Source organism: Eumetopias jubatus, unplaced genomic scaffold (genome assembly GCF_037043125.1).
Source record: "Eumetopias jubatus isolate StellerSeaLion01/CBP00866 unplaced genomic scaffold, mEumJub1_p1.0 scaffold_2, whole genome shotgun sequence".
In the NCBI taxonomy this organism is placed as follows: Eukaryota; Metazoa; Chordata; class Mammalia; order Carnivora; family Otariidae; genus Eumetopias; species Eumetopias jubatus.
The window spans coordinates 182,566,991-182,711,169 of record NW_028274808.1 but is presented as its reverse complement, the minus strand read 5'-3'; the positions used below and the strand labels follow the sequence as shown (position 1 = coordinate 182,711,169).

The 144,179-nt window shown below is 46.3% G+C and overlaps 2 protein-coding genes across 2 annotated transcripts; one reads left to right on the top strand and one right to left on the bottom strand.

Annotated features, from left to right (window-relative positions):
* Positions 1-30,258: 30,258 nt before the first annotated feature.
* On the top strand, positions 30,259-34,675 carry SOD3 (superoxide dismutase 3). Its single transcript, XM_028126477.2, has 2 exons — positions 30,259-30,371; positions 33,916-34,675. Exon 2 carries the CDS (start codon positions 33,932-33,934, stop codon positions 34,673-34,675), a length of 744 nt encoding a protein of 247 aa, XP_027982278.2. The 5' UTR covers positions 30,259-30,371; positions 33,916-33,931.
* Positions 34,676-42,701: 8,026 nt separating this feature from the next.
* On the bottom strand, positions 42,702-142,263 carry CCDC149 (coiled-coil domain containing 149). Its single transcript, XM_088020869.1, has 12 exons — positions 142,170-142,263; positions 108,708-108,869; positions 106,715-106,753; positions 90,781-90,888; positions 75,464-75,580; positions 74,496-74,668; positions 73,704-73,776; positions 72,189-72,273; positions 70,014-70,158; positions 60,911-60,987; positions 54,613-54,729; positions 42,702-43,873 (listed from the first exon to the last, which is right to left on the bottom strand). The coding sequence occupies exons 1-12, from the start codon at positions 142,215-142,217 to the stop codon at positions 43,464-43,466; spliced, it is 1,554 nt and encodes a 517-aa protein (XP_087876995.1). The 5' UTR covers positions 142,218-142,263; the 3' UTR covers positions 42,702-43,463.
* Between the last annotated feature and the right edge of the window lie 1,916 nt (positions 142,264-144,179).

Sequence of the window (144,179 nt, the reverse complement as noted above, 5' to 3'; positions counted from 1 at the left end):
TTTAGGGATATGTTGGAGCATTCCTAAGCCCACTATGGCTGCCGTGTTCCCTGGATGTCCCTGTCAAATTTCTGGCTAAGCTTCCAGTCTATTGCTTGTCCCCATCAATATCACAACCGCAGAATAACTGTGACACTGGCCTTCCCCACTCACTTGATAATGTAGTCATTACTGTTTCCCATGATTTCTGAGGGCATGGGATTTTTTTCCATGCTCCATTCCAAATCAAGTCAGCCTCCTCTGGCAGAAAAGCTGTTGTTTTTCACAGCTTTCCCTGCCCCGGTAGACCTACTAGGCTGATGCAACTGAAGGGATAATGGGAACAGCCACAGGCTGAAACACCCTAGAGTCCGGCCACCCTTAGCCGAGTTTTCATGGGTTTACTTGAATAAACACTCCTCAATTTTTTGCAGGTCTTTGGTCAATTTCCAGTGTCTCAAAGTTGTTTTTGACAATTTTGTCCAGTTTTATAGTTGTTTGGCAGGAGAAAGAATTTGTTGAGCTCCTCTCTCTTCCATTCTGGAAATCCTACCTCTTCAGTACAATTTGATGTGATTATCTCTCTATGGTGTGCTGTTTTGCTGAGACTGCTGACCAGAGTTCCTGCCCTTTTCTAGTCAGGAGATACACCTAAGACACAGCTGAGCCATCAAACTCTCTTGATCCAAATATTAAGTTCTGGTGGAAGAGATACGAAAACAGAAACAAAGGTTGTGCTCCGTTCATCTTATCTATACCCTGACAAGATTCCCAATTATCTCCTGCTACCTACATTTCCAGAGCTCCCTGGTTCGCATCATGTAGTTCCCCAGGCCTGGTTCTCTGGCCTTTCATCAACTGTGAAGAACACCCATGTCTGTCCAAAAAAATAATGCCTTTGCTCCTCAAGTTAGCCAGAGCCCGTTTCTGTTGCTTGCAAACAAAGAAACTGACCGATACAGCTTTTCAAAGGATATGCAAAAGGGAATCTTCTAAAGACTCCAGATAAGAGGCCAATTATTCACTTGACAGTTTTCAGGACTGCTACAACACACACATGCCTGTGGGAAGCTCCTGAGCCGGCAGTGTGCTGTGTGTCTGATGAGATCCCACTGGAGGGGCCAAGTCTGCACCTGTCACCAGCCACAAAGAGGATCCAATTTTTATCCATTTCATCTGGAGAACCATCTGGGCTGGGAATAGCAGTAATAATAACAAATCATTGTCACCAGATTTCCTCATAGATAACACTTCTTTTTTGTTGCTCTTGTTAAAAATCAAGTTTTCAATTCTGCTGGTAAATAAGCAGCCAGCAATAGTTTTAAAGGCTGACCTGTGCTGCCGGGAGACTGGATTAGGACTGGGCCTGGGAACATGGCATAGACAGACTTGGCTGCTGGTAGTCTTTTCTGGAGGGGCATGAGGTTGGGAGGAAAACCCCAGAAGGCTATGGTAGAAAGAAGTCCTACTGAAAACCATGCATGGGAGTGTTGGGTAGCCATGGCTTACTTACCAACATCATGTATGACAATTTGGGGTTTGTTTGATGTGGGCCAGCAGCAGGATGTAGGTGCTAAGTAAGTAATCTGTGATATTAAGCAGCATTAATAGAGATATATTACCTTAAACAAAGGAAATGATAGTCCTTCTCTATTTCATGCTTCTCAGAGCACTCAAAGTTATATCTTCATTTTGGCATCATACATTTTGTGTGCTACAGACTCATAAGAACACATCCAGAAGAGAACAATCAAGATGGAAAATTGATTTAAATTACCATGTGATGAACAATGGAAGGAACAGAAGGCATTTAGTTTATAGAGGAGAAAATAAGGGGGTAGGAATATAGTATAGAACAGGAGGTATGATAGCTATTTTAAAAAATCTGCAGGTCTGACAGGTGGAAGAAGGCTAAAATTTGTTCTTTCTGCCTCCAGTGACAGATCCAGGATCAATGGGCAGAAGCTACAAACAGACACATTTTAATTCCATATCCCTCTATATGAAATACTTAAATATATTTTCCCAAAGGTGATCTGAAAATGGGTTTTCACTTTATAATTCCAGTCAAAGAATGTATCATTGTGAAAGTCAAAGCTCTTAATTTATAAAAACTGACACTGATACATGGCAGGTAGGTGATAGCTATATGAAGTGTGTGTGTGTGTGTGTGTGTGTGTGTGTGTGTGTATTTGTAAGGTTTTGTTCAATTACTCTTTTGAAAATGAAGCTTAGCAACTGCACTACAGGCTGTAACCTGTAATAGCAAATGTGTGCTTCCTATTTTGAAATGAATACGGTGTACAAACACTATTTATAAAAGAACTATATATATTTTGAGCATTTATTTGCTTAAGGGTATTTAAGAGTTTTAAAAGAATTGCAGAACTGTGTATAAGAACTCTAAGAAATGGAAGAAGATACACCAATAAAGCCTTAAAGAAGAGATCAAATAGCTGACAAGTGAGAGGCTAACAGTGAACCTGAAGGAAAGTGTGGGAATTAGATGAGCAAACAGTCCAACAACTGTCAGTTAGGAGAAGCAGAGAATAATCCATCAGCTGTAATCAAGGCAGATGGGCGCAGCATGGAAAACATTAGAACCGTGTGCACTGCATTGATCTTGGACAGGGGTACTCTACTGTAATAACCATTTAAATGACCATCCATAGCCACAGGAGTAAGACTCAGGACCACAGCTAGCTCATGCAACGCCTTGGGGTGAATTAGAAAAAGGCCCCCTGCTGGGCAGATATAGCTCTGTAAGTGAACAACTCAGAGAGTGGAACATGGGCTAGACTTCACTCTTCTCATACCCCTTTTGCTGAGCATCTCTATGCAGGAAACAGCTGATTCCCCAGACCTGGAGAGTCTTGACATGATCTATTCCTATGTTCTGGAACCCATATATAGAGCTCTATATCTGGACTCTTTAAGGGCTATATCAGAAGAATGAGGTTATTCACTATGTTTGGAATGGAATGGAATATGTCATATTACATACAACTGGTAAGGAAGAACTTTCACAGCTATCCAAATTTGAAAGGGAAAGCTTTAAAAGAAATTGGATTCCCCATAATTAGAGGGGCCAAGCAAAGGTTTGGTCATAGGAAATAAGAGAACAGTCTAGTTACCACAACCAAGATCTAAAGTCTGAGTGGAATTGGGAGCAAAATTGGTGGGGTTGTGCCCAGGATTTTCAAATGTGAGGGTAACCTCGGAACCTCCTAGAGCACATATTGCTGGACTCCACTCCCAGAGTTTCAGATTCTGTAGTTGTTGTAACAAGTTCCCAAGCTGATGGTCCTGGTCCAGGAACCACACTCTGAGATTGGCCTAGACAGTCATTTGCAAATTTTAATGTGGGGGAAAAGAATCACTTGGAGATCTAGTGAAAAGACAAATTCTAATTTGGTGGGTCTGGACTGGGGCCTCAGACTCTGTATACCCTGGACTAGCTTCCTGATGCTGGGCCAGGGACCAAGCTTTGAGTTTATTAAGGGACTCAGACTGGTTCCTAAGCAGATGCTGTTCCTGAAATCATGTGATAAATTATCTCAAGGGTAGAGACTAGAGGACTGTTGGGCAGGGAGCCAGGCCATTCATTCATTCATTCCACCCATATGAGCACCAGGTTCTGTTAAAGGTGCTAGGGACGTTGTAGTTAACAACCGAAACCCTTGCTTTCATGGAGTTCACATTCCAGAGAAGCAAAGTCATATTTACAGCTCATTCCCCAAATCTCAGAGGATTCTTCTTTTGGCTTCAATATTTCATATCACAGATTATCCTGAGGAAGGAGAAGAAATATAAAGGACTGCAGAAAAGTAGAATAACTTAAAATACTTTTTTTCTTCCCATTTTATTTAAGAAGTATAAAATTTCTCACTCATGAATAAATCTTTTCAGAAAAGATGTTCGTATATTTATGTATGCATACTCACTTTTACTTTCTCCAAATAATTTCTAACAAAATGTACATCGAGATGCATCTTAATGCTACTGTCATGTGGAGATACAGATGTAGTTAAAACCAGGACATTGACTTTACAATTGGGATGGTTCAAAAATATGGACCAGGACAACGTTTGGAGGGAGCAAATGAGAATTTTCCACCACCTTCTCCCTTCCTTCCCAGAGGTCTGGGTGTGTAGGAAGGAAACACCCAATAGATTGGCAGTCCAGGTGAAGCAGTGTAGTGGCCAGAACATGTGTTCAAATCCTGTCCCCCTCACTTACACATTATGTGCCCTGGGTGAATCGCTAAATGTCTTGATCCTCAGTCCTTATCTGAAAAGGAGGAATAAAGTCTACCTTATAAGGTGGCTGAAAGAATGAAATAACACATGTATGCTTCACAGTAAAGTCTCAGTCAGTGGTAACAATAGCAGGCTAGAGGCAGACCAGAAAGTCAGTATAGTTCAGGGCTATTTTTTTTTTTATTAGCATTTTATTTATGTTTTTGGAGAAGAGCTACAGTTTCACGAGAAACACTGATTTTTCTCAAACAACAGAATAAGGTTAAAAAAAACTCCAATGTATTGTATAGTTCAGGGCTATTTTTAACAGACATGCAAGCAATGCTGAGGACTAGACATAGCCTATGCCGCTAAGGTTCTCCTTGGCTAACTTTCCAGAAGGAAACTAGGGATACGATAGAATAATTTTGTTGTGGATAAAAAGAAAAGTACCAACCAGATAATAAAGAACTGAGTTAGACTGAGCAGGAGAGAGCTCTATAACTAGTGTGGATTCCTTTCTAGGAGTAGGGAAATGGAACTCTGCAGTACACACAGCTTTTAAATTTGTGATGCTTTTAAATATACCTAAAATTACAACACACAAACCTGGAGAAGTTGCAATAAAGCTGCTATACCCATAAGTTTGCGGCGACAAATTCGTATTATCTTTTCGGAAAGTGATTTGGCAGTGTGTGAATTAGAAGTTATAAAAATGTTCCTATTCTTTCACTTGGTTATTTTCCTTTCGGAAATGTATTCTAAAAAATTATCCAAAAGAAGGAAAATGAGGAAAGGGATGATTACCTATATTTGAGAAAATCAATTGGAAGCAGCTATAGTAATTTTTATTTTTATTGAGATATAATTGACATATAATATTGTGTAAGTTGAAGGTATACGATGTATTGATCTGATACAGTCATATATCGCAGTATGATTACCACAGTAGCATTAGCTAATACCATCATTGTCACATTAATTGTTTCCTCTTTTGTGATGAGAACATTTAATATCTACTTTTTTAATAACTTGCAATTATATAATACAGTATTGTTAACTATAATCATACTGCTGTGCATGAGGTCTCCAGAGCGTACTCGTCTTCCAGCTGCAAATTTTTACCCTTTGACCAACATCTCCCCAGTTCCCCAAGCCCTCTAGGCCCTGGTAACGGCCATTTTACTCTCTGTTTCAGCAAGTTCTGCGTTTTTACATTTTTAGATCATATAAATGATATCATGTAGTATTTGTCTTTCTCTCTGACTCTCTCACTTACTGTAATGCCCTCAGGGTTCATCCATGGAGTCAGGGATGGCTGGATAACATTCCATTGTAGATATATGCTACTTTATATATCCATTCTTTGTCCATTCATCCACTGATGAACACTTAGCTTGTATCCACATCCTGGCAATTGTGAGTGAGTCCGCAATGAACATGGGAATGCTGGTATCTTTTCAAGATCCTATTTTCACATCCTTTGGATATATACCTAAAAGTGGATTGATGAATCACATGGTAATCCTATTTTTAATTTTTTGAGGAACCTCAATGTCTTTCCACAGTGGCTGAACCGATTTATATTCCCACCAACAGTGCACAAGGGTTCCCTTTTCTTTTTAGTTAGATGCAGTCCCACTTGCTGATTTTTGCTTTTGTTGCTTATGCTTTTGATATCATACTCCCCAAAATTGTTGCCAAGACCAATATCAAGGGGCTTCATCTCTGTATTTTCTTCCATGAGTTTTATGCTTTCAGGTCTTATATTCAAGTCTTTAATCCATTTTGAGTTAATTTTTGTGAGTAGTATAAGTGTCCAATTTCCTTCTTTTGCATGCGGTTATCCATTTGCCCCGCCACAGTTTATTGAAGAGACTATCCTTTCCCCATTGAGTGTTCTTGGCTCCCTTGTCAAATATTGGCTGACCCAATATATGGGGGTTATTTCTGGGCTTGTGATTCTATTCCATTGGCCTATGTGTCTATTTTTATGCCAGTACCATATTGTTCTATTATATAACTTTGTAGCATAATTTAAAATCAGGATATGTGATTCCCCCAGCTTTGTTCCTTTTTCTCAGGAGAGCAGTGGCTATTAGGACCCCTTTGTGGTTCCATGCAAATTATAAGATGGCTTTTTGTATTACGTGACAAATGCCATTGGGATTTTGATAAGGACTGCAATGAATCTGTAGATGGCTTTGAGTAGCCCATTCTTTTCCATAATAAACAGCCTGTTTTTGCAGCTGGGTAGCTTTTTCATTCTGCTTCCTTCCTACAGAAGGTCATAGATCCAAAGGCCACTTTTTCATCTTGTGCTGCTTCTGACTCTTTTGGTCAAGATGGCATTGCTTTGGCCAATATAATTCTTTTGAAAAATTTCTGGGTTTTTATGACCCTTATTAGAAGTCTCTTCATTAGACCAAAACCACAAAAGTTCTTTGAGGCGGACCGCTCTCTATCTCAGACTGCCTATAAGACTGCTATGGGCGATATCCTGAAGAGCCCAGAAGCTCTATTATTTAAGAGGTATGAGCTACAAAGCATGATTTTAAGATCCTTAAGACACTCTTTTTTTCTGGTTGACAAGGTCTATGAGAAGCCACCTTGAATCTTTCTGAAGTCTTTAAAAACATGCTTTAAATTCATCCCTCTTACTTTAATTTTACCCTATGACCACATTTTCCCAAAAATCTTTCTCCAAGGCTCTTTCTTACTCTAAGAACCCTTTGCTGGCGAAAAATATTCTCTTGGGACCTTTGTATTTCTTCCAAATCCTCCCTGAAAGCTGAATGGTTGGTTTTTCAGCTTATCTGTTTATATCTCTCTGCTTTCATTTTATTATAGGCAGCTCAACAAAGGCAGGTGGCATCTTAAGCATTCTGCCTGGAAGTTTTCTTAGCTCAGTCACAGAGTTTCCTGGATGCGTTTTCTACTTTCCACATTACTGCAGGTCACGGTTTTGCTAAACCTTCCACCATTACACAACACTGGTCTTCAGCTCCTTGTAATATTTTCCTTACTCTCCTTTAAGCATTCACTGATGTACTTCTCAAGGCCTTCCAGCCCTTACCTCTTGCCCAGTGTCAGTCAATGCTACCTGTTTTAGGTTTATGTTAGAAGCTTTTAGGTTTATGTAATAAAACCCCTTATTTCCAAGTACCAAAATTCATTTTGGTTAGTCTGGCTGTGTGGGAAACTGCCTCACAATTTACTAGTTTAAACCAAACATTTTATTTTGCTCATAATTTTGTGCATCAGAAATTTGAAAAGGGCTCAGCTGACCAGTTCTCACTTGGGGTTACTCATGCAGTTGCAGTAAGATGTCAGCTGGGGCTGCAAACATCTGATGACTCGACTGGGCTGGATGTCCAACATGGTTCATTCATATGGTTAGGAGTTGACGCTGGTGTCAGCTGCGAGCACATCTGGGCTGTCAATCGGTTTGTACATATGGGCTCTCCAGCATGGCTGTCTCAGGATACTTGGCCTTCTTACATGGTGCTAGTTTCCCCTAGAGCTAACATCTCAAAAGAGCCAGGCAAAAACTGCTTGGCCTTTTCTGACCCAGTTCCGAATGTTGTACAGCATCACTGCTGCAGCACTCTATTGGCTACAAGGAGGTCACTAAGCCATCCCAGATATGAGGGGAGGAAATACAGACACCCCCTCTCAATAGAGGAATGACAAAGAATTTGCAGGTTTGTTTTAAAACTGCCAACACAACACTTTAAATTCTCTAAGATTAAGTGCAAAAAGCAGAATCTAGGATTGCATGTATACTGTGACTGAAATGATATACAAGGAATAAGCACATGGAAAACATTGGGAAGATATGCAAATATTATTATAATTATTCTGTTGTTATGGATGATTTTCTCCATTTATTTCATAATAGGAAGGAAAGACAAGAAAACAACATGCACAACATATTTCTAAGTGACTCTACACTTTTGCTTTCTGACCTCTCCCATTTTTCTTATAGTTTACACTTAGGGTAACCATGAAGGGGTGAGATGGGGCACTGAGGTGACCAGTTGGACATGGAGCAGTCCTGACTGTGCTGGGAACTGACTGAGCTGTGGTCTACTGGCTCTTATATGACACTTCCAGGACTGTTGAATTTAGGGCCAGGAAGGAGCCCAAAGATGTTATCTTCTTAGATACAGGCTCAAGAGCTCCCGACGTAGGTTTATACCTTCCATTACAATCAAATTCTGTCTCCCCCATGAACCAATCAACCGGAGAAATAAATCAAATGATGAAATTAAGAAATGGTCCAACGTGGGCTTGCTTTCAGTCACCCAACACATGTGGGATCTAAAGTCATCCTCCCACATTCCGATATCCAGAGAGCTTTCTTGATTCGTTTTTGCTCACACAGCAGGGCCCATATCATAGTAGAGGTGGAAGAACTGTTACGAACTGAATTGTGTACGCTAAAAATTCGTATGTTGAAGCCACAGCCCCCAGGGTGACAGCATTCAGAGATAGGCCTATAGGCCTTATAAGTAATTAAGGTTAAATGAGGTCATCAGGGTGGGTCCCTAATCCCACAGGACTGATAAGAAGAGAAGACAGGAGAGAGCTCTCCCTCTCAGTGCACACACAGAGGAAAGGCCATGTGAAGACACAGAGGGAAGGTGGCCATCTGCAAGCTAGGCAGAGAGACCTCGGGAGTAATCCAGCCTGCACTTTGATCTTGGACTTCCAGCCTCCAGAACTGTGGGAAAATAAGACATCTGTTGTTTAAAACATATATTTTTTTTTAAGATTTATTTATTAGAGAGAGAGAGAGAGAAGAGAGAATGTGCCCATGGGGCAGAGGAAGAGGGAAAGAGAGAATCTCAAGAATCTCAAGAGAATCTCAAGCAGACTCCCCACTGAGTGTGGAGCAGGGTTCTAGCCCACAATCCTGAGATCATGACCCTGAGATCATGACCTGAGCCAAAACCAAGAGTTAGATGCTTAACCAACTGAGCAACCCACATGCCCCCAAATACCTGTTGTTTCGATCACCCAGTTTTAAGAACCTTGTTATGGCAGCTAGAGCGAACTAACACAAGGCCCTTCAAGTTGGCTCCTGGAGGCGTTGTGACACGTCCCCATCATTTATTGAGTACTTCTTTACTTTCTGGAACAATACAGTGTTTTAGGTCATCTAATGTTCTTTCTGCCTGTGGCAAGCAGAATAATGCCCCAGACCCCAACGATGTCTGTATCTTAATTCTCCAAACTCGTGACTATCTTACCTTGAAGGTGATCAGCCCAGTAGGTATACCACCATATAAAATTGTTTTCCATGAAAAAATTTTGAAACACACACATTTGTAATTTTTCCTAATGAGAGAAATATTGAAAATGAACTTAACTGAAAGTCAAAAAAACGAGGAATTTCCAGGATGAGGGTGGTATACTTCTTACCACCTCCGCACAGCAGAGGTAAGTGGAAATGGTACAGAGCTGCCATGGGATGTACTTGGGTGGGTGGTAAGGAGACATGGAGGGCTTTTACGGTGGGAAAGGGCCAGGCATGAACTGGAAACTATTCTTTGAGGGAAGACATAGAACACATAAACCACTTCCCAATGATTCTGATGTGTCTTACAGTAAGGCACAGATCTAGGAGCTGAGGGGAAGACAAAGGTACTTAAGACATAGTCCTTGTCCTTAAGGAATTTATAATCTAGGGACAGATTCTCATATACATGGGCAACCATCAAGATCACCTGGGATATATAAGGACATTCTCCTGGTACTGGCAAGTAAACCAGAGGACTCATTTAGCAACCCAACTGATGGCTAAATTTAAAAGACAAGAAACAGAAAGACACAGCAATGAGAAACCTGATCTAAAAAGATCAGCAGAGAAAATTCATACTCACCCCAAATGAAGATTTATTTATCACAATTGAAAGAAGCCTGATACAAAAGAAACTACAGAATATGGCAGAGCAAGGTCTTGGGAAAACACTTGGCTTTTGTGATCATCACACCTGTTGTTTGCTGACTTTAAACAGCTGCATGTGAATAATGTGAGCAGGGATGAGTCAACCAAAGAAGTCAAGAACGTAAGTGCCATGGCTGAAGCTGCCTCTCTTGACAGTACCTCTATGATGGGGAAGAAATCACCTGGGAAATGTCAAAAGCATTCTGCTAGTGTGTCCTTTTCTAAGCTTCTTGTTGGCTCCTGTTCCATCTGAAACCCATCAGAGGTCTTCAAGCTTCACTTCATGCTTAACTCGCGAGTGCCATGTGCATTTTGCATCTTTGTAACATATTGATAATTGAAGATTTTTAGGAACTCTCAGATCCACATAAGAAATGTGCTTTGGGTAGTGGCTAAAGCTCAGGTTTTGGAGTGATTGTCCAGGTACAAGGCCTTACAAGCTTTACAGGCTGTGTGAGCTTCACTGAGTTACTAAACTCTTCTGGACCTCAGTTTCTCTTCTATAAAATGGGAATGACAATATAACAAACAGACTCATGATAAGTGGGGTCTGCAGGATGCTTGGACCCTTAGAGAGAGACTGAACCTGGTGCTGTTTCACCTTGACTAAGCTAAGCTATCAGTCTCACAGTGGGCCCTAGAGCCGGGTGAGAAAATCCTTTCCTCCTTGTTGTGGAGCTTGGCCGAGTCAGCCTGGCCTAAACTCTAAGATGTAGTAAGATCTGGGGCCTTTCGAATTCATCCAAGCCCCAAAGCAGGCAAAAGGGTTCCTGTCAGGGAAACTGACCTGTTAAGAATCCAGGATAGGCCGGAGCCCATCAGAGCTATACATTTTCATTTGTGCTTTCCTTTCCTGTCATTATTGCCTCATCTACATTAGGCCTCCTTAAAAGTGACATCCTGGTCTCTGATCCCCCAAGTGGAAGAGGCTGCCCACTTTGGGGATTCAGTGGCCATAGGAAGGGGAGCCTTTGCTTCCTTGAGGTCAACTGGCAGTAGCCGTGCAGTCACCAGCAAAAGAGCACTAGAGGCAAAGGCACTGAGTGGAGGCGTGATGAAGAGGCCTGAGTGCAGAACCCAAGAGTCTGTGCCCAAGCACATGGGAGAAGGCAGCCCAAGGCCTGACATAGCTGGACAATGCTGTGAGGAAATGGAGTATTTTCTGCAACTAAGTAAGCAGGGTCATGGATATAGTCCCTCAGGTTACCAGCCCAACACCCGCTTTTGATGGAACACACACACATCTACACCCACTGGTAATGGTCACTCTATTTAACCACTACTATGTTGATAATTCCAAAAGATGTAGCTGGCCCTGGTGCTGAAGCTTCCAATTATTTATAGAAGAAAGTTGCTGGTGGCTTGGAAAGGCTATAAAACACTTTTATAAAGGAGAAAAGGGGTAACTGGATTGTCCATGATCTTCCCAATATCCTTCCTGAGACCAGTAGAGTTCTCAACACCAATATTTTTTCAATTCTGGATTTTGATACTGACATTCTAGAGAACAGAGGGAATCAGATTTTCTGGATGCCCACCCTGCTGTGCCAGGAATGAACTCTCTAGGTGCTGGGTACCAGGGGAGTCCAGGAAGTCCCAGAGGAGGGGATGGGTAGCCAGTACTAAGGAGGCAAATAGGGTACTTATTAGGTGAATGTCTATTTACCAAGTAGTATGAAAATAGGATGAAATTCCAAAATGTTGACAACCAGAGCAGCTGGGTGCTGATGCACACCAGTCCTATACACACCAAATCTATCCACAACACAGGTGTCCCCACCCTGATGTCATTTCGTGACAGGGTTTGGATAGAAAGCTGAGTCTCTGGGTCTTCTGAACTTCAGCTGGGAATGGAATAAGAGAGCAACCATGCTTCAGTTTAGGGCCACCTCCCATGCTCGGACAGCTCTTTCCACATACCCTCCTCCATAGGCAGGGAAGCTACATAGGAAAGACCCTGTGCTACTGCCCCTTCCCCTTGAGTTTCCAAAGAGAAGCGGGTCCACATGCCCCAATTCCCATTTTAGGGCTGTGCTCTGCCTTGCCTAAAAATAAAAGGTTGACTTATTTTTAACTGTAGCTCTTCTGCTTCTGGGCCTGCATGAATGGTAGTTGATTCGTCGCTGGCAAAATGAAACTATTTCCATGACCACAGAAACCCACTCAAGGCCCCGACACATTCAACCCACACCCTCCTACTCCAAATCAATGAGGCTGACTCAGTTTCCTGTTGACTCACAGCAGTCCCTGGCTTTATCAGTCAGCTGGTTCCACAGGTTAAAAGTGGCTCAGGACAGAACCCAAGATCCTTGGGAATCAGAGCATCATTTAGGGCCACTAGGAGAGACCCAGAAGGAGTCCTCAGACTCCCTGCATTGTCCTCATGGCCTGGACCTCTTCATGAGACTGAGTATTTCCAGTGTGCCCTCTGAAATGGGAGCTTGAACAAGAGTGGGAGGTACAAGGCCAGCTGGAAGCACAGGGTTGAGATTGCTGCTGAGCCAAAGGCTTCCAATTGCTCATCTGTTACTTGAAAGCAAACACCTTGGGATTTTCATACAACCTGATAGTTAGCTACTTAGAAAAACTGGATTCTAGATTAAACCCCCAGTCACTATGAAGAACATAAACTCTATTGCTGGTGACATGGAAAGAGTGTGTTTATAAAGAGTATAAACACACTCTTTATAAAGGAGAGAAGGAATAATTAGGTTGTCCATGATTTTCCCAGTAAACCACAGATTCCTCCCTGTGCACTTTAAAATGACTGTGGAGACTGATAGAACTCTCGAGATTAATCTCTTTTATTTCTGGGTTTTGATGCTGGGGTTCTTCTGAGAGAGCAGAAGGAATCAGATCTTCTTAAAGGAATATATTTCTGGCTTAAGATCAACCTTTTTATATCTACTCTAGTGAATCTCCTTACACAATTAACAACACTCATTCCTGCTGACAAAAAGGGCTGATAATCTTATAAAAACATCCAATTCCAAGATGGTGGCAGAAAACACTTCATCATCTCATAATTCTTAATTTTAATAATTTTTATGAAGTCTGTGGGCTCTGGGAATAGGGCTTACAAATGACAAGGAAACAGTTCCTCTTGGGAGTGGGGGTAGCCAAGGAATTTCAGTGAGAATCTGTAATCAAACCAGAGAAACACACCTTCAAGCAACCACTGAACTGTCTCTGCATCCTCAAGAGGACGTGTTGGAGTCACCCCAAACATCTGTTAAATTGTGATGGCTAATCATATGTGTCAGCCTGGCTGGGCCACAGTGGCCAGATATGGGGTCAAACATTTTTCTGGATGTTTCTGTGAGAGTGTTTCTAGACGAGATTAACATTTAAACCAGTGGACCTTGAGTAAAGCAGGTTGCCTTCCCTGATGTAGCTGGGCCTTATCCAGTCAGCTGAAGGCCTGACTAGAACAAAAGACTCACCTCCAAGCAAGAGGGAACTCAACAGGTAGCCTTTGGACTTGAACTGCAGCATCCGCTCTTCCCTGGTCTCCAGCCTGCAGGCCCATTGCACAGATTCTGGACTCGTCACTTCTATAATCACATGAGCCAATTCCTTAAAACAAATCTCCTTCTATGTGTATATGCATCCCCTTGGTTCTTCTCTGGAGAATCCTAATACCAATGTGTTTCCATATCTCCCTAATTTGATTCCCTCCTTATATTCTTTCCATAGTCTTGCCAGTGGAATCACCAAGGGAGCTTTAAGAAACACAGATGCCTGTGTCCCCAACTGCACAATCTGATTTGATTCATTTGGGCTGTAGCATGGGCATCAGGATTTTAAAAGTTTCCCAGATGATTCAAAAGAGCAATCATGGGGCGCCTGGGTGGCTCAGTGGGTTGAACGTCTGCCTTTGGCTCAGGTCATGATCCCAGGGTCGTGGGATCGAGTCCTTCAGCAGGGAGCCTGCTTTTCCCTCTCCCTCTGCCCACCATGCCCCCTGCTCATGCTCTGTCTCTCGCTCTCAAATAAATAAATAAATAAAATCTTAAAAAAAAAAGTACAATCGTGCTTGAGAAACATTGTCTTCTAGTTCCTTGGTCAACAAATCTAAGTAAGCACTGGCCTAAGACCCTTCATCTGTCCTATTCTTAACCAGCTGATTGGATCCTTCTGCTGCGAGACTCCAAAGCAGGGTCACAAAGTCCCAGGATGGGTTTTTTTTTTTTTTTTTTATCACTAACCTACTTGTGAGAGCTCCTGAGGTCACCAAGTGTGAACCATGTTACATTGTGTTTACACAAATTCCTGTCTTTAGGAAGAAAAGCATGCTTTTCAATTTCACTTCAATGTTTTACATTAATTCTTCGATGCTGGCAAGTGGATAGTTAATTTGCATCCATTTTACTCACAAGGAAACTGGGGCAAAAACAGACAGTTTCTTTGCATAGAATTCTTCCTAACACCATAACTGTCCAATGAAGGGATAAATTGCCTTTTGAGAATTTCTTCCCATAGTGACTCTCATGAAGTCATGGAACCATGTCTGTTGCTATATTTGCACATGAGCAAAATGACACGCACACAAGGTTATCCATTAAAACCTGGTTTGTGGAAGTAAAAGACTGGAAACAACCTAAGTGTCTACCACAAGGGACTGGTTAAAAAATTATAGTGCCTTTGAAAATGACATGCTATGCAGTCATAAAAGGGAATGAGCCAGTTAGTTGTTCATGCTCTGATATGGAATGATCCAGTTGTGTGCTGGAGGTAGCTTGGACCAGTCCGTGAGGGCAGATTATTAGCATGTGTCCCTAACTCAGCAGTCAGTGACCTCACAGAGCTTGAAATTGGCCATGGTAGCCCTTATGTCATGGAAATCTGTACATGCTACCCCCCAAGGCACTCCTGACCCATGAGAGCTGGGGTTAAAACATTTATTACCATATCACTGAAAAGATCTCCAAAACCTACTGTCAAGTGCATAAAGCAAGGTGTAGCACAATGTGCCTCGTAGGCTAGCTACAGTGAAAAAAACAGGGGAAATGACATATTAAAAACCTCTGATTCTTCAATATTTAAGTACAGAATTACCATATGACCCAGCAATTCTACTCCTAGATATATACCCAAGAGAAATGAAAACATATGTCCACACAGAAACTTGAACACAAATGTTTATAGCAGCATTAACCGTAAAAGCCAGTGGGTGAGAACAATGCAAATGTCCATCAATGGATGAATGAATAAATTGTGGCACACATGTAGAATAGAATGTTACCCAGACACAAAAAGGAACAAAGAACTGATACATGCCAACACTTGGAGGAACCTCGACAACATTATTCTATGTGGAAAAAGCCCAACAGTAAAGGCCCTATATTGTGTGGTTCCTTTTATATAGTGAATCCAGAATAGGCAAATCCATAGAGATGGAAAGCAGATTAGCAGTTACCGTGGGATGGGGGAGGGGGAAATGGGGAGTAATTGTTACTTACTTAGTTACTGATTGTTTTGGTCTTTTTTTCTGGGTTGATGAAAAAGTTTGGAAACTAGAGTGTACAATAAAGGCCATCAAACTGTGCACTTTAAAATGACTGTATGGGCGCCTGGGTGGCTCAGTTGGTTAAGCGACTGCCTTCGGCTCAGGTCATGATCCTGGAGTCCTGGGATCGAGTCCCGCATCGGGCTCCCTGCTCAGCGGGGAGTCTGCTTCTCCCTCTGACCCTCTTCCCTCTCGTGCTCTCTATCTCTCAGTCTCTCTCAAATAAATAAATAAAATCTTTAAAAAAAAAATAAAATGACTATGTGAATTTCACTTCAGTTTTTGAAAAAAAAAAAAAAAAAGAAGACCTCTGGGAGACTACACTTAGAAACTGGTAAACTAATTGTCCCTGGAGAAGAGAATGGGTACCTGGGAGACAGGGCACAAGGGTGACTTTACCATGGATGCCTTTCTTACTTTAAAATTTTGAACCATGTTGCCAACAGGGGCTATGAAGGTGTAACAGATACGTGCATACCCTCTACAAAGCGCAAGATAAATAGGTAAAGAATGAGTTAGTGGCAGATCACAATTAACTCAGAATCTATAAACTAAGGCTCTAGCTCAGTTCTCGAACCACTAGCTTTCCAGGCACCCACTGGTTGGGTTAAATCCACATACTCTATCAGGTGGGAGTATCTTTTCCAGAGGGCAATTGGGCTTCTTGATTTACTCTCCCCTGTGAACGAAGGACAGAACAGAATGCTCAGGAGACCTGGTAATAGGGTGGGTGAGGTGGATCTGGGAAATGGGCATATGTCCTTGGGTTAGGCACATGACCTCTTTGAGCCTCACCTTTCTCCTCTGTAAAATGGGGATGATCAGACCTACCTTTCAGAATTGGTATGGCAATTTTATAGAGAATTCAGATAAAATAGGTATGTGCCCAATACACAACAGGCACTCGGCATGGCTGATGTTTCCCAGGAAGAGGGCAGTGCTGCAGCATTCTTTCTGCTCAGGAGACTACCTGGTGCCATAGCATGAAGATGTGCTCAGCCTTCTTTGTTCAACTAGTCGAGCTACTAGCATGATCCTTCTCTGCTATCTTTATGAGCCCTCCATTTCTTCTGCTTTTACAAATCAAGACTGTATCATTGAAGTAGAGAAGGGATAAAAAAAAGTAAAAGAAGTAGACTCCTAAGAGTACCTAGAGCTGAGATTTATTGAGTGCTTACCTGGGGCCTCGTATTTTAAATGTATTATTTGTAACACTTACAACAGCCCTAGAAGCAATATATTTCCATTTTCCTGTTGCAGGGCGTACAGACTTAAATTAAGTGCTCACAGTCACATAGTGCCAACAAGACTCAGAGCAGAGATGGGAGCCCGGGCCTGCCTGACTTTCCACTTGATCACACCCCAACATGGACCCCAACTTGCAAATTCCCAAAGTCAAGACTCCTGCTCTGCATGGGCTTAGAACAATCAGAGAATGTGGACGCACGTTAGAAGGGGCCCAAAAGAGGATCGAGTCTAACCGCCCTCCTTGGCAAGGGACTCTCACTTCGACATCCCTGCTTCTTTGATGGGGAGCTCATCACCTCATGTGACAGCCCCTTCCATTTTTAGACATCTCTAATTACTAGGAAGACCCATAATGTGCTATTTGCCAGATTCACCTGCTATTTTCATTACAACTTCATACACCCTGATGAGGCCATCATTAAGACACCCTCTGCCGAAATCCTGAACTCCATTACCTCCTGGACTTGTAATAAGGCCCCTAACACCACTGCCAAATAAAGTTTCTCCAGCACATCAGCATTGCAGACAAGAGGCATGAACGGGATGTTGATTGCCACTTCAAATGAGTCTGGGATAGGTGATTATCTCTTCCTGAGAAAGGGTTATTCCGGGTGGGATGTCTCGTCACTCGGGACAGAGGTATAGCAAATATTGTGGGAGTTTAAAATAAGCAGAGTCGTGTGTATGCAACACAATTCCTTGGTTAATTAAAACGCCGTGAAAAGCAATGAAAGCTGATTTCTGTGTTTCTCCTTTTCCGGGTTTTCAGCTTCTCTGGCAGTTTTCTGCCAGAGTTGAAGGACAGTCCGTTTTAGATGATCAAAATGAGCTAATGTCGCTAGCTTCCTGTAAGATCCAACAAATCATGACAGAGATGAGAAGTGGATAGGAATTGAAACGGGGGTATCCGAGGTCTTGCGAGCGTGTGAGCTGTGCTCATCTGATTCTCCACAGGGGAAGCAAAATATGTTTACGTGATTGTGTGAGCTGTGGGAAACGAAAAGATGCTAGGGTCAGAAGACTAATGGAGCTCCTCTGGGACTTCAGGTGGCAAATAGGATCGAGAATCTTAACTTTAATGAAGACAACAAAAATCACATAATTAACACACACTGTTAACACCTCATTAGTCTCCCGGGGCTTAATTTATGCTAAAAATAATCAACACATTTTGCTTAAATAAGGCGCTCTTACAGGTGGTCATGAAGTCTGCCTGGGCCAGAGCAGAACGAGACTGTGGCTCTACCTTTTCTTCTAATGCGCAAAAGCAGGCCTCATCTTCCTTCTGAGGAATGGATTGTTAAACACATATGTGGAACTGTGGAGGGGAAAGAAGGGTATTATTGACTCTCTCTGACTCTGAGCCAGACTCCCAAATTGCACACAGCCCTATCTCACCACCCGGGGCCTCCTACGTGAGGATTATCTCCTAAATAAATCTGGTGCGGGGAGGGCCTGGGTGCTGACTACAAGTCAAGTTGGGAGATAGGCAAGTTGTATGTTTGGTGCCTTCTCCTCTCTTCCATGTGGCATTCTAAGCATTAGAACCCCTCTCATGTGTTCATATACACCCTTCCACCTAATCTGAGTTTGGCCCTGGACTGCTTTGACCAACGGAATTTGGGGGAAGTGAGGTTTCAGGCATTCTGACCCCAGGGAAACTTTTGCCAGGCGCTGAGCACCCAAGAGGCTCAGCTATCCAGCCTAGTGGCAGCCCCTGCTGCCAAGGGACAGCAAGTGTGAGAAGGAACCCGACTTTCTAGCTGGGGGCCTCTTTATTCATGCTGAAGTTTAACGGTAAGCAGGTAATCCATGGAACGAGCTTAGTCCTTCTCATCTAACCTTCTTGCTGCCTTTATAAAACCCCAAATTAAAAGAACTTCCTATTTCCTCAAAGAGCTGAAGATAAATACCTGAACTCATGTGGCAGACCCTGCTAGCTGCCTACCTTCCTTCTTAATAAGGAAAACTCCATTTTGTTACGGTAGCAATAGGTTCAGCTAAGAACACTTGCTCTGCCAAATTCTTAGGCATCGAGGGAGGCCCTGTGGCCATGAGACATAGACTGAAATCTGGGACATAGGGTGCTGCTACTCCCCGACTTTCTCCTTTCTGCCTGAAATAGGATGCCACATCTAGATGGGTAAAAGGCAGCATGCAGCCAACGAGGCAAGAGCACGAGGTCAGAAGTCTACATGCTGATGATGCTGAAAAGGAGAGGCAGGGAGGCTCTGGGCCCTGGTGGTGTAATCGAATCACTCAGCCAGCTGTGGACCTTTTATCCTATGTGGCCAACATCTAAGTGCCGAAACAACTTGGTGTCATATTTTCTGTTATTTGCAACCAAACGCACTCCCGGCAGTTCCTCTCGGGTTGATCTGGTTGAAAACCGCCGTCTGAGTCCTGGTGCCCAGAGCAGGTCAGGGAAAAAGCATTCTTTACTGAACACTGCCTGAATAAAGACCAGGTGCTCACAGGGGACACTGTACTAGCTTGGGCTACAAATAAAAGAAACCTCTGGCTTGCACGGACTTAGGTAACAAATCACAGAGCGGCAAGTCCAGAGATAAAAAAAAGACACAGGTGCAGAACCATCACAGCCTCAGGGACCCAGATAATTCCATCTCTCTACTCGGCTATCCTTGGGGAAAGCTATGTGTTTGTTAAACTAGATGGATCAGGAAATTTCCTTGGTGAGCCCCAGGGTCCCGTTGGGTAGAGCTGGATACATGAACAAAAGGAAAGGAAAAGCAGGGGTTGATAATCACAGGGAACCCAAAGCGGGCTCCACACACATATAAACACATATAAAACACATATAAACACTTCGCAAAATGCGGAAAGCCCCAAAGTACAAAATGATGCTGATGGCTCTACCAGCCTGCTGCCAACATTGGTTTGAGCACTTTCCGGCCGCCACTTGAAAAAGGAGGGCTTGTTTTCTTGTCCATTCAGCTAACATTTATGGCTTCCAACTGAATGGTTTAATTCATTCATCCTATTTGACTGGTCTCATAACAGGAAGAAATTAACATTTCCCAAGGGACCAAACAGTCCACTTAATAAAAAATGGAATATTTGAAAACCAACCAACCAACCAACCAATTCCTCCCTTCTCTTCCTCCCAACCGAGCCACCTTCATTATACAAAAAAGTGATCCTGAAGGAAACCCAAACTCTGTTTAAATGGAAAGAAGAAGATTCCAAAGTCTGTTTCATAACAAAACAAAATCATGGCTGCACCTTGGAAATAGTCTATTTGTCAGTGTGGGGCTGATGTTCTTAGGAATTTCAAGATCCAGGGCCGCACTGGGAATGGATGTGAAAACTGAGTGACAGGATCCCCTGATGCATAGGCAGCTTCGCAAGAGTTCATTTCTCCCCAGAACACTAAACTGCTTATGCATAAACCACCATGGTATTGGATGTGGCATGCCCAGGCAAGAGCAGTTGGTAGGACCGGGAACCGCCTGCCAGAAGTACCGAGCTACGATGGAATAGAGAGCCGTCCGTGCTTTCCTTTGGGGAACTATGTCTCTCCCTCCCTCGCCAGGAGGCTCTGGTGTGCTGGCCCAGCTCCCGGCTAAAGGGGTGCGGCTAGGACACAGGCTCTATTCCATCCTCAGTCGTTGGTTCAGATGTCCAAACATGGCCCAGATAGGTTCTGTGAGACTCAACCTGGGACTTTGTTGGAACTTTTTGGAGTTGTAGAGTTACCGGAATATAAGAGCCTGGATTTTTTAGTTATAGGAACAAGTAAAACCCCAGCTGCTGAAGTTGACTGCAATGTAAGGAGATCTAGCTAATATACAGAAACAAAAGTTGCCAGACTCTCTCGAGTCTTAAAGAGGAAACAAGCAGTCACCCGTGACTATATAAAAAAATTAATTTTATACTCACAACTGTCTCCCTAACTCCACCCTAATACCTTCGTGTATTTCCTAGCTCAGTGCATAAAATGAAGTATCCTCAAAAACAAGTAATGAAATTACATAAAGTGGTGATGACCATATGCCACGCACTTTGCTGATTACTTTCACATACATATCTCATTTAATTCTCACACAATTCCTGTCCTTGATCTTACATGTGAGGACCCCAAGGTTCAGAATGGTAAATGCTGGGAGGAGGTGCCAGCTTAGTTAGCCTGAGGTCAAGAGCAGTGTTCTCATCTCTCCCGACGTCTCATGGACAGCGGGTCCTGCAATTGTCTCAGCTGTTTTAATACCTCAACAAGCCAACCATCCCTGCAATGAAGCCTTCTCTTTTTACTCTAGAATGCTGGCTCATTAGAGGTCTGATCTCAAACTCTGCAAGACTGAATTTTAAGGGCCAGCAACATATAATGCAAAGTTCCATTTAGGTGACTGCCTGGAAAGACTCTGAACTTGAGGTTCTCCTCACACCAGTGAGGTCAGCCCAACAGCTGCCAACCTTGTTATTCTGCTAATGTTTACAAGTGTCTCTGCCTTTCAAATTTATCAAAGTATAGTTTATAAGCAATAAAATGCATCTTTGGCAAATGTAAACCCTCACGTGAGAATCTTATTTTCTATATGTAGAACACTTCATCGCCCAAGAGAGACTTCTCATGTCCCTTTGCAGCTAATTCTAACATACACCCACATCCAATGCGCCCTCACCTCATCGTAGGAGGCCACGGTTCTGACTTTTATGATAATAAAGTAGTTGACCTGTTCTAGGACTTCATGTGAACAGAATCATACAGTATGCACTATTTCGTATCCTCCAGGGTTAAATATTGTTGAGATCCATTCATGTTGTTGTGTGTACCAGTAGTTTCTTTCTTATTTCTGAATAGTATTCAATTGTGGAAATATAACACAAATGATCTATTCACATTTGTGATGTTTCCAGTGGAACTATTAAGATGAAACCTCTTACATATACTCTTGTGTAAGTCTTTGTATGGACATACATTTTCATTTCTCTTGAATAAATATCTAGGAATAAAATTATCAGATCACATGTTAAATGCGTATTTGACCCTATATGAAACTTCTAATCAGTTTTCCAAAGCGGTTGTACCATTTTATGGCCCCACCAAAATGTATGAGAGTTCTAGTTAATCCACGATCTCACCAACATTTACATTGTCAGTCTTTGTATTTTTAGCAAGTAAACTGATATAGAGTGATGTTTGTGATTTTGTGTTGCATTCTCCTGATGACCAATAAAGACACTTACTGACCATTTGTATAACTTCTTTTGTGAAGCACTAGTTAAATTTTTTTATCTATTTTTAAAATTGGGCTATCTTTCTTCTTCTGTGGTTTTAAGAGTTCTTTATTTATTCTGGATACAAGTCTTTTGACAGATATGTGTATTAGGGATATTTTCTCCCAGTCTGTGATTTGTCTTTTCAGTTTCATAAAGGTGTCATTTGAAGAGCAAACATTTAAAAGATTTTATTTATTTGAGAGAGAGAGAGCACGAGATAGAGAGCATGAGAGGTTGGGGGGGGAGGAGACTCCCCGCTGAGTAGGGAGCCCCATGTGGGGCTTGATCCCAGGATCCTGGGATCATGACCTGAGCCTAAGGCAGACGCTAAACTGACTGAGCCACCCAGGCGCCCCTCCATATATATTTTCTTTTGCTACTATTTTGTTGAGGAACTTTTCTCTGTGTTTGTGAGGGATGTTCTTCTGTTAAGATTTTGGTTTCAGGGTTATGCTAGCCTCATAAAATGAATTGAGAAGAATTTTCTCCTTTATTTTCTGCAAGAGTTTGTGTGAGTTTGGTATAACTTCTCTCTTAAATAGTTGCTAACTGGTAGAATTCACCGGTGAACCCATCTGGGCTACAATTTTCTTCGTGGAAAGAATTTTTTAAATTACAAAATAGACATTAAATACATAGGGCCATTTAAACTACTTCTCTTGTGTCAGTTTTGCTGTTAATGTTTTTCCAGAATTTTCCCATTTTATGTTATTGCATTTATAACCATAAATTTGTTCAAAATATTTACTTCTACTTTTGATAGCTATAAGATATGAAGTGATATGCCCCTTTTCATTTCTCATATTAGTAATTCAGATCTCTCTTTCTTTTAATTAGTCTTGCTAGAGCTTTACCAATTTTATAATCTTTCTAAAGAACCTACTTTTGGCTTTTTAAACTTTCTGTAATATTTATCTGTTCTCAATTTCATTGACTTATGTTCTTTATTATTTCTTTCCTTCTACATATATTGAGTTTAATTTGCTGTTATTTTTACAGCTTCACAACATTTAAACCTTAGTATTTTTCTAATATAGGCATTTAAAGTTATATATTTTCCTCTAAACACTGCTTTGGCTGCATCCCACAAGTTTTGATATGTTGTTTTCATTATGACTCACCCAGAAATATTTTCTAATTTCTCTTATGGCTTCTTCTTTGACTCGTGGATTATTTAGTATGCATCATTTAATTTCTATATATTTGGGGATTTTTCTAGATCTCTCATTGTTGTTGATTTCTATTTTTACTTCGTTGCAACCAGGTAACATAGTCTGTAAATCTTTAATCTTTTAAAATTTAATGAAAACAAGATACACTAGGATAGGAACACTTCATGTAAACTTCAACATTTATTCTGAACTGTTGGGAAAATATCATTTCAGTCATGTTGGTTGATAATGTTCAGATAATCTATATGCTATTTCTTCTATTGTTTAATAAGAGGCTATGTTAAAAATATCCAACTATGATTATGGATTTGTTTATTTCTCTCTTTAGCTTTATAAGTTTTTGTTAAATGTCTTCTAAAGTTTTGTTACTAGATATATAAACATTGACGATTACAGGCTTCCTGATGAATGTGCCTTTTATCATCATGAACTGTCCGATTTCTGTGACAGTCTACAGCAACAATCTTTGTCTTGACTTCTACTTTATCTGCTATTAATATAATCATGCTCATTTTATGCTCACTGCTTGCATGGTATATCTCTTTTGCATCCTTTTACTGTCAGTCTGTGTCCTTTTATTTGTTATGTATCTCCTATAGGCAGCAATTAACACTACTGAACTGCCTTTTTTATAAAAATGAGAGAGATCACACGGAAGTCTGAATCTCTGGCCTCTCTTGAGAAATGGAAGATCTGGCAATAACAGGCCGCATTCCCATATGGCAACACATGGTTGAGCTGCTGCTGCCCCCTAAAGACCTGGCATGTTCTCTTCCATGTGTCACGATCCCCACTCCTCTCTGCTGTGCTCAGGCCCTGGGGCTGAATTGCCATTTTCAATGAGCTGCAAATATTTCTTCAGATAAATATCTCCACTACAATATGAAGACACAATGGAGATAAGAAGGCTGTGTGTTTGAAGACAAAAAGGAGAAGACATATACCTGGCCCATTTTATTCCTTATATAACCTGTCTGGCCCCCAAAGGCCTCTGAGTTTTCAATTCCTGTTGTAAATATTCAAGTTCTGTTTGAGATTATCTAACTCTGAGGGTTAGAATTTAAAAAGAGAGAGAGATGCTGGTTTCAGGCTACACACAGCCATTTTCTTTTACAAATGGATGCTCTCACCTGTAAATGCAATTTCAAGTCTACACTAGTGTTTATATAATGAATATATGCTACAAATGAAAAGATAACTTTATTCTGGTCGGTAAAACCCAACCGGAACAATGCTCTAATTATTAAAACATGTCTCCATAAGTAAAACAAAATAGTTCAACCAACAGTTAGATCCCATCTTTTTTGCCTTGGCTTTTGAAGGAAATACGCCAATGAGAGATGAACTCCTATTTTTCATGTAAGTTTTGTGGAGAAAGACCAGTGTGAAAAGCCTCTTACACCAAAAAGGACAAAAGTTGAGGGAAACATTCAAAAAGTTCCATGGTTGGTCCCTGGATAGAGCTGCCAGCAGATCCTATTATCTCTCCACTGTGAGGAGAATGCCATAAAAGCCAACCCTATTTCTCCTATTCTCTCCAGAAAGGACAAGATGGTGTCCTGGACAGCTGAGCCAGGGCCCAGAAGTACTATGAGGAGGCTCATTGCTTTATTAGATTGCTCCAAAATTAATTCAATTTATTAACTGCTCTAACTGCTCTAATCTTCCAGATGTTGCTGCCCCCATGAGTGGCCCTGGTGGGTGATGGCAATTTGGAAGCTGTGATGGGAGTTCCAACCCACTCCATTTGAGACCATCACTGAAGAAGGGCCAGAACCATATTGGATTCATTTTCTGAGTCAATCACATGACTGCTTCCCTATTTTCTTTCCTGGGCCTTAAACCTGAGGCTTTTTGAATAGCCTGTCAGCATTTAGACTTTCTAATTTCTTTTTTAAAACAGAGGCTGAGTCAGAAGACCTCTCTTTTCTCTATAGCTCCCTCCAGCGATAATTTTCCATAATCCTAGGAGTAGAGAATATTCTAATACCTTTGTCTCTAGATTTTATTCTCTACATGTTGTGATGTTTGAGCATTCTGCACAAGCTCCTTGGGTTTTTCTGCCCATCTTTTCTGTGAGTTTGGCCTGTGGGTGTGCAGGAAAGGGACTGGGCCAAACTGGCCACCTGAGTGAGGAGAGTATTGCCTCTTCATGTGGTGAGGTTGCAGGGTGTGCGTGTGTGAGGGGGGCAGCATGGGAAAAGTGAAGAGATGGTCGATAGAGTCAGAACGGGTGAGGTAGAAGGTCAGTCAGAAAACTTGGCCATCTGGGCAGGAACCCTTCCTCTGCAACTATGGGTGTGATGAGTCAATTAACTCCTGTGGGTCTGTTTCCTTATCTATAAAATATGGAAGTGACACAGGGAGGATGCTAGGGTCTCTCATATATTGGTCTCTCCTAACAGACTATGGGCTGCTTGAAGTAAGCCTCGGATTTCTACAACCTCCTAGTCACGATGCCCACCGAAAGGTCTGGCACATAAGTCTATCAGCTGGGCATGAATTTGGCTGCAAGTAACAGAAACCCACTAACAGTGAAACATACTGGGGTTTCTTTTCTCCTCTGCAAGAAGACCGGGGCTGTGTTGGGGTTGGTTAAGGTGCTTAATGAGACACTGTTTTTCTTTTGCTTTTTCTTTTCTTTAGTATTTTTTCAGGGAGGCTTTTGAGGACCTAGATCCTTCCCTTCTTCCATCTTGGGCATATTGGCTTTTGTTCTCATTCTTGCCAACATATAGTCCAAAGGTAGCTGCCACATTGTTAGACATCAGACCTACATTCAAGGCAGGAGAATGGCAGGAGGTGGCACCAACCATTTCTGTTCCTTGTATTTATTTAAATATTATTTTTAAAGATTTTATTTCTTTTTCTGAGAGAGACAGAGAAAGGGAGAGCACGGAGGGAGAATGAGAGGGAGAAGCAGGCTCCCCACTAAGCAGAGAGCCTGATGCGGGGCTCGATCCCAGGACCCTGGGATCATGACCTGAGCCAAAGGCAGACGCTTCACCGACTGAGCCACCCAGGTGCCCCATTTCTGTCCTTTTAAAAATGAAAATAAAAGCTTTCCCCAAAGACACATCAGGTTCTGTATCTCACTGGTGATAACTGGGTCACAGGACTACCACTAGCTGAAAGGGATACTGGGAAAGCAAGTGTCTGGCCTTCCAGAGTCTACAGTGGGAGGCAGCAAGAAGAGGGAGGGGTAGTTGTGGCTGTTTGGCTCGACAAATATTTTTATTTTTATTTATTTATTTATTTAAGATTTTATTTTGTTTATTTGACAGTGAAAGACAGTGAGGGAACACAAGCAGGGGGAATGGGAGAAGGAGAAGCAGGCTTCCCACCAAGCAGGGAGCCCGATGCGGGGCTCGATCCCAGGACCCTGGGATCATGACCTGAGCCGAAGGCAGACGCTTAATGACTGAGCCACCCAGGCGCCCCAATTATTTTTACTTATTTTTGAAAGAGTTTGTTTATTTATTTATTTATTTATTGTGAGAGAGAGAGTGCAGGGAGGGGCAGAGGGAGAGAGAGACTCTCAAGCAGACTCTGCAGAGTGCGGAGCCCGATGCGGGGCATGATCCCCCGACCCTGAGATCATGACCTGAGCTGAAATCAAGAGTCAGATGCTTAACCGACTGAGCCACCGAGGTGTCCCTGGGCTCGGCAAATATTTTTCAATAAATAGGACTCAAAAGTAAGCTGAAAATGCTTCACTTTTCCCGAGATGAACAGATTGTGCAATGATTTTGAGGAAGCAGGCCCTGCCTTGCATGTGCTTTTTGGTTACTCATCCCGCTATCTGGCTTGCATCTGGCAGAGCAGGAAGGACCTCCGTTTCCCCTCACAGGTACGGGCAGGAGGAGGGGCTGGACGAAGGGTCAGAGTCCACGCAGAGCTTCGCCCGGAGGGGTTGCACTCTGCTGTTTTCCTGAGAAGAGCTTCGCACACGCTAACCTTCTGGTTGGAGGAGGCACTGCATTCATGCCCTTTCGCTGGTTGTGCTCCTCCCAAGGCCGGCGGGGTGTGAGCACTTGAGAAGTCCCTGGTTCTGGCTGGCCTTCATTACCTTCTGATGCACACGCATTGACCTGACACTTGAACAGAAGGGTGCCATGTTCACAGAGAGAAGGAAGCTGGCCAGACCGTGGCGCTGGGACACAGAATACCATCTCTCTTCTTCAATGGGGGGCCCCCGTGCTCTTAATATGAACGAAAAGGTGCAGGCAGGGGTGGCTGGGTGGCTCCGTCAGTGAAGCATGTGCCTTCGGCTCAGGTCATGATCCCAGCGTCCTGGGATCGAGTCCCCGCATCGGGGTCCCTGCTCAGCGGGGGATCTGCTTCTCCCTCCCCTGCTCTTGTGCACTCGATCTCTCTCTTTTAAATAAATAAATAAATAAATAAATAAATAAATAAATAAATAAATAAATAAATAAAACCTTCAAAAAAATGTGCAAATTGCTTAACAAGTGCCCAGCACACAAAAGGCACTTTCATAAAAATGCTAGATGTTATGATTTTATTGCTATTAGTAAGAAAGACACTTCTTTTCTCCCTGCCCACCTCACTAGCAAGGACCTCCTTTTCCCCGTTTCACCCGGGGGTATTTGGACAAAATGCCAAGATCCAAGCTTGAACCACACAGGTCCCTGACTCCACTTCTGCTCCCCTCCAGGTTTCTGGGCAGACCTCGGGCAGAAAGACACACTTGGAACTTTTCTCAGGTGTGATCAAAGTACTCACACTGGGTAAACTGTCCTCACACAGAATTTGGCCTTTTTAGGAGACAACCTTGAAACCCTAATTATTGCTTTCAGGAATTTTCTCCTCCTGGGAACCACTTTGTTTCCCGGTGGAATTTCATTCTATGGGTTTTCTGAATACAATGAAAGGGAAAGTACAACGGGGTTCCCTGCACAAAAGAAGTTCAAAGATCTCTGGCAGAGATCTCTTTACGCAGATGGGAGTGCTTCTGAGCGCATCTCCGAATACTGCTGCCTTTACAAACCTCACTTGGTTTTCTGTTGTATTACACAGTAACAGATTTGTAAAGAAAGCGAGGTCGGTGGTTCAGCGGCTCGCGGCGCGGCAGTCGTTGGTGTTAGGAGGTAACTGTGGGGTGTGGGCTCACCTGTTGTTCCTTCCCTTCATCTTGTAGGCCGGAGGGTTATAGAGTCTAATGATTAAGGAGGCAGGCTTAGGAATTGGAGTCTTGAGTCTAGATCTTGACTTTGCCATTTTTCAGCTCTGCCACCTTGGGCCCATTACTTAGCCTCCCTGAACCTCATTTCCTTATCTATACCGAGTGGGCAAATTCATACCCATCCACGGCATTTATACGAGCATTGAATAAAAAAATGCTATACAAGAAGGCGTTTCACAAAGTGTTCTGTGGCAAGTTTGAAAATCCCCACCCAGACAACTTAAGCAAAAGGAGAATGCACTGACTGACAGCCTAAAAACAGAGCTTCAGGTATGGCTAGATCCAGGGGCTCACACTCTGCCATTGGGTCCAGATTTCACTCAACTTTTACTTTGTTTCCCTCCACATTGGCCCTGTCCTCAGATGAGTTCTCCCTTAGTGGGGCAGGGGCGCTGCAACAACTCTAGTCTTTCTAGCAGTCCCAGGGAAAGTGTCAATGCATTGCGTTGGCTCTGAATGATCCTGGAACCAATGCAATGTTTTGATTAGTCACACGCCCACGTCTGGAGCAAGAGGGGTGAAGTCAATACCTCCTGCACAGAATGAGCCTGGTTTCCGAGCAGAGAACTGAGGTGCTGTTGCCAAAGGAAGCAGGAATAGATGTTTCCAAAGCTGACTGCCCACCAGAATGACCAACTTTAAAAAAACAACAACAGTTCTAGGAAGCTGGCAATGGATTCCCTCAGCTCGGGGTGGAGCCTCGAAGTCTAGATTTTGAACAAGCCTTCCTGCTGCCAAGGCTAGTGTTTGGGTCTCTAGGGGCGCCCCCGTCCATCCCTCCGCAGCTGCACTCCCTACTCCGCACTGGATGGATCTGTTGACATCCCCACTCCCTTCCAGAGTCTGAAGCCCCAGATGGCAGGGGCTCCTGCAGCTCTGGGTACCTGGCCTGGAGTGAGCACCCACAACCCATTTGCAGACAAGCCGCCTTCTCCCGTGTGGGCTTTCCTGGGAGAGAAAAGCTTCTATTTCAGGAAGGGGTTGCCGCAATGTAGGAAGGACCATGGCAGCAAAGGCGGGCAGGTGGCCAGGAGTGGGAAAGCCTCACGGTCCCCTGGGCCACACACGCTTAGAAGACTCCAGCATAACTTGAATAAGAAAACGACCACAACAGGGATGGTGATGGTGTGTGAGCGTGCTGGCTTGGCGTTAGCATCAGATCCCCATTTTACAGACGATGAAGGGAAGGTCCCCGGCAGGGGCGGGGGGGGGCTGGTCCAGGAGCACAGTTAGGAAGTGACACAGCTGGGCCTGGGCAGCCTGGCCCACGTGACCACTAGCCACCTGCCCCTCACCTCTCAGAGGGCTGGCACCAGGGCTGGGGTGGGGGGGGGCGAACATCACGCATATTTGCAAGGGGCCCATTTCCTTCTTAGTAGCATCCAGCAAACCTAAGTCAACAGCGGAGGAAATCAGGGGAGAGCAAGAAAGAGCCCATTGTACACCTCTCCAAAAAGGCTATTTTCTGCCGACTTTTTATTCCTCCAGCTGCGTGCTGAAGGTCATTGGCGACGTCTGCACAAACCAGTGAAGTCACAAAAAGGAAAACTTGGCCGGGGAGCACGAGGCTGGGGAGGGCGGAGGTGGAGCCGGAGGAGGGTGGAGACAGAGGAGGAGGGGGCCAGGCCACTGCACACCCGGGGATGGGGCCTCCTGACCCTCCCTCAGTCAGCCCAATGGCCTGCCTCCCTGGCCGTGACCACTCCCGTGGGCTGGCTTCCCTGCGCGCCCAAACAGCCCAGCAGCAGGAGTCCACCCGCATTCCTGTGAACGCTGGGCGCTGCTCCCTACTTCTCAGGAGGAAAGCTCTCTTGGAAGAGCTGGAAAGGTGAGTGCCAAGTTCAGGTTCATTTCCTTCTTCTCAGAGGGGGTTTTTATGAGTTTGGAACTGGGGCGGGGCATGTGGCCTCTGCTTGGAAAAGCGCTTGATCGTCTTTTTGAGAGGGACCAGTTGAGGGACAGAACCTGGCTGCTCTGAAGGGGGTGAGTGAGGAGGGGCGAGGGGGGAAGCCTCAGGGGAGAAAGGAACTGTTGTCCTTTGTACCTGTGAAGGCCCGAAGTGGACTTTAGGGTTAGAAAAGAGAAACCTGGAGGGAGGAAGGCCACCTCTCTGAATGTTGCATGCCTCGGGGGCTGGGACCTCCTAGGGCAGAGCCACCTGCTTAGGGGAGGGCCTGGCTGGCTCAGGCTCACCTCCAGGGCTCCTTCTAGGAATGGGCCCAGGACCTGGGACATCGGGAAGGTGTCAGAAGGGTCACCATCTTCCCAGATCCAGACCCAGGAAGGAGGCACAGGGCTTGTGGCTTGCTTTGTCCTCTCCCTCCGATAACCTGTCTTCCCTTTCAGACCAGGCACATAGCCCCCCGGAACCACGTGGTCATTCACAGCTCAATCTCAGGGGCGGCGGGGGGCGGGGGGCAGTGTGCATGTATGAGACGGGTGAGTCTGATGCGGACTGGCCTCAGGAGGCAGAAGTCAAGGTTTAGAACCACGGAGTCAGGGCTTACCTGGGGTTGCAGACGAATTTTTTTCTTTTAAGAGAAAAGAATCTGCTTAGACTGTTAAGTATGACCCAAGCATTCTTGAAAAAGAAAGTTTCACTGACACACCCCAAACAATCTGTTTTTGCGGAAGAGCTTTCTAACTGGCAGAGCCCTCCCGAGGGGCAAGACTGCTGGCAGGGGTGGGGGAGGCGATGGATGATGGAGAGCTGGAGGCTGAGGCCTGGGATGGTCCCCCACTCCCGAACCCGCTCCCCGGGGCTCCAGTGTGGACGCCCCTACCAGGCCATGCCTGAGGCGGTGGTACCCTTGACATCACTTTCTGGGCTTCTCCTACCTTCCTGCCACTCCTTCGTGGAGCCTTTCCTGGGCACCTCCTTCTCCCATGGCTTCAGTAGCATCTCTCAACTGATCAGCCTGGAACTTCTATCAGCGTTTCCCTCTGGTTGCTAAGAGCTGCCAGATACCTACCAGGCTTTGTGCCGTGTGAGCCTTCAGCTGTTCAGTGTGCTTGGACCACACACTTTTAAATCTTGCCGTCAGCGGCTTATCGAGTATGTAACCTTGGGCAAGACGCTCGCTTCTCCTGGCCTCAGTTTCCTGCTCTTTGGAAGGGGGATAACAGTAACACCTACCCCACAGGGTTCAGGTGAGGCTTCTATGACTCGACAGAGACAAAGTGCTTTTAACAGAGCCTGTAGGTGTGTTCGGTAAGTGTTAGCCCTTCACACTGTCTCTCTGAAGCCTCACGGCAAGCCTCAAAGGTACGTATAATTATCCCTATTTGCAGATAAAAAAACAAAACAAAAACAAAAACAAAACCAAAGCTCAGCAAAGAGGTGGAGCCCAACTAGCTTTTAGTCCAGCAGTTTCTCTGGTACTCCGCACTACCAGTGAGTCCAGAATCCACTCTTTTCATCGCCATACTAGATTGCCTTTCCATAATGGTTACAGAAGGAATAAATACCCCACCCTGGAATTTGCTTTTCAAGTGGCACCTGCCTTTGAAAGCGCAGCTGACCGGCAACCCGGTTCTGTGGAGAAAGCACTGGTCCGTGAGGACAGACTTAAAACTACGAAGACAGCCTGCCATATAATATCTCACTGACTCTTCACCATGATCCTTGGTGACATTACCTTATTTTGCGGGTAGCTGAGGTAGAGTCAGTCACTTCCCCACAATATCGCGATTAGCATACGTCAGGATTGGGATCTGATCCTGTGTCTGACTCTAAAACCCTGGTTGAGTCCCCGAGTCTTTGATGGAGCTTAAAAAAAAATAGTAATTCATGCCCACTGAATCAGAATCCCTTGGGCGAGGCTTGGGCACGTGACTTTTAAGAGCCAGAGTCCAATGTGCAGTCAACACTGAAAAGTCCTTGCAGCGACACTGCCTCTCCCAAGTGCCAGACCCATGTTTCCAAATGGCTACCGAACACCTGACCTGGGCACTGACCAGCCTCTCACCCCCAGTGGGCTCAGGCTGAACAAACCCTCTCTCCCGACTTCTCAGGGCCTCTTACCACCATGCATCCGCCTGTCTCCCCTGCTGGGCTCCCACATCCTCTCTGTCCTCGCTGTAAGCACTCTTCAAGATGTCTCCCAAATCCATGGTCCCTCCACCTTTGCTGCCTCCATCTTGGTGAAAGCCTTCATCAGTTCCAGTTTGGGTTGAGGCAACCAGGCAACTCATCTACTTCTGGATGTCTCCATTCTTCCTTTTCTGTGTCTCTGTCTCTTGCTGGACTATCCCCACTCCTTCTCGCCTGTTCCCTCCATCCCCAAAGGCCAGCCCATATCCTTTCTCTGACCAGGTTAATGAACTAAAAACTATCTCATCACAATCTGCTTTAAAATTTCCACCAGCTCTAGACCCCCCACCCTGCAGCTCAATATTCACAGTCCCTAGCACAGCAAACCCAGGCCCTCAGCCCCTGGCTCTAAGTTCCCTCCTCCCTGGCCACACAGGCCATGTTGCAGCCACACAAATATTCCCCCTATCCCTTAAACATACCATACCCTGTCACGGGCTGTGAACATGCACCTTGCGCCTCCTGCCTGAAACGGGCTTCCAGCCTGGCTCAGCTCAAAAACTGCTTGCTTTGTGACACCATGTTCAAATGTCATCTCCTCTGGGAAGCTTTCCTGGAGATCCCCTTGGGGGTGGGTACTCCTTCCTCTGTCCTTCCCAAGTACGAGACTCCTCCATCTTCAATCACAGGATGGCGTTAGAATGATCTGATGACATGTCTGTCCCTCAGTGAACTCCTCAATCAACAATCACGTATAAAATGTCGCCGACAGCCAGGTGGGGGCCCAGGTGCTGGGGATGATGAGTAAAACCGAGTTTCTGGCTTCGAGTTTATTGTGCGCGGCAGAGAAGAGGGGATAGGGCACTTCAGAGAGAGGGCACCGCTCATGCAAAGACCAAGAAGGCAGGGGCAGCTAGTCTTAGTATGTCTGTAACGAAGGATGCTTGGCCAGAGTGGCAGAGGATGCGGTGGGGTAATCAGGGGAAGCAAGAGGTCTGGAAGAGCCATCCTCACGCGTCCTGAGATGCTCCCCCGATTGCCCCAAGACTCCCTCCACGTGATGGAGACAGGACTGGAGAGGGCCATGATCACATTGCTGGCTCAAAAAGATCCCCATGAGTTGCCTGAGATTGTGCCAAATCCATCCTTACACCCTCAGCACCTCACGCAGGTCCTGGAGGACAGCAGGCCCACAGACGCAGGGGAGAAGGCAGGAATGCCCACCCGGCAAGGAAGCGCCCCCCCCCCCCGGGGCCGGGGTGGGGGGCAGGTCCCGAGACTGCCCGGTGCCAGGGACTAAGGCTCGCTCAGCTCCACCCCTGGGGGGGGGTGCCCGCAGGTGCCCGACTCCGGCCATGCTGGCTCCTTCGCTGCTGTGTGCCTGCCTGCTGCTGGCGGCCCCCGCCTCGCGCGCCTGGCCCGGTTCCGACCCGGAGGAGCCCGGCTCCAGCACGGCGGCGCAGATCCGCGACATGCACGAGAAAGTGACGGCCATCTGGCAGGAGCTGACGCAGCGGCGGGCGGCGGCCGAAGGCGGCCCGGACGCCGCGCTCCACGCCGCCTGCCGGGTGCAGCCGTCCGCCACGCTGGACGCCGCGCAGCCCCGGGTGAGCGGCCTTGTGCTCTTCCGGCAGCTGGCTCCCGGCGCCCGGCTCGAGGCCTTCTTCGACCTGGAGGGCTTCCCGGCCGAGGCCAACAGCTCCAGCCGCGCCATCCACGTGCACCAGTTCGGGGACCTGAGCCAGGGCTGCGAGTCCACGGGCGCGCACTACAACCCGCTGGCCGTGCCGCACCCGCAGCACCCGGGCGACTTCGGCAACTTCGCCGTGCGCGACGGCCGCCTCTTCAAGCACCGCGGCGGCCTGGCCGCTTCGCTCGCCGGCCCGCACTCGATCGTGGGCCGCGCCGTGGTGGTGCACGCGGGCGAGGACGACCTGGGCCGCGGCGGCAACCCCGCCAGCGTGGAGAACGGCAACGCGGGCCGCCGGCTCGCCTGCTGCGTGGTGGGCGTGAGCGGCCCGCTGCCCTGGGCGCGCCTGGCGCAGGAGCACGCGGAGCGCAGGAAGCGGCGGCGGGAGAGCGACTGCAAGGCCGCCTGAGCGCGCACCCCGCTTCCCTGCGGGCCCCGACGCCCTTCCCTTCCGCGCGCGCCCGAGACCTGCCCCCTGCCTGCCTCGAGTCTCTCCCTCTGCTCCCAGAGAGACCGCCCCCGCCCCGGGGTCCCAGTGCTGCCATGGCTGAGGTCTCCCCCAAAAGCCCCTCCACCCAGAGGCCTCCAACCACGTATGCTGAGACACGCCTCTGCCTCCAGAAGGCAGCCCCCGCCCTCTGAGACACTCATCCTGAGCTCTGAGGACCCCCGGAGGTATTGAAATACCCCATCTGCCCTCCCCAAACCTCTCCCGCCTCCCCCAGGTCCCTTTCCACCCTGACACCCTTACCCTCAGTCCAGGAGCCCTGAAACCCCTCTTTGCCCTAAGGCCTCAGCTCCTCCCACCCCGTAGATTCCTTCTGAGACCCCTCCTGAGGTTACCCAGAACCCTCGCCCACCCAGCCACCTCTCCCGCACCCTGCCAGCTCAAGCAGCCTGCAGTCAGGCGCGCCCCTGCCCGGTGCCCTCAGCTGTCACTCGCCCACTGCCACCCGCAGAGAGCTGCCCCTTTGGGAGCTGTTTGGCAATCTTTGTGTTGCACATTAAAACTCAGCAATTCAGACTTGCATTTGGGGCCTTGGTTACTTATTTTGTCTGTCTGAGGCTCTGCTCCCAGGCTCAGCTAGTCTTTGGAAAGAGCAAAGATATTTCCCAAATCCCCACAGGATTTCTCCTTATCCTCTCTCTCCAAGTCTGCTGGCCACGGTATTCAGTGTCTCGTTGGCACGTCTTCTGTGTGGCTCCCAAGATGGCGGGCACCGGGATCACTCAGGAAAGAGAGAAAAAAAAAAAAAAAAAATGACGGCTTCCTGGGCTGGAATCCAAAGGGAAAGATGGACATCTATTTGCAACAAGCTTCCTGGTGATTCCCAGGCTGGAGCCACCGGCCTGGCACACAGCTCATGCCACCTCACTGGGCCTTGGGTCTCCTGGCATGGGCCTCTAAGTGCAGCCCGAGGTCCACTTCCCAGATGGCGGGGAGAGGGCCAGTGAAGCAGTCGAGCAGGCAGTTTACAGGGAGGTTGGCATTGCTGTCTGAAGTTGCTGGCCTTCTCCAAAACCCGGACAAGGACAATGTTCTTCTTCTTGACTTCTTGACACAAAGGCAGATGGAACCATGGAGCCCAGTGGCAGGCTGATTTTGATTAGGACTTGGATGTTCAGCCTCTCTTTTTGAGAAGCATAATCTTTACACACACTAGATCAGAAAGTGCACCCACATTTATTTATTTTTTAAAAGATCTTTATTTGTTTTAGCGCGCACGTGCGTGAGTAGGGGGAGGGGCAGAGGGTGAAGGAGAGAGGGAATCCCAAGCCGACGCCACACTGAGCGTGGAACCTGACGTGGGGCTCGATCCTAGGTCCCTGAGATCATGACCTGAGCTGAAATCAAGAGTTGGAAGCTTAACTGACTGAGCCATCCAGGTGCCCCATCCACCCTCGGTGATTGAATAGAGGCACTCCCAATAACTTTCTAACGTCCTTGGGGAGACCCACTCTAGCTGTAGGTTTTCCACCCTGGTTACTCAGAGGCAGCTTCCATTTCTCCCAGACTCTCAAGGCAGTGAGTCAAATGGAACCTTTGCCAGAAACCCATCCCCAGTGGTTATTTTTGCTTCTTACTCGGACTAACTTATTATTTAAAAATCTCTCCTTGAACCCAAGTGACAGGTTTCTGCCTGGTGACTGCTCCACCAACTGGCTCTCACTGGTTTGAAGTATTAACTTGAACTGGGCAGATCAGCACTGAGAGGGAACTAGGAAACGGAAGCTTTCTGCCTGGTTTCTGCAGGTTTCTGCCTGGTGACTGCTCCACCAACTGGCTCTCACTGGTTTGAAGTATTAACTTGAACTGGGCAGATCAGCACTGAGAGGGAACTAGGAAACGGAGGCTTTAAATATCCTGACCTCAACAGATGTGTGTGCCTATCCCCACAGTTAAAAGTTGTGAAAACGAGGCAGGAATCACAGAGGACACACAGTGGAGGCATCAACACCCCATGGATGGATGCCCAGCACCCCATCTTCGACTCTGCTGCCCCGATTATAGGTTAATTCAGGATCATCAGGGGAGGTTTGGACTTATTTTGAGAAGGAGACTGGTGCTTCTCATCACTAACCTTCTGCTGTCGTCCATCCGGGCTATCACAAAATATCACAGACTGAGTGGCCTATAAACAACAGAAATTTGTTTCTCACAGCTCTAAAGACTGAAAGTTCAAGACCATGGCACCTGCATAGTCGGGTGAGAGCTCTCTTTGGGGTTCACAACTATTGACGTTCACTGTGTCCTCACATGGAGGAAGGGACTAGAGATCGCTCTGGAGCCTCTTCTGTAAGGCTCCCCCCATCATGACTTGGGGACCTCCCAAAGGTGTCAGCTCTTGTTACCATCATCTTTTGGGGGTTAGAATTCCAATGTATGAATTTGGGGGGAACACATTCAGATAATAGCATCTTCTGTTCTTAGTTTCTCTTTTCACTACCCTTGGCCCCCCTCAAGACTAAAAAGATACCCTAGCAGACCCATTCCTTTTGCTTTCTGTTCATTAAAGGGAATTGGATTGATAAACTGTTTCGTGGGGCTCCAGAGACAAGAAACAGAGAAAGGAAATAATAGAAGGGTAAATTACAGTTCACTGTAAAGGCAAAGGAATGCATCTAGCAGGGTGGTTGACAGCTCACGCTCAAGTAGAAAGGCCTGTTTGGAACCCCAGCTCTGCCACATTTAAAGCTGTGTGACCTAAGTCACTTCACCTCTCTGGGCTTGGGTTTTCTCATCTGTAAAATAAGATCATCATATTGTTGTGAGGATTAAATCAAGTGTTATTTGTGACAGCTATATAGTGTAGCATGAAGACCTAAGTATCTAGCACATGTCTAATTAATAACAATGGCTAAGGTCAGAAAAAGAGTTACCTACGAATGGATTCGACTACCTTGTAAGGTAATGAGGGTCCTGCAACTAGAAGGATTCAAGTAAAGGAAAAGTTGCTTCCACTTAGGTTTGTAAGAAAGTTTCTGCATCCATGAAGAAGCTGACTGGGATGAACCTTGACCCCAGCTCTTGGGGATGGTGGTGGTGGGGGGCTTCTGAGCCGAAGGAAGACAGGCAGGCATCTGGTTAGGGTTAGGGTTACAGGCAGGCATCTGGTTTTGGGCCCAGAACCTGATGTGTGCCACCAAACCCGCCCACTGGACCCCACTTGGCCCCTGGAGGCTATTTTTACTCCTCTCATCTTACAGATCTGTTTTGTTAATCTCCTTATATTTGCTGTTTTGACTTCCCAGTCAGCTTGCTAATCAGTTTGCCTGTTTGACTCACAGGGTTTGCATTTGTCACTGAGACTTAAACACACACTTGTTTTGATTTCTTTTTGTAAAATTAGAAGCGTTTGATGTAATGACTCTACCTAGACACAGCTGGTAAAGTGAGAATAATGCTCAAGTTTGCACAGTTTAAACACAATGTAGACAATAATTAGAAATGCTATCTTTAGATGTTTAGGATAAGCTTTTTCTCAGAATTGCAGTGAATTTTTTCCGAGTGGGGCTTTTCAGTGCGTATATATACAGAAATACTAAAAACGTAAGAAAATAGAGCAAATCAGTGAGTGCTTTGGTCAACTTGAAAGACGGCAGGAAATAAACCAACTGATTTTAGATCTGGCATTTTTGACTGAATGCATAAAATCTTTACATTCTCCATAATTTTCACGACTGCCATATGATCTAATAATTTTAGGTGACAGATTGCAACCGATAAGTTGATACAATACTCTAGAAGGAACACTCAGCCTCTATCGTTGGCCTGCAGCGAGGCTGGAGAGGGAAAATGGTGCAAATTAAAGATAATCATCTATATCAGGAAAATTACTGCATGTTTATTTCAGGTAACAAAAAAAAGATATAGTTATATTACATGATGATTGTAGAAACCAATAAACACAGGGTCTGCAAATGAATAGAGGTTACTTCTTTCTTTAAATTAAACTACAAGATAGCAGCTGGTTTGCTTTTTTTTTTTTAAAGCCAATTGTTTTAAATTTAATAGGCTATCACTGGCCTCGGCTAAGATCCAAAATATATTCCTCGGCTCACATAGATTCCAGAAAGTCGAACTTGTCAGTGTTGCACAAACTTTCCCTATTAAAAAAAAATCCCACTCAGTCGAGAGGTGATATGAAATGTAAGGCAGCACATCTGTATCTATCATTTTAAATTGCCTTCATGCTGTATCAACTTGTTTTGTTTTGTTTTTGTGAGCAATCATAATATCGAGAGACAGGTCCTTCTTATTTTTCCTGCTTCTCATTTCTAATTAGATTCACTACTGAGCTCTCTATTGCAGCTCTGATTTTCAAATTTTTCTCTGTTCAGAAAGACATCTGGAAAAAAAGGAATATATTAAAGTAGTGACTTAAGGGGAATATTTTGGCTTCTTGACATCCTAACTGAGCCGTGTCATGGTACCCTCAGTATTTATTAAGGAGGGAGATTTTTCCAAATGGAGGCTTCCAGAATGAAAGCAAAAGGCAGACAGAGAAGGTACTCAAAGAGAGGACTTTTTTTTTTTTTTAAGATTTTGTTTATTATTTGAGAGAGAGAGAGACAGAGACGGAATGAGCAGGGGCAGAGGGAGAGGAAGAAGCAGACTCCGCGGAGCAGGGAGCCTGATGTGGGTCTCGATCCCAGGACCCCGGGGTCATGACCTGAGCCGAAGGCAGACGCTTAACAGACTGAGCCACCCGGGCGCCCCAAGAGAGGACTTTTGCAAAGAGAAATAGGATACCAAGCCATCCAAAGGGCTGCAGCAAAACGATGGAGTCAGGAGAGGCCCCATATTTTGGAGGAGCAGCAAACCAAGAGGGGTGAAGGCATGCTGTAATTTTAAAGAAACAAGGAAGATAACACCAATGAGCAGGTAGCTGGTCTTTGAAATTCCTTAAAGAAGAGGTTGAACCACATGGTGAGTAGGGGTGTAAATGCCCCAGTGGGACTAACACATCCAAAGAGTCACCCCAACAGGTGAATGACTGATGGCAGAACCCTTTTCTAGAATTCCCTGTTGTGATGGTGGTGTGTGTTGCGGATTGAGGGCATAAGAGGCACAATGCCGGGAAAATGCATGTAGTTTAAGATTGCCGAGTGGGCGGAGGCTCCAGCTGGGATTGAGCTGAATGCCACCAGGAGCCTCCTAGCTAGAGAGTCTTCTGGAATAGCTGTGTGAGGTGAAGAAGACCGGGGGGTGGGGGGGGGGGCGGAAGGTGGGCAGAGGCGGCATGGAAAGAGGAGTTAGGGATGAGAAATGCCTGGTTGAAAAAAGCCAATCCATTTCTAGGGGCCTTAATTAAAAGAACGACACACGCTCATATGTAAAAATCCACACCTAAAGGCTCTCAGGTACAGAGCAGTCACAAGAAAGGCAGGATGTGCAAACAAGCTTTCATTAAGAGACCTGTCGGCTCTGTTTCATTTATCCAGACTGCTCTGCATTCTGCTGGCAACCGAGCTGGAAAAATAATGGAAGGACAGACACACTCGAAGAGGCAAACAAAGGTGGGAACGTCCCAGCTACAAAACAGAACAGATGATAAAGCAGCCAGGGGAGAGCGGAGATGAGATGACATCCTTCTTAACAAAAAACAGCCACCGACCCGCCCCCCAGCTCCAGACTCATGAGTAACGCAATATTCTGGCTTTTTAAGGGAAGAAAATGAAACAAAATCAGATGTGGGGTTCAGAGACAATGCTGCTGGTGGCTTATTTAAATCTATTCTCAACTTTCCTCTACTGCTCGATTTTGTTTTGCTGTTCACCCTTTTAGAGTCTGCATGTCCAGGGACAGGCCCTCCCCAGTTCATTTGGTGATCCTGATGAGCCTGAGCCCTTCTCAGTTAATTCCATCTCCCTCGCTAGGGGTTGGTTTAGACATAGGCTTGTGATAATTCTGACCAATGAATTGTGACAACTACTAGGTTTCTTGCTCTTGTGCATGCACGTCTGCACATGCACACACACACATGCATGCACACACACACATGCATGCACACACATGGGGAGAAACTTCCTTCTTGCCTCTGGACACAAATGTGAGAACAAGTGACTGATGCTGGAGCTGTGGCAGCCGTCTCGGCAGCTTGACGGTGTAGCTGACCCTGAGGCAGGCAGAGCAGAAAGATGGAAACCCAGATCCTTGATGACTTCTTGAATAAACCCGCCCCAGAATACCCTACTTCTGAAGTTCTCCTTATGCAATATAATTCATTTTCCTATCGTTCAAGTTTCTTAAAGTGTGTGAATCGTAGCGGAGCGTGCTCAGACTGATGCAAGGCTAGCTGGTGGAGCAGGGGAGAGAACATTGTGCACTTCCACGAGGACTCTCAAAAAGACAAAAGACAGCCGTAAGTTATTGCTGAAACTCCCTTTAATGTCTGTGGAACAGAGGAGCCACGCGGGGCTGGAACAGCAGGGGAGGGACAGAGTCACATGTGTGTATGGGGCATTGTCAAGGTTACTCATGTGACAGGATCAGCTCATTGGCTCCAATTCCATCTAATAACACAAAACCCTCCCAGGCGGACTGCACACACTGTTTGGATTATCACTCCCTCTGACCTCCCCACCCTGAACCCCACACTCTCCGGGACTCACAGTAGTGTCCCTGCCCGTGATGGAATGTGGTGGCGTTTCTTATAAGCGCTGCTTTCCAGAAGGTGACGGAATGGGCCCTAAAGATGTGCACCTGGCCAACTGTGTGTCAAAACCAGAGCTTCCGTGGGGAGAGATTTTTCTTTTCATTATGATTGTATTAAATCTGGCTGTGATTTCCTTTGGTGGCTCTGGCGGGCTATGCAGTAGCGCTGAACATTTGCAGAGAGTTAAGGCCTAGTGCCGCAGGAAAATTATTTCCGTGGCTGCTGGCCTGTGCAGGCTCTGCAGCTGCAGAAGCCACCTCCCTGGAGAGGAAGTTGAGGGGGCGGGTGTGGGGAGCGGGGAGAGGCTGAAGCACAGTCACAGGATGAATGGGGCATCAGGGCCTGACGGGCAAGGGGCACATGGTGTGTCCAGATCCCAGCTCCTGGGTCTAGGAGCAACAGTGCACCGACTTGGGCACGCCCCTCTTCCACTATTGGGGTGACCTCCGGTGAGTGGGAAGAAAGCAGCTGGAGGCCCAACTAGACCTTCTTGCCTCCACTTCGCTGTCCTTCAGGGTGAGAGCACGCAAAATCTGACAGAGCTCCTCGTCCGTGAGCAGAGTAACGCCGGAGATGAAACAGGGCAGGGAGGCATTGGGGTGGGCTGGCCACCCCCGTGCGGGGTTCACACCTGGGATCATGCACCTGCTCTACCCACCTGATAATTCGGATGAATTTTCAACTTTCCCACCTAGGGAGCCTCTCTTTTTCCTGCAGGAGAGCCTCTCAAAGGAGTGATTCTGGTTCTCAGGGGTGTTTTGAGCTTTGGGATATGGTATCAGGCCTTTCTGGGGTCATGAACTGAGTTTCGCTCAAAGAAAGGTCTATCGTTTGATGGGCCTTCCATTTTCTGCAGCTCCAGATGTCACCCAGAAGAGCTAATTTTATCCCTAAGGAAAGAACCAGGAGGGTTGATGCCCCCTCCTTTCCCACCCTGGGTACTTGGTTCCACAGTCCCCTGAAACGGGCTGTAATGAAATTATTTTGTTTTGCTCTCTCTTTCCACTATCAGGCCACACGCTCTGCGTCTCGTCTCTAAGATCCCGGTACCCGGCAGCACAGGCGAAGCAGCCTTAATGGCCCGCAGGAGGAGTGAAGGGTTCAAGGTTTCCCTGGCAAGGGAAACTGGATGGGCCCTAAGCAGTTTCCTGCCCCAACTGCTTATCTTGTCCCCAGCCCCACCCCCACCCCTCCATGGCCATGAACACCCTACAGGCAGCACGAGTGGAAGGCAGAAAACCAGCATTCCCAGGCTCTGGCTCTTATCTCAGAAACGAAAAATCAAAATACTGCTGGAGTCCCCTTCCCCCCTCCTCTCCCTCCCATCACTCCGGGTCAATTAATCCTTCAGAATTACAGGCTGGAAAGCTCAGCTCTAGCAGTCAGCAAACGGGTCTCCACAGGGGCTGCGGATTTCAAACCAGAAACCCCACCTTCTGAGCCCGCTTAAGCCCCTCTCCACCTGCCAGTCGGTGGCATGACAGACAGTGCCGCGGGCAGGGTGCCAAGAACACCCACGCTGGGAGGTCCTCCCGGGCCCTGACACGATGGAGCGGCGCCACGAGCCCTCTGGACCCATTATGCTCAATTACACCTTTCTCTCCAGCCACCTAGCCATTACAAAGACGGGGACCTGATTAAAAACCCCATCCGTTTCAAGCTGTTCCCATAATTTTGATCAACAACATTAAATGCTAATAGAAAAACATCTTATCTCTAATAAAACCAATGCTGACAGAAAGACGGATGCCGAAAACCAGCCATATGGCAGACACGATTCTGTGCCCGGCCGTGTTCGCAGTAGCGTGTCTCCGGCAGAAAGAGATGACACGGGGAAGCTTGAGGACCCGCATTTAATAAATCAAACTGTGCTGGCATCATCAGAATATTCACAGTTTGCCACAGGACCTGGGTCTCTTCTCACTTGCAGATCTGGAAGTATGTTAGGAGAAAGGAGCTTCCCAGTGCTGTTCTGATGCTTAAGTCGTTACCGTCCCCTGCGCCTTAGACATGTCACCGTGCGGATCCCTTTCCCCTTCAGGTTTTCACGGCGCTCCCCGTGCCGCCACCCTCTGGGGTCTCCTTGCCGTCCTCCAGGGTGGAGGCTTCGGCTGCCAACTGGCTGGACTCAAAGGAGCCCGGGCAAGATTTGGGGGCCTCCCCCTTGGAGGCCAGGCCCGGCGGAGCTGTCCCCCTCTCATGCCTCCGAGCCTCCCCAGGACTCGCTCTTTGGACCTGTTCTGGTTCAGCCTCTGTCAGTCTCATTCTTTCCCCTCCAAGCCTGTCCATTCCTTCCTCCTCAGACGCTACCCGCGGTGAGGGTTTGCACTGGTTCCCGTGGTTCTGATTTGCCACGGAGCGGACGGCGGGCCCTCTAGCATCCTCCGGGCCTGTCAACGCCTCGGTGGCCGCCCGGCTTCCACCTCGTTCTGGCTTCTGGACCTCCCCTGAAACAGACCCGGGACAGCATTAGGCCTCTGGCGGGAGGTCAGCCCTCGCTCCCTCTCTCTTCCCAACCTCAGGCCCATGTCACCAGGGCTCGGAGGCGGAAAGTGCCACTGCAGGGGATCACGGGACCCACGTCAACAAAGAAAGCAGCCACCCTGGTGGCTGCCGTGTCATTCACGGAGGGAAAGGGAGCCTGCGGCCAAGGTCATCACCCATCCCTTCCAGGCGCCTGGTTGTCTCCTGCTTCCCGCTCTGTGCTTCCTCGTGCCCGTCAAGCATCTAAATTGAAGACGAAGGTTCTGTAGACTCTGCGGCTCAGGAAAGACCTGGGGCCTTCAGTCATGAAAAGGGGTGCTGGTGGCCTTCCAGGTGGGAAAGAGAAGAACAGCGTGGGAGGGATTTAGTGTCCCGCACCCTCCCACTCATTCTCCAGCAGCACCTCATTCTTCGATGCACACTGCTGATGTTTCCTCAGCTCCCCACCCCTCCTAACTAAATTGGTCTGCCCAAACCTCTTCTCTAAACATCATTTTCGAGTTCGACTGGAGGGGGATGGGAGAGAACGGGGTCCTGGGAACGGGCGTCTAGCCTCATTTTCCTACTGATTCATTACTTTGTGATCAGGAGAACCTGTCTGGCCTCCTTTCCTCAGACACAAAACAAGGGGCAGGACTCTCTGATGTCCCTTCCAGACCTAAGCACCGGTGGCCCTGCAGGACAGAGACACGCTTGGGGAGCAACCTCCCAGCATCCAGTCCTGTGCATTCAAAGCCAGACTCTGAGGTTCCCAGAAGTCAAGATGTTCTTAGCCCGCAAGCCAAACAGTGGTGACATGCATGGAAGCACCTCACGGGGCCAGGGGTCTGGGGGACACTTCCTGGTACCCCCAGTGAGACCAGAGTAGAGTCCCACTGCCATCAGGCTGGCATCAGACACATGCGGATTGCTTCAGGCTGACAGCTGGGACTTGGGGAAGTGGAGGGAGCACTCAGGACGATTTGAAGAAGCTGACCTGTTCCGACCATGCATTTTCCTGCTTTGGACTTTTTGTCAGAGCCTAGCTGCTTGTAGGATGTATTTTAATTCCTTTCACTTGGGTCTCTCACAGGGTCCTACCCGATCTGCTCCTGTTTCAGCCCGCAGCCTCATTTCCTGTGGTTCTCTCATGTCTGTGTGTCCCTCTATCCATTCTATGCTATCTTTCGGTCTCTGCAGGCACCTGTGGATTCTCCCTCTCTAAAGCTGAATCATAGCAGCTAATGCTTTTTAGGTGCTTTTCTGGGCTGGGCTCGGTGCTCAGCATTTTACACATTGATCTTATTCTAGAATGCAAGCGGGGGCCTCGCCTGACTTGTTCACAGTGCTTGGCACATTCTAAGCATTCAAGAATGTTTATAAAAAGTTCCTCACTCTCCTTTTTCCTTTTGATGGGAGCATAATGTACATAAAAGTGCGCTGACCGTTACGTCTACAGCTCACTGAATTTCACACCGTGGACACACCCATGGAACCAGCAGCCAGGATGAGAAGCAAAATAACCAACCCCCTATAGACACTTCCCAGTCTATCTGCTCCCCTGGGCCCCTTCCTAGTCACCTTTCTGCCAAGAGTGACCACTAGCCTACTTCAGACACCAAAGATGAGTTTTGCCTGGTCTTTGGTGTTCATATACCAGAGTCGTATTGTATATGCTGGCTTGTGTCTGTACTGTTTTGTGTGTATAAGATTGATCCATGTTACAGTCTGTAGAGTGGGTTCATTTGAAGGTGTCACAGCAGTCAACAAATATTTAAGTCTGGAATGAAAACAGGCAATTCACAAGGAAATACAAATGGATGGCAAACATGAGAAACGATGACATCACTCTAACTAAAGATATCGAAATTGCACAGAGATGCATTTTTTCATCTACCAGACTGGCAAATATGAAAAGGTTTGATAAAGCTCAGGTTGGCTGAGGATGTGGGGAAACAGGTATAATCATACATTACTAAAGAGAATAAAAATGAGCAAAACTCTTTGACAGGGCATTTAGGCAATATCTATCACAATCCTAAATACATTTACCCTTTGACTCAGTATTTTCAGGATTAGGAATCTATCTATGGATATTAGTCCAAATATTTCAAGACGTATGCACCTAGATGCTCAACTATGACATTGCTTTTTTAAAAAAGATTATTTATTTATTTGAGAGAGAGGGAGAGAGAGACTGCGTGAGTGGAAGGAGGTGCGGAGGGAGAGAATCTTCAAGCAGACTCCCCACTGAAGGAGGAGCTCCACATGGGGCTCAGTCTCACGACCCATGAGATCATGACCGGAGCCAAAACCAAGAGTCAGATGCTTAACTGACTAAGCCACCTAGGTGCCCCATGACATTGTTTTTTATAGCAGAAAACTGGAGAGAACCTGAGTGCTCATCAACAGGGGATTCTGTATGTACTTGCTGTATATATTTTTTTGTGGCATACACTAAAACTTGTAATTTTCCTCTAGGGAGCAAGCTGAGGGTCAGGGCAGAAAACAAGGATGGAGGAAGGCTTTAAATTTAACTTTATACCTTTCTGTGTCATTTACATTTTCTTCTCTTTTTATTTATTTATTTTTTAAGTAGGCTCCATGCCAAGCATGGAGCCCAACTTGGGGCTTGAACTCAAGACCCTGAGATCAAGACCTGAGCTGAGATCAAGTGTTGGACGTGTAACTACTGAGCCACACAGGTGCCCCCTCTGTGTCATTTACATTTTAAACACCTGCTTGTATTACTAGTTTAAAAAGGTAAGATATGCAACTTCCAAGATTTTGTCACCAATTACCATCTCGTCTTTCCTTTTCTGCACTAAATTGTAGACCTAAGAGCCTATATCCACTGCTTCCAGTTCCCAGTGCTGATTCACAACTCAGATCCTTCCGTCTGCCTTGTATCCTCCCTACCAGTGAGCAAGCTCTTGTCACCACATCCAACGCCCCTTTCTCAGTCCCCTCCTGCCTCCTCTGTAGCATGTTTCTTTCTTTCTTTTTTTTTTTTTTTTGAAGATTTTATTTATTTGACACACACACACAGAGAGAGAGAGCACAAGCAGGGGGAGTGGCAGGCAGAGGGAGAGGGAGAAGCAGGCTCCTCACAGAGCAGGGAGCCCGATGCGGGGCTCGATCCCAGGACCCTGGGATCATGACCTGAGCCAAAGGCAGACGCCTAACCAACTGAGCCACCCGGACGCCCCTCCTCTGTAGCATGTTTCTGATGCCACATCCTCCCCTCAAGCTGTTTCTCCCTTTGGTTTCCAAAACACTGTGTTCTTCTGTTTCTCCTCCAATCTTGTTCGGTGAGCATACTGTATTAGTTTCCCATAGCTGCTGTAACAAATTACCACAAATTCAGTAGGTTAAAAGAACACACATTTTTTTTCTCTTATAGCTCTGGAGGTCAGAAATCCAAAATGGCTTTCACTGGGCCAGAACCAAAGCCACACTGCCTTGGAGACTCTAGGGGAAGATCTGTTCTCTGCCTCTTGCAGCTTCTGGCGGCTGCCGGCACTCCTTGGCTTGCAGCAGCATCCCCCACTGTCTGCCTCGGTGGTCACACTGCCTTCTCTTTTCTGTGCATGGCAAATCTCCTTCTGCCTCCCTCTTACAAAGAGACACGTGCTTCTACTGAGGACCCACCTGGATAATCCAGAACAATCTCTCCATCTCAAAAGTGGGTAAATCAATCACACCTGTAAGTCTTTTGCCCACTGAAGGTAACATTTACAGGTTCCAGGAATTAGGATCTGAAATCTTTGGGGGCCACTATTCAGCCTACTCTGCAGGCCTCCTAGTTTCTTTTGTCCATCCCAAATCTCCTTCTGGCCCCTTTGATTCCCAACCCCCCGTCTATGTGCCATGTGTTTCCCTTGTTTTCATTCACTCTCACTCACTGGCCAGCTCATGACCTTAATTCCTGACCATGAGTGCAGCTCCCAAATCTACATGCATGGCCCTGACCCCTTTCTGTCAGAGATACACACCCAGGTTTCTAGCTGCCAACTGGATTCCCCCACCTGGATGATCTGGAATTCCCCTCGCCCCCAAACCTGCCCCAGTAGATGTCCTTGTGCCTGCCATATCAGGACCGGTTCATGGTAATACGGGGCTTCACCCCCGAAGCCACCCACATCAGTGTGCCTCCTTTTTCTATACCCATCAACCGCCAAGTACTACTTATGTGCTTCAGTGCTATGAACCGAATGTATCCTCTCCCCCACCCAAATTCATATTTGAAGCCCTAATCCTCAATATGATGGTATTAGGAGGCGGGGCCTTCGGGAGTTGATTCAGCTTAAATGTGCTCATGAGGGTGAAGGCCTCATGATGGGATTAGTGCCCTTTAAGAAGAGAAAGAGACACCAGAGTTCTTGTTCGCTCCCTCCCTCTCTCCCTCTCTCCCTCTCCCTCTCTGTCTGTCTGTCTGTCTCTCTCTCTGCCACTGAGGACACAGCAAGAAAGTGGATGTCTGCAAGTCAGGAAGAGAGGATCCTCACCAGACACCGAACATGCCAGCACCTTGATCTTGGACTTCCCAGCTTCTAGAACTGTGGGAAATAAGTATTTGTTGTTCAAGACACTTCCCTGATAGTGTTTTGTTATAGAAGCCTCAGCTGACTAAAACACTCATAGTGTCTTGCATCTGTCTCTTCCTCTCCTTTCCCAGGGCAGACCCTCTGCAGTCACGGCTTGATTTCTAAGGCTTCCCTGTATAAATCACTAGGTGCATTTCCCAAAATTTCAGCTGCATTTGACTTAACATCACCTCAGCCAATGAACAGGTAAGCATTCAGAAAACAAGTGCAAACCACTCCTGATAGTTCATAAACCCACCCCCTGGCAGGCGATAGCTACGTGGGGACTATTAAAAGGATTTATATGAATTTTTGAGGATTATTTATATCATTTAGAAAGACTGAATATTCAAAAGTGCATACATCTAACTACATGTAGCCTAAAAAGTCGATAAGATCTAAAAAGTTTGAGTTAAAATGCAGCCTAGAATTTCTGCAACATGTAACAATATTACTCTCTGTGGGTTCCATTTTAACTGTGAGATGGTGCATAAAGGTATTTCTTAATAAGAATAGTATGTGGGGGCGCCTGGGTGGCTCAGTTGGCTAAACATCTGCCTTCAGCTCAGGTCATGATGCTGGAGTCCTGGGATCGAGCCCCACATCTGGCTCCTTGCCCAGTGCAGTGCCTGCTTCTCCCTCTCCCTCTGCTCTTCCCCCTGCTTCTTGTCTCTCTCTCACATAAGTAACATCTTGAAGAAAGAGAAAAGTATGTTAAATGTATGTTTTGAACATCTATTTATTTAATTAAATAACTGCATGTGATTTTGAGGCTTTATTAACCCGATTATTTACAAGGGCTGAACCCCGGTAAAAACTCTGAGATACTCCAGAAGCAATGAAATATTAGTGAGCTTGGATGCACCGGAAGTCTGAAATGAGACTGAGATGAAGGGGATGCAGGAAGAGATGGTGGTAGACAGAAGAGGTGGATGTGATGCTTGGCACACTGGAATCATGGGGCAGGGTGGGGGGGGTGGCAGCAACTCAACCTGGACCACTGTCCCCACACCCCAGGCCCCATAACTCTGGTTCTTCTGGTTCAAATCTGCTTCCCTCATTCAAAAAAAGCCATTTTCTTTCTCTTTAGCCTTTCTGATGTTCACAAAGTCCCAGGGGCAGAAGTTCGACCAAATCTACTTTATACTTTCTAAAGCCTGTATATAGTTACGGACAGCTATGTATTACTGTCCTAAGAACTCACAGACCTCGGTAAGTACTGTACCTGAAAATGAGGCCATGACTTGTCCTTGCAGTGCAATTCATGAATATGTAAATGAGGGAATGATGCAAGCCTTGATTTTTGAGAAAATAACTATTCAGATCGGTTAGGCCTGGATAATGTAACGTTCATACCCAACAGGTTTCTTTGCTCCTAGTCTCTCCCTGCTCTAATCCAGATGGCTTGGAGAGGGACCTTGCCTCGAGTTTTGCTACTCAAGGTGGGGTCCGTGGACAGCGGTGGCACCATCGCCTGGGAGCTTGTTGGATGTGTAGGATCTCAGGTCTTGCCCCACACCTACTGGTTCAGAGCCTGTGTTTTAACAAGGTTCCAGGCGATTTGGGCGCACATGACAGTGTAGAAAGCACTGAGAGCTTTAACACAAATCTGACTATGCCTTTCCCCAGCTATCAACCCTTCTAAGGCTGCTACTGTCTCAGGGACATAACCTAAGCTCTTGGCCTGACATTCAAGGCGATCGACGACTCAACCTCCATCTGCCTTTCCACCTGACATCCCAACTCTTGCCCTCATATGCCACACCCCAGCCACACCTAACCCTTCATGGCATCCGAGTCCTGCCCTCTGAGCTTCTGCTTAGGTGGATGATTCTGCCATGGCCATGCTTCCTCTATGTATCCAGACAGCCGACTTCGACAGTCAGCTTGACCTCCATCTCCACTACAAAGCCTGTTTGATGAAATCCGGACAAAAAGTAATCTCCACAGTGCCCTAATCTCCACAAGGCTGTGTCTAGACCCCCAAGGGAACTTTGTACTTTTTACTTCTTTACCCTTAAGTTGTTACTTATGTATAGGTAGCTTATAAAAAGTCACCTGAAGTATAAAATCTTACCCGATAAACCTTGCCCATGTTCTACAGTGGGGACTCAATAAATAGCTTATCAGATGCTCGGATCTATGGACATACATATGAATACATGAACAAATGAGTATATTAGTACATATATGTAAATGCCATGCATCAAAAAACGAAAGCAATCCTTGAATTTATGGTATTCGTTCTAAGTTGTATTCAGGTTGCTACCCTAAAAGTTCTTAAAAGGGCACTTCCGGAAAAAAAGACTTCTAACTCACACAAACATTTAGCTATATCTGAGGTAGCTCAGGGCAGCAATAACATTTTCATACTAACAAATTTATTGTAGTTGTACAAGTTGAGCAAGTTTCCAGCACAGGGCAAGAAGCTTTATTTAAAAGGAGTAAATTATGGTCTTTTCTGCAGTTAAATTTTTCACCAACGTGAGATGAATAAACTCCTTCTGGAAATTACTCTTATGAAATTACTTCTTCCAGGACACTTCAGAGTATATTCTGGTGCCCCTGAAAAATTAATTAACCTTACCTGTAACAACCTAACCCCTAAACCATTTGTGGTGTTTTTACTGTGGGTCAGGTTAATCTTCTCTACCTTAATTTACATCTAAGTGAGGGTGGTCTAAATTACACTGGGGCCTTTTGGTCGCTGGTACTTTGCCTTGTGCCATTTCCTCAGATGACATTCTGCTCATGTCCAAACGCGTGAATCTTTTTTAAAATGGCAAACCTCTGAGATTACCAGGGAGAACTTTGCAACCTTTTTGGGGGCACAGGGGGAGGGGAGAACACTGCTGCCATCTTTAGAGGTCAAAACACAGCAGCAAGCGGGGGATGGGCAAGGCTGTAGTTCTATTGTTTGGTCCTACCAGGGATGTATTTTTTTTCTGAGAAAGTCTGGATTTTCAGAGCCTCGGGACCATAAAGATATAGGGACCAGGCTCCACCTGGGATTAGATTATGGGTCAACAGCAAGATTTATCAGTCCTCTCCTCCCTTTTGTTATCCAAAAGATATCTAAAAAGTATACTCCAGTGCTTATCAGGAGACAAAGAAAAGTTATTGAAAACGTCACAACTGTTGATCTGTAGACCTAGGGCATCTGCTACTTGCTGGGGGAACAAAACTCTTCCTTTACCTCTGCGATTCTGGAATGTTAACTCTTCAGCTGCGAGAGTTTTCCTTTTCCTTTGAGAACAGACACAGAGCATTGCCATTTCCATAAAAGAAGGATTTTTGAGCTCAGCATGGGAAAATATTATTGAAAATAATAGTAATTATTCTGTGCTGCTTTACAAAACAGAATTAGTACCATTAATGTGTATTAATAACAAAACACATATCAATAATGATGAGGCAATCAACTGATACAAACGCATTATGACACAAATAGTACAGAAAGAAGAAATATTTTCTCGAAAAGATGAAGAAAAAGTAGCTCTTTGTAGAAAGAGTGTTCGTCCCCTAAAAATGTGTCACTCTCCCACACTGGCCCAAAGGGGACAGTCGTCTTCTTTTGTTAACTGATCTCTGACGGGCTTTGTCCTCCCAAGCGTGAGCTTCTTTCAGTTGGAATTAATCAGAGATGCGGCGGTGATGAGACCATCCCAGCCGCTGCCAGCCACTACATAAATGCTTCCTTGTTCCCACCCGCACTGGCGAAGGACAGAGTTGGAACAATGAGAGCTAATGATGGAACTCTGGAAGCTATCATTTCGAATCAGGCCATTACTTATGCTACCCTTGTGAAAATCAAGCCAGGCTCATGTTCCGTTTCAGCTCAGGGGGCCCTGGGCCCACCCAGGGGCTAAACAAGCTCAGAGCAGACAGAGGCCTTGGGTCTCCACGTGGACACTGGATGCTGGCACGGGATGCCCACTGGCCAAGGCATGTTCCAGACTGCGTGGTGGGCCATGGTGTGTTACAGGCCAGGCTTGCAAAGAGCCACATGCTGCTGGCTGGAAAGACCCAGGCTTGCCTTTGGCCAGTGTGAAACCCACCTGAGTCAGGCGCTCCCTCTAAGAATTCTCCCTGCATATGCTTGGGGATCCCCTCTATTGAAATCCCAGATCTGTCCTATTCTTACCATTACTTACTGTGAGGGATTGAGACAAGCGTCAAAACATAGCTGTACAGATGCATGAGTGAGCCTTGCTGAGGCCAGCTCAGATCAGCAGAACTGCTCGTCAGATCCCAAGACTCATGATAAATAATGCATAGTCGTTGCTTTTAGTTCTAAGTTTTGGGGTGGTTTGTTACACAATGGTAGCAACAGATTTAACTAGTTAGTACAATTTGATACAAGCAAAGTTGTTACGTCAGATAATCATCAGGTTAGAAAGAGGGTAGGCCAGGTTGCAGGGTTGCGATTTTAAGTGGGAGACAGTTGGGAGCCACTAGAGATTTCTGAGCAGGGTACACACATGTTGGAAAGTAGTGCTCCAGAAGCTTTATCCTGCAGCAGCAGGGGGAAGATGGGAATGAAGTAGGGAGAGTCTAGAAGACAGGAAACACGGCACGAAGCCGTGCCGAGGAAGTAAAGAGGGTTGAGCTAAAGCCAGAGGGGGTAGGAATGGAGGTGTGAGAAACTCTGAAGAAAGAGTGGCCACAGAGCCGATATGGATGGGGAAGGAAAGTTGACAGTGGTCGATGATGACTCAAGGTAGCTGGGTAGCTGAGAAAGTGAAAAAAAAAAAAAAGGGAAGAAGCATAGAGAATTGGTGATGTCATACTTGAGAAGTCCACAAAATATTTAGGTGGTAAAGTTTGCACTTTGGGAAATAAGGGACTGTAGCTCTGCAGATGGCACCCAGTGGGGGAAAAATATTTCGAGAATATTTTCACAGAGGTGATGGCTGCAAGCATGACTCAGAGCAAGGGAGGATGGAGAGAAAATACAGAAATCAAGCAAAGAACCTTGGCACCTGCATGCTGGGCATATTAGTTACCCACTGCTGGGCCGCAAGTTACCTCAAAACTTAGCAGCTGGAGACTCAGGAGCCTGGGAGAAGTTTATCTGGGTGGTTCTCACTAGTGGTCGCTCATGAAATTGTCATCAAAATGTTAACTAGGGCAGCTATCATCTGAAGGCTTGACCGGGGCTGGAGAATCTGCTTCCAAGATGGCACACCCAAATGGCTGGTGACTAGAAGGCCTCAGTTCCAGACCACACGAACAGCAGGTGGGACTGCTTGGGTATCCTCAAGACATGGCAGCTGGCTTCCTCCAGAGAGAATGACCCAAGACAGAGAGAGCAAGGAAGATCCCATATATCTTTTCTGACCTAGCCTAGGAAGTCACATACTATCACTTGTGCTGTATTCTATTAGTCACACAGATGAACCCTGATACAATGTGGAGAGGAATATACAAGGGCATGAATACCAGGAAGTGGGGATCATTTGGGGCCATACTGGAAGCTGGCAATCACACTGGGGGGTAGAAAAAGAAGACAAACAAAACTTAGAAAGGTGAGGGATAGTTTAGCTGGGGAAACAAGACTGTCACATGGGAAGACAGATTCCTCTCACACTTGCGGGCTCCTCTGGCACCTAAATGGGCCTGTGATCGCCTTCAAAACACTCTGCCTCCAGAAAGTGTGCCTGGTAGAGGAGAAGCTTTTATTCTCCTTTCAACTAACTCCCAGACCACTTCCGCTGTGCCCAGCAATGTGTTGAGATCTCCCCAAAGTTGGCACCACCATCTTGCCAGTTTATAGGTAAGGAGACATGCAGAAGTTACTAGTCCAAAATCTCAGAGCCAACACAATGTGGGGGTGGACTATGAGCCTGAGCTGTTCAACTCCTGAGCCCTTTCTCTTAACCTCTATGTCACTGTGCTGAGCACAGAGGCCTGCACTCTTCTGCTGGAAGCCCCAAACAACACAAACCCATATGAGCAACAAGAGGAAATGCAAGGGATGACCCCACAGTGGCCCAGAAGCTACAGGAAGGAGCTGAAGTCCACTGAGCCCTGCCTCCGTGCCAGGCACAGGTCAGGCAGAGACAGAGAAATATTTTTCCCCCACTGGATGCCAGAGAGACAGAGAAGACAGAGAAATCAAGAAATCATGTGCTTACCGTCCTCGGAATTTGCTTTGTTCTCAGTGGGCTGCTCGATGAACTTCAGCAGTGGGGATCTTGATCTCTGTATGGTGGGAAGAGCAGGGTCACTGAACAGTATGGTGTCCTTGCCCCCTGTCATGGAAAAGGGGAACATGGACATGTTATGTCACCAGCGGAGTTGTGGTTATGTTCGCCCCAGACAATGGACTGGCTGTTTAGGTGAATGAGGCACTTTCTTTAATCATAGGTAACGCTGCGGAAGGGCAATGGCCAGATGGCCCTTTCTGTAGTGTGAGGACCAGGCAGTGAGGTCCAGGGCCAGTCTGTGAGTCTGCTCAGGACATGGCTGCCCACAAATGCCACCATGAAGGAGCAGCCTGGTATGTTGGCCCAAAACCGAATGGCTTTAATCTGGGTGAGAAGAGAACAGGCATAACCACAGCAGAGGGCTGAGGAGTGCCGGCTTTGGAGCCACACAACAGGGTTTGTGTTCTGGACTCCATCCCTTGCTAGCTGGCTGACCTCAGGCAAGTCACTCAGCCTCAGAGCCCTCATCTGTAAAATGAGGAAGAAGAACGGCACCTACCTCATTGGGCGGTGGTGATGAAATGAACCGATTCACGTAAAGCCCTTAAGCATTTCACTAGCGCTCAATAAATGTCATATACTGAAATTATTATCTTACGGTGTAGACAGCACTGCCATATGCTACCTTTGACTTAATTCAATATGGTCACTTAGACTGAGTAATGACTCTGTCATAAGGAGGGTAGTCTCAGATCCCCCAAATTGTCACAGCCAAACTTTCACTTAGAACATATAGTCCCCTACCAGCCAAACCCTTGTATCTATTTGTATGAACTCCCCCAGTGGATGGAGAGGTTGAGGGAAAGAAGACCATTACCACTCTATTGTGGAGCCCATGGCAAGTCAGGAACAGGAAGCGTGGCTCTGAAACGTGAGCATCGTGACCACAGACACACAGGCACAGAACATGTGGACATAAAGGGAATGCTGCCCAGTGGTCAGGAGGGAACAACAGGCAGGATTTGACCCCAAACTTCTGTCCACGAGGCCTTGGGATTCCCTCGGTGGGAATTGCAGTGCCCAAAATGAAAACCCCAGGGCTGTGGGCCAAGCCTATGCTCCAGCCTTAGCCGTCTAACTTTGAGCAAGACCTACTCTAAAGCCAAGCCCCTAATCTCTCTGGGGCTCAAATTAGGGGCCCCGAAGCCCTGTGATTTTACTCGGTTTCAGGTTCAGTGGACACAGAATGGTATTTCAGTAAAGATGTTCCCGCCTTCAGAGAACCAGGTGAACCTTGGGACTGTACCTCTGAGCCCTCAGTTTGTTCCCAATACTGTCTTCCCGTTAGGGAGCTTCATTTCCAAGACTGTAGGAGAGAGTTTGGCATATGGTAGGTGCTTAATAAAGAGCCAGTAAGTATCTGAATACACAGGTGATGGATTCTTGGGACTGCTGATGTCGTGGTGGGCACAGGTGCTTGCTGCTGCCTCCGGCAAATGGAATATGTTGTTAGCAGCAATCAGCACTCTGGGTTCAGCTGAGGGTCATCCCAGAAGAAGAGAAATCTGATAGAAGCCGATCCAAAAGCTCTCCACCAGCACGGCCATTGTCTCACGTGGAAAAAAAATCCAAATCTTCAGGGACACAGTCTGGAGAAGTGTCCCAAAGAGAACTGTAGATCTACAGGTTGGGATATTGTTAAGAGGCTCTCAGAAAGAAAGAAACACAATCGGGTTTCCCTTTGTACTGTAAAGCTACAATCTGGAAACACTGCGAGGGATTAATGGTTTCTCTGAACCCAGAGCAGACACCTCAGCGTGGACTTCTTTTGTTTCTCTCAATCAAGACAACAGCTACTGTCCTCAAGTCAATAGAGACTGCATTTCTTGAGCCATCTTTCTCTACAGGTAGACCAGCTGTTCTTGCAGGAAGAGGCACACTCTGCCCCTTTGTGTCCCAACCAGCCCTCCAAGTCCCCTGTGCTCTGGTGGCTGAGGAATCAATTACGGGCACAGCAGGGAGCTGGCCTCAACCGAGGGACTAAGGTGGCCTGAGGGAAGCCCTCAGCCCCTCCTGTCACAAGGGATTCTTTAGGGTGCAAGGTGTCCCTAGTCTTCTCCAGCCACAGAGCATCATCCGTTCCATAGTAGCTCTGCAAAAACGCTGGAGCCAGCCCCGCGAAACCTCTCCCAGAGTCTGAGCAACAAGCATTAGCGAAGGAAACCAAAGCCACGACTCATCCATGGCCAATCAAGGTGGAGGTTGGAGAGAGGCTGAACACTTCCTGAAATTCCTACCTGGAGAGATCATGCCCTAACCTGAAGGTAAAATGGCAAGATTTGGTCATTCTTGCAAAGTGTTTGTTGAAGGATTCTAAGACCTCCTTGGAAGGCTGTCCTGTTGTTTCTAAGTCTGGATTCCATCTACGCTGATGAATGTGAGCTCTAATCTGATAATCGGCTGTCTCATTGTTTCATTCTGGTACCTTGGCCTGCAGGAAGAGGGGTGGGGCGAGGTGACCCACAAAGAGTCAAGTGGCAGCTGGTGTGGAAGGCCCCACAGGCCCCTCTGCTTGCCACGCATGTGAGTGTCTGGAAACCTTCCCGATTCCCTGGGACACGGCATGCCTCCTCCCCTTCTCCCAAATGCACCAAGTACTTCCAAAATGCACATTTTCTTCCCCAGGCTGATGCTTCAAGTGGAGAAGAGAGAATTAAAATGAAAAACTCAGCCCAACTCTACGCTTGCCAGGTTTTTTTTCTGGCTTTCAACATTTCTTTTTAGAGCAGGAGCACATCCAGGAAACCTCCCCTCAGAGCCCCCAGGCACCACTCTCCCTGCAGAGGCCAGCAAAGGGCTGGGGAACTGAGGCTGGTGGGGGGGGGGGTGTCATTCCCTCCCAGGGGACCAGGTCATTTGTGCCCCCCCCACTTTCTTGCAGGAGCCCCATGCCTTCCCACCTCTTGGGAACCGATGAAACAGTTTGGAATATGCTCTGCTATCCAGATGATTTCTCCACGTGGACTGTGGCATTTGTCAGACTTGCCTACTTTCCAGCAAGATCACAAATTTTCCCCAACTCTGTTGAACAACATGGAGAACTACATATTTGTTGGCTGAGAGAGTGAGGAGGGAGGGAGAAAAGACTCAAAGAATACTCATCGCATGCTCAAAGTCCAACAGCAGTTCTGTCTCGAGTAAGGCAGAACTCACCACTGCCCTTCGGAGTCTCAGAGGAGACTGTTCTGGCTTCTGAATCCTTCTCCAGTCCCCAGCTGATAGAACCACTGCCCCTTCCCCTCAATTCCTCTCTTCTCTGAACTACAGTTCCCCAGCATGGGTGGAAACACCTGAGTTCTAATACCAGCCTCTGTGTCCCTTCGGTATCCTCTCATTTCCTAAACCTTTGTTTTTTCCATCCGAAATGAGGGGATTAGACTAGATCAGGAAAGGGGGAATGTTTTCTCTCACATGTCAAGTCTAACCAGGAGGGGGCTTCCTGGAAAGCCAGTGTGGATACCTGTTCTGAGGGCCTATGTGAGGACAGCATGCAAGAGCCATGTGATTGATTAGTAATGTCTGCCACTGGCATGGGAATGGGTGTTTTGTAATATACACCAAATATTCGCCATCCTTAAATTCTTTGCTCTCAACTCTCCTTCCAGGTCTGACATCTGATGACTCTTCACGTTCGTCACTTACACCCCAACACCTTTATCACTCGGTACTTAATTATATATCATCTTGTGCTTTCTTCCTCACTGCTAGATGTGTACGCATCTTTCTTCCCTAATGGGACTCCGGATTCTTGGAGGGGGCACGACTAGAATGCCTGATAGAGAACTGAATTCACAAAGTTGATGCTCAAAAAGGTATGAACACACTGATGGACTGATTTCCTGAAGAAGACACTGATCCTTTCAGATGCTAGTAAATAAGAGAGAGCTAGCAACTCTCTGACTATTGGGACTCAGTCCCCTCTAGGGGGCCAAAACACTGACATGGCTTCTACCTGGGGAGAGGAAGAGGGAGAGGAAAAAAGTGGAAGAGAAAGAGGAAGAGGTGGAGAAGAAGAAAGGATGAGAAGGACGTGGAGGTAGAGGAAGGGGAGGGAGGGAAGGAGGAAGCAGGAAGAGAACATACTGCCCCTTGCTCCACTATTCGGTGGGTTAAATGGGGACCACAAAACAATGAGCGGATAGAAGGGACTGATTGAACTGATGCTGAAGAGGCCCTTCCCTTACTATTTCTCACCACGGTTTAAAAATGATCCCATGGCGATGCCTCGTTGTGACATCCTTCACAACTGCAGCAAAGCAATCCTCTTTCCTTTACATCAACCCTATCAGATCTGGGGAGTCCCTCTGTGTCTTTGTGGAGGTCAGATACTAGAACAAACATGGCCATGGCATAAGCTCCATCTAGCCGGGTCCCTCAAAGCTCATTTTACCATTTAATATTTGCTTAGTACTAATTGAATTCTCTATTTCAAAGGACTGTTCTAATCAGAAAAGTGCAATGATACATAGAGAATGCATTTCTATTTATTTACATGCAGGGATGATATTAATGCACTGCTGATATTAGCCACAAACACAGATATTTTAAATAGAACATACTCCCGAATCCTACTGAAACATTGTAGCTCAGGCCTTCAGGCAGCAATAAGGAGGAAAGAAAGAATTGTTAATGCATAATAGCCATTCCAGCCCAGACCAAACAACACCAGAGAAAATTCTCAGTGTCCCTTATTCAACTTCCATCTTTTTTACGTAAATTGTAGAACTAAAACATCGTGAAATTTCACTAAGTTATTTGGAGGAAAAAAAAACCAAACATCAAGACTCTAGTCTATGCACAGAAATAGCAATCTGACTGCACAGATAAATGATAAATTTGCCTGACTGCATTGAAATTCAATGCAATAAAAGAAAGACCTTCAAAGAAGATAAGGTTTTAACTGCATCAAAAGGTTCCTGTGCAAAATGGATCATTCAAATCCCCAGAATGGCACTTGCCACTAATTAGTTCTGTTAGGTCTTTTGACATCAAGTTCAAGGAATCTCTGCTAAAACTTCCAATTTATGAAATGCACTTGTAGGCAACCTAAGGCAGCTATTCAGATTACATTAGGAAAACGTGTTGTTGTCCATGTCCCTGTGGCAATTTTCATTTCTCGAACATTACAGGGCAGCAACTGATACGATTCAAGGGTAGAGGAGGCTGGTTTGTGCAGAAAGGTTAAGTAACTAAAAATATATGTAAATGTTGCTCCCAGGGAAAGAGGAGGGGGTGGAAAATGATAAATACAAGTTTCTGGAGAGTGTGAAGAAAAGGGGAATAGCTGATGGGGGTCTCACAAAGGGGGTATTTTACCAAGACAAACAGGATAAATATAGCTAATTAAAGTGAAACATCAGAGTTTTCCTCACACCGTGTACAATCGTGGGGGGAAAAAATCTCCAAAGGAAATTTTGATTTTCAAGCTGCATAAAATGGGACAGGGAGGGGCGCCTGGGTGGCTCAGTCATTTAGCGTCCGCCGTCGGCTCGGGTCATGATCCCAGGGTCCTGGGATCGAGCCCTGCGACAGGCTCCCTGCTCCGCGGGAAGCCTGCTTCTCCCTCTCCCACTCCCCCTGCTTGTGTTCCCTCTCTCGCTGTCTCTCTCTCTGTCAAATAAATAAATAAAGTCTTAAAAAAAAAAAAATGGGACAGGGGGAGAGAGGAGAAGAAGGTTCTTATACTCATTTTTATATTCATTTTTGGGAACGATAATTAAATAGAACAAATTTTTGTCAGTATATTTATTTTTAGGTATCATTCAGTTTTTTAGGAATGATAATTAAATAGAACAAATTTTTGTCAGTTCTTATATTCATTTTTAGGATTGAGGAGTAAATTGAACAAATCTTTGTACATTCTTATATTTATTTTTAAGGATGATAATTAAAATGAACAAAACTTTATAAGATACCTAGGGGTAAAAAACAATGAAACAATTTACTATATTCACAAAGGTGAAGAATAAAGCATACACAGACACACAAAATGACAATTTCTGAGCTTAGGCTAGCAAAACTTCATAGTTCCACAGATGGGAACGTGCATATTTATAGGAGTTTTTCTGATTTCCTCAAAATTGATGGCTTCTATGTTTAAAGCACTTGTAGATTTTTCAACAATGATCTTCAAATAAAAGGATATTTAGAAAGTAGAATCTTTGCAAAATAGGTGAGGGCTGCCTTTTTTAAAAAAGGAAAATAACTTTCATGAAGTTCTGCTTACCTGGAAGACTCCACAAACCAGAAACTTCCAGAGTTCTTAATTTTTTCTCCAGTTCAGCCACCCGATTCCCTAGGATTCTGGAAAATGGGAGAAAATGACAACAAATTAATGAGCATCTCATCAGTTCTTGGGGCTGTGAGCAAGCTACTCGGGGACACCCCCTAGAGTGCCCTGATAGAAAATGTTTTGAGATTTAAAGTATATGCAGAAAATATACTGTGTGTGCATGTGCAAAGAATATATATGTATAATATATAATATATTATACACACACACTCTATTGAATGTACATATGAAAATATACAGTGAATGATTAAAAAAAATATTAAATGTTGCCATTTAAGTGAGTCCTCTCCAAAAAAGGAGGGGAAGCTAAACAATTATTCCATGATTGCCCAAACGTCTTACACAACTTCTATTTGGGAATTGCTCATTGCTAAAGATTATCATTCATTTTGAATGCCCTTAGTAGTATCGCACCTGATTCTTTGAGGATGTATCTGAGTTCTGGAAACCACCAAGTCTAACCAATAAGATGGGTGAGCACGCATGGTAAAGTTGCTTTGAGTCAATAAAATAATAAGATCTGCCTTCTTTGACCTAACCTATGTCTTACTGATATCCATATCCCTGATACCTAGCAGAATGCCCCGTTGATGGTAGGTGTTCAATAAACATATTTGATTAAAGAAAATGCTTTCCTTCTTTCAAGGCTTGCAATTATCTATGGACAGAATGAAGAAATAGACCTTTCAAAAGAACTTCCAGCAATTGCAGAATCACTAGAAGAATTATATTGCTTTCCAAGGTGACCATTCTGACCCACTGGGACATAATTTCTGGAACGTGTATCTGAAAAGATTATAACGTTTACTTGGGAACCAAACCTTGTCTTTATGCATGGGAAGACATAAATGTGGGCATGTATTTCCCCTCTTCCACTCTACACAAAATTAAACATAGTTGGGAAATGATTTCATAGTCATCTCAAACTTGAATCACTTTCCATTGGCCTGGAAATTGAAAAACCAGTCTTTATATTATTTGGGGGATTTTCTTGGTGCTGTCATGCTAAAATGATGCGGAAATCACCTTAATAGCAAAGTTTCAATTCCTTTCAGCAGGAGAAATCAGAATGCTAGAATTGTTCTCCTACCTCTCCTTATATTCCAGAGATAGCTGCACACACCCACATACATACAGAGGCATGAATATGTATATAGCTGCACATATATATATGGCTTTGGATTCATCCTTATTTTACCTGAATTGACTCGCAGCATCTTAATTAATATTCCCTTTGAGCTCCCAGAAAACTCTGACATTACTACATGTGGTTTTCTTCACCTAGGTACGTGGAGCTTTTCTTCTTTTCCTTAAGTCTTAAATTCTGCATAGTCTTTATCAATTACTTTCAGTTGCCACCCTATTTGTTGGGTCTATTCTGCTTTCATATCCCTGACCCTTCAATAAACACCATTCTTCGTAATCTCGCTTTCAATATTTTGCTCAGACCTTCTGATCCAAGCTCCCTTTTCACCAGCTGATGGGTTTCAGATGCAATCACAGCAGAGTTCAAGTGGATGCCTGTTTCTTAACGAGATCAGATCATCTGTGTGTGGCTGCCTCTTGGAAACAAAAGATAAGGCTTAACTCTTCTGTGTGCGCTGACGGATGCCATTAGAGCAATGTTCAAAGGCATGGTGCAGAGACATTCGGTTGCTTTTTTTTTTTTTTTTTTTTTTTTACACCCCCTGATGTTCCCGGATAACACAGCCTTGTCTCCCAGAAATGGACTGCGGTGAATTTGCTAGTGTCCCATACTTTGAGGGACCCTGCCTGTTTGTCAGCAGTGACTGCTCTCTTTGGGCTGATGCAGGCATCTGATACAGAGCTGGAGGTAATAAAATGGGTCCAGTGGGAATTGTGCTAGGAGTGATAGTAGCCACAACATCATCCAGAACAACAGCAACCACACTACTGCTAACATGAACAGCGAAACTAATCTTTCCTGAGTCCTGGCTATGAGTCAGAGCTCATGCTGAGCACCTACTGAGTTTACATGATCTCATTTGACCTGACAAAAACCCTGCAGTGTATGTTGTATTACTATCCTTTTACAAATGCGGACCCCAAGGAACAGAGAGGTTAAGCAACATGCCCAAGGGCACACAGTTTATCTCCAAGCTGTGTCTTTTGCTGACCCCCGGTGCTCTCATCCAGCCCACTCTACTCCTCCCACTGGGAAACACAGGCATGGAAATTAGTTAACTTGACCAGAACCACAAGCAGGACTCAGCTGGTGATGACTCTGGATCTGAACCTACAACTCCGTCTGCTGCCAAAGTGCACGCTCTTAACCAACACCTCACAATGGCACTTTAAAACAAGCATCCTTGTGTCTGGAGCAAGAACTCTTTAAAAACTGTTCATAATTGAAATGTGGATGCAACTGGGCTGACCTGTATGATGGGACCCAAGATTCTTCAAAAGACAAAAAGACTTCCTGATGGGCTTCATGCTGGACAAATATGGCAGGTGGTCCACAGAATGTGGGGTGGTGCAGCCCAGGGAGAGAGGACGGTAGGCATTGAGGAAGGCAGGAAACATAGGAACAGGGTCCGCTGAATTCAGTTTGACCAATTCAGCACACAATTATTGAGGCTGTAGGGGATAATGAAGAGAAGCAGCCTGTGTCCCTGTATTTGAGGGACTAAAAGTCTGGTGGGAGGACAGATGTGGACATACAGACACACAGACACATAGGTACAGAGCCTGTCAGAGGTTTGAATAGTATCTCTCAGTCGCCTGTTCTCTAGCAGGTATTATTCTAAGCACTGCCCAGATAGTGTCTCCTTTACCCCTTGCAACAACTGATGAGGGGGCCTTTAATATGCTTAGTTTGTGGATGAGGGAACAGAGATTCAGAGAGGTCAACTAACTTGCCCAGGGCAACACAGCTGCTAAGTGGAGGGTCCGGAACCAAAACATAGGCCTGAAAGTATACAAGTACTGCAGCAGAACCCTAGAGTGGAAGCGAGACAAATGAGAGATGAATCCAGAGTGGTTTTTAAGGACCCAGATCATGAATGACCCTATTGCCCTGTTGAGACTGGTGAGACTTTTATGCATTGGCAACGGTGAGAGATTGGAAGGTTTTAAGCAGAGAAGCAGCACGATGACCATTGGCAACGGTGAGAGATTGGAAGGGTTTAAGCAGAGAAGCAGCACGATGACGTTTAGGAAAAGTATTCTTGATGTGGAGTGGAAAATGGACGGGAATGAGTATGAGGAGAAGCAGAAAGACCAGTCAGGAGGGTAATGTCCAAGTCCGTGATGGTGGTGGCCCCAGCAAGCCAGGGGGGGACATGGGAAGTCAGCCGAATGGAGTAGTAATACCGAGGTAGGTGAGGAATTTGAGGTGCCCACGGGATATCCATGGAGACAGCTGGCCATGTGGGAGAAGGAAAGTCTGGGAATGCAGAGATGGGCATGGAGGCTGGGAAGTGAGTCTGCTCACCAGCAGAGTGTGAGAAGTCAGAAGAACAGGACCCTTGATTACCCCTCGTCTAAGGCAAGAAAGGACCAGAGAGGAACAGCTGGCCAGGGAAGAGGAAAGCCAGGCCACGTGGGGCCAGGAAGCCAAGGGGAGAGAAGACCCAGGTGAGATGGTGGGGCCGATGGTCTTATTCTAGAAGGTGGTCACACTGGATGAAAAAGTCCACCTACAGGACATGCCTGACCCTTGCGAGAGATGTTTCAGGAACAGTGGAAGAGGTGACACCAAAGAATCCAAGCGACAGGGTTGGGAGAAGCAGACTAGGGGCAACCATAAGCAGGGAATACAGATGACTCTTCAAGTAGTTTAGCAGAGAATCGAAGGAGACAGCTAGGGCGGTAGCTTGAGGCATAAACAGGTTTGAGAGAGGATTTTTTTTTTTTTTTTTGGTAGGAGGGGGCAGATTTTACAATCAGGTTTTTATTTAGCTACAATTTGCTTTAAGAGGGATTTCAGCATATGTCTACCTAGCAGTCTAGGAAAATCCTCAAGATGTCAGGCCTCCAGATAGATTTTCAGTAGTAGTTTCTGATAGTAACAACGTAAGAGGGGATCTGAAAAGACAGACCTGACTCGGGAGGTGGCCACCACTGTGTGTCCGCTCCTACTCCCCAGACAACACGGGAGCAGAAATCCCTGAGTGAGGGTCCTTGGGGAGAGCCTGGTCCTCAAGATGTGATTGGCTCTACCCTGTCCCCACCTCCACCCCGGGTGGCCTTCTTTTGACTCTTTCCTCTGGTCCATGACAGTTTACGCTGCTCCCAATATCTTGAACTTCCAAGCTATTTACCATTGGCTGGGGGTGGGGGGGGAGCAGTAAACAGTGTTGGCATGGCAGGAAGGGCAGTGAAAGGCCAGTATATCTTCATGTACCCACCACCACCACCAGCACCAGCACCCTACCACCAGCAAAGTGTTGACCGGAAAACTAAATGGGGCGTTCAGTAAAACAAGATTTCAACACCTGTCTCTTCTTCTTTTTTTTTTCCCAAAGATTTTATTTCTTTATTTACTAGAGAGCAAGCGAGAGAGAAACAACATGAGAGGAGAGAGGGTCAGAGGGAGAAGCAGGCTCCCCGCCGAGCCGGGAGCCCAATGTGGGGCTCGATCCCAGGACTCCGGGATCATGACCTGAGCCGAAGGTAGTCGCTCAACCAACTGAGCCACCCAGGCGCCCCAACACCTGTCTCTTCTATGACTGCTTTGCTACCTGCTGGTAAATCACAGGAAGCTCATCCCTTCTTTAGCAACAGTCAGACAACTGCCAACTCTTTGGCAATGAGTACCTCAAGCAAAATGCCCAGTACTTGCAAATCCTCTCAAAAAATAAAGTCCTATGTGGATTCATCAGTTCTTCAAGATGGCTCCCACTGGGCCCTCTCAAGGCGGGGGGGGGGGGGGGGGAGGGGGGTGTCAGGCGGCGGAAAGCCAGTAGGGGGAGCACAGGCTTACAGAACAGAATACCTTTATTCTCACTTAATAATGCTCCACCAACACAAAACTACTGTATTATTTTAGCTACAAAAGGCTAAGTCAAGGGGGATCACAGTAAGCAGACCCAATTCAGATTCTATTCCTAGCCCCCACTCCATTTGTTGTATAGTTTTTTTTCACATGCCCCCAAATAAAACATTTATTGAAAGTATGAAACCGAAGACCTTCTAAGTTTTAAAAATGGCACATTAGGTACTTTATGTACTGATATGAAGCAATCTTTAAGATCTATTGTTATGGGGGGAAAAAGCAAGGTACAGAACAGCAAAAAAAAACCCCTTTTTGGTGAATACTTGCTACCATTTGTAAGAAGAAAGAAAGAAAGGAAGAAAGGAAGAGAGAAAAGACTATATTTATACAAGTATACATGAGTATTTATATGTGTCTGTGGAAATGCGTTATATGTTTCTTAGAAAGGGATACATAAGAAATAAGAAATAATGGTTCCTTCCAGGAAGGAGAATTGGGTGTCTGAGAGATGGTAGTAGTTTAGAGACACATTGATGTTTAACCTTTAAAAATTTGAACGATGAGATGGCACAAAATTATTAAATAATAGTTACAAAGGACAAGGTGCATTAAAACAAAATTAAACTTGAAAAAACAAAAACAAAAAAAGAAACCAAAATTAAACCTGGCAAAACATGTCTGTTTCTCAATGAGGGTGAGAGCCCACGGAGCCTGGGGGTGTGCTGGTTGCAGTAGGGTTATGGTAGGAAGGTGCTGGGAAATCAATGTGTCCTGAGAGGCGAGTCTCAGCCTGACGGCCTGGGGTTACTGAGTTGGGCAGGCAGCAGGTCTCTGCTTTAATGGTCCTGCTTTTTCCTGAAATCTGTATTACACTATATGTTAACTAACTAGAATTTAAATAAAAACTTGCAACAAACAAAAAAAGAAAAGTCCTGCTGTTTAGTGGAGGCTTGTGATGTGATCAGAACGGTAGCTGGCGGGGGCTGGCGGCTGAGGAGGGTCTGGGGGTCTGCAGTTGGAGGATTGACGGGAGGGTCTTCCCAAGGAAGAGGTGATAGTCTGGTGGGAACAAAGCAGAGAGGGCAGCTAGAAGATGTACACTGAAGTCCCATGACAAGGACCTGAACTATATATTGAATCCATGAAAATTGTAAAGAGTATTAAGGGAACAAGAAAAAGGAGTAGAAAATGATTCCGTCATCAATTCATTAAATAATCATAAGCACTTACTGTGGGCCCAGCACTGTCCTCTGTACTGGGAGAGAACAGCAATTCTAATGGACAAACGTTCTGGCCTTGGGACAGCTTCAACCTGCATGATGTGGAGGTTTGTTGGACCTGAGTGTCAGGATGGTGGGCAGAGCCCATTAAATATTCTTCAAGTCATGCTTGAATTATGGCTGCACAATATTCCATCTTATGGATTTACTATACCAGCCTCCAGCTTAAAACCATTGCAGGGGGCGTGCCTGGGTAGCTTAGTTGGTTAAGGGTCTGACTCTTGATTTCAGCTCAGGTCATGATCTCAGGTTGTGAGATCAAGGCCCGCATCAGGCTCTACGCTCAGCACGGAGTCTGCTTGAGACTCTCTCCCTCTCCCTCTGCACTCATGCATTCTCCCCCTCTCAAAATAAAATAAAACAAACTAAAATATAAATAAAAACATTTGGGTTGTTTCTGTTTTTTCCCCCTCTTACAAATGAATCCATGGTGAACACCTTATATATGAATCTGAGGACATCATACTGATTTTTTTCTTTAGGATAAATTCCTAGAGGCAGACCATGTGGGTCAAAGGGCAGGAGCATTTTCAAGGGTCTTAAAATGTACTAAGGAGTGGGTGGCCCAGTCTAGATTCCTTGAATGTGAAGAGCTGAAGGGATATGGGGGAAATCATCAGCCTCGTAGTTGGAAATGTGGGTCCTGCTCTGGATGATGAGGTGGGGACAAGAGCTCTGAGAAGAGCCTGCAGAGAGTGAGAGGCAACGATGGGGCGGCGGGATGAAGCCTCCCAGGTGGGGTGAGGAGGGCAGAAGGCCTGGTGGAGACCTGGGAGGGATGCGAGGGCATGAGGAGAAAGTCAGAGGAACCCAAGGAGATGAGTGCAAGACGGGAATTGGGATGCAGGGAAATCAGAAAAGAAACAGACTCAGAAAGTGCAGCGTGCGGGTACTGGAGACCCTCAAAGGAAGATTGCTGTGAAAAATCTGGGAAGAGGTCTCGGGAGGTGTTGAAGCCCAGGTGGTCCTTCTTTCCTGCATATGGCATCCCCTGGGGCTGGTTCAGATCCAGAACCCTGATGTTCCCTCCAGAAAACCCCCCTGAATCTGCATTTCAAAATCAGTGTCTCTGAGTGATTCTGACACGGGTGCCCCCCGGAACACACTTTGAGGTGGTGGCTGTTGAGGAAGTAAAGGCGGCCTTCTTGTTCACAAAGATGCTGGATGAATGGAATTCAGGGGGAGCTGCAGAGGAAAGGCTTTGGGGGTTCAGGGAGCTCCGTGTGGTTTCTGGATGAAGAGGCAGGAGCTGGGGTGGGGGGAGGGGGGGTTAGGAGTGGAACAGGTGGGAAGAGTTGCTCACAGGGGAGCCAGGCCCAGAGGAGGGAAGATGCTGTGGACCAACAGGATGGTGGGCCGGTGTGTTTCCCAGAGCCAAGAGGCTGAGGGTGGAAGGCACTGGTTCCAGGGGAGGGTAAGCCATAGGCTTCCTGGTGAGGAGCGTCTATTTTCTCAGTACAAGAGCAGCTGAGGTTTCCTGCTGACAACAGACTAGGGTTTAGAAGACCTGAGAAGTTTTGAAAGAGCCCCAGTGGTGCTTTACTGGGAGTCAGTGAGGACAAAGAAGGCTCAGGCGGAACACTACCGGCTGGATAAAACAGACCTCGTACCTATTCTGGGGAGATTTCCATTTCTTCTCCCTCCCCTGAGAAGTATCTGCATTTTAGCACCTGATTGTTTCACTCCTTGGTTAAGATTTGTTTTAAAAGAATTTTAAAAACTTCTTCTGCAATAAATTACCCTTGTCGTCCTTCTGAGTTTGTCCAGACTCCCTCCACCGCTCCCCGCCTTCTTTTATGTGTACCTTAATCTCCTGCGCGGTCTCCCCTTCACCCCCGGCTGCCCTTTTCCATTGTGTCTTTACAACACTCTCAATCATCTTCCAGTCGCCTCACTCCCTGTGCCCCCCCCACCCCCGCCAGGACCCCGATTCCCTCATCCCTCCCCTCCTCGCTGGAAGCCCAGCTTTTCAGAGCCTGCGCGCTTCCACACCTTCATTTTGGTGCTGCGTGTAGGTTTTATAAGCAGGACCAGCTACGTAATTTGGGGGGCCCACCGCAAAACGCAAATGCAGGCCTCCTTGTTTAAAACGGATCAAGAATCTGAAGATGGCGACCGTGGAGTTCCAGACCAAGGGCAGGGCCCTTCCAAGCGCGTTCGCTTGCCCTCAAAGCCAGGCCTGTTTGCGACGTCTGTTGCCTTAACTTACTGTTTATTCACCATTCTCTGAACACCTCCAGCTTTGCGTGTGTCTCTGATGGCTACTTTAACTTGACTCTGCCCCACCTAGTCGGTATGTTTATAAAAACCAAGGAAGACCTCTATTTGAATTGTTCTGCCCCACCACCTTTTTTGCTCCTGTGGAAGAGTGACATGACACTCCCTTGTAGGCCCAGCTGCCTTGCTTGGCGTTCCTCCTGGTCAGAACCCCTCATTGTCACGCTGTCGGTTAAGATGGCACGGAGGAGGTGCCGCCCCTGAAGGAGACCCGCAGGAGAGAGAGGGTAAGTTACCCGAGCAATGGTACTGTCAAAACGGCCCGTGTCATCTGCATTCCTCAGTGAGGGGCCCGGAGTAAGTGTTCAATACGTAATGGCTGGTAGTATTCTCCCCCTCCCCCACTCCGGCAAATGGCTAAGATGCTGTCATAATGCAGACACATCATTCTAGTTTAAGAAGTGTCCTTCCAGACTTAAGGGCTCCCTCCCCTCCCCAAAAGGCCTACAGTCCCACCTGGCTGCCACCAGCCAGCATCCCACATTTCTCCCACCCACCACCCACCAAGGGTCCAGCTACCTACTTGTTGGTCTGCCTCTGGTGCTGGATGACCATGTTTTTCTCGTGGATTGTCTCCAGCAGGGCCGTTGCCAGAGATTTCAGATCAGAAATGGACTGTGGAGTAGCTGGGAGACTGCACCCGTGATCTTCAGATAACAGATCCTGAACTAGGTGGGATATAAAGTTTATAGCTCAGTCTTAAGTCCTTCTGGAACACTGCAGTGCAAACCAACGTCTGTTCTTCCTGGATAATGAAGCTGGGATAGGCTCCCCGCTTCTAAATGCTATGATGTTGTATTGAAGAATCTACTTCGGGTGTCAAAATAAAACAAAATAAAATTCAGTGTGAGGGTTGAGCAGAAACGAGGAAGTTCTCATGGACGTTTATCAGCAGTTTTTTAAAGGGATAATAATCTTTTGCATTTGTCCATTATTTTACCCTTTCAAAACACTTTCATACTAACTCATTTGAGGTCCAAAATTAAAAAAAAAAAAACCCACCTGGGGAGTATTATTTATTCCCATTTCATGGACAGGAAAGCAAGGCACTGATGGATTAAAAACATCAGCTGAAGGTCACACAGCCTTGCAAATGGCAATGACTCTGGTCCCAAGCTCCTTGCTTTGTGACAGAGTTTCCTACAGTGTGGTATGCTCGGTGGGTGGCAAGATCACAGGGACATTATTTAAAATACAAAATATATTTTGTGTCTGCATGTTTTTAGAAACTACAAGTTACCACAAAAAAGACACCGTTTGTACTCCTATCAGACAGAAAAAATTAAATCTCTCACTAGATCTTTGAACATCATTTTCTATATGCCTATACATAGATATACAGATTCATACATTTTTTCTTCTGAAATGGGAAAAAGCTCTTCTTTTTTCGCTTAACCCTATTCCTCATCATCAATATCTCCTAAAACATAAAATGTAAAGGCAGCTTGGGAGCCCATATAGAGATATAGAATAATTTATTTAATTTCTGCTGGACATTTATGTTACTTCCTATGTTGTTTTTTTTCTTATAACTAATGTAGGAAGAACTCTCCTCAAGCAGCATGTTTTCATACATTGGTAATTATTTCTTGTTGCTCAAAGGGGATGAGTTCAAGGTTTTTCAAAATAAGTTGCCGGAGGGTTATCCAGAAAGGCTGGGTTATCCAGAAGGCCGTTGCGGGCTTACGGCATGGCCTTTGAATGTGGCTGGCATTCCCCACGTCAGTGATAAGACTGGGTCTCGCCATTCAAAGATGTTTGGCTGTCAAGGGTATCGAGAGCTAAACTCACATGGGCTACTTCACATTTCTGTGGAGTATTGTGGTTTTCTATTTAAAAACAATTCTAGGGTATCCTTTTCTTAGTTGAGTGGAAAAACAGAAGTTGCTTGTAAAAGTGCCTTGGTTATTAGGCCGGCTGGAGATTCAGCACTTTTTTTTTCCCCCTAGCCACTCCAGCTCTGATTAAGACTCCCGCATGCTCGTTGCTGGTCTGCGTGGCCGACAACCCGAAAGTGAGCCAGGTGAGCATGTTCAACCTGAGGCTTATGCTGAGAACTGAATTCCCAAATAATAAGTGTCAGAAGCAAGCTCTCTGCTATTTATTCCCCTGGACTGTTCCTGGAAGATCATTATTTTTCATCAGAATCGACAAGAAGGAGGAACAGAATTGCAATCAATAAAAGCTTCTTTGAAAAAGGCACATGTTCCATGATAAAATGATTTCAGCAGCTGTGAGACTTTTCTATTCTGGTCACAGAGGCCAGAAAAAGGAGAAGCTCGGCGAGGCTGGAACACGGACCCAGGGATGCTAAACTGGTGATCAGAGGAGGGAAAGCGCTCTTGAAGGAAGAGCACAGGATAGGGGACCAGATGTGAAGGGGGTCCTGTTATTAGAAGGACATCTAATGTGGCTGTTCTCAAAGCAGGATCCCAGAACAGGCATCAGCAACATTTGGGAACTTTTTAGAAATGCGTATTCTCTGGGGCCCCCCAGACCTACTAAATCAAAAACTGTGTGTGTAGGGGGCAGTAATCTGTGTTTTCAAACAAGCCCTCCAGCCAATGCTGATACAGATGAAGGTTTGAGAAGGGCTGTTCTAAGAACCACCTTGGCTCCCCACCCACAAACGGAGATGCGGAGCCCGAGCTCCAGCGTTCTGTGGTCCTAAGCAGTCCCTCCAGAGAACAAACCCTACCTTGCTTTGCAGACAGGACTCCAGTCAGCGCACTGCTGCTAGATTTACTCTGGCCTTTTGAGTTTTTCCGTCTCTCGAGAGCATTCTAATGTAGCATTGGGAGAAAATACAAATCTCTATCAAAAAAGCCAAAAAAAAAGAAAAAAAGAAAAATACCTACTTAGAGTAGACGCACCCTCCCATCGGGCACACAGGAACCCTTGGCAAATTCCAAATGCTGACCCAACTTTTAAAATTCCACATCCCTGCCAAAGAGTTATGAAATTTATGGACCTGGTAGAGAGTTGTTGTTGTTTTTTTTTTTTAAAGTTGGCGCCCAGCAGAATGACAGCAATTACCTTCTCCTATATATAAAAGGCACTCAATGCGTATTCATTAAATTAAATCAAATCTCAAAGCAAGAGCTCCATCAAATGTGTGAAGTCACTAGTTATGGAAACCCCTTCTGAATAGACATGAGATGGAGAACAGGTTTCCTTTCATTTGCCGATGCCAAGAGATCACTATTGGTCTTTGGAAGGCTTCCGTTGCTGGACTGGAAAAAGCCAGGACCGATGAATGATGTCTGCCATGTACACAAGATTAGGAGGTGCACAGGTGCCCACCAAAGTACCATTCCTATCACAGACCCTCACATTACAATTGATATGACTGTGTAGCCAGTGCTTGGCACGTTGAAGAACCAAGTAAAGGCTGTTAAATGAATGCATACACACATTTTTTAAATGCATGTATTAATTATACAAGTTTAAAAGCTGCATTCTTCTGTGGCTCCATGTGTATATATAGACTGGCACAAAGTGTGGCCCCCGCAGCATGGAAAAGGAAGAACAGCATAGAGACTTCGGAGAAGAAAAGCTAACACCGGAAGCCAGGAAAACGAGAAGGTTCTCCCAAGCACCTAGACTGCTATAAAACTTTACCCTCAGGAAGAGAAATCAATCTATTTTCAAAGCAGAGAAACCCAGGAGATGCTTCTAATTATAATGCTCACAATGAACATCTGCAGAAATAGATATTATCAAACTAATGGGGCTGGAATGAGTCTAAACAACAGTGGGAGAATTTAAACGTTCTGTCCTTTCAGTGTGACGTGAACATTCTCGCTCACATTGTGATTTCCCAATCTTGGTTTCTTCTTGTTGCTCGGAAACCATTTTCTTACGGATAATTATGAGACAAATAGCGTCTGATGATGGAACATTTTCTAGAGAAGCCAATAGGACGCCTGATTCTATGTGGACCGAGGCTGTGAAGTGGCCACGTCCAGATCCTGGAAGGCCCCGTGTGTGCCCTGTCCAGGTGACAGCAACAAAGATGCTCTTGCAAAAGCTATTTTTGTTGTGTTTGTTGTTTTGGGCTTAATTCCTCCTGGTTACCTCAGTGAAAGCTCTTACTCTATCCAGGAGAGCAGGCAAGCACTCAAATGTCTTTGGCACATAAGAGGGAATTAAAATAGAATGGCATTTAGATGTACAATAGTGAATCATTACCAGCATCATCACGATTCTCTACCTTGTACTTGGCGATGTTTGATTTCAAGAGGTTGACCTCTTCGTGGAGTTGCTTTAATCGCTCTTGAAGGTACCTAGGAAAGAAAACATGCAACTAGGAAGTGTTTGGGAGCAAAATAAAAAACATACACGCAAGGAGGGGAAGAAAAAAAGAAAACAACCCGCCTCCAGAGTCACCAGTACATACAATGCTTTCTCACCACCAAAAGAGGAGGAGAAAAGTGCATCTTGGTGACCTCTTCTTAAATGGAGACGATCAAGGTCAAATATGCCCAAATCACAGAACCCCACTTTAGAACAGCCTTCTGCAGAGATCCCTAAGGGGTCTCCACACAGTTTTCACATAATTCTCATTAAGATGATTCCACTGGGAAGGCAGGCAGGGAGAGGCGACACCAGACGTAACATTAAATTAGACACACACACACACACACACACACACACACACACTGAAATTTGCCTCGGGGAAAAGAAACAGCTAAGGGAATTTCTCAATTTATTTTCTTATTCTTTCCCCTCTCCTTGATAGCAATACCAAGCAGCTTTCACTGGCTCCCTACCCTTCTTGCCCAACCAGGGAGTGGGGAGGGTAGGGGGGTAGAGAAAGGGGTCAGTGAGGCACACATGCAGGTGTGTGGTGCTTCTTTTCTGACTTTTACAGCTAATACATGACGTTACTATCACCATTTTGGCGGTGGGACTTTCCTTTTAATGCAAGGCAAATGTAACTCGGGCTGCAGAGAACTCACGGCCAGCATCCTGCCTGAGTGCGTGTCCAGGCCTGGCCACTTGCCTGTTCTCCATACAGAGGGCGTCCACGTCAATGATGCGGTTCTCGTGCCCACCCAGGATATGGTTTAGCTCCTGGTTGAGCCTCTCCACTTTGTCCTGGTAGGAAGACCGTTCTTCTTTAACGTCCTGAAGTTCATCCACCGAGGCCTGCAGGTCATGCTCCAGAGACTCAATCTGAAACCAAGGAAGTGTCCTTACTTAAGATGTTCTTCAGATGTCATTTTATGGCCAGAGATGGAGGCTTCTGCTTGGCTGACCGACTCTGACAGAGCATATTCATCCCACCCGTGTATGCTATGAAACCACAAGCACCCACACGCTGGGTAAAAGCTTCAGGGAAGGAAGTAAGTCCCTGCCAGACGCTTGTGATGTCTAAGATTGGGCAGGGGCAGCAGCTTGGGAGCAGAACCGATCCCTTCCCAAGTGCAGCATGCCCCAAAGCAAGAGGCTCGGAGAGGGCAAATCCAGACACTAGCAATAGCAGCCGGGGTCTTGCATGTGCATACCTTCTCCAGCTACTCCAGACCCAGAAATCTTGTTCCGCTCTTCAAAACCAATTAGTAAGAGAAGGAAAATGAAGTTTAGGCTCTCTTCCCTGTTCCCTAACTAGGGCTCTGTACCCATTGAGATTTTGCCTAAAAAGCATCACTCAGCACTTCAGGAAACTTGCAAATGAAGGCCAGTTTGTCATGTCTTCTTCCTTTCCTGTCTATCCTGAGTAGGGGGAGGTGGATGTTTCTTGTGTTCAGAGCAGTGGTACCCCAAACTAGGAGGGCAGACCTACTGGAAGCAAGAACCACAAGAGGCCGCTCGGGAAGTAGCAGAGCAGGGAGAACATAAAAGCATTCAACTCAGACCCTCCTTCCGCCTCCACCTGGCATCCCAGGCACCTCGCCCTCTCTGAGAAACAGGGGGCACAGTCCAACGGTACAAACATATCCCCCACTCTTAACAGATGTTAGCAATAACCTGTTCCTTAGCTCTCTCCAGCTGCTGAACCAAGTCTTCACGCTCATGAGCTGCAAAGTGCCGCACGCCAATTTCTTCGTCTCCGAGCCTCTGCTTGGCAATTGTCATCCTCAAGAGCTGCATTTTCCATTAGTAGGAAAAGGGAGAGGGAGAGGGAGAGAGAGAGAGAGAGAGAATGTGTGTGTTAAAATGAATAGATCCAAACAAAAACCTGAGCGTATTAAGGCAGAAAGTTTTGGAAGGTAAGACTTTTCAAGAAATACTAAGGAAAGGCACAAAACAAAGAAACGTCATGTCAATATCATGAATTAAAAAAATATATATACAATATATATTGTAGTTTGTACACACATGCATATACCCCTATATGCATGCATACATAGTATAAATCTAACGGGAACGCCGGCCTGGGCATTTGAAGGTGGAGGTCCTTTGTAGTGTTACCACAGTGAAGAAAAAATGCTGGGTCTCTTTTACACTCAGCAAAAATAACAAAATGGTAATGCAATTTTCAGAAGCATCCAGTAAGATGGGCGTGCACTCCCACATCTTAACAAAGAGGCTACGTCATCAAGGGCCTTAAAAATGTCCCCACCAAAGATCCAGTAACCCCGTCTCTAACAATCTGGGCTAACAACAATCCCAGACATGCACTAGCTTGAGGAAAAAAGAAAAAGTAGATTGTACTCTCATTTCCAGAAAGAGCTAGAGAACGAGAATGAACGTCTAACGAGAGCGGGATGGCTAGCAAAGTGTAGTGCAATCAATCAATGGGCTGGTTTGCAGCTGTTGGAAATAAGGGTGATGAACTGTGTAATAACACAGAACATGCTTATGATAGCATGCTAAGCGGGGAACAAAAAGCAGAAGACTTTCATTTGTAGTAAAATTGAAATTATACGAAGAACCGCGCACAAAAGAAAAAAGGACCCAATACACCGCAATTTTTAAATGTGTGTGTTTTGGTGATGGTGAGACCATGTATGTTCTCTGTTCTGTGCTCTAACTTCTAACTTTTCAAATAAGCACACACGACTTTCATGACAGACTTTATCTATAGGTTTTTAAATGCCTATGGATAAAATTCCAGTCTTCAAAATATAATTTTCCAAAGGATCCCTGCAGAACCAAGAGCTGCCCCAGACTCTAGAGGCTCGCTCCATGTGCAACTCCAAACCTTCGGGTAGGGCCATGATGGAAACTGTGATCCCCGGAAGATCTGATGGGGCCAGAACAGCCCTTACGTGCCTAGCTCAGTGCCAAACGTGGCCACGAGACTGACTTTTTCAAGTTATGGCCCTGCTTCCTGATGCTTCTTCTGAAAAGGTGGTAAGCCTGATTCCCCACCTCCCTGTAGGGTGTGTGTGGATGGGCTTCGTAGATGGAGGACATCCTAGAGACAGATTTTTATGACCCAGCCAGCAATGCCTGCTTGGGGCATGCTCTTCCTCATTCCAACACGGATCTTAAGGGGTTCGTGGCCTGCAAAGAAAATGGATTTTCAAGTCTCTAAAGGATTTAGGGGCAGGTGAGAGAAAGTTAAAAGCCAAGGTAGAATATTAACTAGCTTGAGACAATAAATACCAGCAATGACCACGGAAAACAATGGTGCCTAAAAACAGCAAAGAACATCTTCAAACGATATCTATTTTGGGTCTTTATTTGAAAACCACTCAACCGAACGTGACCAATATTTATTGTGCACCTACTATGCGCTAAAGCATCTGAGCAGACAATGCTCTGGGCAGCTTGTACAAAGGGCCGGCAGAGGACGTAGGATACTCAGGTATACAGACGGCTGTGCTTCATGGAATCTGAGTACAGTTGATCCTCATTACTCAAGGATCCCGAATGTGTGAATTTACTTACCTGTACATTTATCTGTAATCTCAAAACCAACATTCGTGGCATTTTTGCATCATGGGCAAGACATGTGCAGGTAAGTACAAAGTTGCAAATACGAGACTCATCCGACAGGAGCATTCCCAGCTGAGGTAGAACAAAGCAACGCTCTACCTTCGTGTTTTAGTTCTCATACTGCAAACAAGTGTCCCTTTCAGGGTCTATTCAGTGCCCTGTTTGTTCATGCTTTTGTGCTTTTTGTTGGTGTTTTGCTGTTTAAAATGCACAGTGCTGGAGGGATGTCTCGTGTTCCTAGGCACACGAAGGTTGTGAGGTGCCTGAGGAGAATACACGCCAGGTGTGAGTTACAGTGCTACAGGTCCTGCGTTCAATGTTAAAGAATCAACAGTATAGGCTAAGTGAGATGGCTTTACACAGAAACACACATAAAAGAAAGTTCTGTGTGAATTGACTAAAAAAAAATATTGTGACCAGAGGCTGTGAGGAACCTAGTCTTGCATTTCCCCTAGGAGCAATGGTTCGGTATTTGCTAATTCGCTGTTAGCAGAGAATTCAGAGAGCAGAGCTATCGAGAATAATGTGAATCACCTGTATTGGGGGGAGATGGAGTTTATGGCAGAACTGGTTAATTCGACTGAAAGCTGGTATGTGAAAACATCTTCTACATCACACAATTTCTTAGCTGAGAAACAGCTAAGAACCCCAAGTGGATATGCAGAAAGACAAACAGCTAACCAAATGAGAAACGTTTCTCAGATCAAAGGGTCCAGGAACGAGAGGGCTTGTGCCTTTTTCAGCATGAGGACACAGGAGGCCTTTGACACGGTGTGGAACGGGGGAAGGGGGGGCGCTTCTCTTGATATGTGAAAACCAGACTGACAGCTTGAACTTGAAGTAATAAAACACTACTGTGGTTTCCCATGCATAGACCGCTTCACTGAACACCTAATTTAGAATCACACAATTATGTTTGTTTAACGCCAATTAATTATTAAACATGTTTATTGAGGTCTGACAGCCATATAAGAGAGTCATCTTTTATATGCCCGATGCCTGTTAAGCTTCAATAAATATGTTAACAATCATTTGGTGTTTAATATGCATACAATATTGCCTATTAAATTGCAGGGCTGGACTGCTTGAAACATTTATTTTTAAAAAGTGAGGCCCACACTGGTAATAGCTGGATCAATTAGTTGGTCAAACTCAAGTGCAACCAGCTGAAGGGGCCCAAGGAGGGGGTTGTGGTAGGGATGCGGCAGGAAGAGTTCTCCTGCCTTCCAGGGCGACAGCCTCGCAGGCTCTGCAGTCTGTCTTGGTTGGGGTCTGGGTCCGGGCTCCACAGTCTGCTGGTTGTGCAACTGTGCACAGGCCTGACCTTCCCTGAGCTGCAGTATCTTCCACTGAAGCAGTAACAGTATAGCTTCCGGGGGCGGGGGTGGGGGGTGCAGGGAGGCTTGCTATGAGCATGAACTGAGGAGTGGAGTTGCTTTAAGCATTTAACTCAAGGGTTCAAATATCCATGCTTGGCAGAGAGGTGCAGGAAGGTAAAAAGAGGGGAGAGAGCCACGGAGAAGAGAGGATGAAGCAAGCAAGATTTTTTAAGTTGGGTCACTACGCACCCCTGCTTTCAGGGTCCTGGACAGAGGGGTGTGGGACAGTGGCTGCTAATACCTTAAGACACAATCACATTGTTCATATTTATCCATACCACCCGGTTCGGGAACCTAAATGCCACACGCCCTGAGCTTTATGGACAATTTAAGGGACCATCACGGGGAACGGTGGTGAGACACGTTTTTGTCTCTCAAGTGCTGACTTCAGGACCTAATCCTAAGAGAGGAAGGGATTTTTCTGCAATGCTTAGCACAGCCCCCGGAATACAAAAAGTGTACACCGTCAGCTGCGAACACGATTGTTGTTATGACTGTCATCATTGTCATCCTCCACGTGAGCGTCCCCATATATACACCCGCTGGGGAGGTCCAGTCTTCCTTCCAAGCTGGAGGAAGCAGAGCTCCAGAGCCAACCTTATCTGTAGACCACAGGCAATGATGTTGATGTCCCACCTTGGAAATGGCTATGAAGCAACTGCTCGGGGCACTTAATTCCCCCAAACGGGGCCATCAAAACTCCACGGCCAGCCTCCCTGCGCCAGCCAGAGAAATGCATGCGAGGCGCATGCATGCCACCAATAGATGTATTCATTTGCTGATTTAGATGGAAATAAACGTTTATGAATGAATTATGGGTGTGAGTCGTCAGCTTATGGCTAAGGAGCAGCTGCAGCTGGGATGTGGCGGCGGGACGCGTCCACAAAACCACGTGGCCAAATGGCTCTTGGGTGCCCCCCCCCACCCCATGGATGGAGTCCGACCCCTCTGTGGAGGCCCTGTTCAAACTCTGGTCCTCCTTGGGGGCCCCCAGTCGGAATGACTCACTCCCTTCCACGATCTCTTCTCAGGCTTCACCCCTCGGCCCTCCACATCCTCTCCTCATCCGGTCTTCGCTTGCCTGAACCCCTCTTCCCCTGTCGACAGTGACAGGTAGCCAGGGGCAGGACCAGCTGCTATTCGCAGGTGTTACCTGTGTTCAGATCCCGATGCCGCTCGTCTTCGTCATGCCACCTTGGCAAGTCATCTAACCTTGTTGGGCCCCAGGTGACATCTGTTTATCTGAAAATGGGGATTGTCTTCATCCATCCAGCCTGCTGAAACGGACTGCCACAGACTGATGGCTTCTAAACAACAAGTCTTTATTTCTCGCAGTTCTAGAGGCTGGGAGTCCTAGATCGAGGTGCTGAGAGGATGTGGTGTCTGCTTCCTGCTTTAGAGATGGCCATCGGCTTGCTGTGTCCTCATGTAGTGGAGGAGAGGACAGAGATGCCGGGGCCTCTTTTATAGGACACCCGTTCCATTCATGAGAGCGCCCCCTCCTGACCCAATCGCTTCGCAAAAGCCCCACCTCCTGCTACCATCCCATTGGAGGTTAGGATCTCAACATACAAATTTGTGGGGGGACACAAATATTCAGTCTCTAAACAGTCCACCCCTGGCGCCCTAAAATTCATGTTCTTCTCACATACGTAACATATTCATTCCATCTCGACAGCCCCCAAAGTCTAAAGTCCAAAGCCTCACTGAAATAGCATCCAAATCAGATACAGGTGAGACTCCAGTATGATTCGTCCTGAGGGAAACCTCTCCAAGCTGTGAGCCTGCGAAACCAGACGATCTGTGTTCCTCCACAATATAAAGGCGGGACAGGCAGAGGATAGACATTCCCATTCCAAAAGGGAGAAACAGGAAAGAAGAAAGGGCTGACGGGTCCTAGGGAAGTCCAAAACTGAGCAGAACAAACTGTTAAACCTTAAGGCTCAAGAATCATCCTCCCTGGCTCGATGTTCTGCCTTCGGACCCACTAGGGGTGGCAACCTCACCCCCACGACTTGGTAGGACAACCCCACGGTGGCTCTCTACTGGCCCTGCAGGTCCAGGTGGCCCCATCTTTTGTAACCAGGCTGCTGTGACCCCAGGCCCATGCACACCATGCAGACTGGGTGATCTCAGATTTGCCTTCATGTCCATTCTTTCATTGTCTTTAAGAACCACCCCTGGCTTCTGTCTGAGCTGGCTGGTCAGTACTTATCTGCTTGTCAGATGGTCACCTGGCCATCCCCTTGCTGGTCTCATTTATTCTGCACTACAGATAGGCTGAGGACTGTCCAAATCTTTACGTTCTGGGGCCTTTTTGCTTAACAATCCCATCTTCAAATCATTTCTCTCTTGTATTTTATAAGCAATCAGGAGAAACCAAGCCATTTCTCAACACTCTACTTAGAGATCTCCTCAGCTAAATATCAAATTTTGCTGGTCACAAGTTCTACCCTCCATAAAACAATGGACTCAAACACAATTCAGCCAAGTTCTTGAGTACTGCATAACAAGGACGGCCCTCCCCCTAGTTTCCAATTCATCCCCAGTTCTTTATGGGGCCTCATCCATGGCCTTCACTGTCCATATTTCTACCAACATCCTCTTCAGGATTACTTCGGTATTCTCCAAGACGATGTAGGCTTTCTTTGCAACTCTCCTCTTTTCTTCCTGAGCCCTCACCAAAATCGCCCTTGATGGTCCATTCACAGCAATGTAGGCTTTATCTAGCACACACCTCCAAACTCTCCCAGCCCTACCCATTATCCAGTTCCAAATCCACTTCCACATTTGTTATTTGTTCTAGCAGCATCCCAGTTCTCAGGACCAACTCCTGCCTTAGTCTGTTTGGGCTGCTATAACAGGACACTGTAGACTGGGTGGCTTCTGATCAACAGAAATGCATTTCTCCTAGTTGTGGAAGCGAGGAAATCCAAGCTCAAGGCACTGGCAGATTTCATCTCTGGTGAGTGCCTGCCTCCTCATTCACAGACAACCATCTTGCTGTATCCACACTTGGCAGAAGAGGCAGAAGAGCTCTCTGTGGTCTCTTTTATGAGGACACTAATCCCATTCATGAGGGCTATGCTGTCATGACCTGATCACCTCCCTAAGGCCCACCGATCATTGGGGGTTAGGTGTCAACATACGAATTTTGGGGGGACACCTTCAGTTTGTAATAAGGATAAATGCTATTTTGTAGACAGGACAGCTACATACGGCTGCCCATCCTGTACACTGCATAATGCCAGACTGGGGCGGGGGTGGTCTCTACCCTCACGAAGCGCAGCTACAATGCAATGATCACTGTTGATGTAACTTTCCAAAGAGCTTTAAAAGTGCAATCCCCAGTTACAGTTGGTATAGTTATCATTCTTAGGCAGAGACTCTATTTGTCAGGGTCACTAGGAGGATCAGATGAAAGATTTGCTAACAGGAAGTGGATGCTAGCCCTCCCTCACCCCCAGTTCTTGTGTATTGCTGCAAATAGCCCACCTAGGGCGAGGTCAGCATCAAAAGGCATTTATTAGACATTCATCTGGCATAGTGCCATGCCTGCCAACTTAATAAACAAGGCCCTGCCTATCTTTACTTTTCCTGTTGGTTTTCTCCATATGCTCTCCAACTGCCCTCTGACCTTTTGAAATACCCTTGGTAAAATTGGACATAATTGCTTAAAAAGGCTCCAGTGGGCAACTCTATCGTGTAGACCAGAGTCCAAATTCCTAGATCTATAGGACAATCCAGTTCTAGCTTTAAACAAAAGAATTTATCGCTAAAAAAAAAAAAAAAGGCCAAACAAACAAACAAACAAACAAAATACAGTTGTTTTCACTGTCTTCCTCCGAAGGCTCTGGAGATCATCACGCACACTCATTAGTGGGTATATCAATGTCTCCAGAGTAACCAGCACCCAATTTGAGCCAAACAATGTGCTAGAAGCTTTTCCGACACATCGTATCTTCAGTGGCTTTTCACTGCATTGGAACAAATGCCAGAGTTTTTAGTCAGGTTGATGAGGCACAACATGAGGACGTGAGCTGCTCCCCACCTGCCTCCTGACTCCATCTCCAGCCACTTGCCTTTTCTCTGTTCTCTAGCCTGGCTGGCTGTCAATGCCTCAAACATAAATGCTTGTGCCTGCCCCCGGGGCCTTTGCACATCCTCTTGGTCTATCCAGAACCCACCTCCTTCCTGTCTTCAGGTCTCAGATCCAATGTCACCTCCTCTGTGAAGGCTTCCCTGGATACCATGATGAGAGCACTTCACCCCGAAGTGGCTCTCCCTCATACCACCCGACCCCACTGTCTTCATCATACTTACCAGAAATGATCTCATCCGTCTCTCGTGCCCTCCCTACCGTCAGCTCCACCACAAGGAACATCCCTTATCAAGTGCCCTGGAATCCCTGGTACCCACAGTGGTGTCTGGCTAAGTGGAGGGGTCCTTAAATGCTTCTTAAACATAGAAGGGCTCTCATTTGATGCTTCCTATGATTCCAGGAGGCAGACACTGTCATGTCCTCTACAGGAGAGACCCCCCCACACACCCCACAGAAGGCTGACACAGGCTCTGAAGTCAAGACTCTTGCCCTGAGTCCACGCTGAGTTCAGTGAGCCACAGCGCCCCCTCTCTGAAGGTTGCAATCTCTTACCACTTAAAGTGAACACACATGTGGGTCTTCCCACACCCCAAGCCCTGGCCTCAGTGCTTACACACATGAACCCGGTTAAGCCCAACAAGGCACCTGTGAGGCACTGTTGTATCTCCATTTTCTGATGAGGTAAAGTAACCTGCCCACATCACAAACCCGGCAGATGGCAGGGCTGGGAGGTCCACCCTGGCAGTCTAGGGTCCTGGAGTTGATGCTCTGCCGCCTCTCTCCATAACTACGACAGCTACCACACAGCGTTCCCCCAGTGGAGCGTGTTCTGTGTCAAGTGCTTTGTACAACTTTTCATATTTAATTCTCATAAAGGGTGCACTGGCCTCCCTGTCATGCCTTTATCATCCCAAGCTTGTCCCTGCCTCAGGGCTGTGCACTTTATCCCTCCGTTACTGACCACCTCCCGCTACACATCCTTCAGGTTTCTTGGCAAAGGGCATGTGAGCAGATAAGCCTTCCCCGACCACCCAATATAAATAGTGTCCCCATTATGCCCTGGCTGCACCCCAATGTACTCTAAGTCATGTTTTCACTTAGCATTAAACATCCTCTGAAATATTATACTGTATTTCATCAAATATAAAACTCCAAGGGCGCTTGGGTAGCTCAGTCAGTTGAGCATCTGCCTCTTGATTTCGGCTCAGGTCATGATCTCGGGGTCATGGGATCGAGCCCCACGTCGGGCTCTGTGCTCAGTGTGGAGTCTGCTTGGGATTCTCTCTCTCTGCCGCTTCCCCTGCTCACGCTTTCTCTCTCTAAAATAAATTTTAAAAAATCTTAAACAAAAAAAAACTCCCCTCCACTTTAAGACCCACCATTATATACCTCTAAAAAGAATAAAAATTGTCCATCGTTAACAACACGATACCACTGATTATTTTTTATCAGAGATATTCAAATGTGAAAACCTGCATCTCAGAATCTGTGAAATAGAATATATTTATTTGTTTAGTTGATTACTGTTCATCTATCCCTACTAGAATGGAAGCTCCATGAAAGCAGGGATTCAGTGTTTACTGCCCCATCCATAGAGCATATAGTTGGGTTCTCAATAAAGCTCTGTTGAAATGATTTGCACTGAACCATGCTCTATAAGGCAAATACAACTGTTATCTCCATTGTACCAAAGATGAGAACAACTGTGACCCAGAGAAGTCAAGCAACTGGCCCAAGATCACACAGGAAGCCCCTGAATTACCTTCAGCCAGTTCAGTACACATTAACCTCAGAGCCACAGTCTTTATAGGGCCCCACCAAGCATTTGTAAGGTGCTTCAATGTCTTTGTACTTGAGTGTGATTTGGATATGGTGTACTGTAAAAGGAGTCTTGTGCGGCTATCTCCCAGAACCTGCTCTCTATGAATCACTAAACTCTACCTCTGAAACTAATAATACACTAGATGTTAATTAAATTGATTTTAAATTAAAAAAAGAGTAAATATTACTTAAGAAAAGTAAAAAATGAAAAGTAACTACAATGCCTGGTCTATGGGATGGGTGTCCAAAACTAATGGTCTCATGGGCCACTCAAGCTATGTGCTCATAGAAGGCAAGACAGGCTCCAATATGGTCTCTGAGACCCAATGTGTCTAATTCATCTGACAGTAAGACATTAGGGAATACTGCTCTACTCTGGCTGCTTGCTGAACTAACTGAGCGTTGTCTATGGTTCACAATCAAGATTCCAGTTAGAATAAGATATGCTGGGGCTCAAGCAGGCGAAGGGCCCTTATCACTCATTTTAATTCTTTGTAATTAATTTCTATAATGCCCCAAGGTAAGAGCTTTTCATTAGAGTGCTCTCTTCATTTGGGTTTCCTACAGACTGGGACATCTCTCCTTTCCTTTGAAGCATAAAGAGGAACAGTTTGCAAAGAGCTTTCTGATACCTCATCCTGGACCATTACAAACAGCCGCAGCTGAGCACTCTTTTCTTTAAAAAAAAAAAAAAAAAACTTTAGTCACCTGCATACTCATTAGTCTGTCTTTATCGGCTAGTGGCTTGACTTAATTGGTTTGCTCTCTGAAACCATCCAAAAGTCCCATGTCAATAGAGGTATGTTCACAGAAGAGCTCTATCGTTTTATGGTGCCAATGCCAGATAAAACAGAGGTGCTTAAAGACCATCAGCTGGTGTAACATAAAGCTCATTATTAAGGGCAAAACCCCGTGTTTATGCAATATCGCAAATAGCTACATTTAAGTTGGCCCAGTGGGGGCCCAGGAAATGTGGACATGGGACACTGGTAGGAGCCACTGTCCACCTGAACTTCCTTGCTTTTGAATACCTTGTGTTGCATTATTGTTCTTCTGGGATAAAGTGCCATAATCTGTCACATGGAGAAAAACAAAAGCAAATGGACAAGAAAACCCAGTTCTGGCTGTCTCAATGGGAACATGAGTTCCTGTTCCTGACATACTCTATTAGGTACTTATTCTACAAGGGGCACACAAAATGCAAGGAAGCTTCCAGGAGCTCTGCACCAAAGCAAGCATTCTTGGTGCTGGCAAAGTCTGGGGTGGTTATAAGGAGTGCTGAGTCTGGGGATCCATCTTCCAGAGGCCAGGCTTCTCGCTACAATTTCTGTCTCTATCGGGAGGTACATACCCAGCTCACTGGAAACAGTTGATCAACAGGAAGGAAGACCTGAGCTTCCTGGTAAAATACTTGCACAAGAGAATTCCAAAGCCAATCTGGCCCCAGGTCATGCTAAGATACTAGCAATATTTACCCTTCATGGAACGCTTACTCGGTGCCAGGCACTACGCTATGCCCTTTACAAACACTGAGTATTACACACACACACCTGATCATTAAATCTCCTTGTCCTGCTTTCTTTTCTTCTCAGCACTAACCCCTGTCTGATGATCTTATGTATTTTATTTTCTTATGTCTCCCGAACTAGAGTTCTTATGCCTCCCCAACTAGAATATAAGCTCAATGAGAATGGGTACCTTGTCTTTGTTATTCCTTGGTGTATCCACAGCTCCTAGAACATTAAGCAGTATGTGGCAAGACCCCAACTATGTGTGGATGTATAAATGATAAAACCTGACAACAATTCTATGTGAGGTATAATTGTTTCCATTTTCAAGATAAGGAAGCTGAGGCCCAGAGAGAAAACTGACCTGCTCAAGGCCATAAAACAACCACTGGCAGAGCTAGACTATAAATCTGGGTCTAACAATTTCCAAAGTTGGACCTCTTGGCCTATATTTCTCTACACCACTTGACATTGCCAAGGCTGGAAGCTGGCATTTCCTGGAGTGCCAGTCTTTCCAACTCCCAGCTCAGTGCCTTCATGTCAGTGGCCTCATGATTTGTTATAAAAATCAGCAAAGTGCTGTCAGCCAGCCTTCCTCTTTTGGAGAGCTGGTCTACCAGCTCATCTCTGGCTATCTGATCCAAATGTGTTCTGCTAGTTTTGTTGATTGACTCTTACTAATCCTTAAATTCTCAGAGAACCCCTTCTTCCTCCTGGTCCTCTTTCCCTAAATCCACTCTTTTAAATCCCCAGAAGAGGAGCAAGCAGTCCTCTTGGGCGGGAAGGAAAGCTGCAATTCTCCTGGTGGGCTCTTTTTTAGACTTAAGGCCCCAACATTGTCTGGGTCTTTCCACCTAATGGGTCCTTACTCCTCACAGACTGACACCCTGAGAGCCCAGGGCAATCTACCACCCATGAAAAGCTCTTCCCAGGGTGATTTGTGGAGATGTGAGTCCTCCCTTTCCTGCGTGCCTCCTCTGTCCTCATTAACCCTTCAGAACTATAATTATCAAGGAAACGGAGGGTGTCTGGTAAGTTTCCCTTCTCAGGCCTCTCTTCTAGCTTGGACTGGGGGTTTGTGTCCACCCAAGAGCTCCGAGAAATTCTTGGGCACAGTTCAAAGAGATGGCAGGTGGTGTTTGATCATGGGACCCCCACCCTATCACAGAACCCCCCCACCCTCGCAACCCCATAGGACGACTAAGCTGCTTGTAAGCCAGGGTGGCAACAAATCTTTCAAGAGGCTGTTTGAAAATGCTTTATGGCACGTAGGCTTATAAGGCTCTAGCTGAACAAATGGAAAAATTAGTCTACCTTAAAATATCCAAGGCAAGTAATTTCCTATCACCTTGTTTCTTAAATGTACTTAACATCTAGAATCTGGGCTTCCCAAAATATGGATAAGGGTCATGAGTTAAAATGGCAACTTGGATATAAAAATCTCCTGCTTTAACAGCCGCTCATAAAATGATGCCATTGGCCCTTCTGTTTGGAATGGGGTGGGTTGGGCGGGGGTAGTCAGGAGTCCAACAACAGCAGTTACTAAGTGTTCTTGAATTTCACAGGCCTGAGGTAGCCTATGAGCAGGGCTTTTACCCTGAGTCCACCAAGGCTCAGCCTCAGACACTCTGCTCTCTCCACAAGGGCTTCCCAAGGCCTCATACTGGGGGTTTGCTTTGGTTTTGCTTTTTCTTACATGAAAGTTTGCTTTTCTAGCTCCTTTCTCCAAATTTCGAAACTACTTCTCGGCCTGTGAATGGAGTTACTGGTGACAACCACAGCTTCTTTTCTCAGTCTGCTTATTTTCTTGTATTCTTTGCCCTTTTTGTTCTCCTCTTCCTCTTTCTTGAATCTTTTTGCTCTTCTTTTCCTTCTCTTCATTCATTCAGTTTATTCATTCACTCATTCATTTACTCCATTCCATTCCTTCAATAAAGATTTATTAAGTAATGTTTATGTACCAGGAACTAAGAGTGCTAATTCCTAGCAAAAAAGCAGTATACCAGTCAGGAATTTTGCCTGCAAAGAGCTTACTCTTTGGGGGCAAGGGTGCCATAAAGTGTAAGCAGAGGGGAAAGAGCAGAGCATTGTGGGCATGCACAGGACCTGCCCTAAGAGTTGAAGAAGGCTACATTTGACCTAAGACCAGATGAGCAGGAGTTGGAGAGAGAAGTAAACGGGAAAAGTATCCCAGACAGAGCCAACAGCAGGTGCAAAGGCCCTGAGGCACAAGGCAGTAGAGCTCCACGAAAGGGCTGAAATTAGTGCTGTGGCACTGAAGCATGAGGTGACTAGTGGCAAGAGACATGGCTAGAGAAATCAGTAAGGGGCCAGATACTGGAGGGCCTAGCCCACCATGGCAAGGAGGTTAGGATGGATTTGGAAGGTGTTAGAAGTGTTGGAGCAGCGAGTGACATAATGAATAAAAGAAAAAAAATGAAGGGTTAAGCCATTCTTCACCACACATCAAGGGAACAGTGGCCTCTGAGTTTCCCAAGATGCCTGGTGTCATTATCAAATGAGTAAGCTGGCCCTAATGTTGACGACCGGGGGCGGGGGTGGGGGGTGGGTGGCTATGACTCACAGGGATCTGGAAGTAAATCAGCCCTATAACCACAGACGCACACGAGAATAACTGGATTCTCTGGGGCTCACTGCAGTTGGTCTCTTTTGAGGAGGCGAGGCTGGATACTGAGATGCGGTGTCTGCTGAACATTATAACATCTTCCCCGTACCTTTTGGCGGGCGAATTACTTCACAGACCATGAATATGAGTCACTAAATTCTAAACCTTGGGCAAGAAAACAAAGTTTGATAAATGTGTCCAGCTATTGGAGTAAAGACCCAGAGCACAAACAAATCAAGAAGTTCAGACCGTGCCAACACACAAGGAGCCCCAGACCTGTGCTTAGTGCGGCACACGCATACACACACACACACACACTCAGTCCTGCACACACTCACACATGCATACACACACACTCACATACACACACGCCCTCCCTTTCTCTCCTTGAAATATCCGTTGCAAACGATTCCTAATATACCCCATGTCCAAAAGGTGACAAAATTAAAAGTGACCAAAAGATGAGGTAGAGTACATTTTGGAAAGTTGGGGAGGGGGTAGCTCATTTAAGAGGGGGAAAAAAAAGAAATAAGAAAAAAAAATCAGTCAATCAAGAACCATGAATCCAAAAATCACATCTTCTTCAAAATGTTCTAGTAGTCTGTGGATTTATTATATCTCCAAAATTCCTGTAGTATTTTTTATGGGTTTAAAGGAAACTACTACACACATCTCATTTTATTCTCTAGAAAACCTTGAGGAAGTGACTAAGAAGGTCTGGCCTTTAATTATGGACCAAACACCTAGGATACAGAACTTAAAATCCTTGTAATGGTGCATAAAACCACACCAGAGGCCTGATTAGCTTGTCCAGTGTTAATTAGAACCCTTCTTAGGCATTCTCTCCCACTGCCTACTTCATGACCCGAAACAGTCAAGCCTAATTTTTCAAATATATGTTAAATCCAAGAGGCTTAAAAAAATATATAAAGGCAGATTAAGTGGAGAAAAGGCTACGAGGGAAGATCTCGCAGTTGGTCCTCAGACTGAGCCTCTCAAACCAGCAGTAGCAGAAAATCCTCTCTGATCTTTTGTTATGGAAGACTTCTCTGGATAACCCAGACTCTTGTGTGCATTTTTTAAAGAGCCAGCATCTTTCAAAATGGCACCCTCCAATAACCAACAACTCCCAGAAACAGTGAATGTCACCATCATTTGTCAAGAAAATTTGGTAACATTTAAAAGACGTTTCCCAAGAAAGGACCTCCTCCCTGCCATGGAGTTTTCTTGAGTCAAACTCCAATGGCCATTTCTGTCAGGAAAGCTGCCTCTGGTGAGGAGTTGAAAATGAATCTATTGTGGCAAAACAGAAAATTTTTTGGTGGGGGGGGACAGAATTAAACTTTGATAGTTTTTCTTCCTTTTCTCAATTGTACTTTTGTTCATAGCTTCAGCTGGGAGAGAGAGCACACATTTAGTTTAGAGTTTATGAGTTCATATTTTATAATTAACGTTGCCAACAGGGGAGTTTGATTAATACCACGCAGTGGATTTTGAGCAATGTTCCATACAAATTGCCAAATTTAGCAATAAAATAAATTGGTTATGTGAACATAATTAGTGGGATGACTACTTAAAATTCAAAACCGAATGTGAATAATTCCAAATCATCTGAGCCACAAATCCATTATTTGTAGAGAAGGGGGAAAGTATAGCATTTTGGGTTTTATTTTGCCCTCAACCTCAAAGTTATTCACCACCCAGCTGAACATAATGAAACTCCCGCAATGGGTTGTGGCAATATTTTAGAACAACCCAGAAGCATGCACATACGCATGCGCGCACACACAAAGGGAATGTCATAAAGGTAAGAAATGCTAAACTGTGAATTTTCATTGTGAATGTAAAAATCTATAACAAATTTTTCAGCAAATGCGGCATTACATTTTTCTGATGTGCTATACCTAAACTTCTAAGCACACAATTACACAGCAGAGCTTTTTCCCTTTAAATATTCACAGTACCTTATTGTCGCCCTGGACTTCTGCAAGCCTTTGCTGAAGTTCTTTAATTTCTTCTCCCAGATGTTTATTTCGGTCCTGAGAATCTCTCAGTAGTTGTGCAAGATTAGCCTGGAAATGTCAACATATTAGGGAATACAATCAGAAACACAGGAGCGGATAAATGTGGGGCTTTGTTAGGCTTTCCGAGGCTGGCATCCAGGCCGAGTGGAGCCACGCAAAGCGCATTAGATCAATGCATACGTGAGCGTGGCAAGTGTGCAAATCACACCATGACAACTGCATGGAGGGGAACAGTGCTGACTATGAACCTCAGCACGGGGATGCTCTTTGTTTCCAGAAGGGCTCACAGACAAGTAACGGAGGCATCAGTTGTGTTTGACTTTTTAGAAAACTAATGTTAAGGGTTCCGCACTAAAAATCTTACAAGTGGATGTAGAGTTCAGTTCTAAAATTTGAGCCAAGAATACAGGAAAAAGCTTCATTTCCTCGTTTAGTTTTCTTCCCCTTCAAATGGAACTGGTTTAGTGAGCTTTGCTTTGCTACCTCAATGCCCAGAATTTCAATCACGAGATGAGGCAGCCAGAGAGGGGATGAGGAATGAGCCACCACTTCAGAAATCAGGGTCCAGAGGTAATCCAACAGTCTCCTAGGCTGGTTTTTTTCACCTCCTTATTCCCTGCTCTGGTCCCACAGTATCAGGACCATTCACCCGCTGGTCCTGGCTTCACGACATCATCGCTTCTGTAGGGGGTGCCTCCTGCTCGACCCAGGTCCTTCCGGCCCATGTGGACCACTCTCCATGCACCAGCCTCCCCCTCTCAAGCCAGCTGCACCTCCCGCCATCACAGCCCCCTTTCCCAGAGCATGTGAGCACCTCTTACCACGCTCCCACCCCTTTCACAGGTGCCCTGAGCCCGGAAACGCGGTCACGTGGCTGCTTGTCATACAGCCCTATTTGTATTTTGCTAGCTGCCACTTGCTCTGGGTCTTGCCTTGCTAGTTGCCTTCTACTCTAACCTTAGCGAGAAGACTGAAAGCTACAGAAAGGCAGCGCTTCTTTTCTCTCCTTCCTCGGCATGTGTATCTGTTGCTCCAGGAAGGGCTCGTGTTCCAGCAAATGTTTTAAAGACTCATGATGAATAAATGAAGGAAGGAAGGAGGGAGAGAAGCAAGCAAGCCATGAGAATATGGCCTTTGGGGAACCATTTGGAAATAGTTGTACAGGGGATTTTTAAGATTATCTTGAAGATTCCTTTCATGTTATAGCCGAAGAAACCCAAGTCCAGAGGCATTAGGGGACTAGTCTAAGTGCAGTGGCCAAATCTCCAAAGACCTCAATGCTCATACTTTTGGGGGCACTCCTTGGCTGGCTCAGTCAGTACATTCAACTCTTCATCTCAGGGTCATGAGTTCAAGCCACACATGGGGCGTGCAGCCTATTTAAAAAAAAATAAAGAATTTTTTTAATGCTAATACTTTTGGGAATACTCAATGATGTCAGGTACTAAAAAAAGAATGAAGGTGAAAGAATAAAAAATTTAAACCTTGGCTTGGCTCATCCCCGACTCTGCACTCTGTCTCATCTCCCATATCCCATCTGTTGGGGTATCAGGTTGTCTCTAGCCTCAGGTTCTTCCCTACTCCAGTTCAGCTCCCCCCAAGTTTACTTTCTCGCTGTTCCCCAAGCATACCAAGCATCCTCCCATCCCGGTGCTGTTGTTCTATACTCTCTCATGGGAATGCTCTCCCTCCAGAATACCTCTTGGCTCCCTCTCCCTCTTACCTTCTTCAGGCCTTTGTGCAAAAGCCACAGTCTCAACAGGGCCCACCTGGACCACTCGAGCTAACACTACAACCTGCTCACCTCCACCCTGATCTTCCAAGCCCCTTCCCAATTTTTTTTCTTTTGTAGCCCATGCCACCTTTTAAGATACCATGTAATTTATTTCATGGCCTACTGCTTATTACTTATTTCCTGCCTCCCTCTCTCTACAAAAATAGAAGTTCCATGAAGGGCAAAGAACTTTGTTCTCTCTATGGATCTGCCCCAAGCACCTAGTAGATGCTCCATAAATATTTTCTAAATGAGAGACAATATGCTGAGTCTGGAGGTTATGGTCTCAGCCTAGGGAAGAATATGGAATATTAACAATATGTACCAACACTGAAGCCAGTGCTGGGCACAGAGTCTTGTGTGGGAACCTGACCCATCCCCACTGGCTGGATTTAACCAAGCCCCGTATTACTCAACAATGCAATCTAATTTTCAACCTCGTATGTGCAAGGTTCATATTTTAGAATAGTTGTATTCTGATTTTCCCAGATTTCTGTTCTTATCAGATAAAATTTGGTGAAGGATGCAGAAAATTAATTCCCATCTTACACTTAAAAAAGGAAATCAGATCAATTAAGCTGGATCCCAGTTCTGCCACTTACAGGGCTGGGTGACCATGGGTGAATTCCTCAACCTCCTGAGTGTCCCCATCCATAAATGTGGCTAACCACATGTACCTCGTGTGGTGATGTGATACCCAAACTGAATAATGAATGAACATAGGACACCTACCACAGTGCTTGGTATACAGTAGGTGCTGGTTTAAGGGTTGGTTAGCTCCTCTTGACTGTGTCCTTCCAGTGGCCCCAACTCAACCACTCAGCGAACAGCTGGGTAGACATGGCCAAATGCCTCCTTGGACACAATTGGCTCTTTAGTGATCCTGCCCCTTCACTGTTCCTTACTCATCTGTTCGCTTATACAACAAATGTTTATTGAGCACCTACCATGTTCCAGGCACTGTTTTAGACTCTGGAGATACAGCAGTGAGCAATACAGACAAAATGCCTTGCCCTTGTAAACTCACATTTGAATAGATGATATTACATTAGTTACATTATGTTGCCATAAAATATAGAATGACCCAGTGGTTGGATGATGAGAAAAATGAAGTGGGCAAAGGGAACAGAGTGTGTCCAAGGAAAAGACCACATTTAAACCAAGATTTAAAAAAGCAGAGAGAGCCAGCATGAGCCTTGTGGATGGGAGGGGGGCAAGTTCCAGATAGGGGAAAAGGCACCCAGCTTCCCTCGCTGCCTCTCCCGTCACATCACACAATTCCCGATTTCCATTCTGGAGAGCAGTTCAAGGACACAAGAGCAGGCCGACCCCAGGGACCGAAGTGCAGTGATAATTCAACTCTTGTCTTCGCTTTCCCAGTTCCTCCCCTCCATCTGCAGCTCTCCTTCCTTAGCACATGGTAGCCCAAGTGGGCTGCCTCTGCTTTCTCTCCACGGAACCCCAGAACATTTCCCAGACATTGGCTCAGCAAGCATAATCCCTCCTTCACAGACCAGAGGGACTGGCCCCACGGAGGGGCGGGGAAGCAGCAGTTCAGCACCCCTCTGCAGGAGACACAGACAAATTCTGCTTCACGGCACCTGCCTCTTCCTAACCAGTGGAAGGGGTGCTCAGGAACAAACGCTTGTAAGAGTGACAGTGAAGGGGATCAAGAGCACGCTTGTCGTGACCAGCGCGGAGTACTGTATAGAGTTGTGGAATCATTACTATACACTGAAACTAATATAACACTGCATGTAAACTATACTGGAATTAAAATTAAAATTTTAAAAACAGTACCAGTGGAAACTTAATAGAAGACACCCCTCCCCGAAATACCTGCAATGTCCTTAGTCTTTCCTTTTTGTTTTTTGGCTGTTTTTAAGATTTTATTTATTTATTTGAGAGAGAGAGAGAGCATGAGCAGGGAGAGAGGGAGGGAGAAGCAGGCTCCCGGCTGAGCAGGGAGCCTGACGCGGGGCTTGCTCCCAGGACCCCAGGATCATGATTTGAGCCGAAGGCAGACGCTTAACCGACTGAGCCACCCAGGAACCCCAATCTTTCCTCTTTGAATCAACAGTGGCTTGAGCCCCTCAGGTAGTGGGAAGACCTGATGTTCACTCACCAGCCTCAAGTAGTAGCTAAACAAGTACAACTTGATCTGTCAGTGGGGAAGGGCTGGTTTTCTACATCCCACCCAGCACAGAGTAGAACTTTTGTAAAATACAATAAAAATCAATTTCTAGAAAAACGAATTTGGGCGCCTGGGTGGCTCAGTCGGTTAAGCATCTGCCTTTGGCTCGGGTCATGATCCCAGGGTCCTGGCATCGAGTCCCATGTTGGGTTCCCTGCTCAGCAAGGAGTCTGCTTCTCATTCTCCCTCTCTTCTGCGTTCTCTCTCTCTCTCTCTCTCAGTAAATAAATACAATCTTTAAAAAAATGAATTTAAAGTGACATCAGGATAAAAACCCCAAGTGTTTGGTAGAGTCAACAGACATAAAATCATGCTGTCAAACTGCCACAGATGTTTCTGAACACTTCCTCAATTTCTGTGTTTATCATGGACCAGAAGCCAGTAGCCTGCCCCCCCAGCATGGTCCTTGAGCCTTGCTTTGAAAAGCACCAAGCTCAACGGGCTCCCAGGTACTTGGCTATTAGCGCAGGGCAGGTACCCGGTATACACATCAAAGGTTCCAGTGCTACGTGAAGCAGAGGACAGAGCTGCTCCAGAAAACAACGATTTCTGGAGCCAGTGATGTGACTGCCAACCATTATTTACTCGGCAGCTGGCTGAAAAGAATTCTACCAAAATAAAGCCAGGCATTTGTATACTAGCCACAGAATGGTGGTCAATTAGGAGCACAGAGCCTCCACGCTGGGCTCTAGGAAATCTACCCCGGCTTTGAAACTGACCCCCGCGGTAGGGTCGGGTTGGGGAGGCACCCTGCTTCAAAGCCGGTGGCTGTAATTTCACATTTCCCAGGCTGGGTTACTTGTCAACACCCATTTCTTTTCTATTCAGTCTTTTCAGTCCTTCTGCCTCCTCAACTCCAAAACAATAACTTCAGGAACTGGAAAATGACTGCTCTGATAGGGCACCTAATTCCTTGACATATACCTTAAAGAGGGGGGGAAAAAAAAGAAAAAAAGAAAAGAAAGAAAAGTAGTCCATTTCGAAGCACTCAAAGTAGAGGAGAAAAGTTCACACGATTCTTTTGACCAAAAATAACACCCATGACTCACACACGCTCACTCTAACAATCCATCAAGCTAACGCGTGGCACCTGCTTATAATTTATCAGCTATGCAGAGTGTTTTGTCTCCGTGTTATTGAGAAGGACTCTGTGACCATCAGTTGGCTAGAGCAGCACTATGTAAAGGAAATGTCAAAGAAAAAGTGGCAGACCGCCTAACCCTGGGAAGGCTTTTGCAGGGAAGGAAAACCAAACTGAGAGATCTTTCCTCTAAATCTCTGGGGCAGGAGGTAGCACAAACAGCAAACCGTAAAAAGGTTTAGAAAGAAGCCTCTTTTAAATATTCAGATCTAGCCGGGGCCAACGTGAAAGGATGCCATTTTAGCTCTGTTAACAGGGGAATGAATACAGTGGCGTTTATCATAGGACCCATATACCGCAGTGACTCTTTCCAGCTGCAAGTTCACTAACATCGTGATGGGGAAGAGAGGTGAGCGAGACGGGATGGGAACGTGGCTGGGACATCCAGGGCTGAAAGGGTTCAGACACACGTCGAGGAACAACGCAATCCCCAATTACCAGTGATGTCTGCAGAGGCATGCTGCCGGACCAGCCCTTGGTGTGGGCACCATGCTGGCCCCAGCAATTCTCTCTGCACAAAGATGAAGGCCACACATCCTGACAGTTACTGTGGAGACAAAGATCTGGAGGGTGAGAGAGCAGTGGGGCTCTCACCCCAACCTTTCCTCCTTTTAGGGGCAGACATTCTCACTAAAGGCAGGTAGTCACGTCGGCCCGGAGAGCCATTCTTCCAACTTTCTTCCAGGCCCACTGCATCCTAGAAAAGGGGTTTGGGCTTCAAGGGTTGATCAGGTATGGGAAAGTGACTAGGAAATGCTCAAGGAAATTAATGGAAGCTAAGGGGTATTTTAGTAAGCCTTGTTTATGCAGACTTCTTGGGGTGCCCCGAGTGGCTCCCTGGGGATGGGCTGCTTTCTTCTTCCTGGTATGGGAGAGGGCGGGACACCTTCACAAAGGGAAACTTACTCCCTGTTTTTAGGCACAAATGGGGAGGAGGGAAGGGAACTCTTTGTATCTGTTGATTCTCAATTGCCTGCCGCTCAAAATATCCTTATGGCAAAGTGGAATATTTTGGAGTGGCAGATCCTGATCCCCTTCATGTCCATCTTTACTTTTCCTACTTCAGGGAGAAAAATGGTATATCGTGGATCATTTTCTCCCCATCTGAAGGATTCAGGGCTGTTTCTTGGCTCTAGCTCTTACCTCTACCACTGGGTTTTGATTCCCTTTTAAGTGCCATTAAATATGTCAGAACAGTTTACATTCTAGATGCAATACACTTTTTAAACTTATAAGAAGTGATGACAGGGAGACTAAAAAAAATAAATGATATATCACATTTGGCAATGACAATCATCACTGTTAAGGACTCTTGTTTTCATTTGTTTTTTAAGATTTTTTTTTAATTTTTATTTATTTGAGAGAGAGCAAGAGTGAGCAAGATCACAGAGGGAGCGAGAGGGAAGCAGGCTCCCCGCGGAGCAGGGAGCCCGACGTGGGGCTCAGTCCAGGACCCCGGGATCATGACCCAAGCTGAAGGCAGACGCTTAACCGACTGAGCCACCCAGGCGCCCCAGGACTCTTGTTTTCAGTGATCAAGTAATCAACATTGGCTCACAAGGAAGGGGTTTCAGGACACTAGCGATAAGAAACAGCCCTGAATCCTTCAGATGGGGAGAAAATGATCCACGATATACCATTTTTCTCCCTGAAGTAGGAAAAGTAAAGACGGACATGAAGGGGATCAGGATCTGCCACTCCAAAATATTCCACTTTGCCATAAGGATATTTTGAGCGGCAGGCAATTGAGAATCAACAGATACAAAGAGTTCCCTTCCCTCCTCCCCATTTGTGCCTAAAAACAGGGTGTGAGTTTCCCTTTGTGAAGGTGTCCCGCCCTCTCCCATACCAGGAAGAAGAAAGCAACCCATCACCAGACAGCCACTCGGGGCGCCCCAAGAAGTCTGCATAAACAAGGCTTACTAAAATACTTACTTACTTAGCTTCCATTAATTTCCTTGAACATTTCCTAGTCACTTTCCCATACCTGATCAACCCCTGAAGCCCAAATCCCTTTTCTTTTATTAAAATGGTACATAAGCCCCCGAGCCAACCACTTCTTGGAGTTTCAGTTCTTCTGTGAACTCCCATACACATAAAATAGCCATAAAATTGTATGCTTTTCCTTCTGTCTTTTGTTAAACTGGCAGGCCCCCGTTGACTGAACCTAAGAGTATAGAGTGAAACAACAACAACAACACGAAATAAAAGAAAGAGATGAAAAGTTTAAGATTCACCTTCCATCCTTGCGCTAGCCCAGATACCAGGAAGAGTAGAAAAAGGGGCGGGCCACATATTTCCACCTGAGTCCTTAAATAATTCAGACCAGCAACCAGGGGGCGGGGGCAACACTCCAGGGAAGATCCCTCATGTCATCCTGAACCTCTGTAATTTATTCGATACATATTGTTGCAGTAACCTAGCCACGGAAAAGTCAGTCTACATCACAATGTAAAAATGATGTGTACCAGAAAGTCCTGTAACTTCTCAATTTGCTGACATAAGACATCAAACGTGGGAGGGAAAAAAGGTAAATAAGAGACAGAGAGACAGGTAAAACCTTGACCTACATACTTCCTCAAGAACAGTAAGGAAAAGAGAGGGTGAGGGGGCAAGAGACAAAGATCAGACTTAGAAACTATGCTGCTGGACGAGGTGCTAAAAAGTTTGATGGTGTGTTGGGGCACCTGGGTGGCTCAGTTGGTTAAGCGTCTGCCTTTAGTTCCGTCGTGATCCCAGGGTCCTGGGCTGGGACTGAGCAGGGAGTCTGCTTCTCCCTCTTCCTCTGCCCCTCCCCACTGCTTGTGCGCGCTCTCTCTCTCTCTCTCTCTCTCTCACATACATGCTCTCTGTCTCTCTCTCAAATAAGTAAATAAAATCTTTAAAAAAATTGATGCTGTGGACTCCTTGAAGCCATACCTTCGATAGGGCAAAGTACTAGATTATATAAGAATATATTTTAAAAAATATTTGATGAAACAACAAGTATACTTGAACAGAGTGATTGATAGCAGATTTAATTGCAATTTCGACTCCGCTGCTTTGGTCTATGGCGACTCCCATGTTAATAGTAATAGACGGAGACTTGCTTTGCTGAGCAAGGGCCCCCTATTTATAGCAACTGCCAAAGGGATGGCCTCCGCTACAGTGACAGTTTTCCTATTTACATAGAAACAACCACCCAGAGCTCATTCCATACATATTTTTCGACTGTGCAAGGAGCCTTCAGCAGCCTACTCCCACCTCATAATCTCAAAACACACGCTTGCAAATGAATGCATTTCCGGGCCCATAGGCAAACACTCGTCCGTAGCTTTGGGAGGTTGCTGTTGACTTGAAGGCTTGCTTCATCTTGGCCATTATGATTCTACATCTGCCTCCTCTCAAGGTATCTAGATTACTCAAGCCTAAACATCCTCATCTATAAATTGGGGGGCGCTCTCACCTTCCTCCCAAACTCCCTGCAAGGATCCACAGAGCTGATATAGCAAGATGCTCCAGTACTCAGAATGAAGTCACAGTTACTAAGATTTGGGAGGGCTCCTGCAAGCTGGGCCTGGATTTCTTCCCAACTTCCCTGGTGGAACAGGAAAGCTGTACTGTTCAGAGAGTCATGAAAAGAAACATCTCAAAGCACTTGAGATCTTTGAAGGAAGTTTTAGGTTGTGAGCATCAAACCCAGGACGCACATACAGAGTTGCTCTGATTTGCAGTCACCGGCGGAGGAAAATAAGATTGACCAAGAAGACTTTTCTACTGAAGTAAAAGGCTCCGTCCCATCCTACAGAGGGCCACTCTATAATCCGATTTCTCCAGGCTCGGCATTCTGGCACATGTCACCATCTAAATAAGCCATCACTTTTCAAGGCAAGGAAGTGAAGGCTGCCTCTTAAACCAGGAGGAATACCTCCTGTGGTATGTCGGCTTGAAATCAAAACGGGAGACGACAAAGATGCATTTGATTGTTGACTCAGGGAGGATTTTGAATGGGGAGAATATGCTGCTGTGACCCCAAAGAGTCCCATCTTCTAAGAACATTCACCCAAGATAATTTAAATTCCCTTTATCTCCTTTGGAGGAACAGCTTTGTTTAACAAAAGAAAAATATTGAAAGGGTTGCTTGAGATCTTCTGGTGATCTCTCCCTGCGGTGTGAAGAGGTGCTCTGTGTATAGTCTGCCTAGAGTATCAAGAAGACGTTTTCATTTCAATATCCCATGAGAACTTATTAGTGCATCTCTGTTGTCACGATTTCTTCACAGCTTCCTTAACGGATGATTTGCCATTGGAAATTGAGTTGTTTGAAAAGAGAATCTAAGTTCTTTTTTTTTTTAAGATGTTATTTATTTATTTGACAGAGAGAGAGAGACACAGCGAGAGAGGGAACACAAGCAGGGGGAGTGGGAGAGGGAGAAGCAGGCTTCCCGCGGAGCAGGGAGCCCGATGCGGGGCTCGATCCCAGGACCCTGGGACCATGACCTGAGCCAAAGGCAGACGCTTAACGACTTAACCCAGGCGCCCCAGGGATTCTAAGTTCTAAAAGAAAGCCTCGACAACTGTATTTCTAGAACTACAAACATGAAAGTTCTGGTCTGTCGTCTGAGGAGGGGACAAAGGAGGCAGGAAGATATTCACGACCAGACCCTTGGCTGCCACGGGAAAAACACTGCCTTTACCAGGTAAACATCCTAGCTGTTTCTGGCTCTCCACCACGTCTAAGCACGTCAAAGCATTTTGTCTCTGGACTTCCAAAATGGGTTAGGTTAAACGTTGACTATGCTTCCTCCCCACTCAGTCTAAGAGTCAAATATAGAACAAAAAACCCGAACGAGAACACGGAACTACAAGTTAGCAGATCTGGATTTTAGTCCTGCTCTATGAACTGGCTGTGTGACCTTGGACAAGTCACGGGAAAAACAGAAACCAGCCAACATTCACTGAGCACTCAGCAAGTACCAGGTGATGCGCATGATGAGCATTATCATACCAGTTCCTCAGAGGAGCTTTATAAACACGTCTCATTATTACGTTCATTTTGGAGGGGAGGAATGTGAATCTAAGAAAGGGCAGGCAGCTTGCCTGAGATCACCCACTGGCAGGTGGAAGGGTGAAATTCGCATTGGTACTATCAGACCTCAGAAGCCAGGCTCTTACCACCCGCTGCGAGCCGAGATGCTGCCTTGCAACTTTGTGGAAGACCTAATTTGTCCAGCGTGACTTCCAGAGATAGTTGGGAGGTCACATTTGTCCATACACACATGCATATATGGTCTCTGAAAAGCACAAAGCATGACCAAGGCTGAGGACATGGTATTGCTTCTACCTACATTTGAGAAGAACCTTCAAATACATCTGTAGTCAGCTCAAACTGCTATGACAAAATACCATAGTCTGGGGGGCTTATAAACCGTGGAAGATTATTTTTCAGAGTTCTAAGGGCTGATAATCTGAGACCAGGGTGCCAACGCAGTCAGGCTCTGGCGAGGGCCCTCTTGAGTTGTGACTCCTTGGGGCATCCTCAGGGGGCGGGGAGCAGAGCAGAGAAAGAAAGCTCTCTCGTGACTTCTGAAGGGCACTAATCCCATTCATGACAGCTCCACTCTCACGACCTCTTCTCATCCTAACCACCTTTCAGAGGCCCTACCTTCTAAAACCATCACACTGGGGGAGCAGAGTTTCAGTATATGAATGTTGGGGGGACACAAACATCCCGCCCAAAACAGCGATCATAGCCATCTCTCCCTCTGAGTTGAGACACGAACAGGGGAAGAGTGCAGTTAAGTAGAGGCCATAGAAATTCCTCCTTCCCAATCCAGACACAAGGCTGATGGGCAATGTGATGGCTCCGTGTGACATATTCTGCTTTTCTAATAGGTGGGTCTTTTGACTTCCATGTCCCATCTGTTAACCTGACAGCTGGTTCTTTTTCCAGTGCCTTCTGCTTAAATAAGGAGCACTTGCTTTGCAGCTGGAGGGGTAAATATTTTACCCACTGTCTTGCCTTTGGGATAAACATGCAATATGGGTGACTCTGGGTCAGAGTGTATCCTTCTACCCCCTTCCTGCTAGACGAAAAAGTGAAGAAAATCATTGTGCCTCTCCCTCCCAGGCCTGTCACATGTGTGCCAAAGCTGTCTGCTTCTGGCTAAATGCAAAGTCTCACAGCAACCCGTACCTAAACACTTACTGGTGCGTTTTCTTCCCCACACTGAGCTAATGAAGAAGGCATCTTAACAACCACTCCCCCAAAAGCAGTCACATGCTTCCATAAATAAACTAACTAAAGGTAAATAAAATTTAAAAAACATATTTTGAATGGGTAAAATTCTTTACTTTTCCAAATCCTGGAACTATTTCCCCCCACTATTTCTCAAGACATCTCTTCCATTACTAAGCCAGAATTCTCTCCTTTGCGTTGGGCTATGTTTTTCCTCTCCATAGCACCAATGACCTTTAACATCCGATAAATTTTAATTATTTTGTTTATTGTTGGTTCATAGCATCTCTACTAGAATTAAGGTGACTATATTATTTATCATCTAAACCAAGAGGTTTGGGAGAGTGAAAAGGAGCACTAATACAAATTATGCCAGGACAAACCTGAGACGTTCTCGAGGAAACACAGCTGTGGTTGCCCTACCTACAAGGCAAGTTCCAGAAGCTCGGGGACTTGGGTGTGACTTTTCTCACATGGGTGTCTCTACTGTCTAAGACCATAAGCACAGACACCCATGAGATGCTCTGTAAATAGGTGCTGAGTCATGGTGGCTCCGAGCATGGGCTCTGAGTGGATGGCAGGGGTTCAAACTCTGGCTCCCACCCCAGTGAATTATATCATTTCCTTGCGGTAATTTCCCTGACCACCATAGGCTTCAATTTCCTCATCTGTCAGATGGACACCAATGGGAGTACCCACCTCGAACAGCTGTGTGAGAACTAAATGAGCTCATCCACAGTGCAGTGTTGAGCACAGGGCCTGCACACGGCAAGAGCGGGCACTCCAAAACATTGGCTGCCAGCATCACTACTGGTCATTCCAAGACTGTCTGAAGAAGGTGCGTAGAGCAGATGGTTATGACACTGCCTACCCAGCCTTAATGTGACAACAGTAGAAGCCTCCTGTGTCTACAGGATGCCTGGTTGTGCCTGGCCGACCCTGAGATGGGCCCCTGGCCTGAGCCTGGCCTAGAGGAGCTCTCACTTGGGACCGAGGAGCAACTTTTTTCTAGAGATCAAAGATGTGGAGTCTGTAGTCCTCATGCGATCGACAGTCACACTTCCCATTCTACAGAGAAGGCAAGTCCACAAAAAGAAAATGACAGCTGCCGAGGGCAGAGGAGGGAGCTGGGATACCTGAGGCCCTGGCTCCATCTCTGCCTCCCTGCTCACTACTCAACCGACCCCTCTGAGGTCCTATGAGCCAGGAACCTCCCCTGTGGCCCCAGCCACTTCAACCTGCCAATTGTAAACAGAAGGGTCCTGACAAGGGCCGTGGTAGGCAGATTCAACACACAAATATACAACTGATTAAAAAAAAAAATTAAGGGGGCTGAGGAGGAGAAGGAAAGGATGATACATATCCACTGGTGCTCGCCCTTTGCCAGGCACCATAGGGAGGAATCTGCCGGCACTACTATGTGCTGGGTACCATATTTATTCCCATTTTATGGATGAGACCGCTGAGACTCAGACACCCAAAGGAACCTTCCCAAGGCCACACAATTAGTTTACTGGGTGTCACTGCTGGCTTCCTAGCAGCCCTTCTATCCTCGGTGATTAATCGAAGCCAATCAACATATGGCACTCTCCTGGGGAATGTCAGTAGACCAGGAATGGGAGCATGTCCTACATTAGCCCAGTTAGACTGGAGAGGAGCACTTCCATTTCATGGCTGGGGGTTTTGCCTCTCCTGCTTAGGGGAACCAGCCGTAGAAGAAAGCTAAGTTCTTTCTTCTAAGCAAAGAAGAAAGAGAAAGTTCAAGAGTTCTCTTACTCTTCAAGAGAGAAAGCTGATGTTAAAATTGGCACTGTGGTAGAGTGGGTCAGATAAAATACAGGCTGCCCTGTTCAGTTTGAATTATAGATACACAATGAAAAATGTTTTGGCATAAATTTGTCCCAAATATTGCATGGGTCATACTTTTTTTTTTTCTTAAGGAAGCTCCATGCCCAGCGTAGAGCCCAGCATAGGCCTTGAACACAGGACCTGAGATCATGATCATGACCTGAGCTGAGATCAAAAGGCAGATGTTTAATTGACTGAGCCACCCAGGTGCCCCAAGGGCCATACTTTTATACTAAAAAAGTTCTAATTGTCTATCTGAAATCCGAATTTCTCAAGCGTCCCGTATTTTTTTTAAGATTTATTTATTTAAGAGAGACAGAGAGCGTGTGCATGCACACAAGCACGGGGGCTCAGCGTGGAGCCCAAACGCCGGGCTCGATCTCATGACCTTGGGATCATGACCTGAGCCAACGCTTGAGTTGGACACTTGGCAGACTGTGCCCCTCTAGGCGCCCCCCCCCCAGGTGTCCTGTGTTTTTAGTTGCCAAGTGCGGCACAATGGAGAGAAGGAGTACACACAATGGAGAAGTAGGAAGCACTACCTCTGAACTTCTGGTTCTGCAAGGCCATTGATTTCTTTACTGTTTAAACACTTTAGAATTTCAGTCGCCTGTACCCCAACACATCCTACTTCATGCAGCAAGTCAGAGGTTCCAACCCAGGCAGGAAGGATACAGAGGCAAAGTCACACCCACGTACAAATCCCAAAGGGACAGAAACTGAACGCCATATTCAAGTCTAAAAAGCCAACGCTTAGGACATTGAACTTGTTCTCTCAGAGCTATATGAATGCAGCTTGACAGACTTACTGGAATTCTTCAGATTCTCCTCAGTCAATGTAAATTTTTTATTATAAAGTCACGGTACATGAATTCACTTAAACTGTAAAACCCCTTCATAAATACTAACAAACTCAAAAACCTCAACAAAGATGACTGTTCATAGCCACCAAAAACACAAAAACATCTAGCAATTCCAGATTAAGGAGCCCAATTTTTAGACACTCATGATAAAATTACATCCTTGTAATTTTGTTTAAAAAAAATTAGCTCCATAGCAAAATTTGACTTTAGGTCAAACCTCAAGCATTATAAAATAAATAAAATAGGAAGAGAATATAGAATGAGCAAAACTAAATAACCAAATGGGTAACCATAGGGCTGTGTTGCGTTGCAGTTTAAAAGTCCCGTGTGTGTGTTTGTATGTGTGTGTGTGTCTTGGGCATACTATTTACTCAGTATCAAAAATCTCAAGGAAATGGACCCAACGAGTTTATGTTTGATATCAGGTATATCGTCAATGAACAAAAATAGGATGTTGAGTTAGCCATTAGAGCTATGAAGAGACAAAGCAATTCCTGTATCTTTATTTGCATCTACCAGTTTTGAAGCCCTGTTCTGGGGTAGAGGCTTCTCCATAACGTGGAACACACAGCATTAACATCACCATCATCTGGGCTCCCTTCAAGCAAATAAAAAGCTGTAATTCAGGGCATGTCAGTAGAGAACAATTACGAAGTTGAGGAAAGGTCTGACAGAGATATATTTGGAAAACAACAACATATATATGTATTACACACCTGGATTAAAAGAAATATGATTTATGATATTCCTGAACATAATGTTATGAAAATCTTTTTTTAAAATATTTTATTTATTTATTTGACAGAGAGAGAGAGAGAGACAGCAAGAGAGGGAACACAAGCAGGGGGAGTGGGAGAGGGAGAAGCAGGCTTCCCGCTGAGCAGGGAGCCCGATGCGGGGCTCGATCCCAGGACCCTGGGACCACGACCTGGGTGGTCGTTGGGCTCCTTAATCTGGAATTGCTAGATGTTTTTGTGTTTTTGTGAGCCGAAGGCAGACGCTTAACGACTGAGCCACCGAGGCACCCTGTTATGAAAATCTTAACTGTCCCCAAATTAATCTAGAAATTTAACAAAGCTTCAATCAAAATACCAATAGGTTGGTTGGTTGGTTTTGGTGGAATAAGAGAAAGGCTTGATAAAATGTTTGTAAGTTTTATCTGGAAAAAGTAACAAATAAGAAACACGTGAATAGCAAGAGCAAGGGAAGGAGACTACCCAAACATATGTCACAAGTATTGTAAAGCCAAAACCATTAGAATAATGTGGTACAACCCCGGGACTACACAGGAAGCTCCATGGAACAGAAAAGAAAGTTCAGAAACAGATCCACAAATATATAAGGATTTGTTCAACGACACAAGTATCTAAAATCTATGGGGAAAAAATGGATTCACCTATAAACAACGTTGGCTACCATTTTAGTAGAAAAGAACATGTGAGTTTTGCTGGTGAGACGTTTTAAAAGCCTGAAGTGGTAAAGGCTAAATGGGAGAACAGAATCCATCCATAACAGTATGCTAAAGAGTGATAGCCCTGAGCTCCCAACTCATGGCTCCTGACAGGATTCCCAACAAGAAAGGGAATGCTGTCAACTGGTGTGCCGCCTTCCCCTCCATTGGACCTCACTGGGTTTCCTTCCACACCAGCCCCGCACCGCCAACCCTTCTTCTCAGAGAGCATTTCTCTACCATCCACTCCCCCACTCTGTAACACAAAAGGATTCTGGGAAGCTAAGAGAAGTTCTCTACACAATTTGGATTCCCTGATTCCTCCAGTCATTGTAAGGTATCAACTTGAACAACCCAAGAGTCACTGAACTTCAGGAATAAGTCTTACCTGCTTCCTCTTTTCAGGGGGAAGTGACGGATCTCCATCCTAAAAAGAAACAAATGTTACACTTTACTTAAAAAAAAATACGTGCTTAAATTTAAGGAACTGAACCAAACTCTGAACTAAATTCCGACCCTCCCACTCCTGCCCCCTGAAATCAAGTGTGCTGAACCAAATTCAAATATACTTTCTTTTTAACATTTTTTTTTTTATTTGAGAGAAAGAGAGAGAGAGAGCGTGAGTGGGGTGGGGAGAAGGAGAAGCAGGCTTCCTGCTGAGCCAGGAGCCTGACATGGGGCTCGATCCCAGGACCCTGGGATCATGACCTGAGCTGAAGGCAGATGCTTAATCGACTGAGCCACCTGGGTGCCCCTCAAATATACTTAAAAAAATTAGGTATAAACTGAACCAGTTATTTTGGAAACACCTCTAAGAAATCAGTTCCACTTAGGACCAAACCTATATACTTTCTAAAACCATACGAATCAAGTAAATGCACGAATAAACTGGATTTATCAAAATTGTTTTTGAGCAGAGCCAAACCAGACAGTATTTCATTTGGTTTGAGTTGAATCCCTCTTTTAAATAGTTAGAACCAAAGGCATGATAGTGGACGTGCACACGCTTGAGTTTTCTCTATGGGCTGAACAATTTTGGGGGCGGTAGGAAGAGGGGATAGGACAGGACATGCTCAAAGTGAGAGAGAATTAACTGGGAACTTGCACTCCTATCATACTTTCTGTCTTAAAACGATTCAATCCCCCCCACCTTCTGGCGCCACCTGGAATAAAAAGAGCTCAGGTGAACGTGTAAATGCTCAGTTAATGAGCACGCTTCTCTCCGATGCTGCCCGAATGTAAGTCAACATTATTTTGACCTGTGGAATCTTCCTATTCTATTTCTGCTCCAGGACAGTTCAACGACCCCAGCACAGACAGTTAAATGTTAGCCGTTGGGTCGGCGCTCAAACACAGAGATCGTATCCGTGAGAGAAAAAAGTACAATGCAGAATAGTGCTCTGCTATTGGTACCCTCCATCTCAGTATAATCTGTATCCTTAAAAATCTCACCACATGAAAACCCAGAGAGAATCTAAATGCCTGGGATAAGGGAAAGGTTAAAGAAATTATGGAAATGTTACTATGCAACTGTTTTTAAAGATGAATTAAATTTGTATGTACGGCCTAGAGTGACGACCCAGACAAAGTACTGAGCGAAAGGTGAGTGCTGGAACAACCTTGACACAGTGCTGACCAACAGCACTCTGCAGCGATGGAAACGCTCTGTATCTCACTGTCCAATACAGCGACCATCTCGGAAATCTTCTATATCCACGTAATCCTATATGGTAGCCAATGGCCACCTGTGGGGATTGAACCCATGAAATGTGCTGAGACTGAAGAACAGAGTTTTCAATTCTACTGAATTCTAATTAATTTCAAATGAAATTTAAATAATCACATGTAGCTAGTGGCTTCTGGATTAGTGCAGATTTATAATACGAATCCTCTTTAAAAAGCCCCATAGAGGGGCGCCTGGCTGGCTCAGTGGGTAGAGCATGCAACTCTTGGTCTCCGGGTGGTGAGTTCTAGCCCCACCTACCCTGGGTGTAGAGATTACTTAAAAAAAAAAAAAGAAAGAAAGAAAGAAACAAAACAAAACAACAAAATGATAAAAAAGCCCCATACAAATAAATTAATAAGGAGGCATGTACAAACATGTGTGTATGTGTGCATATTCCATAGGTGCTGGGGCAAGCAGTCTGGAAGCACAGGCACACCAGCCAGTGACTGGGGCTGGGTTGTGGAGGAAATAGGGGTGACAACTTGCGCTTCTTCATTTTTCCACTTTGGGAACTGTTTGAATGCGATCCTTTTTTTTTTAAGAACTGGCATGTTAAAATCCTCACTTTTTTTTTTCTTTCTAAATTTTAATACCAGCGTAACCCACTTTCTATCTTAATGAGGGCACAAGAACGTTGCCGTGATGTAAGACGTACTATCAGCTCCCGGTACTTCTTCTTCAGGGACTGGTGGCGCTCTCGAAGCTGATTGGCCATGAGTTTGTACTGGTCCCTTTCTTGCTGGCATGTGTCCAGCTCCTTGGAGAGGATCAGCAGGGCTTCCTTTTTACTCTCCAGCTTTCTTTTACACACTAGGTACTGCAAAACAAACAAATCCAAGCAGCTGGTCAAAAACGTCAATAGACCTCCGTTTAACACACCCTGTGTGTCACGCATCCTGCCCAGTTGGTTTTGTTTTGTGGAGTTTTTTGTTTTTAGAGAACATATACCCAGAGACATTGGTCAGTAAATGACTTACGCAGTAAGCATACACTATGCAGACTGCTACAGTACCAGATGTACGCCCCTCACCACCGAACCAAAACCTTGGGTGTTCATGAACTTCAGCAAACTGGCATAAACGGACAAAATAATTTAACTGACATATAAGTAAAAAAGCAAAATTTTTTAAGTTACACGGATAGATAGATAGCTGGACCCAAATTTTGTTTTAAAAGGATTTATATATTCAGTAAGATTATGTAAAATTTTATTAAAATCCAATGAAATGATATACACAGAAAGATTATTCAATACAAATTTTGTAAAAATATTGGTAACAACTCTTGACACGTGTTTTTTACAATTTTATTCTTTGTGCTTTTCCATGTTTTCTAAATTTTCTAGAAGAAACCCATATGGCTATACTATAATAAAGAAATACAAAAAGTGTTATTAGAAATGACTTAATTGAACTATAAATCACTGCAGTAGATTTCACTTGCCCGTTCAACCCAGCAGACATTTTCTCACCTGAGAATGTTTGCTCACTACCTCCACCAAGATGTGTACAACGTTCATAATTCCAATGCAGGCACCCACTACCCAGGGACCAACTCTGTTCAGCCACACTTTGATTGCCCCCAAACAGTTGGGAGTACTTGGCTGGAACTCTTCCTCAGAGAGACAGGATTTCTTTGTCCCTCCTTCTCCCCATCCCCCACCCCTCACACTGACCATGAACCACCCTCACCTGATAATCACCCACCACATGGGCCAGTGTGAGCCTGACTGGAACTCTTTACTTTTAGGGGACGTACTGCGCCGTCTGGGGTTATTCACGTATGTGAAATGTGGCATTAAATACCTTTTGAATTTGCCCCATAAAAGACCAAATTCAGAGCATTCATGAAAACAATTTATAGTTTCATTATACACGCTGACGTGAGCACTTTGTCATTATGGACACTCACACAAAGCAGAGAGGGAATCAGCGCTCCCATACCATTGAAGTCAATGCTTTTATTGGACAAAAAGCATTACTCATATATAGTGCTTGCTTGGAACTGACTTTGTTAAGTTCAATTTCAAATAAATAAAAGGGGAAAAAGAGTTTTGTGCATTAGCACAATTTTTTTTCCTTAAAAAAAAAAAGTAATTACTTAGCTTCAAAAACAAAGGGGAAAGAAAAGCCATTCTGAGACAGATTTGAGTTCTAAGAGAGGACAATTCCACCTTGGGTGAATCTTATTCCTGGCAGTAATGAGGTTGGAATCCTGCCTTAAAACGTCCTGGATTTTTAAGACTTTGACATCGTCTTCATGGAGGCAAAATGGTTCTGTTGCCACTGTGATTTCTCAGGAGTAAAATCCCCAACGAGTAAATATCAGAGGAGAGAGGCTCAAAAACCTAACCAGCAATGTCCTAAGGGAGGTATTGAGATTTCACAGGAAAAAATCCCATTTACACACAATTTAACAGATCTGCCCTTGTGCCTTTGGTTCTTTGCCTGCGATCGGCAGCCTCGGTTGTCAGTGCTGTTAGTATTGGTGGCACGAAAATGGCCACCTTTGTCCCTTCGATTCATCAGATCCAACTCTGAGGCCCCAAAGATACTGTCTTCCAACTGTGGGGAAGAAAATTCCAATTGTGTGGAGACACTGTAAGGTGCCATAGGCGAGATTAGCTGTAACATCTGGTCTCCTGAAGGCGAACAGGTAAGGGCCACCCCTCAGCGGCAAAGTGGAAATTTAGGTTCCCTGAACTTGACCTGCTGTCCGTTAGGATCCAAGAGAGAAGCTGTTCCTCTCCCAAGGCCTGGTTCAAATAGGGCCTCGGAAGCTGGGAAGGGCAGTGATAGGACTCCCTTCCCTTGGGTCCAAAGTACCTGGCAGAAAACAGGCACAGAGGCCTCTGTGAAGAGAGTGACCTGGGATCTGCTGAGCAGCATCACTGCACTTGGATCCCCTTCAGGGCAGGGAAAACAGGACAATCATACCCCTCCCACGGGGTCAGAAAACAAATGCCTTCCGTACAGAACCTAAAGCCAACAGCAGCAAAAGGGCGGTCTTTAGGAACCCACTGCTCGAATGATCTTCCTTCTGCTTACTATGGTCTAGAACAGCAAATGGCAAAAATTGCCCTCCATGCCATTTATTTGGCTGAAGCCTCATTTCTGAAGCAGCTCAAAGTGGTGCTGCCCTGAAGATGGGACAGCTCCCCCATAGCCCCCTGACCCTGGTGTGGCAGCATCAAGAAGGAAGGCTAGAAAACACTGCTCTGTGTGCCCCCCGCCAGGGTGGGGGGGAGGTGCTTGTGAAAATGCGGATGCCCAGTCCTGAGTCTCCAGTACCGGCTCAGGAACCTGCACTGTTAGCCCGTTGCACAGGGGGTTCTTACTCTGGCCACACTCTGAAAACCCAGGCTCTAGAGGCCTCCAGCTTCATGCTGCCTCAGGAGTTAGAACCCTAACTGCAACAGTTAGAGAGGCCGGCAGGGGCCCGCAGGTCCAGGGGCAAGGCAGGGTCCCGGGACCGTTCTGGGGCTATCTGTGCCACTTGTTGTAGCCCAGATGCGTTCTGAACAAGTGCATGCATGGGCTCCGTTTTCCTGCACCCGGCCAAAGAGCCTACATCTTTTGTCAAAATAACAGTAGAAAACTCTAGGAGGGGTGTGTGTGTGTGTGTGTGTGTGTGTGTGTGTGTGTGTGTGTGTGTGTGTGTGTAGGTGATGAGGGATCAGAAGGCAAGCTGAGGACAAAGCAGAAGCTCACACCCCACACACCCCCCCATGGGATATATGTGACATTCCTCATGCACTCCTAGCTGCCCTAAATAGTTAAGAGTTAAGGTCTTATAGAAGTCACAATCCTACAAGACAGGAGTCTCCCTCAGTTTACACAAGTCTTAGCAATTTACAAGAACAAAGCAATTCTATCAATGGTCTTCCAGAAGGGAATGCAAATACAATTAAATGTCATTATAATCTATAACCCATTGACAAATACTTGAAGCAGGCAAAGTGTAATGTTCCTTCAGAAAGCTCCCAACTATCTTACTGTTAATGCCTTACTACAGGGGTAAACAACCTTAACTCGACAATGGCAAGGCCTCCGGTATCCTTTAACATGTGAAACTTCTTTCTCGAAACCTCCCTTTTTCCTGATTTCCCCCAACCCCCTAGTATCTAATCAGCCACCACCCCCCCCCAGCCCCAGGCAGCAGATCCTTCTGCCCACGGGTCCTACGCTTTAATGAACTACCATTTTGGATCAAAGACGTCTCAAGAATTCTTTCTTGGTCGTTGGCTCCAGACCTCACCCCACCAAACCTCACCTACATTCGAAAACCACATCAGAGGGGGCGATCCTGGGGAATGGGAAGGAATTTCTCATACTCATTCTAAAATGGTTATAGTTCAGTCCACGTGGTGGCAGCTGTTAAAATGACCCATTCCCTAGCCCTCTGATTGGAAACAAAACAACAAAACTGGAAGGAAAGGAAAAGGTCCTGAAGAGCCTTCCTTGTTGGCAGCTCTGAACAACGGGCAAGTGCAGGGATCCAGCCCCAGCTTCAAGAGGGACCAAAAATAGAACAGAAAGCTGGACCAACCAAGTTACTGTGCTTGAGACATTTCAGCTCCTAAAGGAGGATGGGGTAAGTGTAGAGGATGGAGGAGGTGGACGGCAGAAAATCAGCAGGCAGAGCCAGGAGGCCTCCGTCCAGAAGTAGGTCTCGAGAGGAGCTAATCATGAACTGCGGGGGCCTTGGAAAAGCCACAGAACAGAACACACACACTGCCTGGAAGATGAGAGGAGTTCCCAAGTTCCCCGCAACTTGAGGAACCCATAATTTTTTTTTTTTTATTTATTTGATAGAGAGAGAGACAGCAAGAGAGGGAACACAAGCAAGGGGAGTGTGAGAGGGAGAAGCAGGCTTCCCGCGGATCAGGGAGCCCGATGCGGGGCTCGATCCCAGGACCCTGGGATCATGACCTGAGCCGAAGGCAGACACTTAACGACGGAGCCACCCAGGTGCCCCTAGGAACCCATAATTTTAACACCACAATCCAATATCACTGGGGGTAAAGGGTGTGCGGGAAAACACGGTGCGGGGGGGGGGGGGGGGGCGGGGAGGCGGGTAGGGGGCTCCCGTCCCGGAGGTAGGACTTACTTCAAGCATCCAGAAATCGCTTCCTCTGCCTTTTCTAGGACAGAACTGGCTCAACGGTTTCCAAAGATCATCCATGACCGTGGCAGTTCCAGAATCTCTATATGGCAGGGGCTATCGGACACCACCCATTACCATTTACGGCAGAATGAGAAAAGGCTAATGCCTATGTGGTTGACATGAATGTCTCTAATATTTCCAGCTCTCCTTTCCTTCCAGGCCCATGGCAGGACTATCCCTCCCCATACTTTGGCGTAAGGTAGAGCCATGTAACTTGCTTTATCCCATAAAATGGGCCTGGCAGGGACAGGAGGTTCTCCCAGGGTGAAAGCACTTAAGAGTCAACGTAAGAGTCACCACACCTTCTCCTCCGCGGCTGCAACGGGTATGGAAGCAGGTGGGGCCAAGAGAATGAAACCGCCTGGAGTGCGGTGCCAACACAGCGGACGACTTGCCTTGGAGAGTCATTTGGGTCCACAGAGAAAGTGACATGATCCAGAAGTAAAATTCCGTGGTGTTAAGGTACAGATTTGGGGGAAGTGTTTGTTACCAGAGCCTAACTTAGCCCGTCCTGACTCCCGCAGTCTGTATCAAAGAATGCGAGCGTAGGGAGACCAGTGGAGAGGATGCCCCTGCTCTGTGCTTCTGCCAAGCCACCACAATGATGAAGATCCATTATTCTTATTATCATGATGAACCAAAAACAAAGTTTTTGTGACAAATGCTTTCCGCATATGGGTGCCTTCAATCCTCCCAGCAGCACCGTGAGGTGACTCTGCTATCACTGTGTACGGTGTGGAAGGGTTTATGTAATGTGCCAAGGGGCGGGCAGAGTCAGAATTTGAACCCAGATCTCTGTAGAGCCAACCCCTGGAAGGCCCCAGTGCCCAATAAACTAAGCATTCTGTGAAAAAGAAAAATACCAGAATATTCATGGAGTCGGTTCCTATGTGGAGTTGGTATTCCCAGCATGAGGAAGCTAAGGAAGGGTGGTTTTGAATTTGGCTACTTTTTAGACCGGAAACAAAAGAGCGAAACCTTCATCTCTTCCCCCATTCCCCTCCAAATCTCGGGGGTCTGCCTCTCCTTTCCTCGGACAAGGCCTGAAGGAAGAAGGGAAAAAACAAAAGACTCCACAAGCATCTCTTCCCTGTGCTCCTTGAGAGGGAGCCAAGTGGAAGCAATAAGGTTTCTATCCACTTATAAGAAATGGGATAAACTACAGGGCATCAGAAAAGAACCAGAGGGCTATTTCCTCCAGAGTGGCCAGGTTGGAACAGTTTTCTCTAAGCTGTTGCTGGTCTCAGCCACCCATTCAACAAATATTTTCTCCCGAAGGGATAAACAGTCCTGTTGATTTTGAAAATGAAAAACATGATACCTGGATAACAAACCTTATTTCCACAATCCCTTATGGGTTTTTCTGTATCCCACAGCATTCTGAAAACCGAAAACGTGTTCACGTCCAGTTAGTGACCCCAGTCGTGTGAGGGCGTTTATGGTCTTTATGCCATTAAATGTGAATATTCATACATTTGCTGAAGACAAATCAATGTGTTTGATTATTGACTAAGTCACCGCCCTAGACTCTGCTGGGGCCAATATATAATGTACCGTATGCTTATGGCATTTCCTCTCAGATTCCAATAACTCCTGCATCTGAAACACCTCTGGGGCCCAAGGATTTTAGATAGGGAACCTGACTTTTACTTGAAAGTCTCCCTCGCTAATCCCTACATAGTTTCAATGACACGTGTGTGACTAACACCTGATCTTCCTCAAACAGTAATTGTCCCAAACCTAAGCGTTCATTAGATTTTGACTTCCTCGTGTAGACCAGGAAAAACGAAAAGTACATTACGTGCAGTAAATCTTCAAGCTGCCATAATGCTATGTGTCTATTCCCACAGCTCGTATTTTCTTTCTTCTTTAGAATTAGCATTGAATGCTGGAGCTGAGATAGACCTCACAGATGACCCAAGCGACTTGCCCAAAACTGCAAAGAACAAGGTCCCTGGCTGCTGTATATTCTCTAACAGTGTTTTCCAAGTCATGGGTCGTGACACCTTCATCTGGGTAGCGAGATCAATTCACTTGCAACCCCTCATTTTCTTTAAAAAAAAAAAAACAAAAAAAAAAGATGCAGCATAGAACAGATGGCAATGTGCGTCCCATGCAATTTCACCAAACTTCTCTTTTTGAACATGTGTGTAGGAATAAACACACACACCCCTGCATATTGTCACACATTTACTGTGGGCCATCATTCTACAAGCTTGTTCACTACTATTCTGCAGTAAGCCACTCTGTGCATTTACTCATTCACTGGACAAATATTTAATGAAGGTCACCAACTGAGGCAAGCGTGGGATGAGGGGGTGGGTGTATGGGCAGGGGGGAAAACTACTTGGAGGAAATGGTGCTTGGTGGGTTTTGAGAGATGGGTGGCCATAACGGCACCTGAATAAAGACCATTATGTAATGCAGATGATTAGCACTTTGGGATTGAGGCACAGCCCTGATTAAGTAATACCTGCCCTGCCCACCTCACTGAGTTCGAAATGGAGGGTGCCATGCGAAAATTTGACTTTGTACACTTTTTCAAAATGAAAGGTATTTTTCTTCTCGCACTTAAAGCCAATCAAATGCTCTCACAGACACTCCCTCATTTGATGGTCCACATTATAGGACGAGTGGGACAAAAACTGTTTCTCTCATTTGACAAAATAGCTGAGATTGTCTTTCCCAGAGTCACACAACTAACTACTGTCAGCTCAAACCAGGGCTCTTTTTTAAAAAAGATTTTATTTATGTATTTAAGAGAGAGTGAACACAAGCTGGGGAAGAGGGAGAGGGAGAAGCAGACTCCCCGCAGTGCAGGGAGCCTGATGTGGGGCTCGATCCCAGGACCCTGGGATCATGACCTGAGCCGAAGGCAGATGCTTAACCAACTGAGCCACCCAGGTGCCCCTCAAACAGGAGTCTTAACTACAAATTCCAGGCTCTTTTTAGTATTCTATTTTGGTACCAAATACATTATTAGCAGGTCCACATATTACCTCTCTTGGGTCTAACCACATTTCTAAGAAGATACTCTGAGAGATCATTGTGTACCGAGCGCAGGGCATTTTGACTCATAGCATGTTGAGGCCCCTGTCTGGAAGACAGGCAGATCTCCTGGGGCCTTTTCAATCATATTGCATGGGGGAAGGGCTGAGGTGCAAGAGGCCACCTAGCAATCTGCTCAGGTATCAACTAACCCCATCCCCGAGAGTTCTGGCTGGCCGTGTGCTGATGACCACACCGGGCTTGTCACCAGCTGAATCACGGGCACGAGACACTTAGTTTTTCAAAAGGGCACTTGGACACAGTTATGTTGGCTGTGATTCAAGCCCCGGGCCCTCTTCTCTTCGCAAACTCAAATCCTTCCCCCACCTCAACCAGGGGGATCTCATTCATTTCAATGGCTTTTCCATCATCTCTGTGCTGATTTCACCCAAACTGGTGTCACCAGCTCAGACTCTCATCTGCACTCACTCTCATCTCTAACTGGATGCCTCCATCTGAATACCTGAGAGGCAGCTTGGTCTGTGACCACATCAAGCCCACTCCAACCTCAGGGCCTTTGCACTGCTATTTCCTCTGCTTGGACTGCATGGCCCGTTCCCTGGCTTCCTTCCAGTCTCTGTTGTAACGTCTCCTTCTCAGGAAGCTCATCCCTGTCTGTTAGCCCCCAGACTCAATCCTCTTATGCTGTGTTACTTTCCTTCATTGCACTTATTACTTGACCTTGAGTTATATAACTCACTCTGGGCTTATTTTCAACCTCTCTCCAGATGCCTGGCACTAAGAACAATGCAGGGTACATAGCTGAGGCTCAATACATACATATAATGAATGAGAAAATGGCATACATTATGTTACCTCGACGTCCTCTGACACATGTGGCTTTGTCCCCTTTTGACAGATTCTCAAACTCACGAAGGTGGTAAAGACCTCAGGAATCCTCTCAGCCAGGCCCCTAATTGCACAGATGAGGAAGCTGGGACTCAGCATGGTACACTGGCTTACCCAGGGCTGACTCGTAGGACCCAGAGCCAAAACCTAAGCTGGGGGTTCCTCAGTCCAGTGCATTTCTCTCCACCCACCAAATCAAGGTACACAACCCTGGCGAGACATAAATGCCTATAAACTTAGAATGGTGCCTGGTACTTTTTTATAGTAATAAAAATTATTAATATCATACAAAAGATAATAATAGATGATAATATGTCGCCTGATCATCATTCACTAATCATTACTAACTACAGCATGCTAGTAACGAAGCTCCCAGAAACACAGGGAAAGGCACTTTAAAGTAATGGCTGACTTTCAGCTCAGGTCATGATCCCAGGGTCCTGGGATCGAGCCCCACATCGGGCTCCCTGCTCGGCAGGAAGCCTGCTCCTCCCTCTCCCACTCCCCCTGCTTGTGTCCCCTCTCTCGCTGTGTCTCTCTCTGTCAAATAAATAAATAAAATCTTTAAAAAAAAAAAGTAAAGTAATGGCTGACAGATCAGATCGAACTGTGGGATCTGACAGCCTTTTTATCTCCAGCCAGAAGGAGCTACAATACCCGCATTTAGATCTTGGCTTGACCACTCCCTTGCTACGTGATCAATTACTTAGCCTCTCCGTGCCTTAGTTTCTCCACTTGTTAAATGGGTATAATTATAGTATCTTCATAGGGCTCATGCAAGAATTAAAGCAATTCGTATGTACAAAACATTTAAAATAGTAAGTGCTGTCTGTGTATTGCTGTTCTACCCGTTTTAATCACAAGGAGAGGATCACAGCTCAGCAAAGAAGGGGCTCGAAGTGTTGGAGGAAGATGTGAACATTTGAAATGGATCCCAAAGGACAGATGGAGGGGTTCGTTTTGTTGGGGAGTAGATGAAGTTGTGACAGGCAGTGGTGATGGGAAAACAATATCCCCAGCAGGGAAATGGCCAGAGCAAAACACAGAGGTGAGACACGGGGAGACATGCTGTCGGAACAGCGAGCGACACGCTGGGCTGTCTCTGGCGTCGGGTGGGAATGAAGCCTGCATCAGATAAAGCTGGAAAGAGAGACAGATGGGTGGTCAGGTCAGAAAGGGCCTGGAAGTCAGGCTGAAGAGTTCAGATTTTATTCTTCCAGCAAGCAGGAGCCCTGAGGGGCTCTGAATAGGGGAGTGACATTAAGAATCCTCTGAGGAAGACAATTTCATCCTGACATCACGTGGCGTAAATTATCTTTGACTCTACAGCTTGGGTAAAATTGGTTGCCAAGCTCCCAGGGGGAAGGGAAGGCAGCTGGGGATCAGGGCCTGCTTTGCAGACACACCTCTGGATCCTGCAGTTTGATCTGATCTGTCAAGCCTACAAAGAACACACTGACTTTGCTGTTTCTTAATATGGATTCTGTTATCACCTTGTCTAACGCAATTCTGTTAGGTAGGGTGCTACCCAGGCAACCAGAAGCAGGCATGGGTTTAGCCTCAGCCACGGCAGCTGGTATCCGAATCCTATCGGTGGGCAAATGGGTCACATGGCTGCCCAACCGCCTGACAAAGGGCTGAGCCCAGGGGGACGAGCCACGTGAAACTACCCCCACTTTCTGGTCACTTGGGTGGGGCCAAGGGATATGCACTTGGTTCTCCTTATGCTTCCATTTTTGCTCCCTAGTCAAGCTGTAATTATGCCTGTTAATATCAAGCGTGGTGGAGGGGCCAGGGCTATCTGCTCTCTTCCCTACACATGGAAAGGAGGGTATGGGTTTGTTTTCAGAAAAGATGAAGGAGAAAACAAAGTCATATTTTTGGAATGTCTGCTATGTGCCAGGCACTGTTAAAAGTAATACTAAGGAGAAGTAGACCTTTATCTAATTATAATAGTAAGTGCAGTGGGCACTATTCAGTGAACATTGTTATTTTCCAAACTCTACTAAGTGCTCGACTTGAAACATTATATTCAATCCCTACAGCTGCCTATGAAGTAGGTTGTACAATTAGCCCCATTTTAGAGACGAGGACACTGAAGCTCAACAAGGTCAACTTATCCTTCATTACTGAAGTAATGAGTAGCAGAGCCAGACTGTTCTCTGCATTTATCAATCAGGATCCTTGGGTTGTAAGCAACAGTAACTGATCCCCTCACATAGGAATGTGTTGGAAGGACTTTGGCACTCACAGAATTGGCAGGAGGGCAGAGAAGTCGGCTTAGAAACAGGGAGGTGGCGAAGTGGCTCTGGAGGCTAGATGAGGGGTCAAGGCAGGAAAGATCAGGTCAGAGGCCGGCGATCGATCAGGGTAGAACCCGACTCCGTTATGCTTCAGCTTCTTTATCTCTGTTCAAGGGAGTCTCCAGCCGGCCTAAAGGAGATCATGTGCCATCCTTCGCCTGGGGGAGTACGAGACACCCAGACTGTCGTCCTGTGCTCTCTCTGCAGATTATATCCAGCACTAATACCCTCCAAAGCGGGGTGTGGTTGGAAGTGAGAGAACAATAAATGTTTGCCACATTAACCTGGGTAGATCCATTCTATTGAGTTTATTTCTCAACTCTGCTAAGGTCCTCCCCTTCTAGTGGCTTATGAATAAAGGTTAAAAAAGAAACAGTGGGCATTTAATAAGAATTCCTTTTATTTTAATGGACCCCTGAGGCTCTACTAATCATACCCAGAAAAGCACACACAGTGGTGAAGTTTACAGGCTGCAGTGGGGTATATACACCTACCAACTGGAGAAAGGAAAAACCACACACCAACTACACTGGGTAATCGGTGAAACGTGAGCGGAATAAACTTGGTAAAATATGACCAGTTTTCAGCATGTATACTAGATATCATGAAATATTTTTATTATCCTCTCAAAAATAGATTTCTTTTGAATTGCATTTCAATCATATTTTTAAAGCACAACTCACAAGTCATTTGTCCACGTTAATTCATGCCCGCACGCAAACACCACAAAGGTAGCCTTGTGCTTATCATCTTAAGAACCCAGACCCACAGTTTTCACCACTGAGTGGCTTTTATCTACCCATTTACTGTTATCTGCAATAAAACAAATCATAATTTGCTACAAGGAAGATCATAACAATTAAATGTCTATCTGACATACTACATTACTATTTAGATGGCTTTACAACCAGATAAATGCTGAGAGGGATGAAGGTAGCCAGGATGTCAGGGAGGGGACCTCTCCATCAAGTGACTCTTACTCTCAAACAGTGACTCATGGTCCTTGGCGATTTTTACTGGTGGGATCAGGCTAGTTCCCATTAGCTGCTGCAAGAACATACCTGCCAATCCCCAAAGGCTTCGCCACGTGATGATAAACATACATGGCTGAAGGGTTCTGTTCAGGAATAATTCAGAAACTTCCCAATTCACAGACTCACTCTTTTCTTAGAGCTATTTCCTCCCCTGGTCCCCCTCTACTCTGTCACACCCTCTTTCTACCTTATCTTCCATCCTCCATCCAGGATACCTCCTTTCTCATCCAATCTGCAGCTTCAGGTAAACAGTACTCAACAATCGACTTAATTTCACCTTCAGATAAGCCACTCCCCCTATTCCCGGAACCCCTACTTTGCCCTGAACGGTGATGTCTGACCGGGACCGTCATGACGGCCTCCTTGTCACTCTACCTGTCTAGTACAGGTACCAGTCCCTTTGAAAACCATAAATCAGGTCCTGCCACTCATTCATCTTTAAAAATATCTGTTAAGGAGATTCACAAACAAGAGCTCTTTGATATCTGGCTGCAGCTTATCTCTGACTCTTCCTGGCTCCTTATTGCCATGTGACATTCTGGGTACACCTTAACTAGAGAATCACAGCCACCTGCTCACCTATCTGCCTCACCACAGACTGAGGCCTCCCTGCAGCCAAGGTCCAACTCATCCACCTTTGCATCTCCAGAGCCAAGCTCCTGACCAAGAGTGAGTGTTTAATAAGTATTTGAGAAATAAATGAATTTTGGTTCCCACTAAGCTGAAATATATATATACAAATATATATATATTTGTAATATGTATGTTAGTAAGCTAATCAATTATTATTTATTATTAAGCCTAAATCTCTAATTGCATTTTAGCATCATTTAGAAAAATAAGTCTGTTTACAAAAACTTGGTGTGTATGGAGAGGTCATAAGACGGCTCCTATAGAATTAGCAAAATGGCATTTGCATGTCACCTCATTTTTATTGTTCAAAATGAGCACTTCCCCATATCACAAGGGCATAAACTTCCTTTACCACCTTCATTCTCTGGATAGGCATCCAGGACTGTTGCTTGGAGATACCCTGAACCTTGCCAGGGCAAGTTTGGGCATCTATGGAGTAAGAAGCCAAGCAAGGCCAAGCCCATGCAGATGGTCATGTCGCTGAGGTCCTGCAGCCCACAGGCATCTGGACCAAGTCACGCTGACTCGCCAGCGCCCAGGGGTGCAGCCTTCACTGGCCGTGACCCTACCCCAGTCTCCAACTGTGCGCTCCCGAGCATTTCCACAGCCCTGTTCTAAATCTGTGTTCGCCTCTGTAATTTTTAGATAACATTTCAGCAATTTCAGGTTGGTAACTTAATGATTCTAATGCCATTCTCTAAGATGACTTTTTTTTTTTTTATGATCTATCTTTCTCGGAGTCACCACGGCGGTTTTCCCTCTTCAGTATTACTTTTGACAGGCAAACTTTGATTATTCGAGTGCCCCAGGGGATGTGCTGAAATTTAAGTTAAGTGAGATTTCAGGTAATTGGAGGAGTTTATAATGTGAACTATAGTAGCTGGGGGGTATGTGAAATTCACTGACAGTTTTGGTTAACTGAAGTTAGGAATAACGAAGGTTTGCCTGGATATCTATTTCAATCCTTCGCTCCTGTTATTTCTCTCTTCCTCCCTCTCCCCCCCTTCTCAGTCTCAATACTGTCTGGGTGTGCCCCTGTTCTTTGCAGGCCTACAGAGATGAGGAGGAAATGCAAGGGAAAAAGACTGGCTTTCCTTCTAGTTGGCCATAAATGGGCAAGGAAATCCCTCTCATTTGCTGAAGATAGCATATATTTTTTTTAAAACTCCTCGCTTGCCTAGAGTGAGTTTGCGCTCTCCCCAGTGCTGGGCTGATCCGACCTTGCCTCTGGCCGAGATGCTGATGACAGGGTATGCAATTCTGGTTCGTTTCAGAGATCGGGTGTTCGGGATGGGGCACTAAAATTACCCATGCATCTGAGGATCTCCCTTTTCCACCCAGGTTGCCAGGGGCCTGGGATACACTAGATACAGGTGACAGCCCACGTCACCAACACTCACATGTGCAATGACATATTATAACATACAACAGTCACATGTGGAATGTGATGATAGATTCACTCGTCATTTCATTATAGGATAATAATTCAAATCAGTTGCAGAAAGCTTTTCTTGTGGGCTGGGTAGCAATAAAAAGCCAGCAAAACATGGGCAACATTTTGGTCAAACGGTCTTTAAAAGATATAACATTGCTGTGGCTCCTCTTCCCCTGGTCTCAAAAAGAAATCATAAAAAAAAAAAAACCAAAACCCTAAACCCTTCCTACTGATGAGCCACAGCGGCTGCTATATATCTACCTGCTCCTAACTTCTCAGGTCTGCCCCCGAACACTGTGAGGCAGAGGGGACCTCTAGCTGCACCTCCACTTGACAAACGAGGCTCAAGGGATGGCATTTGCAGGACTACAGTTGATTCCAGGACTCTACTTTAACAAAGGGGAATCTGGGAGGCACAGAGACAAAGGGAACATGAATAGACACACGGCACTTGGGATTTAGAGTGAAATGATGTGGTTCTCACGGCCATCACCGAAGACTGGCCGTGGGAAGCCACTCGCCTGCGCTCTGTGCTTCAGTTTCCTCTTTTATAAATGCTGTGTGAATGACCATCACCATCTTGAGGTCTACTCTGTGCCCGAAGGTGATTCAGCATTTCACACATATAAATCATTAATCCTTATCACACTCCCAAAATGTAGGCATTATCCCCTTCTACAGATGAAGAAACTGAGGCTCTGGGAGATTAAAAAAAGGTCACCCAACTTCTAAGTGGCAATGGTGGGATTTAAACCCAGGCCTGTCCCACGCCCTTCCTGCCCCAGTGCCCTATGCCTCCCTCAGAGAAGAATTACATGGATTCTGTAGGACAATGCATGTTTAAAAAAGGCACTCGAGGGGCACCTGGGTGGCTCAGTTGGTTAAGCATCCAACTCTTATTTCGGCTCAGGTCATGATCTCAGGGTCATGAGATCGAACCCTGCGTTGGGCTCCACACTAGGTATGGAGTCTACTTTGGATTCTCTCCCTCTTTCTCTGTCCCTCCCTCAGCCCCATGTTTGCATGCTCTCTCTCTCTAAAAATAACATTTTTAAAAATAAAAATAAAAAAATTTAAAAAGCACTCAATAAATTCTAAAGGTGCCAATCTTATTAATAATCACAATAACCCAAAGAACTTCATCTCTCTTATTCAAAGAAAGAAAACCATCTTGATTCCTAAGTTTGTCAGCAGACCTTGCCTTTCTGAAAGATATCATCTCCCTGCTGGGATGAATGGTTCCATAAGAGGGTCAGAGTGCTCAAGGTGAAGACTGAACTCAAGACAGAGCATTTGTGGGAATATTCCCTGGCTCCCAGCCCTCCAATACTTGAGTCAAGTGGAGACACTCCAAAGCAAGGAGGGGTTCCATCCCTGTCTGCCCCAAAAGGCAGTCATCTGCAGACTAGAGATCTTGAAATCAGACATGCAAATCCATCACCATTTTAATCATCCAAGTAAATAGAGCTCATACCACCATCTGCCAAGACGCCAACCAGTCATGATCATCACAGCTCCCCCAGTGGTTCTCTCTGTGTGAGAACCACGGAGTCATTATTCAAGGGGCCACTTGGGCCCGCATTTCTGCCAACAGGATGAAGGTGTCCGCAGCCAAAGCTTGTGGCTGGGAGCCGGTTCTGCCCTCTCTCTGCGCCTAGCTCAGATTCTTCTGAGCACTGCTCATTGCTCCTGCACTTGCTATCACTCTCTTCCCACCAGCTCCGGTAGCACTGATGAGTGAGAAATTTCCCTCAACAAGAACCGTCAGTTCAGAACACAGCCCCACAGCAGCAAGTTGGGTGGAGAGGCATTCTGGAACATGGGAGGATGTGCGATACCGATGACTGAAACCACAGGAGCTTTCAGAGGATGGACTAAATTGCAAACACTTCTCAAGGTGAGGGCTCCGTCCACGTCTGTTTCTCTAGCTGGTGATGGTGCAGATGGGTTGATTATGCTAGCAAAGGGCTCCTGTGGCTGATCTGAATTTATTATGGCTTCCAGGGAGGAAGGCAAAATCCTCATTGGCTCCACAAAACCAACAAGCCACCAGCCAATATTGGGGATAATTTTCTTATTTCCCTTGACAGGTCATTTGTCCACTACCATCACGGATCATCAGAAGAACATTTAAATGACAATAAGATGGGTTGTTCCAGTTTAGTCTTCTGCAAGTACAGACACAAGACCTGACACTTGAAAAGAATTCCTTTGGAGAAGACATCACTGATGCAGGTAGTGTCAAGGTTTGGGCATTTCTCTTTCAGTAGGGAAATTCACTGATAACCAGGATCACTACGGACAGTAGTGTCAAAAGGACGGACTAAATATATGGCCAGGTGACCATTCCAAAAGGAGATGAAATTTCAGAGGCAGACAGACCTAAAAGGATATGGATGGCAGTGGATATCCCGAGTAAGACCCTGAGTCCTGGGGTACAGACCTTCCTGGATCCCAGTCTCTGCCCTGCCAGTTCTAGCTGAATGACCTTGAACAAGTTAATTCACCTCTTGCTGAGCCAAAGACACCTTATTTGTAAAATGGGGACCATGATAGTATCTACTTCATAGGGTTTGTGAGGTTAAAAGAGATAATGAATGAACAAGGCATTTAGTCCAGTAACTGGCAGGTAGCTGGCTTTTACTGAGAAGTTATCTTTACCATCATCATCATCATCATCATCCATAAGCATCATGTTCATGGCTATCATTAGGACTGTTCCTGTCCATACCATGTGGGAGGGTGCAAAGACCGAAGTAGTTAAAACAAGTCCTTGGGAAAAGACCTACCAAGCCTGATGGGCCTAGATCCCACATATGACCATGGATGCATCAGACAAAACACAGATGGCAGACTCTCCTCCACCACGCACCGTGTGCCAGGTACCGTTCTGGGCACTTCACACACATTCACAATGGGGCCCTATGAGGTAGGTACTATCACGATCCCCTCCATCCATATAAAAGTGTTGGCCAATGAGATGGAAGGAGAAGTGTCCTGGGAGACTGCTGGGAAGTTTCCTTAAAGGAAGGAGCCCACTCTTCTTCATGTCTTCTTCCTCCTGCAAAATACTGGTCCCAAAATGGAAAGCCCCACTCTTGGAATGGTAGATGAAAGAAAGAGCAGGTGTCTGGGTCCCAGACAAACTATAAGCCGCCATATCAGCCCTAGATGGCCTTCCTCTAAATTCACTGTACTTGAGGGAGAACTACAGATAACTCTATCTTATTTAAACCACTGCTGTTTCTGGTATTACCTTAAAATTAATCCCAAATAATATGCCAACATGGCCAAACAACTGACACTGAGGAAGATATATAACTGAGTTCACAAGAGAGCCCTATGTTACTACTGGCCGGTGTCATTAGCTATCCACGACATGAAAGCATAGAAATACTACACCCAGGTTTGAATAGGGTTTAAATTAAAGAATCCTTCCCTTTCAGCTTGATAATTCAAACTACACACCTGCTAAACACGAGCACGACACTGTAGCAGCTTTGGTCGCTCTCTCACTCACTCATGTGGTGAGGCTGTGTCGAGTGGGGAAAACACAGACTTTGGGGTCAAAAGAACCTGGGTTCAGATCGCAGCTCTTGCATTACCAGCATATTCCTGTATGCTTACTCATCCAACACCCAACCCTTAGCCATACTGATCACAGCAGGTGAAATGGTGGTAACCCTAGTTGCCTCTCAAGGGGGTTGGGAGGAATAAATGAAACGCATATAGGAAGTGTGGGCACATTAAATAGTGCCCAATAACTGTGTGCTTTCTCCTTCCAACATGTGCCTGGACCAAACCTTATCCACCTGGCACATGGCAAGGGCTTAATAAATGGAAACAGTGGACAAATAACTTTACTGCTGTTAGTCATACTGATGATACTGAGAGAGTAGTAACCATCACCGCGGTGTTCATCATAACAGTGGTAGTAAAATAATCGAAAGCCAAGCCGGGAGAGGGTGAAAGCCAGGAAGGTCCCCAAATGTGCACGGTTAATGCCTACATGATCAAAACAGGAGTGGTCAGCACTGGGCTGGACACTGTTTCCGGGGGGAGCATGGGCATTTTTCTCATAAATCCTCATGACTGTTTCCAGTAATCAAAACAACTGTTTTCCTCACTCACCAAGCAATCCTGTAATCAGAAAAGGACCTCTCTCTAAACCCAGGTGTTTAAATTGTCCAGTGAATTCCTCTCCCCTTTTAAAACTGAATTTTTAAGAAGGAGTTGAGAGATGGGATGAACGAACATCCTAGAATTTGCTCTCCCATACAGACGCTTACACACCACATGGTAGGATGCGAGATGTCCTTGCCGATGCACAGGGGTGCTTATTAGGACATTCAGCATAAATCACATGTATTCAAATAAACTAAGCGAGCCAGGGAAGGCATAAACTGGCCTTGCAAAAAACCACAGGAAAATCTCAAAGTCACTGCCCCGGCAGCCTGTTCTAGAACTTAAGAGAACCCTGATGTCAGACAGCTGAGCATTCTGATAGTGGGAAACAATGCAGTAAGAAGTTCTGAGACATAGCTTCAAAGTCCAGCAAGCATACAGTTTGTCAATACAGTGTAATCTCATGCTGCCATAAACTGATGTTGATGGTGCTGATGAGTGAAGGACATGGAAACTAGTCACTACTTATTGCTGAGTAGGCAAAAGAACAAGTTTATAAAAACAGCATCCAGTGACAGAATTCAAAATAATGGTTACGGTGGGTGGTGGGTTGTGTTGACTGGGAAAGGCATACGGAGCCTTCTGGAGAGCTGGGAATGTTCTAGATTTTGACCTAGGTGGTGGTTACACAGGTGCATGCACATGCAAAAAGGCATTGAGCATTAGCATTCACTGTGTGCATTCACTGTATATGTGTTAGCCTCAATACAAATGAAAAAAATAAAGCAGCCTATGATATAAACTCATTTTTAGAAATAAAGGCACGGAGGGTGCCTGGGTGGCTCAGTCAGTTAAGCGTCCAACTCTTGGTTTTGGTTCAGGTCATGATCTCAGGGTCCTGGGATGGAGCCTCACGTTGGGCTCCAGGCTCAACGTGGAGTCTGCTTGAGATTCTCTCTCCCTCTGCCCTTCCCCCTGCTCACATGTTCTATTTCTTTCTAAAATAAATAAATAAAATCTTTTAGAAAGAAAGAAAGAGAGAAAGAAAAAGAAAGGAAGGAAGGAAGGAAAGAGGGGGGAGGGAGGGAGAAGGGAGGGAGGGGGAAAGGCAGGCAGGCATGGAAAAATACCTGAGAGATTATACACTAAAATATAACAGCAATCAGCTGTGGGTATTGGAATTACAGTTATTTTCTTTTAAACATCTCTGTATTTTCTAAATTTAGGGAACACAGAAATCTACTCAGATGTTTAAAGTTAAATCCATCCTGACCCAAAGTCTGACCATCTGTAGGTAATACCTTCAGGCACTCACTTTTCTTCCCCACCGGCCCTTTCTTCTTCATTCACAGATTCAGGCCAGCGAGGGCAGGGCCCCCACTGCTGCCCGAGGAACTCTCTGTGATGGGGTCAAGTAGGCAGGGTGTGGGCGGATGGCTCCTCGGCCTTATTAGAGTCTCACGCTTCCATGGAGCCTCTGCTCAGACAGGACTGGGTCGCCTGGCGCACCTGTCTTCAGCCTACGCAGCAGAGGTGGCATCCTGTTCCTTCAGTTATGGTCACATCTCAGGTGTCCCTGACACCCCTTTTGCTCAACTTCCAGCCTCTACTGAAGTCTGGGCAGGGATCTGGAATGAGACCCCAGAAGTCTCTATCTCAGCTCCAGTTCCTGGGGCTTCACTCTAGGTCAGCTGGTGTGAGTGTGCAGAGGGTATGGACCCAAGCCCTCGGGTGGGAAAAACATCTGACTTGAAGCTAAGAGGCCTGCCTCCACACACTCGTTTCTTGCCAAGTGACCATCAATAAAGACTCTGAGTTTCCGTTTCTTCATTTACAAAAGGACACTACCCCCTGCTCATTCCAACTGACAAGGTGGTTACAAGGATAAGGGAATGGAGAGGAAGGTGACAACACCGTTGCCTTCTGCACCCCAACTTTTAGCAAAGTGCCTGAGGCTGTGTTCATCGTCTCTAATATCAGTGGAAGGCAGACAGATGTAAGGTACTGTTTTTAGCAATTATTTCTCATGATGAGACCGTGACCGCAGGGACCAAAGAAATTGCATAACTTCTTTGCATGCAAGACCTGTGGGAGCAAACAACCTTGCAGCGAGCTTCCCATCTGGTCCAGAGCAGAGGCAGACTGGTGAGTGTTCAGACGTGCTCTAAGACAGGTCAGAGCCCATTTACAGAAAGCAGCTCTTTAGAACCGAATGATTTCCCACCCACGGCTTCCGCCTGGCTCTTTTCAAGCAATATATCTGATACAATAAAATTTCAGTTTGGGAGAAAAAAAGAGAAAGAAGGGGCAGCTGAGAGGGAGAGGGGGAGGGAGGAAATGACTTGTAGTGAATGCATAAATCCCTTGGAGCTTATTAAAAGGAGATTTGACTTACTACCTTTAAAAGATCACAGTCCGTATTTTGAAAGTCAGAAGGTCTGTGAGATCAAGCGGATAAAAGGGGGCTTTGGGGAAAGAAACAAATGAGAATGTTGTTCTGACAAACAAAAAATGAAACGTCCTTGTTTTAATTCAGGAGTTTTTCAATTCAGGTGTTCACGGAGAACCCGAAAGGTGTCATCTCTTTCAGATTTGTCTACAACGAGCAGGACGTTGTGCTGGGTACAATGGCAGATTCAAAACTGCATCAGCCCATTCCTGCTCTGAGTAACTCCAGGCCGGAGACAAGGCACGTACATAAATCGTTCCCACCTAGGGCGGCCAGGGAGACGCTGGCCACCGAGGGGCACCTGGACGCTACAGGATCGCAGAAGGCCGAAGACCTTACAGTCGGAGGTTACGGTGGTTACCACTGAGCCCTGGAAGAGGAGTGGGAAGAAGCAAGAGGACCAGAGCTCCTGCCAGAGGGCCCCGCCTGAGCAAACTGCGCGTGTGTGGAAACGCAGGCTCCTGGCAGAGACCCGGCGTGGTTCTGTGGAACAGGAGCCCGGGACACGTGACATGGAGAAACAGAAGATGAGGCTGGAACATCTGCTTTGAATGAAGGTAAGAAAGGCCTTAGATGACAGTGGAGTCTGGGCCAAAGTGAGGGCCAGCAGGAGCTATGGAGGCTTTCGAGCAAGGAAGGGTCAGAAGCCCAGTCTGGCTTCCAGGCGCTCGACCAGGCAGAGAGGAGGGTGGAACGGCAGACGGGGATGCAGGAGGCAGGAGCGCTGATGAGGACGTACCTCCTGCAGGCAGGAGGTTGCTGCTAGCTCTTTGTGGAAGAGAGCGGTGTCCTGAGTCCGGAAGTCAGCTCTTGAACAGGCTTCTTCAGCACCAAACAAACGAGGGAAGGAGAGTTGTCAGCAGACGGCTCTGAAGACCAGAAGGGGGTAGGAGTGTGAGGCTGGACTCGGGGAGAGCAGGAAGGACGCAGGGCTGGAGGGTGAGTGAGAGGAGCGCGGAAGAGGCCAGGGAAATGGAAGGCGCCCAGGGATGGACTGAGTGACCCCCCCAGGAACGAACTGAGTGACCCGCCCAGGTGCTGGAAGGTCTGGCAAAGCTGGAGACTGCCAGGAAAGAAGGAAAGGCGGCAGACTGACTCCGATGGCACTCACCGGACTGCAGCTGATTACAAAGCCAATTGGAACTGGCTAGAAAGAAGGGAGTTCCATCCTTGCCCCCTCCAATCCTGCCTTGGGCGTGGGGTCGGCAGATGGCTGAGCAGGCAGGTACATCCACCTGCACCCCAGCGACATGGATTTTCAATGGCGTCGTGTTGACAACCAGCAGCTGACACATCACCTCTCTCTGCAGGGGCATCTCCGGAGCCCTGGGAAGGGTTTTCCTAAAGCCCAGGCAAGGACTGGACCGCCACCTCGGCCAGAGAGGGCTGGGGACTTTAAAACACACTTCCATATATTTCACCTCACTTTAACCCCATCTTTAGGTGAGAGACACAAGACAGATGATGTTATCCTCATTGTATGAAGTCCAGAGAAACTGAGGCCTTGGAGAAGTCATGAGATTGGGTGGAGCTTGATGACTTCCGTCACCCACCGCAGCCTGAGCCCAGCAGCTGGCCAGGACACCGGCCATGGGCTGGGGCCATGTGGACACACACTCGCAGGGCCCTCAGGGCCATGATCGGTCTGGGTGAGAGGCTGGAAGGGGGTGCACAGCAGCAGCTGAGCAGGGCTGGCCTCAAAGAGAGTATCAGAAATGGCAATATCGACCGTTTCCTTCCTCCCTTCTCTCCCTCCTTCCCTGAGTCCCTGCTAAGTCTCACATGCCTGGAATTGTACTCGATATTGTTGGCCACCCATGTCTCTGAGGGTCCCCGTCCTCAGGAACCCCATTACCTTGCCTTGCCCTGCTGCCAACAGTCTCCCACACCATCTTCCCAACTCAAACATACTATCCACTTCCCAAGCAAAATACACCAGGTCCAGGAGAGGTAAGAAACTCAAGTAGAGGATGTGACATTTGACCTGGGCCTCAAAGTATGCATAGGAGGTCACCCTGGACGCAAGCAAAGGCCTGGAGATGCCTCAGGGCATGGAATGATCTGGTGTCAGTCAGGAGTTCCGTGGAGAGTGGGGAAGTGGTGGGCAGACGGGGACTTGCTGGAGACGAGGAGGGAGTAGGGCCCCTGGAGGGCCTGGGTTTTCCCTCCGCAGGCCCCGGAAGGCCATCCGAGAGCTTGAGGCAAAGGACTGGTAAACCATTTCAGTGCTCAGAAGGACAACTCCAGCTGGACAGCTGGACATGGAAGAAAGACCTTACAGGATGTGGTAGATGTTCTGGGGAGAATGGATAAGAACCTGGGCCACGGTGGGATGGTGGGAGTGGTGACCCAGAGCCCTGATTAAAGACTTGTCCCTGAGCAGAAAATAGGGGCCTTCACTAATAATTGGATTGGGTTCCACTGGGAGGAAGGATCGCAGACTCTGTAGTGATGGCATTAATTGAGCCGGGAGGGAAGGAGGAAGAGACATAGGAACGGCGGAAGGCAGAGGCAGGAGGAATTCAGGTTAGGGCACAGAGAGTGTGAGGTGCCTGGAGACAGGTCCAGCGGCCACATGGAGGGATGCAGAAGCCGAGCGTGTAGGGAAAGAAGGGTGGAGTGTTAGAGGCTGCATGCTCAGGACCACAAAGGCTGAAGCCTGCAGACAGACCACTGTGTATGGCAGAGAGGAGGCTGCTCCTGGATGGCCTGGGCAAGAGCATTTGCAGGAGTAAAGAAGAGGTGGAAGGCAGATGCAGGTGGGCTGAGAGGGATGAAAGCAAGGGGACAGAGGAAGAGGTACATGTGGGCTCCTGTGTCCTGCTCAATCCTCATCTCTACCGCTTACATACCTTCCCAACGCATCCAGGTAATTTCTTCCCTGCTCAAAGGGTATAATCATGCCATCAGTCACCTCCAGAGTAAAGGCCACACTCGGGACCCTAGCACTCCGTAGACAGCCAATGGGGCATTCAAGGTCTGCCTAACAACTACCACCCCAAGCCCCACTATGCATTGCCAACCAGAGACCAGACTCTATTAATTCCCAAACAAGCCTTGCATTTGCCACCTCTGCACCTTTGCTATTTCTGTTCCTTCTGCCTAGAACACCCTTCCTTTATACTCCTACTTGCTCAAATCTTGCCCGACCTTCCAGGTCCAAGAACCCTCCTCAATCCCCCAATCTAAATTAACTTCCCCTTGACCAGCAGAGCACTTAACCAAAATGTATGTCACAGGGTAGTGGCATATCCCCATTCTCTATCACCACTAGACTACAAACCCCTCAATAGCAACTGTCTCACGTCCAAGGCACTGCACACAGTTCTCAATCTGTGTCTGGTGTGTTGAGCGCTGACCTTCTCCCTTGCTGTCCCCTGTCCCATTTTAATATTCCTGGCTGTCCTTTACTCCTCCATCCTACCAGCCAACCAACCTAACGCAGGAACAGATCCATCCTAATGTCACTAACACCCTACCTGGGTGTCAGCCATTTAATAAAGCTGTAAGTGGGCAGGAACGTGGATGAGTTACTTTCCATAAGTGGGGATGTGAAATCGAAGTAGAGGCCCTATCTATGGCCAGAACTAGGTTGGTTCTCGGGTATTATTCAGTGTCCTCACTCAGTTCCTGCTCCTCTTGAGTCATAGCATGAAACTCATTCCTCTCTCCTACCCAACACAGGCCGTCACGATCCCTTCTCTTAGAAGCTCACTAACTGGTGTAGGAGTGAAAATCCGCACACAGAGAAGGTCCATTCCTTTCTCTGGGAGCATTTTCGTGCTGGATGTGTGGCTTGGAACATGAACTACGTAAAGCAACAGGTCGAAGAGCTCACTTCAAGCTTGGGTGGTCATGGATGATTTTATGAGGGATGTGGGCTTCTGTTCCACCCAGAAGTACTAGTAAAGGCTGTGGTCTGGGAAGAAGTCGAAGGCCCACCCAGATGAGATCTGGATGTGAGAGTGAGGTAAAAGCCAGAATGCATCACCGATCAGTTTGTCTCGGGCAGCCAATTTCTGAGGGGGGCAGTGAGACATAAAACTAGAAAGGTCAGGGCTAGTTTGAGGGAGGCCGTTGGAATACCAGGTAATGGGGGGCCACAGAAGGCTTCTGAGGAAAGTGAAAAGCTTCTAGTGAAAAGTGCTTTTCTTTTTAAGGTGGCATAACAGGTTGTTGATAGTTGATGCGGGGTAGGCTGGCTTGAAGAAGAGCTGATAACCTGCACGTAAATGTTTGTTGCAATAAAACAGCATAAGGCAATGGAAACAGAGTAGACTATTTAGCAAGCTTACATAGAAAATGAAAATGGGAAGACTTCAAAATAAAAAAACCAACCAAAGGTTTGTGTTCCTTGGGAACCAGGTATCCCCTCCCACTGGCATCATGTTACCTGATGGGCCAGAGAGAGATGCAGACTCTTCACTAAGCAAAGTCCTCTGCGGTGAGGCACCCAAAGCCCCAGTGTGGTTTGATTAGTGGAAAACCAGGCGGTGAGTGAGAAATGTCATTCACTCTGGTCATTTTCATTCAGGGACTGGCAAAGTCCTCTTCGAATCTTCAGCCAACGTATTTTATTCAATGTGAAAGCCACTAAATTAATTTTTTAACATAATAAGAGTAGAAATTGTCAATTTTAGAAGCACATATGCGAATTTCCCTGCACAGGGGAGAACATGAATCCTATTAGTTAAAAATAGCAGTTGTGCTCACTTTCCCCCACATGCTAATTTTAATAAACTTACTCTGAAATTAGCCTGCCACTAGGAAGATAGCAGCTCATCCAAAATGTTCCCAGTAAGCACGAAGCTTGCCTTGCAAGAGTTCAAGTACTCCCAGGAAACTCTGAACAATGCAGAGTTCTAAATGGAACTCATCTCTTCTCACCAGACTCAGCGACCCCCAACCCTCTATCACACCCAGCGTCACCAACTCTCAAAGGTCATCTCGGACTCCTTCAATTTCATCTTCCCGACACAGCTGACTGTGAAATCCTATTGGGGTCTTTTTAAAAAAAATCTTCATAACCATCCTTTTACCTCTATTCCTACTGACGCCATGTCTCCTTATCACTTTATTTATTCAAACATCCACATTCATATATTCTACAATTAATACCTACAAAGGGCAAAACATAGTGCAAAGAGCTAAGGCCACAAATCAATAACACATGGTCGCTACTCTCAAGGAGCTCAAGATCTTTTGGGTTCAGTGGAGAGATAAACAAGTTACGAGTTAGAAAACCGTGTGATTAGTGGTATGACTTAGGTGCAAAAGGAATAATCGGGAATGTTGGTGGTGACAGAAAAGACTAGATTACTGGTCTCTCATCTTGTCTTTTCTTGATTCCTGGCAAAGTTACCAAATTTGCCTGTACATACCCAGTGCCTGGCATAGTGCCTCGTAGATGTAAGAGCTCCGCGATCATTGAGTTCAGTGGAAACAAATCTATTCCAAATATTTTCATCAACTTGTACTCCATCTAAAAAAGCACCCAGTGCCTATTACCAGCTACATTAGAGCACGCCCTCTGTCTTGCTTTTGAACTCGTTCACCATCTGGTCCACCCTGGCTAGTCCAGGCTTAACGTCTGCTCTACCCCAACCCACTAGTAACAGCCTTCATCAGAAGCATTTCCTCAAAAGTCAACCACCAGCCCAGGGCTCATGCCTGCTTCCCATCATGATCATCTATGCCCTCTTCAACCAAAGGGGAGGGACCCCAGTTCAAGTTCCACTGCCTCTGAGAAGCTTTTTCCCCACTTCTCAAGCCTTACCAACTATCTATATATGTGCTCACTATTGGGCACTGCTTTTTCATTTAATAATAATATTATTAATATGAATAATACCCTTGAAATATTAACTCATGTCCTATCTACCCACCTTGCCTCCATTTCCTATAACCCCTACCTCATTTCTCACTACATATCCCTCTCCCCTCCCTTTTTAAGAAGCCAGACATCCTGCCTTCGTGTTCCCAGGAACGGAGCACCCAGCGAAACACAGGTAACAAAGTGATTGGCTTTTCAGTGTTGAAAGTTTGGTCCTTAAGACATCAAGGCATAGAAGAGTCTCCCCAGGAGCTTTCTCTCCCAAAGCCCCCCCAAAAACTAGAAAGATCTCCAAAGTTAAGGAAAGGACAGAATCAGAGTGCAAGGAAGGAGAGCTTGGTTATCAGGGAGTCTCTAAGAATGAACACAGAGCTCTGCCTAATCAGCCTGAGTGGGGAGAGCAGAGTGAGAACGAGGGGAGAGGGGTGGGAGCAAGACTAGTCTTGATGGAAACCTGATGAGGTGGGGTCCTGGAGAGGTAAGGACTAAAGCTCTCTAGAGAGATGGTGATCTTGACTGTCCATCTCTCCCCTTTAAAAATAATTACTTTTATGGAGACATAATTCACACAGAGAAAGATTCCTCTTTTTTGGGTGTGCAGCTCTATGAATTTTAGCACACGGATACAGTCATGTAGTCATCAGCTCCATCGAGGCATAGAATACGTCCATCACGCCAGAAAGTTCCTTCATGCCCCTCTGTCGTCAATCTGCTCACCCTGCTCTCAGGCTCTGGCAACCACCGATCTGTTTCCTGCCATTTTAGCTGTGCCTCCCCCAAAATTTCACATAAATGGAATCTTACAGTAGGTACGCTTGGCTTGAGCCTCTGGTTTCTTTCACTTGCCAATATTTTCTCTTTTTTTAGTATAATTGGTACACAGTGTTACATTAGCTTCAGGTGTACCAAATGTTTTAAAGATTCATTCATGTTTTTGCATGGATCAGTGATCTGCTCCATCTTAATGCTGAGCACGCTTCTGCCACACGGATGTGCAGCAGTTTACCTGCTCATCAGTTCATGGACGTTGGGACTGTTTCCATTCTCAGCAACTATCAAGAAAACTCTATAAACATTCACATACAGGTTTTGGTGTCAACACATGTCTTCACTTCTCTGGGGTAAACTAGGGACAGGATTGCTGGGTTATTCAGTTAAGTGTATGTTTAACTTGACGAGAAATTGCAAAACTGTTTTCATGTCCCATTCCTCCAGCGATGCATGGGCTTTCCGGCTGTTCTGCATCCTTGTCAGCACTTGGTTTATCCATTTTTTATTTGTTTGTTTTTCCATTCTAATAGGTGCATCGGGGGGATCTCACTGTGGTTTTAACTTACGTTTACCTCCCGACGGATGATGTGGAGTATCTGTTCACGTGCTTGTTTTCCATACAAATCTCTCGAGGGCAGTGTCTATTGAACTCTTTTGCCATTTTAAAAATTAGGTTGTTTTCTTATTATTGAGTCGTGAGAGTTCTTTCTATGTTCTAGGCATGAGATATGTGCTCTGCACAAATTGTCTCCCAGCCTGTGGCTTATCTTTTCAACTCCTTAATGGAGTTTTTCAGAGCCGAAGTTTTAAACTTTGATAAAGTCCAATTTATCCTTTTTTCCTTTTATGGTTGTATTTTTCATGTCCTATGTACCCTTCTTACTTTTGAATCTCCTAAATTTGGAAAAATTGTCTCAGGTGGTGATAAGAAGAACCCTCCCAAATTTAAGCTGGGCACATCCTGCTAATGATGATATTCCCTAGCCTCTCTTACAGCAAGGTGCGGCCACATGACTACGCTCAGACCAAGGGGATGTGAGCAGAAGTCATCCCTCATTAAAGAAAAGCCCCTCGCCCTGGACTCCCCCTGCCCTCTTTTTCTCCATTCTCATGGGCTGGGGCAAAAACATGGTAGCAACCAGCTTTACACATACAGTTGAGGACCATCCCCAAGACACACTGGAGTACGAAGGTGCCCCAAAATCCAGGTTCTTAAATGCCCTGGGGAGCAGGGCCGCCCTCCCCAGCTGGACCACCACACTGTAATGTGAATGAGACCTACACATCTACCTTATTAGAATGATATATTTTGAGGGTAGGTATCTTTGTTGCCGTGGCTTAAACTTGACCCTAACAATCTACCCTTCTTTCTGAGGAAGTAGGAAATAATCCCAAGGGTCTTGGACGCAGCCTGCTGTCATGTGGTACATCTACGCAGACAACTGCACAATAGTTTCCACAAGCTTCCCTCAGCTGAGGAGTGATTCGGGGGCGGCAGGATACGAATGCCTTGCCCCTAGCCTGGGCCAGAGAGTGAAGTCCCCTATGCTCAGAGCAGTGACTGAGCACTACACGGACGTGAGTAGCATAAGAGGGGGACAAGGAGGGACACAACAGTGACCTCTGACCAGACACTAGCCTGAAATGAGGAGACTGCGGCCAGGCACCAGCTGTGTGCCCCCGACCCCCATCATTCCCTGCCAATGGTGGAGTCCTGCTCGAGCCCCCTAGGACGTAAATACAAGCTCAGGGAAAGGGGGAGGCATGACTCCTCTCCAAATTATCCTTCCACCACCCTTACCATGGGAACCCGTAACCAAAATTCAGGTGTTGTAGCAAAATACAGAAGTTTTCATTTTGTGAATACCCAAGTTTCCGTCCTGAGGTTCATGGTCACTGTACTAATGTTCACAGACCATCCGCCAGGCAGAGGCCGAAGCACTAACCAGCACTACTTCCTTTGAGCCTCACAGCACCTATGAGGGGCCATTTTATTACTCTATTGAAGATGAGGAAAAAACGAGGCTCAGAGAAATTGCACAGTGAGGTGATTCTTTCAAGTCCATTCTGCTTCTGGCAAACAGCCCCCAGGGCCCTGACCTGCTTTCGGGCCATGTGGCTTCCAGGGCAGGGCCTAAGACCGTCAGATCACCACGCTCCTGAGCAGTTTCGTTCCAGGGCAGGCCAGTGATCTGAGTGGGTTCATGGGGAGTGATTCCTGTGGTTTTATGGAATGTACTACATAAGAGCTTCTGTTTTCCACTCTGAACTTGAATGTATGGGAGGCTGAGGCTGAAGACAAACAGCAAGGAGACCCAAGCGTCTGTGTGAGCAGGGAATCCAGCTGTGCCCCAAACCACCCTACCTGGGAATCAGTAGTCAGGCCAGCTGTATTGGTTTGCTAGAGCTGCTTGTAACAAATTGCCATAAACCAGGTGGCTTGAAACAAGAGAAATAAACTCTCTGATACTCCTGGGGGTTAGAAGTCCAAAATCAAGGTGTCAGCAGGGCCATGCTCCCTAATAATGCTCTAGGGGAGGACTGCTCCTTGCCTCTTCCTAGCTTCTGGTAGTTGCCAGCAATCTCAGGCACTCCTGTTAGCTGCATAACTCATCACATGGCCTTCTTTCTTCTGTAACTTCACATTGCCTTCCCTCTGTGCATCTCTACATCCAAATTTTCCTCGCCTCATTGGGTTAGGAGCCCACTCTAATGACCTCACCTCAACTTGATTACGTCTTCAAAGACTCTATTTCCAAATAAGGCTACGTTCACAACTGTGGGGTGGGGGTTAGGATTTGAACACATGTTTTTGCGGAGCACAATTCAACCCACAACACCAGCCAATTAATTCCCTGAGCTGAACCACTTTGGGTTGGGTTTTTGATCATTTGCACCCAGAAAGAGGAAGCCAAGATTTACCCCCAGATCTCAGTCGACAACCGAGACCCAAAGCTGTGCCATTAACCACAGGGCCGACTATATGTCTCTTCAATCTCTCTCTTTCAAATGTCAGTGGCTCCACTCTGGGCAGAGGCCCAGGGTTTTACAACACGCTCAAGGAATATGAGACTGATTGCTATCTAATTAATTAACCAACACTCAAATAGTGAAAATAGTGATACTGAACTCGGCATGGTTTATCACAGGGCAGTAGGCTCAGAGGTGGCTAACATTTTTATTTTAGAAATAGAATGTTATTGATTGTCTGCATGGCTGCATTTCCAGATTTTTCCCTGATTTTGAAAGATCACCTCAGGCGGTGTTAAGAAGAACACTTCCCCCTCCCCAGACATTTAATTTCCAAAACAGCTCACCAGCCATGCTTTTTTCACATGCATGGCCGTGTTGACTTCGGGGCCTGAGAGGAGGCTGTAATTTCAGCTTGTTATCCTAAAAATATGAAAATAAAACTGATCTCTGTAGGATCATTTTAAATGAAAACTGCTTCCTAGAGGCAAGCCGTGGAAGAAAACTGATTGAAAGAGAGCGCGGGGCTCTGGGCAGGAGGGACAATGGAGGGCGCATCCAGGGTGGGAGGCGGAAGCCCGGTCTTCCGCAGAAAACCAATGGGAGTTGTCAAAAAGCCCAGTCAGCTCAGGTCAGATGTCTGGTGACATCTTCCCCGGGTCCTTCGGCTGGGCTCCAAAATCACTGCGAAACACCATGGGCCGTTGACCACTCTCTTCCTTGAATCCTGCCTGGCTGAGTATCAGACATCTCCACGCCAGACCCAGTCCACACCCAGCCAGCTAAACTTGGGTGGGGAGGGGAATCCCCCGGGTAGCTCAGTTTCTGAGAAAAGCAGATTTGAGGCTGCACTCCTGGGCATTTTCATGCCATGGGTGTATCAGTTTCTTGTGGCTGCCATAACCAGTTACCACAAACTGGGTGGTTTAAAACAGAAATTTATTCTCTCACAGCTGTGGAGACCAGATGTCCACAGTCAAGGTGTCAGCAGAACTGATTCCTTCTGGAGGCTCTGAGGGAGAATCTGGTCCGTGCCTCTTCCAGCTTCCGGTGGCGGCTGGCAAAACTTGACATCCTGGGATTTTTGCTGTACAACTCCAATCTCTATTGACATGGCCTCCCTCTGTGTGTGTCTGTCTTCCCGTGGCCTTCTCCCTTGTATCTCTGTGTCTGAAATCTATCTTTACTTTCTTTTATAAGGACACCAGTCATTAGATTTAGGGCTCCCCCTAAATCCAGAATGATCTCATCTCATGGTCTTTAACTTGATTATATCTGCAAAGGCCCTATCTCCAAATAAGGTCCCATTCATAGCTACTCGGGGGTTAGGGCTCAGACGTATCCATGGTGAGGAGGTGGGCACACAATAGATTTGGGGAGAGACTCTGAAACTTGCATTTTTTCCAAAAACGCAGAGTAACTCTTTGCACTCTTTGCTCCCCAAATGACTCTGGTGCAGGTGATGCGTAGATCATACTCTGAAAAACACTGATTTAGCCGCTGAGGATTCAAAGATGAGTAAGACATGGTCCCCTCCCTTGGAGAAGCCGCGGTCTAGTTAAAGATATAGACAGATGAACCAATGATCAAAATACGAAGTATAGCCTAACGATCCCAAGCTCTAGAGTCAGACAGACCAGGGTTCAAATTCTCTAGCTGTGAGGCTAGAAAGCCTTTAATGAATGTCTGTGGAAGGCAAGAAGGCATTACCCTGAAGAAATGCAGCTGGAACAGGCAAGGCAACTCCTGAAAGACCCATTTCAGAATCTTGATTTATTCCATAAGCATTTTGGGGGCACCTGCTGTGTACGGAGCTCAGTGTGTAGACACTTGGAACAAAGCCAAGGAAAACACACGTCCTAGTGGGGAGGCCATCAGGCTGTGATACAGTGTGGTCAGTGCAAGGCGGAGGTAAGCCTGCCACGGAGAGGCACATTCGAGTGCAATGAAGCATTTCCTTCCTTTGGTTTTCCATCCTTCACATTCTGTTCCTTAGCACTCTCTCTGTCTCTATTGTGGGACTCCCCCAAACTGTAGCATTATGCTCCAGAAATTCTTGGAGGGCAAAAGAGGTTGTCTGTCTTCTTTGCCACTGAATCCCAAGTACCATGTACCTGGCTACTAATAGACATTCGGTAAGTATTTGTTGGAGTGGGGCCATTTCAGAGCCCAACACTGGACTTTTATGAAGAACCACCTCCAGCCTCCTTGACTAATGGGTGTGAGTCCTGAAAGGCCAAGAGAAAAGTCCTCTAGAGGATCTGCCCCTTGGCATAAAGCCTGATAGTTAGACCTGAGCAAAACAACGTATCAGGATGTTGTCTAGTTAGGCGCTTTCAACTACTAGACCAAGAGTAAACAAATTAAGCCAGGGAGAACTGAGGACATCTTATTCCTCTTCAAAAATACAATGCTTCACACACACTGGACATTAAATACTGTTATCAGACTGACCTGGAGGCCCAGAAAATGATTAAAGGAGAAAGACAATGCCGGGTTTCCCCTCCAGCATCCCATAAGGGAAGAAAGAGAGCAAACCATTACACCCCGCATTGTGTGCACAGGAATCAAGTCCAAGAGACCCCAAGTTGGCCTTGGGCAAGGGGGATGGTTCTCAGGAGGGAGAGAATGGAAAATTTCCAGGGGATGCTCAGCATGGCTGGGTAAGGTGGCTAACTGCCGTCACATACGGTGATAAGTCAGGGACAGCTACCTACCTGTGAGAGGGGGACATCGGCCCTCACTCTCACCTGGAGGACTCTGTGGACGGCGCCTCCCAGGCCAAAAAGCCCAAGCTGGGCTGAAGAGGGAATAGCTTAGGAGACTACCAGCGGGCGCCAGGGGTGTTTGTGACAAAAGAGTTTGGGGGCGGGAGAGGGCTGGTGTTTTCTGCTTCCACAGATGGACTGACTTCTGCATCTGCATTTCACGCCTTTGATAAAAGGCTCCCCGCCTGACACGGAGTAGGCTCGCCATACACGTGTTGACAGGAACGAGCAAGTGACTGCATGAAGGCTACGGAGGACCCCGAACTCCCCCACCCGAACCTCCACGGCAGGTAATTCCACCTGGCCCGAGTGGAACCCCAGGGCCCGGATTCCCTCCTCCCCCACTGGCACCACCTTTCCGCTTCAGCACCGGCCGTCCAATCGCGAGGCTCCAGAACGGTGGTGACCAGGCGAGCAGGTGGGGCTTGGCGCCTTTCCTCCCGGATCCCCGCGCCGCGCTCTCCAATGCGGGGCCCAACCCTGCCGGGGGGTGGGGGACGAAAGCCCCTCTCCAGAAGCCGGTACCAGATGGCGCGGAGCGAAGTGGCGCCCGGCTAAGCCCGGGAAGCGCGGGAGGAACGGCGCACCTGGCGGGGCCGAGGGGGCAGCGCGTCCCCCGCACGTCCCCGCCGCGCTCGGCCACCCCGGGGCGGAATGGGGGGGGGGCGCGGGCTCCGGGCTGCGGCGGCCGCTCGGCCCGGCCCTTCCCGCCTGGCCGGCGCCTCGGCCTCACCTCGCTCACCAGCCCCTGCCAGTCGCTCTCGGTCTGGTCGCCGTTCATGGCCTTCTCCTGCAGGCCCGGGCCGGCTTCATGGACGCCGCCCTCCTCCGCCGCCGCCGCCGCCTCCGCCTCCGCTTCCCCCCGCCGCGCCGCCGCCGTCGCCGCCACCCGAGCCCCGCGCGGCCCCGAGAGGGCCGGGCGCCTCCGAGCCGCCGCGCCGCCGCCGCCGCCGCCGCCTGCGGCCGCCCGCCCGCCCTATTGACTCAACGTCCGCCTCCGCGGGAAGGGGAGGAGGAGCCGCGGCGGCCGGGGCCGCAGCCACAGTCCGGCCGTTCCCCCGCCCCCTGGGCCCCGGACCGCCACGCGCCCAGCCCCTGACCCCCCCCCCCCGATCTCCCGCGCCCGCTGTCCCCGACTCCTGGGCCCAGGCCCCGGTCCCCACGTTCACACACCCCCCACACACCACGACCCTCGCAGGGAAGGGGCGGGAGGGGTCCCAGCATGCCGGTCACTCCTAGCTCCGGGATTCCTGCTCTCCCCTGGCGGCGGGCGCGCTTCACACGCACCTGCGTGACCCCCCAAATCCAGCCAACCCCTGACCCACTTCCCACTGGGGGAGGGCAGTGGCTTTGTTCCCCAGTGAACGTTAGGTACGGGGCCTGGCACATAGTAGGTGCTGTACAAATGTTTGTTGGTCGCAGGAATGAAGGGACCACGCGTTATTATATATTTAACATTGTTTTTGAAGCTACTAATGTTTACTTACATTTATTTCTCAAATTATCAGCTCTCATAAATAGAAAGCAAATGAAAAAAAATTGAAACTAAAACAATATTGAATTCTAAATAGGACCAAAAGCTCTGAGTGGGATGCTATGCTCTGTCAGGGAAGGTGTTAAAGACCTGCTGGCTTCAATCTGAGGCTGTCTCCTGAGAGGAAAGACTGAAGAGAATTACAGAGGGCAGGGAATCTTCACAAATAAGTCATTAATATTCAAGATGGTTTTCTCAGGTCTCCTAAAATCCTCTCATGGACCACCACCAAGGTGAGCTTGCCAGTCTTGCAGAAGCCCAACCTGTGAAGACAAGCAGGTAGGTTGAGAAGAAGCTGTGGACCCATTTTACAGTTGTGGGAACATCACTGCCAACATTTACTTATTATTTTTAGTCCATTGTGGATCCTGGATCAACCCTGTGGGATTAGAGTTCTCTTCATTGATCAGACGTGGAAACAGAGATCTGAAAAATGGAGAAACAGAGATTTGGTGAGGACATCTGGCTCCCAGAGGGTCTCTTCAGCATCTTGGATACCTGAACACAAAGTACCACACCTGGAAGAAGGCCATATTGCACTTTATCGGTGGCCTTGTCTTGTCGGCATGGTAGACTGTAAAATGGTGTTAATAATTCCCTGCCATTGTCTGTAGCTTTGACTCTAGGCTCAGCCACGTAACTAGCTTTAGCTAATGCAAGGTTGCAAATGTGCAGGGGGACTAATCCTTGCTTATGCTCTTGGGAACCTGTGAACCCTACCATACAAGCCCAGGATAGCTTGCTGGATGATGGACTCACGACCAACACCCAGCCAACTGCCACATATGTGAGTGACACCAATGACTCCCATAGATGAGATGTTCATGCGCGAGCCCAGCTGAAACTGGCAGAAGAACCACCCAGCTGAGCATTGCCCAATTTGCTGACCCAGAGATCACATGGCTAAATACATGGCTGTTATGTTTGAAGCCACTAAGGTTTGGGGTGGTTTGCTATATATCAGCAGATAACCAACACAGATGGTGATACACTGATAAAAGAGCCTGGCTGGTCAGAACTGTCCCTGGCAGCCCTTAACAAGCAACAACCCCTGGCATCATGACCTTCTGGGCCCTCATCTAAAGAAGATTCTACAGCTCGGGCTATGAGAAGGAGCCAGTCTACCAGATAACACGTTTATTCAGTGCCCATTGTGTACAAATACTGTACACATCTTGGGAATGTTCAGTAACATTGCAGACCATGGTC

Coding starts and splice junctions, on each gene's coding strand:
- CCDC149 (XM_088020869.1), bottom strand. CDS start 142,217: ATGAACGGCGACCAGACCGAGAGCGACTGGCAGGGGCTGGTGAGCGAG. Junction 60,988..70,013: donor CACCAGAGGCAGACCAACAA/GTAGGTAGCTGG, acceptor CCCATTTTCCAG/AATCCTAGGGAATCGGGTGG. Junction 54,730..60,910: donor TGGTTTGTGGAGTCTTCCAG/GTAAGCAGAACT, acceptor TTTCCATGACAG/GGGGCAAGGACACCATACTG.
- SOD3 (XM_028126477.2), top strand. CDS start 33,932: ATGCTGGCTCCTTCGCTGCTGTGTGCCTGCCTGCTGCTGGCGGCCCCC.